The sequence below is a fragment of the Zosterops lateralis genome (genome assembly GCF_965231275.1).
Source record: "Zosterops lateralis genome assembly, chromosome: 2".
Taxonomy (NCBI): Eukaryota; Metazoa; Chordata; class Aves; order Passeriformes; family Zosteropidae; genus Zosterops; species Zosterops lateralis.
This window is the reverse complement of record NC_139763.1, coordinates 24,013,488-24,157,666: the sequence shown is the minus strand read 5'-3', so window position 1 is coordinate 24,157,666 and position 144,179 is coordinate 24,013,488. Positions and strand designations below refer to the sequence as shown.

The window sequence follows — 144,179 nt, the reverse complement described above, 5'->3', positions numbered from 1 at the left end:
GAAGACCAGAGCTGAAGGAATCTTTGCTTAAGGCTTTCCTCCTCACCAGAGGCAGGTGGAAGTGCTGCTTTTGGGTAAATCTCCTCACAGCATTCAAGTTGATTCAAAACACAGTGTGAGACTGAACTCCTTCTACTTGTACTTGTCCTGTTCAGAGCCTGTGTATCTGGTAGCATGATTTTATCTTCCTTCTTAGGATCTAGATATTGCAATACTTATTGCTACAGTCAGTATCTAAGCCTCATTTTAGTTTCATACCCTTATTTCTGTGTTAATAACATAGCATTTGAATGAGAACATGGCCACAAATCCTAAATATGATATCTTCATTCTCTCTTACATAGATGAAGATTGTAAGATGAGAATATGGAGTTCTTACTTCAATAATGAATTAGGTAAGGCTGTTGCTAATTCCCTGCTCAGGGAAGTGCCTGGGGCTGGGGTTGGCTGCAGTTCCTAGCTGAGGGTGGGATGGCCCTGAGTGCCAGGCCCTGCTCTGCTGTCCTGGGGGATTGCCACAGTGCTCAGGGAGATCCCACCCCCCTGGGGCCCTGGTGGGAATTGCCTAATGTGATATCAAACATCTGTGATGGTTTCTTCTCCCTTCAAACACATGTATATTAAAAAAAATTATACTAGAGTCAAGGTTATAATTGTATTCAAACCTGAGACAGACAGACCCCTTTGACTCCTATTCCTCCAGAAACCATTCCCCTGTATGTAGAAACAATTGAGAAATGTCTTGGTTGTCTGAAATTTCCCTGCACTAGATTGCTGCTCTTTTTAGAACTGCAGATGGTTATTGGAGTGGATTGTACTTGAGAGCTCAAAATTAGGAGAACCAAAATAAATGTGTGCATTAGGTCATTGCAACCCTCTCTTTTCAGTTCCCAGGCTGTGATGGCCCCTGCATAAGGAAATTAATCAAATTTTCAATACTGCAGAGAATGCCAATTCAAAGCATAAACTGGGAAATGACCTGTGAGATTACCTAGTCTGCCTCCCTGCCACTGAACATCATTGCTGTGAACATGTTTTATTCATACTGTCTCCAGACTCAGACAATATCCTATATCCTGATTTCCTAGTATTTTAAACAATGGGAATTTTGCCCCTCTGGGGAATAATTGAGTTTAAGTAGCTTCGTTACCATTTTTTAAATATTAAATTACATTTTATTTCACCCACACTACTATTAAATTGAAAAAAAGGCCATTTGGCATGAGAAATAATACCTTAAATGAACAATAAAGTTGCTTGGGTTTTATTTCTCCAAATTTGGAGAAAATCTCTGAAGATAAAAAACTGAAGAATTCAGCATGAATGAGCTTAGGCTGGATTTTATAATCAATCTGGTTCATCAGAAATTCAATATACATGACAGTGGTACCATTTTTCAGATATGTTTTTTGAAAACTTTTAATAAATTTTAAATTCAATGTTCAGAAACTGCAGCATGTTTTGGTGCTCTGTAAAATCTCATTTGCAGAGGTATCCAGGAGATAAAGCTGAGTCTGGATAAACATTACTCTTGAAATGCATTAGAATAAGAGAAAAATTCAGTTTAAATGTTTTCATGTAGTTTGCTAACATGTCTATTAGAAAAAAATGTATTTTACTTTTAAGCTGACCAACTATAATATGGTATCACTGAAATGCAATAAAAAACCACAATGCATTTTATAGTCACATTTTAGAGGAGAACCACATGTTAAGTATTTACATGAGAGTCTGCAACAGTTCCTGGGCTGGAAGTGTTTATAAGGTACCACTGGCTTGATTCTGCTTTCCTTGCATCTTGTGTAGTCATTTACACCTGTGCAATGATGCATTCCACCTCACATTATGGGCTTTTTATGAGGTTTCGTCAGCACCAAGGGGTCATAAAGTCAGTCAATATAATAATTGAAGAATACTTTCAGACTCTGCATGGTGTGCAATCAACTCAAAGGTCTTTTATCACTCCTCTTCATAAGCCTGTAAATACAAACCGTAAATCTATAATTACAGAAAAGGGCGGTTGACTACAATATTGAAATATATGAGGCAAGTGAAAAGTAGACCTACTGAATGGAACAACAAGTCTAGTAAGATCTTTGCATTTTCCTGCTGCTTCTATGTCCTGAAAGATGCCAAGATTTTGTTTGGTTTGGGAAAGATAAAGTGGTAAGAGAAACTGCAGATAGTCTTTACTCCTAAAGACTAGCTGAGCCAGATCATTCCCAAATGGAAGAATTTAATACATAGCCTTCATATTAATCCAGTAATGTCTTATCCCTTTAAAGACTCTGGCTCAGTTTTCCTTCAAACTCATTCCAAAGTTTTTGTCTGTTTGCCTCTCTTGCCATCTTTAGAAATTTTATGTATCTTTTTGTATGGTGTCTTAAGGCAATTTGCAATCCCAGAAGAATAAAAAACAAATACTTTTATACCTTTCCTTCAAAACTTTTTATGCCATCAAAATTTACAAAAAATTAAATTTTGTTTTAATTTTCATATTTATATGGAAGAGAACATCAAAGGTATCTGGTTACCAGTGACGGGGACAACAGAGATAAGAAGGGTGAACTTGTCTGCAAGGAACAGATGATGGGTCTGGCATTCACGACTACATCTTGCTTCTGAACTGCCTAATGCTTCACTAATGACTGATTGAAATTCAAGAATTTCTGTTGTAGCTGGACTGAGCATCTCATTTGACTTTGCTAAATGAAACTTTAACATTAAAACATACTAAGGCAGTATACTTGGACTCAAGTGAGTGTTACAGCCATTTTTAGGCCCCTATTCCTTCTATAAGCCAGCTGTTGCTGGGAAAGACTTCACACAGCTGCTCCTGAATTTTTTTCCTTTTGCATATAGACTATAAGTATGAAGACTCATACTTAACAGTGGAAAAAAGGAACAAACCCAAGATTTTTGCAGCAGCAGTAAGTCCTGCAAGCAGAAGTTACTAATTTGAACTAGATGGTAAAGCATTTTATTTTGTGGGGAAAGCTTTGAGGAGTTGAAAATATCCTCATTGTTGACATTTCAATGAGCCCAAGGATCTGTGAGGTTTTTGCTTGAAAACCCTTTGAAGTTCTTCTTAGAACAGCAAACAGCTCAGGGAAAGAGACAAGCATCTGAGATGCAGGAGGTCCATTCTGTCATTCTTGAATTCAAAGCAGACAGAGGCATCAGTTGTATGTATGTCACAGGGTATCTTGACCACCACATTTTAGTTATTTGGGTTCATTACCTCCCCATCAGAGGCCAGCATATCATTCTACCAGTAGGAAGATTGAGCATTATAAGAAATATTGAGAAGCATTATAAGAAACAGAAATAATATGGCAATTATGGCAAATAAAAAAATATATGGGAGGTCCATACTGATCTAATTTCAGCTTTATAACCAAAGCAAATGGAAAAGGAATATTAATATGGCAAATGAGTGAAAGCTGTTGGTACAATGTCAAATTTCTAAGAAATGTAAACAAAAGTTAGCCTGTGGTATTGAAGAATGTCAAACAGCAATATATCATAGAAATCCATCATGATAGCTCTAAGCCCTGTCTGTGCAGCTTTCCCATCAATGCTGTAAAAAAAATTAGACAAATCAGGCTCCTATTTAAGGGTTTAGAGACAAGGAAAAGGATATCCAGCTTTAGAAGAAAACAAAGGAGCAGATCCTTACCAGTGCTGATATCTACTATGCAACCTGCTCTAGAGGCTCATGATGGCCAGTGCTGGTTCTGGAAAGATTTTGGGAAAACTGCCCTCAGTATAGCAACTCAAGAGTGGCTGATATCCACTTCTCTCACTAGATCCACTCTGTTGACAAGCAGTAGATCAAGGAGAACATCTTTCTGAGTCTGCTCCCTTAAAGTTGTCATCAAGATTTTGAGGAATCTTCTGGCCTGGGTTGTGTTGGTATGCCTTTGCAAAGACTAAATTCTCTCAGCTGCTTCATTTTTAACCTCATTTTAACAGTTTTCTTGTGTTAATCACCTTCTTACTGCTTAAACACAATTTCATTAATTTTTTTTGGCTTTTTGGAATCTGTGAGATTTTTGAATCAAAGTATTTACAACATCTTCAGCTGTAGAATCACTCTTGAAGATGTAGAATCCTAGGTGCTCCTGAAAACAGTCAGACATTTGCATCTTTTGCAATGTGATACAGGCCAGTTAGGGTTTGAAATGGTCCCTGATGATATCCAGGGGTTTGTTCTTTATACTTCAGCCACATATGGTATTGTCCCAGTCCACATGGGTTTCCATAGTGCTTTCTGATTTCAGTGCTTTTCATTGCTCCTTATTGAAGTAATTTTTGTCATTCGTACATGTAGCTAATAAACAGAAACTTAAATTGTACTTTTCCTATCATGTTAACTACTGAGGTGAATGGGGTGGTGATTTTGGTGGTGTGTGGGGGTTTTTTTTGTTTGTTTGGTTGGTTTGTTTTGTTTTGTTTTTAAATTTGGTTTCATTCTAGGTGCTTTGTAACAGATAAGTAACCTAACATCAGCATGGGCCATGTTTTCTTTCCTTTTTATTTTATCTGGGTGAAACAGCATGGTCTACCAATATTTAAATTTCCAAACCCTGTGCTTTTCTGCATCTGCCATTTCACTTCACCTTTTCACTTCAAAACAGTGATGATCTGCTTGGTTTTAAGTGCTCATAGTGTGGCTCACATACAATATGCTCTTTCTGTGCAGACAGAAGTATAATCCAGAAATTTTCTTAACACTTTAAGTGTTTATTTAATGTAGTTGAACTGGAACAACTAATGGACTGACAAATTCAAAGAATAAACAATAATAAGGGAAAAAGAACTATGCATTGACACATCCAGATACTGATCATACAAGATTTGCTGCTATGAAGAAAATTACTCAAAACAAAAAATTTAAATTCAGACTCTGATAGATAGCTCAGGTAGTCAAGTGTGCCTGTTTTTGATGTCTTTTCAGAGGAATAAAGCCTCACTATTTTTAAAATATGTTTCCAGGCTGGTTTGCCAAATATTAGGCTTTCTTAAAACAAAAGATGGAACAATGTATAAAATACTATAAAATAGCCTAGTTCTGTTTTATTTTCAATTTCCTTATAGTTTCCCAGAGTCATTTTGGGAGTGTTTGTATCATGCTGCGGCACAATATTCTGTATGAAATATTCCTGTTCCAAGTAGAAACCAAAACTTACCCTGACTGACCACAGCCACCTACCTGCATACTCATAGCACTTGTGCACACTGGGTTTCACAGTTTCTAAAAGTCTTAGAGTGTATTTCTTAAATAATTTGATGCAATTTTTTTTTAATTTTTCAGAATAATGAAAATCAAAATAATATATTGTGAATATGAGGATGAGTAATTATTAGAAAAGAACATGCATATTTTATGCTAGGAAATAAGTTCTCAAATTATTTGTGACTGATCATTGAAAATCCTCTCAGGTAAAAGGTGAGATTTTGACATAACTTTTGTTATCCTGTAAGATTTACCCACTTGAAACTGGACCACATTTACAGAAACAATCATTGCTTCATAGAGAGCCAGCAAGAAATCTAGTCAATCAACAGACGACCACAACAAATGGAACTGTTTCATAATGCATGAAACATTGAAATATACTCTCTGTGTTTACTTAAAGAAAAATTAGAAACCTGCATTGTAAATTATTTTTCTGCTATTTTCTGATGAAGCTGACTTATATCATTATCAGCTCTCCAAATTGACACTATGCCTTGAGTATTTTCTGTTGGCTTGTGCTGTGGAAAATAAACACTAGAAATTAAAAGGGACTTTGAAGCTACTAAGAGCATTTCATTTTGCAGTTGCAGAACACATGGTTTTTGTTTGTGTTGTACATGGTCAATGGCTGCTGACAGGTTATTCACTTCTTGACCTTCTACTGCATTTTGATGATGTGAGAGGTCTTGCAACCTTTGAAGCTTACATACATTGAATAAATATCATCAGCCAAACCCTTAATACACTCAGAATAAATGGAAATCCCCTATTTTTACAGAAATGAGACAGGACATTGTAGGCATCCCTGTCAGCATGATAAATCAAGATGTTGAAAAGGAAACAAAGACTTATTAAGTCTGCATGGATTGCAAGTTCTCCAAATGGAATTATTTTCATTATTCAAATAAAGATCCCTCCAAATACTTTCTGAAACTAATGAAATTTACTTGAGAAAAGGAAAAAGTGTTTAATTTTCCCAATGAGAATTCAGACATAAAGAAAAATATTTGCCACACTTTAAATAATTTCCTGTAAACTGGCCATGAACTGTCATCTTAGACACAAAAGATTTCATTTTTCTTTGTGTGCAGTCTCATAGTAACAGTTTTGCTTACAAAACGTATTCAAAACTTAGTCCAATAGAGATTTGAATAGAAAGAACGTGAATAGTTTAAAATATATACCTAAAGTTGACTCAAAGACATTATGGGTGGCAACACTTTCAAGTGTTGCCTCTGCAGACATGATAGGGACCCGCTTGTGAAGGCTTGACAGCAGAAAACAGTGAAATATGTAGAATGTTTCTTCTCCTTGTGCATGTAGGCATGCATGCATCATATCCTTACTGTCCCTACTCCTCCCATAATATTGAACTTTGAAGGAAAAGTTCAAAATGTCCAGAGATGGCCAAGAGAAAAGTCTTTATATGCTTTCTAATTGCTGAGACAGTCCTCCAGGTATGCAGGACATTTAAAATCTCCCCACACACTGACAATCTTTTGACTCAAGGAAGAAAACCACTTGAATCTAACATGTCTAACAAGGAAAGGAAATACTTCTAAAGGAAGCATGAAAAAAATGGCCAATTTTTTTTGGCCAATACAGAAGCCTTATGGGACATACACGTTTTTACCAGATTTTTTGCATCTGTGTTATCATAGCTTATTATGAGCTTGCTATTGTTCTGGAAATGAGAACTGCAAGCAGATTTTAATTGCTGTGTTATCTATGCAGATCATAGTAATATGAGTGACTACAGATTTCTAATGATGCTGATTGTGTTATACACTGTTAACTAGAAGTTAGGAACAGTAGTGAGCTCTGGAATTCATCTACCAGGGCTTTGACATCAGTGTGCCCAAATAGGAAATCATATTTATGTTTGTAATTCACTGAAGTTGTGGCCTTTGAGCATAAGTCAGAAGTTTGAGAATAGTTTTCACATATATGTGTACGTCAGCACTAAATAAAAGGAAAAGGAAAAATTAAAACATTTCTGAAAGAATACTTGTGAGGTAAATATTGGAAGTGAAGATGTAGAATAGGCAGAAAGTGCATTTTTTAAATATAATTTAGGTAGAGGAATAAAATCACACTTTGATGAAATCTAATCATTAAGACAAGAGTTGTGCTAGGAGGCAATTTAGCACAAAAAGACACACTGGGAAAGTCATATGCTTTTCCACAAATAGATAACAAGCACAATTGATTTATTTGATGTTTCTGCTGGTAAAAGTACACACATCAGTTTAATAATGAAGTGGCAACTTGATGCAATCCCATTTTGGAATACCATAAAAAAGTTCAAAGAATTTGACAATTTGTTATTTGCTCTAGAATTTCAAATTTTTAAAAAAAATCAAACCATCACAAGAACAGCAACAACAAACAACAACAACTTTCTGTCATAAAGCTGAGCTTATTAGACTTAATGGATTATTTTGGAAAATAATGGTGAATATCTATAAAGTTGTGCAAACTGTGGTTTTAATGAAGTTATTCTGTCCACAAGCCTCACAGTGAAAGCAACCAAACTGCCTGGTGAGTTCCACAAAAATAAATTGCAACTGGCACAGACAAAACAGGGTCATCTCATGGTGCTTTCAGTGTTTATGGTGGTGCACAGTTTAGTGCTAATCTCACCCAAATCACAGGTTGACTGCTGGAGTAAAAGCTCATGAAATCTCCTGGAGTGCCAACAGTGCTCACACCAGCTACTTGAAAGACACCTTATATGAAAATAATACTCTATTTGTGTGCTTAAGTCTGACCCACAGACAAAATGCTCAAAAAATCTGTTAGTTTATCTTGCTTTCTCTCAGATCTCATTAATGCCTAGCAGAATAATCATTATTCAGAGAATTCTGTTAGCAAAATGTTAAAATCTTAAAAAGTTACACATGTGCAACACATCAGTGGTTGTCAATTTTGGTGAACTCATAAAGATTCATATAATCACAGCAAGGCTGATCTCAAAGATGTGGCTACAACTGCAGAAATTAGAGCAATGTTTCATCTGTGTTTTTATAACAGGTGTGTACTACCCCATTTTTTTTTTTAAACCTGATTTCACTATCATGGGAACACACTCATAATTGCAGAAATTCCATTCTAATATTTTGGAATTATGTGGATTATGCATACATATTATATGAAGGATGCTTCAAGTATATAAGATCAGTTGAAGGAAGTTTGCTGCAAACTTTTCTAATTTTTATCTCCCTAAACCAGATGTTCATTATTTGAACATTTGGAGAAAAATCAATGTCTTTAAATTCCAATGTTTTGGATTCTTTCTTTCCAAAGTTCATGTCTGTATATGTTTAGGAAAGAAGCCACCTTTTATATGATTTACCTCATTTTCTCTGCAGACAAAGTAAAATTTTTTAAAAAGGTGCATTTTGAAATACACAAAACACATTTTGAAGAAAATGCTTAGAATACACTCTTATTTTGTAAATTCAACATAGTGTTTTCAATAATTCAGTCAAAACAAAATTCTGAAAACCATAGTTTAAAAACGAGCTTAAAGATGTTTTTGAAAGTGTCTTAAGAGGAAATACTGGGAACTAAAAAGCATGTCATTGAGCTTTAAAACGTGGTGTCCCCAGATTGACTTTGTTGTTGTTGTGCTGTTGAAAAATTTTAGTTTTATTGAAATAACATTCTCAACAAAAAGCTATTTAGAGAAAAATTGTCCAAAAAAGTTGAGTAATGTATATATATGCTTTAGGGAAACCAATACTTAACAATATATTTGATTTTAGGGAAAAGTGTACAAATTGCTGTGTGAAGATTAAGTGATGTGTACTTTAAAGGTTAATGTAGAGAGGCATTCAAACAAAAATGCTCCCTTATGAGCAACAAAATAAAACTGCCTCTCAGGTACTATTTTGCTACACCCTCAGGTCTGATATTTCCAGTGTAAAATACATACAGACACACTGTACTGTAATGCTGCAGCTGAGACCTATCAAGAAGCTCTGAGATGATTGTACCTAGAATATCCTGCTTTATTCTCCTATTACATGTCTAGTAAACTCTCACTGATTTCTTTTGAAATCCACACTCTTTCAAATGCATTCACCATAAAAATGGAGTTTCCTTATATAATTCTTGGCCTAGTCTCTAATGTACTGAAAACAAAATACTTCATCTTTTCTTGGCAGAATTAGTGGTTATCTAGGCACAGACCCAATACTGCTCTTTGCTAGGGTTGGTTTTTCCTTTTTCCATTTTTAAACAATGTAAATTCAGTAGCTAGAATTATTTGGATTACTTACAGATGAACACAGAAATAATTTTTCTAACAACAGTAATAACAACAACAATCTTATGTTAGAAAACTTAGAGTAGCATAGTTTTCTAACATATTAAGTATGGTAGAACAAACTGTATAGACTAAGAGAAGATTTTTTACAATGAGAGTGGTGAAACACTGACATGGATTGCCTGGAGAGGTGGATGTCCCATTCCTGGAAGCATTCAAGGTCGAGTTGGACTGCTGCTCTGAGCAACCTGGTCTAGTTGAAGATGTCTCTGTTCATTGTAGATGGCTTGGATTACAAGACCTTTAGTGTTCCCTACCAGTCCAAACTATGCAATGATACTAAGTCTAAAAAGCCAGCTAACTGCCAAATCAACAGAAGTACACTAGTTCACTCAAAACCTGAATATTAAAGGTTATCTATTTCATATATTGCACATTAAAAGAAGAAGAAAAATTTTGGACATTTAGAGCAATATTTAAAGAAATACTGTTTTTAACCAAATAGAATTATTATTATCACCCTGTTGTGCCAAATGCTTTTGACTAACACATCCAATAACATTACAGAAGTTAGGATTATCTTTAATTATATTTGGTGAATAATTACAAATAACTAGTAATGAATGAGAATGAAAGAAACTGTTTGCTCACATTTTATCAACAGAAAGAACTAAATACATTTACATTTTTTAATATATCCTTTACCTTCTAGTTACCATCAGATATGTGTGGAGAGGTGAGTAGAAATATCTACATATGGCATGCAAATGAAAATGTATAAGCTGTTAATTTCAATTCCCTCTGTCATAAAATCAAGCTATTGACAGCAGTCATAAATGCAGTGTTTAATATCTTAAACTAGGCAGAAACAGAATTCATGTGGTAACATAAAAAATACATAAATCAATCAAATATTCATTAAGAAAAAGAAAACAAACTTTAAAATTACAACAAAGGCCTAGGTCAAATCTGAAAAAGCAAGTCTGACTCATGCTGCACACTGAAGATGTACCTGATGACAACATGGGAATCAGAAAATTCAGTAAGCTTTCAAATTGTGTATGAATCTGAAATGATAAACAAATCACTGGTTCAGTTTTTGCCCCAAGGCTGTTAATCTCTTCACACACATCTGAAAGATTCTGTTGATGAATGTGTTCAACACAAGTAGATGATAAATTAATTTTCAAATTATGTATTTTTCCTGAAAATTGAAGTTATATTCTTTATTATTGAAATTATTTTTTTCTGCAAAAACGACTACAAGATATCTGTGTCACAAAGTGCTAGCAGTGGCAGACATTCACATCTCAAATATGCATGTCTCATTTCAGACAGATCTAGTATTCATGCCTTATGTCTTTTTTGAGGAGACTACTATGATTCTATTCCACAAGATGAGTTTTTGGTTTTGTTTAAAATAGCTGCCAAATGAAAACATCTGTCTTTCTTGTCCATTTTTACCCTCTTCATTTTCTCCTCTCAATCAAAAGAGCAAGGAGCAGAAGGATGGAGTCTGTCAATATAAACCAATTTAATACACCCCTTGGTCATACCAGGTTCAATATCTACAGAACTTCCACATGGCCATAGAAAACTAAACTAATCTGGATAAGTTCACAGGAAGCTGTATTTTCCACTGAGTAAAAGCCTTGGTGGCTTTTACTGACATTTTCCATCTCAGAGTGAAACCATTAAGGAAACATATGAACACCTGAAAAACAAAGCGATTCTGAGAGTTCCAGCTGTGAGCTGCATAAGGGTTTTTACAATTATCCATTTTCTAGTTGCCAATTTCAAATGATCTGGTTATTACATTTTTTTTCTCAAAATAACGATGAAGTTCTTTTAAGATTTAGAAAATGTTGTGGTAATGGAGAGACCACCCTGTTAGTCTGTTGCACTGTGCTTTCTGCATTGAAATTTTAATCCATTTTCATCTACACTGGAAATTTCTGTGTTGAGTCTCCACTGAAAAACTACACAGCCTGCATGAGACAACCATGAGCATTCATGGGGGAACAAGGGAAGAGGTAAGCTGAGCTGGAAAGACTGGGACTGTTTAGGGAAAAAATTAGAACAAAGGGACAGGAGGGTAAAAGAGTTCCAAGATGATTTTGCTTGAGGAGAATGAACCCGGAATTAGGAGTCAAAAATGGAAAGGTGTAGAGAATATGCTAAACAGAAAGGTAATTAAAGTTTCGAAACAACAGGTGTTTTTCTATTTGATCACCAGTTATGATTACAAATTCAAATTAATAATCCTAAACTAAGCATAAGTAATTTTAAATGTAAAACTACTGGGACACTGTTTCATTCTGCAATATAATTTGGAATGCTTATAAGAGATGATCATTTTCTTTTAATCTTGTAAAAGAAGTGAAAGTTAAAAACAGGGACTAAAGTAACACTCTTCATATATCCCTACCTGACATGAACATAAAATAAATGTTAAGAAGAGGTGAAAGCACTGTCCAATGTCTGTAAGTTTTCTGCAGTATGATTTTATTGTTTACTGACTCACTGAATGTAACCAATGTCAGAATACTGAAAACTGGTGTAAGATTTCTATTAATTGCACTGAAGACAAACTTTACCAGAAGATATATTTGCTACTTATGTCAAGAGCAAGTCTTCTTGATGAATGCATAAGCAAAGTAATTGTTGACTCATCCCATAGGGAGAACTGTTGCCTCTCTGGGGCCTGGGTACAGGATACTACTGAGAGAGTTCCTGGGCTGATTCAGCCCTCTGATTATTACCTACTGCTGATTTTCCAGACTGGCAGTGATTAGATTGAAAAGAGGAAAATCAGGGCAATTAAAAGGGACTTTAGGGCACTGGGTCAAGTGGTTGATAAGGCAGAACCACAGGCAGTGTTCTGCTCAGTCCCTTTTGTGGTGGGAAAAAAAGATGAAAGGAATAGGAGAGCCCACATTATCAAGAAGTGGCTCAAGGGTTGGTGTCATCAGCAGAATTTTGGGTTCTTTTATCATGGGGCAATATTTATGGCACCTTGCCTGCTGGAACTGGATGGGCTCCATCTCTCTGTTAAGGGCTCGATTTAAGCTTGAGAACTGGGGGGTTTAAATCAGGTTTGAAGAGGGAAGGGGATGCAGCTGGAAGCAGGCCAAAGGGTCTGGAAGCAGGCCCAAGGTTACTAAGCCTGAGTTAGGGGTGAAATCAGTAGCCCAGATAAAGTATACTAATGCATGCAATATGGGTAACAAACAAGAGGAGCTGGAGGCCATGGTACAGCAGCAAAGCTGTGATGTAGCTGCCATCATGAAAACATGGTGGGATGACTCACAGAGCTGGAGAGCTGCACTGGATGGCTGCAAGCTGTTCAGAAGAGACAGGAAAGGGAGAAGAGTTGGAGGGGTGGCTCTTTATGTAGGGAGGCTTTGGATGCCATGGGTATTGAAACTAATGACAATGAGGTTGAATGCCTATGGGTAAGAATTAAGGGGAAAGCCAACAAGGCTGACATCGTACTGGAAGTCTGTCATCATCCACCCAGCCAGGAAGGAGAGGTGGACAACTTGTTCCATAAACAGCTGGAGAATGTTTCAGGATCATCAGCCCTTATTCTTGTAGGTGACTTTGACCTACCAGACATCTGCTGGGAATTTAATATAGCAGAAAAGAAACAGTCCAGGAAATTCTTAGAGTGCGTGGAGGACAACTGGTCACAACTGGTGAGTGAGCTCCCCAGGGGAGGGACTATGTTAGATCTGTTGTTTGCAAATAGAGATGGGCTGGTAGGAGATGTGGTGGTTGGAGGCTGCTTGGGGCACAATGATCATGAAATTATAAAGTTCTCAATATTTGGTGAAATCAGGAGGAACATCAATAAGACTTTTACACTGGAATTCTGGAGGGCAGACTTTGGCCTATTTAGGAGACTTATTAGGAGGGTTCCTTGGGAAGCAACCCTTAAAACAAAGGAGTCCAGGAAAGGTGGATGTGCTTCAAAACAAAGATCATGAGGGCACAGGAACAGACTGTCCCTGTGTGCCAAAAAATGTGTCAACAAGGCAAACGTCCAGCCTGGATGGGCAAGGAGGTTTTGAAGGAATTTAGAAATAAAAAGAGGTTGTATCATCTTTAGAAAAAGGTCAGGTCTCTCAGGAAGTATTTAAGAGGGCATGTAGGAAAAAAATTAGGGAGGCCAAACTCAGTTCAAACTTAATTTGTCAACTTTCATACAGGATAATAAAAAAATGTTTTTACAAATATATTAACAGCAAAAGGAAGGGCAATACTAGCCTTTGTTCTCTACTGGATGTGAGAGGGAATTTAGTAACTGCAGATGAGGAGAAGGCAGAGCTGCTTAATGCCTTCTTTGCTTCAGACTTTAGTGGGAAGGCAGCTTGCCCTCAGGACAAGTGTCCTCCTGGGTTGGCAGATGGTGTCAGGGACCAGAATGGTCCCCCTGTTATCCAGGAGGAGGCAGTCAGAGAACTGCTGAGCCCCTTGGATGTTCATAAATCAATGGGACCAGGTGAGATCCATCCCAGGGTGATGAGGGAGGTGGCAGATGAGCTTGTGAAGCCACTCTCCATCATTACCAACAGTCCTGGCTCACTGGTGAGGTTCCAGATGACTGGAAGCTGGTCAGTGTGACACCCATTCACAAAAAGGAAGGAGGATCCTGGTAATTATAGACCAGTTAGTCTGACCTCAGTACCTGGTGAAGTAATAGAACAGTTTATACCGATTGTCATCACACAGCACTTCCAGGATGGCCAAGGTGTCAGATCCAGCCAGCACAGGGAATTAGGGGGGGCAGGTCGTGTTTGACCAACTTGGTCTCCTTTTATGACCAGGTGACCCACCTGGTGGATGCAGGAAAGGCTGTGGATGTTGTCTACTTGGACTCCAGCAAGGCCTTTGACACTGTCTCCCACAGCACACTCCTGGAAAAGCTGGCAGCCCATGGATTGGACAGGAGCCCTCTTTGCTGGGTCAGGAACTGGCTGCATGGCCAGGCCCAGAGATGGTGGTGAATGGTGCTGTACCCAGCTGGCAGCCAGTCACCCGTGGTGTCCCCCAGGGGTTTGTGCTGGGGCCAGCTCTGTTCAATAATTTTACTGACTACATGGATGATGGGATTGAGTCCTTCACTAGTAAATTTGTGGATGACACTAAGCTGGGAGCATGTGTCAGTCTGTTGGACAGTAGGAGGGCTCTGCAGAGAGACCTGGAATGGTTGGATGGATGGGCAGAGTCCAATAAGATGAGGTTTAATAGGTCCAAGTGCTGAGTCCTGCATTTTGGCCACAATAACCCCCTGCAGCATTATAGGCTGGGGCTGGTGTGGCTGGACAGTGCCCAGGCAGAAAGGGACCTGGGGGGACTGGTGACAGCAGCTGAACATGAGCCAGCAGTGTGCCCAGGTGGCCAAGAAGGTCAATGGCATCCTGGCCTGCATCAGGAATAGTGTGACCAGCAGGAGCAGAGAGGTCATTCTTCCCCTGTCCTGGGCACTGGTGAGGCCACACCTTGAGTGCTGTGTCCAGCTCTGGCCCTTCAGTTCAGGAAGGACCTTGAGACACTTGAGCACATCCAGAGGAGGCAACAAGGCTGGTGAGGGGCTTGGAACACAAATCCTGTGAGGAACGACTGAGGGGGCTGGGGTTGTTTAGCCTGGAGAAAAGGAGACTTAGAGGTGACCTTACCACTCTCTACAACTTCCTGAAAGACGATTGTAGTCAGATGGGGTCTGGTCTCTTTCTCCAGGCAGCAACTGACAGAATGAGAGGACACAGTCTTAAGCTGCACCATGGGAAATATAGGTTGAATATTAGTAAAAAAAAAAATTCAGAAAGAGTGAATTGGGTACTGGAATTGTCTGCCCGGGGAGGTGGTGGAGTCAGCATCCCTGGATGTGTTGAAAAAAAACCTGGATGTGGCATTTGGAGCCATGGTTTAATTGAGGTGTTGGGGCATGGCTTGGACTCGATGATCTTGAAGGTCTCTTCCAACCTAGTGATTCTGTGATTCTGTGAAAGTATTTCTAAAAATAGAAATTATACAGTATATGGTATCTTTATACTGCATTTTTGATAACATCCATAATTAGCTTTCCTCCCTTCCTCCCTACCTTCCTCCCTTCTTTCCTTCTCTTATATATGTATCTCTTACATACATACCTACCTCTCTCTCTGTCTACCTATTTACCTTCTTATATTCAGGAAGGTAAATATATATCAGTTATATTCAGTCTCTCTTTTTGCTCTACAGATAATTAAAGGATATATTTGCCTCACTATGATACTTGGAGAGAACAAGTCAAAGAAAGAAACAGCAAAAACAAGTTTGAAAAACAGACTGTAAATTAAACTGAAAAGTAAAGGAGTTTCTTTGAGTTTATTGATTTGTGAGCTACTGATAAAGGCAAACCTATGAGAAGATATGCTGGATCTGAGCATATTCTGTGGAGAAGGATGGGGATATATACTTCAAGTATTTTCTGAGAAAGTAATTTACCCTCACATCAGCTCAGTTTTTTTAAATGTAAACTGATGAAGCTGGTGGAAAAGAGTTTTGAAAGTCCTCTCTTGCTCAGGCACAAGGTGCTTACAGAGGAGTGACAGTTGTTACCATATGCTCATGCCAAAGGAATAAGGAAGTTACACAGTCCCACAATCTACTGTGTGGGATCTTTCTTTGTCTTTGCAAGGTCATTCTTTATGTAGAAGATTCTCTCTATCTCAGTCCAACACATTGGATTTAGTAACTCAATTGCCACTGCTGCCCTACAGAGGCTTGGATGGGATTTTTGTACTAAAGAGGAGCATATGGAAGAGTCTGTGTCAGAGATGAAATCATTTTGATGGGTAAATTAACTCTGTGGTTGCTTGCTGCTCTCTCAGCATGTTTTAAGGTGCTTGTATTAATAAGATCAAAGATAATGGGAGAAAATGTGTCTAACATCTTGTGAAAGAAAAGAGAAAATACAAAGATCTGAGGAAGCTTTTTTTACCACCCAAACGCAGATTCATACAGAGACAGGAGGAAACACTGAAGCATTCATAAAAGCATCTCTTTTGTCCTACAATCCAAACATCTGAAACAGCTGCCCTTGGCAATTCTCAATACTGACATAATTTCTGTGTTAAAAGTTACTCAAGATTCTCAAGTTTGTCTTGCAATACTTGAAGTCATTAGACCCTGTAGATTTTAGAAGTTTTTAAAGTATTACTATCTTGCTAGGCAAGAATGTACAAGTTACTTGATTGATAGATTTGATTTTTTTTTTGTTTAATTATTGTAACATTCATTTAATGTTTAATCACCACTATTCCAAACTCTGTCAGAACAGAAGTTTGACTCTTGCTAAGATCTTGTCCTAAAGGATTGATTTCACTAAGAATGCTGAGGCTTAAAGCAAGACTTCAGGTATTTTAGCTACAGTTTTTCTTCTGATCAATGTACAAATGGCCCTAAGCATTTTAGCACACATATTCGACACAAAACTTGACAGAATCCAAAAAATTAGTTGCTACAGTGTGGTAGAACTCGAGGCCTGAGTATTTACCTATGTTTTGTCTAGGGGGATTTTTTCTGAGAGATGGAAAATTGAGTTTGGAATGGATGAAGCAAAACCAGAAAATGATGATAACAAAGTGTCTCGCAGATTTATTTAGCACATCTATTTTCTGCTGCAACAGTTGCTTGTGATAAGGATGTCAGCCTTATTTAATAATTCAAACATAACTGATGAAAGTGTCGACTCTCAGTAGGTTTTTCTAGCCTGCACCACATCCAAAGAGTTGCCTGCAATAAGAGTTCTGGATTATTCAGCATTCAACAGCCTCTCCCAACAAGCCCTGAGGAGAAATTAAGCTCTTCAGGTTGCCTTAAGAACATCTCAAGTTTAATTCATGGAATCTAAATTCTTAAATAATTTTCATGTACAATTCCAAGACCAAACAGTTAAAACATTAGACGTGAAACTGCCTTACTCTTAGGAACTAAAGCTGATTTTCTTTCGTGTTAGTCCTTCCCTGCTGCAAGATAGGAAGACTGGGTTTTCTGCATTAGATTAAACTTTGAGAAGATGCCTACCGTGCTGAAAAGGCACAGTGGGAAGTGAGAGCATCTGCAATGATGTGATACTGTACACATTGTGGATGAGAGATGTAGCTTCTGCTGATTATAAACATCAGTTCCTCAGCTGGAAATCTCACTGACAATATTGAGTCATTTTTACTTAGGAACAAGTACATCCTCCAAGTTCTCTCTAATGTGAAAAGATTTATTTAAGAGAAGATGAAAAGCTAGCTTTATTATTGCTTTTATATGGGTCTTGCCTATATCACATATCTGTATGCAAAAATGTAACAGGAACTCTGGAGTACCAACATGAAATTTTCATTAAAAAATAGATCAATATGACATAGATGCTTGTGTCAGAAGGAGTTTGTGCCCCATTGTCCTGGGTTGCAGTGTAGGATGTACACAGAGTATTTATTCTATCACCATCTTAATGAACTGTTGAAACCAGGTGGGCTAGTGTTTTCCCAAGGGTGTCTTTTGCTAATGGCCTTTGGGGTGTCTTCTGCTAATGGCCCATCAACACCTGGCCCATGAGTCACAGGTAACTCCCTCCAGGAGTTATCTCTGTTTAATGGGCCATCAAGGACCCACTTCGCACTTCTCATGCTATTGTGAGATGCTCTGCCCAGGGGGAGGAGCCAAGCATTCTCACCTGGATATAAGCTGGTATGTGGGACAGTGCAAGCAGCCCTGACCCACTGGATTCCCAGAGGAGCAGGGCTACCAGACCTTTCTACAGGATCTCTGCTTCAGGAAGACCACCTCATCTGGACTGCTTCCACCATCCTGCTCAGGTTGTATTCTGACTCTGTCAGTGATCCTTTGTGTTATTGCATTTATTTTATTTTTACCTTTTTACCTTTTTTTTCCTTATTAAATTATATTTCTGACTTGGAGCCTCTCACTCATTTTGCTTTCAAACCACAACACGACACCCATTTAAATAACACTTTTATTTTTATACACCAAGGACACTTATTTAGATTTGACTATATTAAAAATGCTGAGTTTTTAAGTGGCATTAACAGAAAGACCATGTGTGAGTCAACTTCAAAATAAAGACAAAGAAAAAGTAGAAGTAAGGGAACAGCAGCTAAATAAAATAAAAGTAAGCTAGCATTGTAGCTGATGAACTAAGTAGTTTTAGCACATGACCAAACTGGAAAACACTGATGAAATAACTATATCATAATTCTGTCATTTGTAGATATAAACTCGAAGTAGATTATACATGGTAATTACATTCTGATGAGGACTAGACTCCTTCAGTGTAAACACATTACTTCATTTTCACTTTAAATCAGTGTCTTTTTGTTCTCCTTTCTATTTATTTCTTTGGAGTTCTGAAGCATCAAATCATCTATCTGAGCAGTTTCCAACATGAATCCCAGAGCTGGGGAATGATTTATACCAGAACCTCATGTATCAGCAGTGCTGTACTTTTTCTCCAGAATTTTGTCATATCCTGTTTTGCATATCTTGAGTATAAATGTATTTTCCACAGGGGCAGGATATGGTTTGTTTTGATCCCCATCTAAAAGACACTGAAAAGTCAAATGAAGAAAAACAGACTCAAACTTCTTTCTCCACTGAGTTTGATAAACTATTCTACTATGCAGAAATCATAAGGAAAAGGTAGGATGGTTCTGAATTGGTGCACTACCATCTCACTCTATTTGGAAAAAATAGATCTGAGCTTATAGAGTGCTTCTATTTCTGTTTGAATTTTTTTTTTTTTTTTTTTTTTTTTTTTTTTTTTTTTTTTTTTTTGGGGGGGGAAAATGTCTATATGCATATGATAGATGGAATTTCTTCTTACTATTTTGGAAGGAATCACTCATAACATGTCTGTCCCTCATGAAAAAAAAGAAATTCAGTCTCTCTCCTCACCTATAGGATGGACTATATCTCCAATTTTCAATTCAATTTCCTTATCTCAGTCATTCAGACACATGTGACAAATGGCACACTGTGCAGAGCAAAGCTGCCCGTTCCCAGAGGGTTTGCCTGCATGGCCCTATCCTCTGTATCCATGGGCTCCTAGGGTGAGGCTCTCAGGAACACAGTGTCTTTCTGCAGAATGAGGTTCTGTATCAATGAACCAGGAGAACACAGAGGCAGCACACACCACAATCAACTCCTGACACATGGGTGCCAGCACGTGGTCAGACTCTGGACAGAAGAGTTGGGGACACAGCTCCTCACTGCACCAGTGTGGGTTAGGTCTCTGCCTCCTGTTAACCTAGGTCAAGGGGGACAGTGTAATTGTTATCACTGCCCTGGCTCTGAGCTTGGTCCACCAGAACTAAACTCAGTTCTTTTTGTACCACAACAACATCACAGTGCTGTCTGGTTCAACAGGGACTGACAGAGGTTCCACAAAGCTCAGCAGATTTGTTTCAGTGCTGCTCTGCTTCTGGTGTCTGGAGGCAGTGAAGGCACATGAAAAAGACATTAGGCCTGATATGATCAGTCTAGATAGACTGTGGTTAGGCAGCATGGACATAAAGCAGAGATTATCTGGAGCCAAAATACATTGCCCACAGACAGTGGAGGTATTCAGGCTCCATGATCCTTCATTCACTTCAGATGACTGCATAAATCCCAATTAGATTTCAAGTCACTTCTGTGAATAAAGCCACGTGTACTTTTCTCTCTTTCACATTTTATTCTGGCCATTTACTTGCCCATGAGTGCCAGTGTCCCAGGGTGTAGAACAGAAAAGGCAGTTCTGCATCCTGGGACACTGGGACAATTCAGGTGCAGACTTGGAAGATCAGGATTTAGTTAGGAGCAATCACACAATGTAAGGATATATAAAGACCTCAAAACCCCTCTTTGATCATGATCTGCATAAAAATTAAGGCAAAATAGTGCATAAGTTTGTTTTTAAAATTTTATCTGCATATTGATACACAGCCTTTAAGGAAACCTGGAAAGGGAGAAAAATGAAATCTGACTCATATATTAAATGGTAATTTATTTTTTCCTCATTTGTCTACAGTTAAACTATTACTAGCACAACCTTTTGTGACTATTTCTTCTGCAGGCTTTCATAACACACTTATGCAAGTTGCATGTCAGTTCCCAGTGTCCTACTTTAAATTTGAGATACTCCTCTTAGACAATTCAGCTGCCAGTGTTAAATAAATTCTGTCAGTCCTGGCTTGGAATTGAAGTTTTTTCTCTCCTAATTACAGTTGGCTTACAGCAGCTTCTGGATTATCACTGGAACAGGTTGTCCAGAAAAGCTGTGGTTGCTCCATCCCTGGAAGAGTTCAAGGCCAGGTTGGATGGAGCTCTGAGCAACCTAGTCTGGTGGACAGTAACCCTGCCTGTGGCAGAGAACTTGGAATTCAGTGATCTTTAAAGTCCCTTCCAACCCAAACTATTTTATGATTATATGATGTTATAGTTTTGTGATCCAGTGTACTTTCAACAAAGATAATTTTTTTCTTTCTTTCATATTTTTTATCGCCACTAGTGGAAGGTGAGGGAATTGTGAAGGAAGAATGAAGAAAGAATGATTTTTTTTTTTCATTACTCCATGTCCTGAGCAAAGTATGGCAAGACTTACTGTTTAATGGTTCACAGGCAGGATTATTTGGCCATATAAGGTTTTGAAGAATTGAGACATGAGTCAATCCCCAGTAACCAAGTCAACATTAAAACACAGGGACTGCAAATTGCCAAACAGTGGTGGGATTGCTTTGACACAAACCTATGTCACAATATACATGTACCAAGCTGTGTCTCAGCTGGCTATGCAGATTTCAGGGTGATCAGTTTCAGGAAAAAGCCTTAAAGATGATGTCTAAGAATATAAATACCTAGATTAACTAATAATTTGTTGTAAAGCCTGAAGAAGTGAATGGCAAAATTATTGCACTATCAGTTGCCTATGAAAAAGTACATAAATAAAATCAGTCAAATCATGAATGTGTATAGACAGTAAGCATGTTTCTTGCTTTTCTTCTTTTATCTTGCAAAAACCAATTTAAACAAAGCTCTATCCCTTTATACCTGATTTTTCTGTGAAATACTTGATATTTTCATCATTAAGCATAATTCTGTCTGTGATATTCATTGATTCCAAAGGATGCTACAAATTTTATTTTCAATAATGCAGGCATTATATTTACTGAACACAAACAGTGCTTTTTAGCTCTGAACCAATGGGAACCAGAGAACCCTGAATTCCTTCCTCAGAAGCTGCCATGGGTTTTTGCTCTTTATCTACTGAACATTTCACAAGATAACAACTTTTGCCATAGGATCTAATCAAAAATGTTTGCTATTAATGGAAATATATTCCTTGAAAGTATTTCTCCCCTTTGTGACATTTCTTGCTACGCTGTGAAGCTGAAAGAATAAAAATAGAACACACGTAAAAATTAATGTTTTAAGTCAAAACTATCTTTGACCATATTGCAATTTATGATTTTATCTTAGAATTTTTAAAGTTCGATTTCAATATTCTTAGCTGGAGTAATGATGCATTTGATATAACAATGTAATAATTCAAATATGCGGTGTAAAGAATTTAATATAGTTAAATATAGTTTTACTGAATATAGTTTTACTTGGCTTCTGTAAAGATAAATAATATTTCAATGCTCCTTATGAAATGAATGAGGTAATTTCTTAATCACTTATCAGTGATTTAAAAATAAGTAGAAAATAACAGGGAAAAAAAAAAGAAATACAATACAGGCCTTTGGCTGTACTTCTCAGTAAATGCTAATTAAGATAAGCCGTGAGCAATGCCATGAGATATCTGTGATACCCCTTTTACCATGAAAAGTAGAATATCTGAGTGGCTACTTGGGGAAGGATTAAGAGGGCAACTTATTGTTGGGCAGAGAGATGCTAGAAAAGCATTAACTGGTCATGAGGAGTAAATAAAAAAAATCATTATATTCATTTAATGAAAAACATTAGCAAGCACAGGTAAATTCAATGTCTTTTGACAGCTGTTGGAAGTTTGTTTTTATGCAGTGTGCTTAACAGTCTGCCTTTTTCCTTTTATTTGAAAAAATATATATCAAAGTTTTTTGTTTTTTTTTTTTTTGTTTTGCCTCTATTTACACATTCTTATGTGTTTTCTTACACAGTTTATATATTAATTATATAAATATAACATATATATATATAAAACACACTTTATATATTTTTCTTTCACATATTATTTATATACAGTTTATATATACTTCATGTCTAGGATTGGTTTTATTTGATATATGGTCAACTTCACAGGAAGAAAAAACCCCAAGCACTCAGTGTGCACTAATTGGGCCTCAGCTGCAGGTAAGCTGGTTTTTAACAAGATTTGTTTTAAGTTCAGCTTAGGGAACATTAAGAGAAAAATCAGCACTCGTGATTGTCAGTCTGAAGCTGATGAACATCATATGAATATTCCACTATTTATTCGATCTCGTACATCGGCAGACAGGGTCTGGTCAAATCCAAAGAAAGATATATACCAGTCACTAATCTCAAAAATATGAAGCAGTATCAGATATTATACATACGTACATATATATATATATCTTCAGAACATACATAATTTTTGACCTGTAATCTTCTTGAGAAGTCTGGTCATTTCTGAGCCTCCAGATATAGATGGGATTGGTGGAAAGCAAGAAGTTCATATGGCCTTAGCATCAATGAACTTATATACCTGTGAAAGATGCCTGGCCTGGGGATATGGCAGATATGCCAATTTTTTAGAAATCTTCAAAACAAATGTCAGATTCTGGCTGAGAAACTGTATTTCTTTTCTGCAGGACCCTGGTTAACAAGGTTGTCTCAGAAAATAAATGGGGCAGCTGTTATTAAAAGCTGTGTGGAGAAAAGATAAAATCTGACTGCCAATCACTTGTCGACATCCTTTGGGCACATGACAAATCTACTTTATCAAGAGCAAAGCTTTGGTTTCTGTGTAGCTTTCACTGATTTAATAAAACCCAAGTGTGCAAGCTTAGCCTGAGATGTGTGAGGCCTTCCCCATATGGTTTCCAATGCTTCTGAGATAGCTGGGAGCTGTGATTCCAGAATAGTTTGGGAGAACCCTGGAGAACCCTCTTCCTCTTCATTTTAAGGCTGGTGTGCCTATACCATTTCCAATGTATCATATGGTAACCCCATAACTGATATTAGCAGTCAATTTCAAGCCACAGATGACTTGATTAAACTCTTCAGACTCCTATTTCATTGTGTCAAGGCTGCCAAAAAGAAAAAAAAATAAATTCATATACACAAACACTTACAGAATGATGATGAGCCACAGTGAATTGGAATGATTTGCTGGTTTTATGATAGACTTTGGACTACATTACTGCTTTGAGGAAAAGCAATAATATGCACAAAATAGTGTTTGGAAGGGAGAGGTGAGTGGGAATTACTTCCAAGCCTGCTTTGAAGAAACTGTGGATGGCAAAGTCATCTCTGAAGGCAAGCAAGCAAAATGTGTGCGGTCTTTAGATGAGCTCATTCTCCTCCCCATTAAAGCTTTCACACTGGTATTGTAGACTGGAACATTATGAAACTGAGTATTATTTCACAGATATTTTTCTTTGAGGAAGTGACTACTTCTCAGCAGATTGCAAGACACTCCTATGCCACTCTGTGGCTGAGTGACCTGAAAAGCGTAATAAATGTTTTTAATGGTTCAGAAGGATGAATTCTGAGTCCCTAGACAGAACACATGTGGCATAACTTGAGCATATAGCTATGCCAGAGTTAGTTCAACTATCCTGATGCACTGATGATTTCTTTAATCATGAGGATGACAAACACTAAGTGTTGAAGATAAATACTAAGAAGAAAATCACTCATAACTCATTTAGTGTCGTTGCCACCACCTTAAACAGCGATAATTTGATGAAGTAGTTGAATTGCATTCAAATACCACTAATCACATTTAACAAGAAAGACCAGATGTTTTCTGAGAGAAATTACTGCAAACAGATTTCTGTTTAAAATGCAATCTTTTACCAGCAAGTTCTACAAAGTTTCAGTTGGTTTATTCCAGTTTGTAAGGAAACAAGGTCTCGTGTCTTCAGTTGATTTTGTAGATTTTTTTTATCTGATCAGTGTTTCCCCTATTCAACCAAAGTAAAGGTGGCCATTTTAAAATGAGTGGCATTTTCTGACAGAAGAGCTATTGCCATTAATCGTAACAAACTTTGGTAATGGCACACCACTTCAAAAAGAACTTGCATGTGCCTTGAAGTCCTGTAGATCCAACACAGTATTTACTTTATTTTTCTTATTTCCAGGACACATTTTGTGACTTGGTTGCTCTCCTTGGTTATTTTCTGAAAAGGACTGTCCTTTCTGTCTGTGTATTACTCTGGAAAAGAAACACAGCAGTTGCAAAACAGTATAATTACTTAATCATTACTTTTCTATCCCAGTACTATGATCATACTGTACAAAAGTTGCCCAAATGGATAAATATTTTCCGTTTCAGGCTCTAGTGTAATACCACAAATGCACAACACATTTTGGAGGCCCTGTCCCAACAAGAAAGAAAAAACAACTTTTTTTTTCCATCACAGCTGAGTGGAAGCTATAAAAATCAAGATGAGTAAATTGTATGACATTCATTAATATTTAACACATGGTTGCTGCTGGAATTTGTTGATAAACATTGCATATCCAGTGAAATTAGGTATTATTGCTGTCATAGAACAGAAAATAAAACACTGGTTTTGTTGACCACTGTTGCGATCCTGGTCTACAATGGTAGCCAAGATTCATAAAATAGCAACCTAGTACCAAACTAAAGTCAGTAAACAGTACATTTTAAAATTTTTTTAAATTTTGCTTGTAATTGTTTTCAGAATATTAAGCTAATCTGGATATGTAATAACAATAAAAACTGAAAGTTCTCCATAGATTCCCATTGGATAATGGTTTTCAAAACAAAAATTAATTAGGTTTTGCCTATGCAACCTGTGTCATTTCACGAAACCTGATCATGCCACTGATTCTCCCTTATACAAGGACTTGTAGCAGAGAGCTCTGATACCCTTGAGCAAATGGCATTTTCTCATAATCACAGCACATTTTACAGCATAATTAATTTGAATCCATTTTGCACTCTTCATTCACCACTAAGTTTTATACGATTTAACTTTCTAACACCTTTTCTGTCACTCTGTCCAGGAGACTCCACAGTATCTCTTACTGAAAAAGTATTTTAAAAATACACAAAGTTAACTGCCTTTTATTTTCCAATAGTAGAGTGTCTTGACCGTGTTTTGGTTGTTAGAACTCCAAATACATAACAAGAACATTTTGAGACAGAACAACATTAATAATTGCACTGTTCACCTGGTGTTGGGTCAACACCTCAGTATTAAAAGTTTAATTCCAGACCAGTTATATACATAAATCCTATATATATGAACTGCAACTGCTACAAAATCTTACATGTTTCCATATATGATTCAAAAAGTATTTGTGCCTTCATTTCTGTGGAGACAGTCTGAAAACTCTACTGGCTCTATCCACTGAGCAATGGAAAGATCTCTGAGTTTTCTCTGCTTCAGCCTACCTACACTTCCTCCAGTAAGACAGGGTAAGTAACAGACATGCCAACTCCTTACGAGTGAATTACATTTTATTAGCCTAGTAGAATACCCCACTGATTTTCTTGTATTTATTTTGACTCGTTTGGTGTTTTAGAAAGGAAATCGCTGGAAGAATACATTGGAACTGAACAAATATTTCTTTCTTTTAAAAATAGGCAGTCTAACTTCACCTGCACAGAGGTGAATCTCTCTATGTATGATAAAAAGCTGAGGTATGTTGGTATTAAGTGGAAAGGTAGCTCAAGCAGTGACATTTGGTAATTTCTGTAATATCAGTAGCAGTCTTCGTGGACCTAGAACTTTACTGGTCTTTTAGCTGGCACTCTAGACTGATGTTATACTAATGCAGACATCACCCTTAACTCAGACAGACAAAAGGACCTGACAGAGTAGTACTACTAGTCTGAGTAATCGTAGCCATATTGAAGTGTCTGTCAACTAAGCATTTACAGATGTGCCAAAATAGAGAGTATCATTCATTCATGTAAATGGCCAATATCTCACTTGAGATGCTAAAAGAAGGCAAGTTTAACCAAGGCTTCAAGTAGGAGCAGCTTTTTACAGCCTTTGTCTCTTGGACTGATAGTTGCTCTGTATTCAATCACCTCAGTTTATCTACCTCCTGCCTGCGGGAACATAAGAGTATAGTATGTGTGTGTGTGTGTATATATATATAAATATATATATATAAGGGTACACATATATACTGTAACTTCCTTCTTAACTGAAAAATATATAATTACAAATAGCAACTGGAATAAGCTCTTGGGAACCTGCCCACTCCTACTGATATACCAAAACACTCATAAGTTTCTTTTATTACTATTCTTCTCTATAGTTTCCAGACAGCAGCACAACCTCAGTGGATTTCAACAAAGCTCCATCTTATACTGCGGGATATTTACAACTGAGATAACTAGTGAATACTTCAAGCATGAGCAAGCTTGCTGTAATACTTACTGTGTAAATCTTGTCCTTCTGGCTTGCAGTTACCTCTTTCTTTGGGCTGTAGGGACAATTAGGCAGCTCCGAGCATCATTTGCGTCTTCCATCTAGAAAATGTACAGCATATTTATGATTTTTTTTTCTTCTGCTGCTGCTCACAAGTTTAAATGTTGAAAACAGTAATATTTCTTATCTCTTTCTGCACTGGTTTCCAAATTCTGACATTGACAACCAGCAGCAAGGTTTGTTCTTTTTCACCTTTGTCTTGTGTTATGTAACAAAAAAAAAAAAAAATTCTATTCCATGTGTTGAAACCGGGGTTTGGGGAGGTGTTTTTCTTTATCTCTTGTAACTCCAGGGGTGAGGGAGTGGGTGGCCTTTTGATAATGGGCCAGCTGTTAAAACCAGGTCCTGATCTCTTCCAGGATCCATCCTCCCTCCAGGGGGGACATCTTCTGGTAATGGGCCATTAAGGGTCAGCAATGACATGACACATTACATCATCCCAGTGTTCCTTATCTCCATGGGGATATCTTCTGGTAATGGGCCATTAAGGCTCACCAATGACATGACACACTACATCATCCCAGTGTGAGATGCTCCACCTAGTGGGGGAGCCAAACCCTTCCTACCTGGATAAAAACTAAGACGTAGGGACACCAGGGACTCTGGAGTTTCCATTGGAGATTCCTGAAGGAAGACCAGACCTATCTTGCCATTACTGGACCTTTCTTCTACAAGACCATCTCTACTCCAACAGAACCACATCTGCCAGTCCAGGAGGGCTTACTTTGGACTGCTTCCAACACCTTGACCAACAGGGTGTCAGGTTGTATTTCTGACTCCATCAGGGTTTTTAGGATTTTGTGTTTGTTCTGATGCTTGTTTTTGTACTACTACATTTTTATTCTTAATATTTCTAATAAAAAACTGTTATTCCTATTCCCACATTTTTGCCTGAAAAGCCTTTAATTGCAAAATTATAATAATTTGGAAAGGGAGGGATACATTCTCCATTCCAAGGGAAACTCCAGTTTTCCCTGGCAGATACCTGTCTTCCCAAAGCAAGATAACCTTCTTACTTCATATATGATTTTACTGGGGTTCCACAGAGCCCTGACACACATTTATCCATACTCTACTCTGCAGGGTTATATTATACTCATTTTTATGTGGATGTATTCCTTACCACTGATTGCAGAGAGATTCTAGACATCTAGATAAAATACAATTCACTTTTTTGAATACTGAATATTTTGAATACTGATGTTATTAAAGACACTTAGGGTTTCTATGCGGTTTTAATTAGTTGTGTTCTGCACTCACGCATTCCACTCATCCCTTTACTCTGTGTTTTGCTGCTTCTGCTCCTCTTGCTCTGTCTTGTGAATATTTCTGAAGTTGTTAGGTATCTCACTGCTCTTGCAGCATTTCTAAATCTCAGACATCATCTTGTTGCCTTTTTTCCAACCTGGAAAAAAGCTGAAACTTGAGATAATTTTAGTAAGGAGGTAATATAAAAGGAGATCTTTATTTGAAGGCTTCCAGAGGCAGTTATGGAAAGATGTCCACAGAAGCCCACCCTCCCACCCAGGGGTGAGTACATTTTTATGGGTTTTAAGAAATTAGCATAATTGATAAAAAACATCAATTAAGAGGACACGTGGTGATGCAATTCCCCCCTAGGTCAAGCCCCTTCTCTGGAGTTCCCCTTCAGCACTAGTTGTATTTTGTCCATGAAAATGTATCTTGAAGAGTTGTTCTCTTGGTTCTCTGGAAGAATCAAGATGGCACTGGGGCTTTGTACCTCCTGGGGCTCAGAGCTCTAGATTTCTGCTTAGGGAAAGGCAATAGAAAAGTACTGGGGAAACTAGATGCTAATACAGTAAGTGACAGGCTTACAAATATAAGAAGAATGTGAAGAAGAATATGTGAAGAATACAGAGAACATATTAAAAGAAAAAAGGCAAAACCTAAACGTCATCAATTTGACCTTGCATGTTCCCATTACCTGTGCACTTTGCTTTTGATACTTTTTGCTGCTTGATCTGAGCATTTCTACTTTATAGAATCCGTTTTCCAGCTGCCTGTCCCCCTACTTCTGCCAAGTGCACGAACATCTCTCTTTCCTTCCACTTCCAGCCTCTCTTAGGTGATTTCTGCATATTAATGCAAACTGACACAAGCTTTGCATGTGCTTAAGTCTGCATCTTTCAGAAGTCCTATCTGTAGTTTTGGATCTTAAATTCCAATTGCTATCTGATCTGTGATAATTAAATCTTGCAAAATGTCACAGTTAGCCCGGTTCCTATTAATTTAAGGTTAGACAGGAATTCCTCACTGAATTCTTCCTTGTTTCTGCAATTTCAAATGAAGTCTGATCTTCCAGAGATTTCATTTTTTTTCTTGGGCATGCAGTATACCTCAAGGCACCTCACTTTTGGAGTTAAAGCTATCATTCTAGTTCATAGTTTTAATATACTGAACATCAGTAAATTAAAGTCCAGGTGAAATAGATAATATCAAATATACTGTTTTGCTTCTGAATCTAGTCCTCCATAATATTTCTTCTGATATGTAGAAAATAGAAGTGAAAGACTTGTATAATTTACAGACTTATACTCAGAGACAATGTAGAATGACAAAAAAAAAGCAGAAGACAGGATTAGGAATTGATTTTGACAGACTGGAAAAAGAGTCAGAAAAAATGGGGCACAATAAGAACAAAGACAATGATTTACACTCACGAAGGAATAATCAATAGCAGAGACACACTGTAAAACAAACTTAGCCTTTCTTTGTGAAAGAATCTTGACATAAATACAAAGCTGACATGAGTTAACCATAACTGTTGTAGGAGAGGCATAGATCATATTGAGATATGTGAACAAAGAAAGAATTATAAGTAGTTCTTCAGCCAGTTCAACATTGTTACAGTCTTAGTCCAGTTGTAGATAAAAAAACGTGAGAAAAAAACCCCAGATGAATCTGAAAGTTAAGGAATCTGGTTTAGGGCAATTCTTGTTTCGACTAAAGAAGAGAAAATTGAGGGAGGATGTAATAAAAGTCCCCAAGAAAGTAAAAACTGTTTCCCATTACTCTGTCAAGAAACAAGGGGAAAAAAAATCTGTTCTGGGTTCCTGGGGAAAAACAGGACAACATGAATTTCAGCTGCAAAGACATGCAGGTTAGCTGCTAGCAAAAAAATCCTAGAATAAAGAACAGATAAAAATAATGAAGTGTGAAAGGAAGTTATATTGCTTCAATTAATTGATATCTTTATAAACAGATTAGACAGATTATTTACAGATTCTTCTGAGGGATAAGGGTTTATTAGGATATTAGGATTATCATCCAGCCTCTGCATATGTTGTGAAACCCTATTTTTCTAAAATGATGGGGTAAAAGTCAACATCCAACAGTCACTTTTTATGACTCTCTTTCATGAAATTAAATCTAACTGTTCATGTGCATATTTTATTTCTTACCAGTATCTTTTTTCAAGGAGAGTTTCAGTTCTATATGCTTCTTCTTACCTGAAGGTCACTCTGTCTCTCTGCCTAACCAAGTCAGGCTGACCAACTATTTTTCTATGTTACTTCAGACGTAAGGGCAGACTGCCTACCTTTTTCCTAGGTACTTTGAACTTAAAGTCTTACCAATTACTACCAGCCTGACACTGCCTTTTAGTTGGTTTGTTGCCATTCTGAACTGGCAACCCAGAATTACACTCTGAGGGTTTATAAGGAATGAGATTCACAGAACCAACTCCACAAAACAGAAGTGGGAAAAGGACTATCTACACCTCTTGAGAAATGTTGTGCTGAAAATGGGACTTAAATCATATCCTTTTTGTGTTTGTGTTTGTGTGTGTGACTTGGGAACTGGGAGAGGTTATACTTCCTAATCAGGATGCAAATATTTTATAAGTGTAGACACCTCTAAAACATTATTTGAAAAAGTCAGTGATCTCTTTTCTAAGGTACTAATGTTAAAATAGTAGGAAATTATGCCTTTTACTTGGAGAAGCCCTTGGTGAGAGCACTTTTTTAGGAAGTGCCAGGCCAGAATTCAATGCCCTCTTTATCTAAATTAGTCAAAAATGCAAAATTTGTTCTTCCAGGAAAGAAGACCTAACTTCTGGGATCTAAGTCCGGACATCAGAAAATGGAAAAAATTACTTGTTTTATTCCAATGTCTATTCAATTTAAAAAAATGTGTGAATGGTTCTGGGAACACGGACAGAATACAGACATGAGCTGGAAACAGAAGAAAAGCAAATTAAATAGTACTGGAGTCAGGGATTGGGTCCCAAGGCTTCCCTTTCTTCTCTGTGTGCTTGAACTGCCAGGCACTGCACAGGCACTGATCCCAGTATGGAATGGAGGGAAAGCAGGAACCTGTGTGCTCAGACTGGGACAGTTCTGAGTAGCTACAGCAGCAGAAATACAGCTGTAAGCGCATTTTTAGGCCAAGAAGAAAGATGCTTAATGATTTCAGGTGATTTCTGATCTAGGTGGCTTTGGATGATGTTTTGTCTTGAATTACTGTCTCAGCCTTAAGTGCTGAAAATTTAATTAGCTGGGACCAAAAAAAAGTCCTGTTAAGAATTTGAATCCTCAGATAAGGGCACAATCACATTATATGTTGATTAGAATCTTCATTTCATCTCGTCAAATTAATGGGGTTTCACAACTGCAATGAAAACAGTATTTTGCTTACTTATGCAACTGATTTGGCATTCAGACTTCCTTCTGTTTGTCCATTCATATGTAAAACTGGAATGATTATTCTTTTTGTAAAGTAAAATTGCATTATTGTTGTTATGAGGATAATTACAGGAGCCAAATTGTGAGTTAGTAAGCAGTTTTATTGATATGGAGTTCACACATAAAGACATTTGTGCATCAAATGAAGAGAGGTAGCTCATGCATTCAAAGTGTAGCCTGAAAATAGGAGCTCATACAGCATTTCTTTTTTTAATATATCACCTTATATTCCAAATTCTCTTTTTGAGCAGTGATTTCTACTGTTCCAGAACTTTTGAAAGTCAGCAAAGTAATATCAGCAGCTGAAAAAAGGCAATAACCTGTGAAATTTTAAATGTGAACCAAGGCTCATGATATCTATAGAAGTGTTCCTTCTGTTGCAGTAAGCATTGCTACGCATACCAAGGGATCTTGTCCTGTGTGTGCCACAAATCTGTTACATGTAAAAAAAGAACAGGTAATTCTGGATATGCAATAGTCTGTGAAGTGCTTTTTGCCACCTCAGGCACATTTGCTCCCAGCTTTCAATCTTATTAGTGGAAATTTTAACAGTTATAGGTTTGGGGTTTTTTTCCCTTCCTCTGTTTATCCCATAGCCAAAATTAGATGTTTTCCAGTTATGAAATGTCCTCAAATGTCCTGGAAACAGACTAGGTTCTGGCAAACAAAAACTAATCCCTAGAGACTGGATTTTCATGCTATGGGCATAGCCCAATAAATTTGTTCATTGTCTGTGCAAAGACGTTTGACAATGGCAGAATTGTTTTATGAAGAGCATACCACATGTTAAGTTCATAACCATGGAGTTGTCAGAACCAGGGCAACAAGTCTAAGATTACTGCAGTCCTTGCCAGTTATACACATGTATGATATTTTTTATACATGGACTGACTGAAGTGTCTCAAGGTCTAGCTCTTTCCCCAGGCACTACCTGCATTTTTTTGCTGCCCAACTGTTTAAGAGAGGCCATGGTCCTATTTGAGCAGTTTGCATTCTTATCTGCAGTCCTTAAATCATTCAACTGCCCATGCCCTGCATAATGCTAATAACTGGGGCTGTTCAATGCACTAATAGGAAATGTACCATAACCCAGGGAAACTAAATGCTCATTAGGTACAATATACAGTGTAGTGGTGTGTGTTTGGTTTTATCAGTTTTATGTATGCATTTGTTCCTTGTTTTATATTGTTTTTTGTAAGTTGTAATGGTTTGCCCCATGTCACCCATATCCAACCCTTCTTGGTTTTACCCCAACCCTGGTTATGTGTCAGTAATAAGTTATACAGCCCCTGAGTCTTGTCTGTCACTTTGGGGCCTCTCCCAGAAGCCTAGAAAGTTCCAGTGAGGGCCCCAAGTGATTGGACAAAACTTTGTCTGTCTCTCCACCCGAGTTCTTGATTTGTTACAATGTGTGTCATTTACCTGCAGAGCCATACCCACATGATCCCTGATTTGTCCCCAGTTAAACCCATCCCTGAGTTCCTCCCCCCAATAAAAGATGTTACTTGGGGAGTTTCCTGCCTTTTCCCACTGCTTCTGCCAAGGGGTCACTTCTGCTGAGGGGTATCGGCTGAGGCAGATACCCTGAACTGAGATTATCCCCACTGGGGGATGAATAAAGCCAGTGGATAAACCCTGAGCAGCCTCCCTCTTTCTTTCCTGCTGCCGTCGCTTCACTCCTTCAGGCAAACCAGAACCCAAGGGATGGGTGAGGTTCATCCTGCTACCAAACCATGTCCTTTACTGTCGAGGTGTCAGGGCTGGCCGAGGCAGAGAGACACAGACACCTCTACAATACAGCACATGAAATTTATTAGTGAAAAAATATCTCCAGATAAAAAAACAATTGGGAGCACCTTTTCATTTAATCTCTAACCAGTTTAGCTCAACAACCAGACTTACTTTATTGAGGAAGAAAGTTTCAGTCATGGTGTAGTATTAAAATTAACCTGGTATGAACAGTCTGATATAAATATATGTAAACCTTCAGTACTGATAAATGTACAGAGTTTGAGATCATTAATCCTATCTGCTAGCTTAAATGCACAGGAATTACAGTTCACTCACTGGGTGATAACAAGACCATGCCATCTTAACAGCTTGCTATGAACATGGTGTTCAACAGCAGAATTTCATTACTTCAGTACTCTTCAAAGCTCCAAATTTCTTTTCAATTTACAGTTTGCAGTTGGCTTTTTCTAGAAACGAGTATAAAATCAAGAAAAAACCTGTAGATGAGCAGATAGGGGGAAGGGAAGGGAAGGGAAGGGAAGGGAGAAAACAAAAACAAAATAAGAAAATAGAGGAGAGGAGAGGAAGAAAAGTAAAAAGAAAAGTTTACTTTGTTACTTTCTCTCACAGCCTTACTTTCATGTTTTTTGCATTAGGATATTTAATCTTTTTTTCTTCATCTATTTGATAGCTTCTTACTAAGAGACCTGCAGGCATTTGAAAGAGTACCACAAATTATTTTTTTTTTTATGCAGAAAGAGCCAAAGCAAAGTTGGCCTCCTGAATCAAGTAACACCACAGTACCTTTTCCCCTGGGAGAGGTCCTGTTTCGGGCTGCTCAGACATGGCAGTGGTACCTGATGGGTCCCAGCTGCCTACAGCAGCAGGGGCTGAGGGGGTGCTCTGTGCACTGTGGGGGAGATGGAGGTAACACATGCTGCTCTGACAGCAATTGAATAAACCTGGCCCGAAGGCTGGCTGCAATGGTACGTAACTGATAAATCAAATTTTGATCTATGCAGGGATGAATAGAAAAAAGGAGAAAAATGTTGAACTTTTTACCTCACCAGAGGGGAGGAAGGAGCTGATCTACATCTCAGATTCATCTGCTCTACAAAATGTGAACCAAAATTGTTACTTTGCAGGGCCTCATCCCTATCTAAAATTGAGAAATGATGCTCAGAGAAAATGTGAATACAGCCGAGATAAAACTGCATCTAACAGTAGGATATCTTGTTAGCTGTATCACACACAGCCTCCTCCACAGCTCTCTCCTGCTGTGAGCACTGTCAGTGGCCACTCACATGGGCCTAGAAACAACCTTAGCAGCTGATTTTTGGGCCCCTAGGCTCATGAATGGAAAAATACAGACCCTGCAGACATGTTCGAGATGTGGCCACAAGTGAAGCAGGTGACTGAACTTCAGAAAGGTCAGTATGAGTTTTTTCCAGTCCAAAGTACAAACTTAAATACCTGAAAGAATGTGGATTTTGATAACCAGCTTCTGAGTCCAATGGACTAATGAGACAGATCGTTTCCTGTATCTGTAAATACGGAAATAAAAAAATTATATTGTTTACCCTCCTCCTATTTTGACATCTCAGAATAGCACAGCATCCTTTCCTAATAATACAGTAACCCTCCTCCTTCCAACCAAAATATCCAGAGGTGGAAACAACTGGCAGCTTCTCCCTTCCCTTCATTATTATAACTCATTCACTTCCTCTGGGAAACACAAAAGAGGAATGTTTTGCTAGGATTGTGTAAAGGGAGTTCCAGCTTGCTGCATGTGGGTCAGAGGGTCATCTCACCCTTCAGGAACAGCAGAGGGAGGATGGGGGAAGATGGTGTGAAATGAAACACTGAACCAAGGAGTTATTTTATAAGGGCAAAGATGCAAAATTATTCACTGATCCTTACATCAAACTGTGCAAGTTGTTGGAATCAGAAGGAGAAAAACTAGTAGAAACCCATAGTGGTGTACACAGACAGGTAAGATAAAGGGTCAGTCTAGGAAAAAGGATTGTAACAGGGAAGTAAATGAGCTGAGAAGTTTCTGGTAAACAGGGGGTAGAAAAAGAATTAATAAGTTCTGCTAAATAGCAGAGGTTATACATTCATGTGAATAAAAAATAAAAATTCACTGAAAAATAGTATCTGTAGGAAAAGTCTCAAAAGCAAAGGCTGCAGGAAGCTGAAAAAAAAAAAAACAAAAACAAGAGATAGAAGGTTGGTTTGGAAAAGTTAGTGAGTAAAATTTCTGTAATTTGCTTTTCCCACAACTATTCCCTCACATATATACCCTTTCCAATATCCAAGCAACATTTGGTTCTTAGAGTACAATCTTCAAATCCTGCTGAGCACTTTCAAGAACTTGATGCTTTGTATCCAAGAGGATCCTTTGAAAATCCAGGACACCATTTATGATAGATGCATTATCCCACTGAAAACCAGCATGTTCTCTATAATAAATCATAAATAGTTTTGCTACCCCCCCTTATGATTTATATTTTGAACAGCATGTTATGCCAGAATTCACCAGTTTGTAATTGTCCTGGGGTAATACACTTGGCAATAGTTTAATATTTCTTACTCTTAGGCTATGAACTTATACTGAAGTCCTGACTTTTGAGACAATAAGGAACCTGCAGAAGCAATATTTGATCCCTCTCCCGCTCATAAATCACCCACCCCTCTTAGAGGCAGTGTTTTAATTATATTTGATCCTTGAATTTTAGCTGTGAGAGCACAGATCATGAATGTGAGGATGTTGCATTGTAGAAATCATCAGTGACTTAATAAAGCCTTAGTGACTAAAAGCTTCAGTACAAGTTTAGAACTGTCATTGATTTCATGCATTAATTTTTTCTTAAATCAGGAGAAGCACAATAAATATTAAGGAAAATTCACTACCCTCTTTGACCATCTCACACTGTCAAAGGAGTAGCAGTTGAAAACTGATATGCTTTGCAAGTATGAATCATAGCATAACAGCACATCTAGGCCCCTAAATAAACTCTTCTTTGTCTCCAGGACTCCAGAGAGACAAAAGCACTGAAGGCTGTTCTGTTCTGCAAATCAGTTGATTGGACCTAGAGATCAAGAAATAACCAGAAGAAAGGTAGCTTGCAGTTAAAGAACAATTTTTTAATAGAAGAAAAAAAAAAGGAAGAAATTAAAAAATGCAAGATTCATCCTAATTTTAATAGGAGTCTCATTACGACTTCAGTGAATGGCACATGAATTACTTGAGAAATATTAAATGATATAAACTGGTATTTTTAAAACTTCCACGGTGGCTAAGATCTTGACCTGAGTGTAAGAATTCTGAGAATGGAAAATCTGCGCAGGATATCCCCCCCCCAAAAAAAAGGAAAAAGAAAAAAGATTTTATCTGGTGTCTGAATTCTTGTAACTTATATTAGAAATTCACTATAATTTCTCACATGAAACTCATAAAGAAATGTGAAGGTAGTCAGAAATCTTAATCCATAAAGATAGTTTATCTGGGTCCAATGGAATTATAGTGTCGATATACATAAGGACTGAATATCTGCCCAAGTATGCAACTGTGCTTAAAAATCCATACATGTTGATATAATAATGCTAAATGGCTGAAACAAATTCTTTCCACTCAAGATTTCAGGGATCTGCTGTTTCTAACACTAACAGATGACTCAATTTTACAGGATGCTCTGTATTGTCAATTACAATTCAACTGGGATTATTGCGTGGGTAAAGAGAAGAGATTGAGCTGGAAATCATGTATATGGCAGCCTCTGCCAAAGAAACAAGATAACTTTTAAAATGTTATTTTTGCTGTGATTCCTGCAGAATTTGTGTCTATTATAAGTAGGTAGCAGAGTGAGGGAGCCAGACATTTTACTTGAAAATAAGTATTTACTTAATAATGACCTCAAGTGAAGATCCAGCTCCAATTGAAGTATTTGAAGTGCCTTGTAACTCCAATTGCACCTTCAGCATATATGATTCCTTGCTGAAATCATATGGCCTTCTGTCAAAATATGCCTATTTGAAAACACAAAGCAGACTACTTTGCTATTTTCATAACTTTAAGAACTAATGCTGAGCACAGTTCGCTTTATCCAGAAGTAATTCAGAGAGAAAGCACCTTTCATGGAGTTAGTTCATCACTTAGTGCTTCCCCACCTTCTGTCTTTTGTCATGCAGATGGAAATGAATGAGACAGAAAGAAAAACCTAATCATCTAATTACCTTTTAAAAACAAATTTCTTTGCAAATTTAGCAAATTTTTCAAATACATTTCATGAGAAATGTAAAGTCAGTTATATACAAGTGGAATGTGTGTTAAGATTTTCCCCTTGGAAAGACACCCAATTTTTCTGAGGTGTATGGTGGCCCCTAGTGGCCCCTGTCTTCAGACCAAAATGTGACAGCTGTCATGTTTTAAAACATTCTTGTTGGGATGATTTATTGCGAACATATTATGTTAGTGCAAATGACATTTATTAACTTTGTTTATTTGCAACTGCATGTAAGTGCCTGATGTTGTTTATCTTCTGGAAGGTAGCATGCCATTTTGAAAAATAGATATATGTATGTAATATATGTGTGTTTATTAATCAAATATTATCTTGAACCCAATTCCTTTATTTAAGCATCCTTCTAAAAGGATAAGAATATTAGGTTCAGTTTCAAAAGGTTTTAGCTTTGAGCATCTTCCCTGCAAATAAGTTCTTGATGTTTCTTCATCTGAGCTTATTGCAATGTAGAAAATAGCATAGAAAAAAATGTAGAGAATTGCATAGAAAAAAGTTGCTGGTGTTCCCAAGTCCAAAGTATTAATCCTTAAAACTTTTGGTTTTGTCTTATTTCATTCTAGAGGTACATAAATCTTGGGGGAGCCTTACATCCTTTAATATTATTCATTTTAAGGATTTTCACAATTCTGGTTTGAGGCATCCCCAGAGTCACCTGTGTCCTGTGGTGCTGAGAAGCAGAAAAGTGTCGCACACTAACCATGAGGATTTAAGCTGTGCTTCGGTCTAGAGTTAATGTTGCTCTGCAAAAGCCATCTTCATTTCCTCTCATCCTCAAATGCTGAATCCTTCATGTGTCAGAGATCCTCATAAGAACAGATTACAGATCTGCAACCACAGATCTTGCAGATTTCATTACAGGGTCTCTTCTGCTTTGTTTTGTTTTTTTTTTTTTTTTTTTTTTTTTTTTTTTTTTTTTTTTTTTTTTTTTTTAATGATAACTAACAAGTATTTTTAGTTGAAAAATTCTTGAGAGTTCCTCAAGATAATGAACAACAAACTGTACGATCAATATAATACTGGGCACTAAAACAGTGAAACAAAATGAGTTGGCTGAGCAGTGGGAACATTTGTGTTCAAAATGGATACTTTTGTGAACAGCATTATTTTCAAATAACAATGTGGGAATTCTTCCTAGGCTTTAAAAGATGTTCTTTATTGTTTCCTGCAGCCTGATGAAGACCAATAATGCTTTGAAAATGATGTGATATGTCCTAAACTGACTGTTACAGAACTTTATAAATAGGCATTTAATATATTCAGAAAATTCATAATTTTTCTAAAATATTGGTGGCTTTGTAATTGTTGTATCTAAAGTTTGTTTATATATGCTATAGTATCTCTCAAAAAGCTTTTTTACTGAATACTTAGCAGGTAAAATCATCTTTGCTTATCTTGCTAGTTCCAACAGCCATTACCTCAATTTCAGAGTTGCAGCACAGAAATAAATAAAAATTTAATGTCACAGTAGAATCAATTCCATGGCATTTAACATATAATGAATAATTGTGAAACAATAAATTGGGAAATGAGACATGTCTACAGGGAAACTCATCTGCAGAGAGACTGATGGAATGTCACTCTCGGTGCATGCTACATGGCAAATCATTTACTGCCTTTTTACTGAGCTCTGATCTACTGGGAATTCACTATCCTATATATTTCTGAAAGCTGTTGCTATCAGGAAACAGCTGCTAATGACAGTGGCATAGAAATCCTAGAACACAAACAGAATAATCCCAGAATAATCCAAGTTGCATGATGACCTTCAGGAATTTCCCCTTCCAGTTTTCATGCCATTGTGGTCTGCAGACATCCCAGATCTGCATTCAAACTCTAAACCTCTTGGGTCCTTCATACTAAAACAGGCAGAGCTTTCTCTCTTCCTTCTTTTCTTTACTCTCAATCTTAATTATTTGGTCCTTGATGTATGGAGTCATGTCCTATTCATTTTATGCCAAACACTCCTCCAAGTTTTTCTTTTTAAAAAGGGCCCTTCTGTTATGTACTGCTACCTTCCTTTTCCACATATCTCTCCTAAAGTATTTTTGACCTTGCTATATCCCTATATACAGAAGAACAGGAAATTTAAAATTTTAACAAGGGAGGTCAACAATTCACATATTTTCCCACTGTAAATAAACCAGATGATCTGACTTTTTAATAAAAACACACTTGTCTGTGTGACCTCTAGAGCAAGACTTTAACTCATCAGGGCCCTTGTAGATTTGGATCTTCTTAAGGGATTGAAGAACTTGATTAACTGGGATTCTTCAGCTGGGATCTACAGTGCTGAGAAACTGAAGCTTTTACCCTTAAAAACAAGAGATAAAACAAGTGGCAACCTGTTGGCGGCACCTTGGAACTTTATCAACCCCTGCCAAGGGGACAGAATTAACCCCTGGGAGGTATGTGAGAGCTGCATCTTTCACAGTAGATTCATATCTGTTGGAGCTTTTTATTTTGGTCACGAGTGCCCTGACTTTGTCTCTGGAAGCCCAGGGGTGGCCATGGCCGTGTCCTGCCTGTCAGCTGCTGTGCTTGCTCCTGTTTGGAGAGTTTGATCACTGGCAGAGCCCCCTGCAGAGAATGCCAGATGCTGCCATATCTTTCCTGTAATCAACCACTCTCCCACCTCCCACTTACAGAAATGGGTGAACATTTCTTGGATTTTTTTTTTTTTTTTTTAAGAACTTGAGAACGCTGTTTATATCTGCTCAGTTACATCACTCACAAGATGAACTCTCTTTCTACCTGAGATTTGTTTTTTGTGTATGTGCAATCAATTATCTTAGTAGGTTGATATTCTCCTAGAATCAGCCCTAGTGTGTGTCCATATTGGCTATCAATTGCTACATAAATACATCTTCCAAGGAAACTCACATTCAGCCTCCTAAGCCCTAAATACTCTGTAATGATCATCAATTATCCGTTTCAAAAGAGAAACTCTCCAGTTATTCTGAAATATAAGCCTTTTATGGGTATAAACCTGTTTGATATTAATTAATATAGTCTATAACTCTTGTACCAAATGAACATACACATTGGGTCACCCTGTACCACATTAGGAGAAAAGTCAGTAAATTATGTAACAATTTAAAAAAAGTATTGTGGCCACAGCCCCTGGTGTAGCTACCCTGAATTATTTACAGAAACAAACTCAGGGAGGGTATCCAAACTTTTTAAAAGAACACAAGAGAACAGAATTTGGACATACCTTGAATGAAATTGAAACCTTAATGTAATGTAATGCTTAATGTAATGCTGATTGCATTACAACTTTGTGTCTTCCAAATAAAAGATTGAAACTGACAGTCAGGAAAAGCTCAGATCCAGAAACTTACTGGTAAACTAGATTTCTAGTGCATGCTGAACCATGTAACTCAAGACTGGTCTTTTACACTATTTAGGAAATGTGGAAAATGTTTCTGGCATCCTTGAATGGAAATTCAATAATTTTTAGAAAACTTGTTCAGAAAAAATATCTTGGTCTGAAGTGTCTGGGTGTGGCTGCTTATACGTGAATTTTGTATTTGTGAATGTCCAAATTTAAGTGTCCAGTAAAACAGGCACAGAAATACTCAAACACACCTCTATGCAAATATATCTTCCACTCTAATTATATTTAAAAATACAAAATTTAGAGGTACTTATCAAAAAGCTTTGAGTCTTGACAAATTTACCCAGTTTTTGAGGGCAAATGCATGACCAGGTTTTTTAACTTCCACAACCTGACATTTGCTACTATTTCTTGTCCAACATCTTAAAAATACAAACTCCATTGTTTAAAAACAGAGTGGGGGGAAATATAAATATAACTTAAGTATATACAATAAATTTTTGATGGCTTCAATCTACTCTACAGGAGAAATTTTAGTTTGTGAGAGTCCTATTAAGTTTTCTATAACACTGTTGATATATAAAAGCACAAAGCCTATTTTCTTCCCTGCTTTCCACCTTATGGTTCTGTGACTTAAAATGAATCAGCAGAAAATGTCAAACACCACTGAATCATGATGAAAGCAGAGTGGACTCTCTGCTGAGTGGGGCAATGGCTATTCCAGGTAGGCATAATATGGAATCAAATGACCATCAGTCCACCATATTTATTTAAAATACCTCTGAAGGGATTCTCTATTAACTGTTGCTTTATCACTTTCCACAAGTTAGAAGTGCAAGGAAAATCCCATGTAGCCTGTTCTTTGCTGGGCGTATCACCTTCATAATTGCTGAAGTAATAACATGGACTACTGTTACACATCATCAGCTTCACAGGCTCTGAGTGACGTGCTGGCCAAGATCACGGTGGCTGCTGCCACAGACAAGCAGTGTCAATGGCAAACAATTCTTGTGCATTGCCATACTTCTCAGCTAAAATCTCACTTCATAAACAGTCGGCCTTCAAAAATGACATTTTATGGAAAATGCTTTTGCAAAGTTACCAGTGTCGGCTTGGGAGGGTTGTGCAGATGAAAATTCAAATTCAGCATCCTTAGAATGAAACTAGAATTTCAGAATTTACCACAACGAGAAATTCTAATTCATCATTGTTTAATTTAAGTTCATTAAAATCCAATTTGGGAAGAAGGGACTTATACTACATTTTTAGACAGGTATGTATCATGCATGTATATGTAGTTATATATAATTTTTATATGTATAAAATATTACAGTAAACCAATATCTTCCTCTGTCATAACAAATGCACAAGTTGGGGGTTCACATATGCTGAAAGGAAAAAAAGTCTGTTTTACTACAGGGCTTGACTGCTCAAAATATGTCTATGTTTTAGCCCTGTTCAAATGTCTTCATTTTTATTCAACCAAAGGATTTACATATTATATTTTGAGTTAGTATTGAGAAAGCAAAAAAAATGTTGATTTCTTCTCAAAAAAAGTTTCTGGCCTTTAGGGGTCATTTCTCATTCCTTCCGTCAGCTCTTAGCAGTGTACAGTTTCTTTAAAATCAAAAGTGAAAACAAAACCTCTCCTGAGATATTAGAGTCTGCAAGCTGCAAATGATTTTATGAGCCTTGTACATTGATATTCCACAACCGCTGCTATACAACACCTCCATAGAGTTATAACAATTTCTTTCTGTCACTCTGTGGGAGGATGAAAAGGAGAACAATGAGGATCTTTTTTTTCTTCTCAAAAAATTTATTAAATATTCACTATCAAAAATACATCCATTACATCCATGCAATACATCCATTTAGCATTTACTTCTTTCAAAGGTAATCGCAGAATTCCAGTTAAGTCAATTTTTTATTGCCTGGTCTGCTAAGGTGTAATGTGCCAAATATGTCAGATGGTCCTATAACAATACAGATGTTTGAAAACAGAAGCCAGTTCTGAAGAAATGACACTATTTTGAAGCTTTATTCTAGGTTAAATGTCACCCAAGTCCTGCCTAGGCCTAATTTAACCTAAAACCTGAGCTTGTGCAACTTGTGCAATGTGCAGCTCTGGCTTCTCCTGACAGATATCTGTAGAGAACTGGAGTTCTAGGGTTTGCTTACAAGGTTTTTGTTAAATTTAACATTTAACAGTTTCATCTAGATCACCACTGAACTAACAGACTACCATAAAAATGTGCTTTGTCCTTCTTGCAGAAGCCAGTCTCCAATAAATTTAGCATGCAGTCATACAGCCAGAGGTACCGGGAAAAAATAATGGGCAGTGTTGGAGAGAGCTCTGGGTGATACTGAGATCAGTCTGCTTCCCCCAGCTGCTCCTGCTTTACCATTTTCTTAGGCCCTTATCTTAACTGCTCAGTGTCATTCAGGACCTACTCCAGTGCTCCAAAACCTTACTATGTCATTCATGTGACCTGCAGGGGCATGGAAGTGATCTGAAATAATCATTGGCAGACAAAAAGGTAGCAGGGGGATGGAGACACAGGTATGGCCAAGTGCTCGGCAGTAGCACACGCAGGGCTTGGTTCTCAGAGCTGCTCCTTCCCCTTCCCATATGGACACTGTCAAAAAAGCCAGCTGGAACAGCTTGAGATTTTATGCAAAAGATCATCTTACAAAATACTGAGCTGTCATACCTCTGCCAGCAGGGCAGACCTCTGCTGGGTCCCCCTGTTCCAAAACATCATTGCGTAGCAGACTTTTGAGAAAATTGTGGTTTGTAAGTAGCAAATGCACTTTACTTTGTTCCAGAAAGACACTGAATAAAAAAAATAATAAAGCAATTCATAATTCACTTGTACAATCTGAGGCAAAATTAGCTTGAAGCTCCTGAAATAGAAAGTAAAAACAACAACCAAAAAGTTCATATATAAAGCAAGACTTTTGTGTGTGTGTTTATTGAGTCAAGTAATCTATGATCTATTTGTTGCTTTGAAACAATTAACCTGCACTTGGGGCTCCATCAGGGAGAGGAAAGGATAAGGGCTGATCACAAATAAAAGGGAGGAATAAAAAAGAAAAAATAATGAACAACTGCTGCTGTTGCTGCAACATTCCTCAGTCCAGACACTGAATCCAACCTTGAAACTGGATTGGAAAATAAATCAGTAAGCCAACACATCATTAAAGCAGAAGGAAGAGGCTGTAAATTCATGCTGCTCATTAGAAGTTTACTGTAATTGCTTCACATTCACAGTGCATACAGTTTGAGCTATGAAGGTGATCCTGTTGGGTACAGGTGAGGTTCTAGAGCGATAATCAGCACTTTGAAGGGTGTTTATTGAACAATTCAAACAAGCAGATTTGGGTGTGGCCCTCAGGCTGACAGAGTACTGGAAAACCTGGTGACTCCTGGCTTCTCATGTTTTCTTTTGCTTTTTGTCTATTTCTTTGTTTTGCAAGATTTGGAAGAATTTCTGAGTTTCTATATTTCTCCTGTTTATGCCTCTGCAGTTTCCACTCAGAAATGTAGTAAAGGGATAGCTTTTGCCTGCAAAAAAAAAAAAAAAAAAAAAAAAAAAAAAATCTGCTTTAAGATTTTAATTTTTTTTTCCTTTTTTTCTTTTAATAAAGAAATGAAAAGGTTGTCTCTGTAGTTTATTGCAGAGAAAAAAAGAATCACTTTTATTTCTCTATTATTACCTCCTTTCCCCCCACCCCTGTAAAACCTGAAACACATTTACAGTCCTAAAACCAAATATCTTCCATTTATTTCTCGAATTCAGTTCACACCATCACCTTGTTTTAGTAATGGGCCTGAGTTCTAAATGTAAGTACAGACCCCAGATATCTGGGAGTGGGGATTTTTTCTGATTTTTTTTGTTTTTCCTTTTTTTCATGTTGATTTCAAATCCATATGGAAGTCTTGCCAGACCTTTCTCTTTAAATGCAAAGCTGTCTAAGTCATTTAGCTCTTTGCTGTGTTTTAGATGTTAGCGTTGTCTTTGTTTGCTATAGGAGAAACCAAGGATCTTAACCTCAAATCTAAGTCAAGTAAAAAGGCAACAATACCACTTAAATATCTTCATTTTAAATCACCTTTTCACATCTCTAAATTCAGCCATGTGAATATAGGCTTTAAAAACTTGTCTCATTTCTATATTTAGCTTTTTAATAAATGTTAAGTCTCCTTACCACAATTTATTAGAAGAAGTAAGATTTGGTAGGGGGAAAAAAAGGGAAAAGGGTAGGAAAACTGATTATAAAATTCTAAAAAAGCCATGAAAGCTTGTGACAGAGAATCACTATTTAGAATGTGTGGAGTAAAATTGCTAGAAATATGTGGTGCATCTAAATAAGACTCTGGCCACGGCACTGGTGCTGCAATAGGGCAGTCAGTTTATGTCTTGGTATCCTTATCTTAGTTCCCAGACAGATCTCTGCAAGTGCAGACTCACACATAGAACTGTTGAAACAGGCCAGGCTCACTAAGAAAAAACATCTATGAGAATTCTTCATATTTTCAAAAGAGAGTTTGATGTGAGCACATGATTTTCTTATACAAACTGTGTATACAGATAGGGGTTCCCATAGTTTGAAGGCTCAACCCACTTGGCAAAACTTAGAGAAACTGCCTAAATGGGTGTTGCCCTTTCTCCATATTTAGTGAACCATTTAATATGAAAATATCCAAAACTGTAAAAAGAAACACCAATGATGACATCTTTTCTAGACAGATAATACATCAGCAAGCCTGTCTTCCAGGAAAAATTATAGTGTTCAGTTTAAGATAAAACCAGCTGCCTTCAGTTTTTCCAGAAGCTCCAGGGCGCTTTTAAACACCTTTTCAAGAGATAGTACATCCTCTACTTTCACTGCACTGGCTGTGTTTGTCAAGAAACAATGTGCAGTACTCAGGCATTGACAGGATACAGGAAAAGAGACATAAGATGGTCCACATAACAGTCAGGAGAAGATGATGCCATATTAAAATGAGTAAATGCCATAATTTGGCAATAAAATATTTATTTGTTCAAACACTAGCACAAGCAACAAACCAAGTTGTATTGAAACCAAAGTTTAGATGTATACAGCTGTCGAAAGTTTGCTTCCACATTCTTAATAAAATTTTTGTGCCCAATTATCTTTTTAATCTAATACCTCCTTAAAAGTTTTAATGTGTCTAAAAGATTTTAGCTGATGTGCACAGAACACTTCACACAGCTCTACCCAAAACAGATGAAAACATATAACTTTTAGATTGTTAAAATGTACAATAGAAGGTTATAGGAAAAGAACAGCCTTTTTGTTTTTGTATCCTCAATTTTTAGGAAAGGAAAACTAATGAAATCCAATTGCATGCTGCTCAGTTCCTGGGATGAATGCCAACAAATCTCTCTGTCTCTTATCTTCTCCTTTGACTTTCAGGGCTTTGAGATTATGTCTGTGAAGAATTAGTAAGAAACTTGTATGCTTTAATTTAGCTTTCTATTTATTTTCTGTTCAAAGTGCTGCCTCCAAACTATACCTGTTTTCTCACACTGCTATGGTGGTCTTGAATGGGTAGAAAAAAAAATGCTCTGTTCTCATTTTATTATGGTCTACTTCCGTAATCATAGCAATAAGTTACACAAAAACTCCAACATCCATATAATTTATCTTTTCTCCCACATACTTTCTGAGATATTGATCCTGTAAAAAACAATGAGAGACAAAACTCTCAGTTTAAAATTTTCAGAATCAGATCATTTCTGTCTCCTGTAATAATAATCTGAATTCAAAAAACTTCTTTCTACCGAAGAAAGTCAGTGCATAAACATCCTAAAAATCAGCCTGTAAAACAAGGTATTATGTTCATTGAGTATCACTCTCAGTAAAAAACGATTTTAAACAAAGGCAGTACCAAATGGCAAAACTATCATAAAGTCTGTCTAGCCACACTTTCTTAACCTGGAATACAAACCTTCACTTTCCTCCAAAGAATAAAAACATCAGAACAATTTTATTTAATCCAATATCAGTAGAGGTGCTGTTGGTCCCTAACCACACACGTAGTAAGGATATCTGACACTACAATACAGCTTTGCAGAGAAAAGCACTAATGTTTCTGTGTTTATATGAACATCTACCCTGAGCCCTACCAAACTTAGTTTGAAAAAGTTTAACTGGAAGCATTTCAGTGTCTTCAGTGAAGTTCAGTATGTTTGTATGAAGAGATAACTTGGTCATGGAATGCAGATCAACAACTCTTGTGAAAATATTTCTAACAACTCATGGAGAATAATTTTTATTTGACAACTAAGACAATTAGAAAATTAAGAGTCCCTTTCCATAAATACGAGAGAGAATTACTGCATAATGACAGTTCAGAGATCCTGGGTGGATGCTCTTATAGAAACTACCTAGGGAATAATCTCAGAAAATCAACAAATGCAATGATCTTCAGAGATAACTGTATGAAAATTGCTGAATTTTGAAGACTGTAAATGTTCTTATTCCTTTTGTTATTCTTTTGGAGACCTTGTTTCTTCTCTTTCCAATTTCCCAAGTTTCAATGAAGGGATGTCAAAAGGTGAAGCAGTCCATTCTACTAAAATACTGTTTTCTGGAAGGTTTCATATAAAAGAGACAAGAATTTATTGCTAGCAACAATATCCTAAAAACAGACTGTTCTACTTTCATTCCCCTAGCTTTCCCCTTTATGTAGCCACAGTTCATTTGCCAACCGGCCATTCAAATGGGAAAATTCATTAGAATATGATTTATAGTGCATCCACTGAGATCACATTCATTACTATTCTTGGGAGTTATTTCAGCAATATAAAGCAGGCATCATGCTGACTTAGCCTGCTCCATTATGCTTAGGGGTCTATTGTATTATTAAAGCAATGGAATGTAGTAAAACCACACCTATTTTAATGTTCATATAAAAAAAATTCATCTCTGTTGGATAAAGACTTTCATTTTTAATGCATTACATAACATTCCTAACTTTAGTGGCAGAGGCTACAACTCAGGCTGTCTGAATTTATTTATATTTTTTTTAAAATGAAAAGAGATTTCTCTTTGGTTTCTGTAAAAACAAGCAAAACTATTGAGACGTCTACAGCTTCTGTGCTCAACAAAGAGTCAGAATGTTTGTTTAATAAAAATGCAGTTTTTCATTTAATAACTAGTATATTAAAAGTATACAGTAGTCAGTTCTCAGATATAGGGAGGTACCTTAGTTCTACTCTGGAAAAAAAAATACAGATATGTACCATTTTCCAAGAGCCTGACTTCAGTAGGAAGGTAAATCAACATCTCCAGAGATCTCCAGAATCAGGGGACAAGCCCATGCAGAACACTAAGAGGTCATAGCCTCATCCCATCAGGGACAGAGACAAGTTTTTCTGAGCACTGCACAAGTACCGAGGCAAGAGGCCCTCCACTCTCTGCCTGAAGCTAGGGCCCCTGGGCTGCTTGCTTCTCTCACATAGCTTAAGGTTGGAACGGGTTAAATAATCCCACTTGGCAACTGGACCACATATGCAGAGGATATAAAGAAGGCAATGATACAAATCCTCATATTGTGAAGTATGTACCCCTTTAAACTCATTCCCAAAATCCTGATTGGGATATTGTAACCTTTATGCATTATGGGCCCCCATTCAGCCAACATGGACAAACATCAGGAATCAAATTATAATGAGGTTAAAATTAATTACGTTCTTTCAATTACAGATAATGACAAGCAAGGATTTAAAGCTAATACTTATAGAGAATTGGCCTCCTCTGTGTGTTCTGTTTGTTTTCTCCACTCTTTTCTCCTTATTTATGTGCTACATTTATGTGGCTTTCTTATCTGTGCATGAGTGTTGGCTATGGACTTTCTAGAGTGAGACTACCTTTATATGAAACTTAGCAGAGTAGGGTCTAGACAGGATTTGTAGCTGTTCTGTAAGGAAAATAAACATAATTAATAAAAGGAATTAATTTTATTGAATTTTCCAACTTAAGAACCAAGAAATTGATTTCACAGATTATCCTGTTTACCAAATGTAGTATAACCACAGATAGATTTTTTTTCACCTCTGACATGTATACTCCTACATGTACTGATCTTCCAGAAATATTATGATAAAGGACAGGTTGCTTTTGATTTCTTCAAGTTATTTAATGTGTTCATCCCAACAGGATAAAAGGAATTTTTAAATCCTCCAATGTATGTCTGGTTCTTTACATAAAACTCAGCATCATACAACTGCATCTAAGGAATTTACAAGGTAAGAGGGAGTTTCAGAAACTTGTTCTGAGATAAAACTGTCATGTTAGAAGAGAAAGATTGCTCAATACACACACATGTGGTGAAAACGTGGCAGTATATCTGGAATATGTCCTTATAAATACCATTCTGTACTGACTAGGTGAAAAACTCTAAAACATCAAAGGATGCTTTGGGAGAACACAGTTTCTCGGAAAGAATAGATTACTGACTTTGGAGTTTAAGTCCCAGAAAAAAAAGTCAAGATGAGGAAGGAAATTCTCGATACCTTGCAATGTACTTTGATCACCTAAACATTCCTTATATTTAAAAACAATCCCTTTTGAATAGGTTTGAGTTTCCAATATTGCCTTTTATACCTTTTCGCTATGTATTTGTCATTGTGGTAATTTCTATTTAAAAAACAAATGACATGGAAAAGTCTGGTAACAATATGTCTAATTTGTATTTCATATTTTTTCAGTATCCTTCTTGCAGAACATGATTTTGGAAAAGGGGTTGGTGGAGAGCAGCTCAAAAGCTCTGGGGCAAACCTGAGGAACTGTAGCACAATGGGGTCTCCTTGGGGGCGATGGTAATATAAATAATAATAAAATTATAACAATTCTGCCTGCCAGGCTTCCTTCTTCAGGATATTACTGCAGCGCATCTGAATGTGCTTTGACCTGCCTAATGCTTTTTGATTCCCTATTCTGGGAACTATTTGTTCCTTCATGCATATTTTTGACTTTCCTTTAGGAGAGACATTAAATGATTGAACAGATTTAACCTAATTTTTGGTCAGCAGCAGTCAGTGAATTGCTGAATATTCCTTTTTATGTCTTAGTTTCACAGAAACTTCAAATCTGTCAAGATTAAATCCTATACAAAACTTTCCCTCTGAAATCTTGGGAAAATCCTACTTTTAGTCACTTACCTAAGCACCATCCAGATGCAGTTGCTGTAATACTTATAAGCAGAACCTACCTTTAATTAAAACCTTATTGCAACAACAGAGAAACAGTGGGCTTTTCCGCACAGCCAAGTAGAATCTACACATTTTGTTTTATAATTCAATTTTTACAGTGCCTTTTCCAGAGGAGACTCTTCTCTTTCCTGTCTGTCTTTGATTATTGCTGGGCTGGTGCCACTATCATGGTCTGTGCACCGCAAGACTAAATCCGAGTTTTTGTAACACAAGAGAGTGGGTCCAGCTCCTCAGTCACTCCAGACTTGTATCTGACAGCACTCTGGAAGCACAGACCTTGCACAAACTGCCAATAAAAGCCAACCTTCCCAACTACATTCCGTTAAAAGCCACTATTGTTCTCATTCATGACTGAACAGCTCAGTTTTCATTTCAAATGAAAAAAAAAAAAAGTCCAGGCTGCATTGAACAACTTCCAGACATTTCCTATACCCTCAGAGCATTTCAGTACTATTGAAAGGCTTTTGAGTGTAGCACCCCTGAAAGGGTGATGGTTATTATTTTCTCCAATAGGACAAAATCTCTCTGATTAATGCCAGCACAATATTTCTATAATCTTTTAAAAGAAATTTTCCATATGTATTAACTGGCAGAATTGGAAAGGCAGAGCAGTAAGTTCATGCAAGGCACAATTTTACTGACAAATAGATGATGGATTAAATCTGGTGTTACTTCAGCTTCTTCAGTAATGAGCCATTTTCATTGTGATCCCGATTTGTTTTTCTAAGTCACATTCTGGGCTTCAAGACAATGCAAGCGGTTATAAATTATTTTTATTTTTTTCAGCGCTATGCTAGAAAAAACAATGAACTCTGGGAAGATGTCATGAATGGAAGTGTTTTTAACACAGACATCTTGGTAGCCTTTTTCACCTATTTTTGAATATGTTTCCTAATTTATCCCTTTACTAGAATTACTATCTAAAAATAAACTACAAACTTCCAGTATGCTAGACAGCAAAGGGAGGGCATGGTCCTTACCCAGGAGACATTATGATGTAAAACACTAGGCAGCTGGCCAGTTAAATTAGCAAACTATAAAACAAATATCTGTGTATTTTTAATATTGATATGTTTTTAGAAAAGGTATCATTTGCCTCATATTCTGACACATGTATTTTAGGAAAGGAAAAATAGGGATAGAGATTATTTATATTACACACATGGAATCACAGAAAGGGTAAGGTTGGAAGGGACCACGGTGGGTTATCTGGTCTGACCTCCTTGCTCAAACAGGATCATCCCATAGCTCGGGGCATGGGATTGTGTATGCAGATGGTTTTTAATCATCTCCAGTGAGGGAGACTCCACAACCTCTCTGGGCAATCTGTTCCAGTGTGTGGTCACTCACATAGGAAAGAAGTCCTTCCTCATGTTCAGGGGGGAACTTCCTGAGCCTCAGTTTGTGCCCATTGCCTCTTGTCCCATTGCTCAGCACCACTGAGCAGAGCCTGTTTCTATCCTCTGACACCCTCCCTTCAGATACTGACAGAGATTGGTGAGGTCCCCTCTCAGTCATCTCTTCCTAAGGCTGAACAGGCCCAGCTCCCTCAGCCTTTCCTCATAAGAGAGATACTCCAGTCTCTGTATCATCTGTGTTGTTCTCCAGTGTACCCAACCCAGGAGCTCCATGTCTCTCTTGCACTAAGGAGCCCAGAACTGCACACAGCACTCCAGATGTGGCTTCACCAGGGCTGAGTAGAGGGGCAAGATCACCTCCCTTGACTAAATGCACTTCCTGATGTACTCCAGGATTCCATTGGCCTTTTTGCCACCAGAACTCCCTGTTAGTTCATGGACATCTTGTTGCCTGTTATTAATTTAAATTTTATTCATATTAAAAACAAAAACAAAAACAAAAACAAAAACAAAAAACCACCACCCTGGTTTCTCTATGATGAACTAGTAGAGGTGGAAATGCCCAATATCTATTGGCAAGTCAGACAGACTTTGGTGCTTTGCTTTATAGTGGAACAGGGAGCCAAATACTGATGCTTCCCTCCATTGTGCAAGGGAAAAAATAGATATATTCAAATTAAAAAAAAAATCCAACTCAGTTAGTGAGAAAGTATTTACGTGAAAATGTTAAGTAGGAAGGTATCTTCGGTCCTGATTTCTGGTGCTTAAGTGCCTTTTTTATAAAAAACAAACAAACAAACAAACAAACAAAAAACACCTTAAAACCAAAAGTGCCTGCTTAACATGAGGCCAGGCATAGATTTCCATTAAGAGTGGTCAATGGAAGATATAAAGAAAAAGCACTTCTGTTGGGCACACTCCTGTACAGAATTTCCCTTGGTACTGGAGCAGTGAAAATCTCAATCCACTTGGAGGGATTCAGACCCAAAATTCCCATGAACCTGGGGTGGGGACTTGCCTCAGATACCACACTGAAGCTGAGCTTGGAAGTCACTTAAAAGTCTCTCTGAGATGCAGCAGAGAGATACAGTGCAGGTGGGAATCTATAGCACACTGATAGAACACTCACCTGGAAGGCAGGAGAGTAGCCATTGATCTATTTTTTGTACCAGGTAGCAAAGCCTGATCCATATCCCCAGCAAATCTCACTCACCCCAGCAAAGCACAGACACCCAAGCAGGAGATCCAAACAGCCCTGTGGTGAATTAATTTAGTTACCCAGAAATCAATCCCAACACTAAGGAGCCGTCCCTTGTCATAGGAGGCACCTATCCCAGCTATCTCTGGGATCTCCCCTTGTTTTTTCTCTCTAATTAGGTGCTTGAAATAACACAAAATGAAAAAAAAATTATCATCTCTGTTATTTAATGGTTTTGTTATTCAGCATTTACATTGAAAGTCACAAAGAAGGATGCCATAAAGGCAAATACACTGGACTCCATCCCCTATTTTCATTAAAGAATTTTATACCAAGTATAAATAGCACCAATTTGTGAGCAGGAAGGGACTTTTCTCAGTGGTACACCCACTGGAGAGGAGATAATATTTGTTCATATTTGACAAGAGAAGGAACTGAATGGATCCTGCACAAACTGGATGAGTTTTCTCTGTACAGAAATACTAGGAAAGCCAGGACACACTGTTTTGGACACAGTCTTATTTAATCTATATACTCAGAATGTATTTGTACAATCAGTCCCTTGGACAACATTAGCAAAAATATACTGATAACTGTGTTTGCTGGGGCTGTGATGGACCAAATGAACCTACGTGGCTTAGGCAGTGGAAGTTACATGTCTGAGATAATAAGGTGGCAGCTAAGGAGAGTTTCTTACAGCTCAAGAGCACATGAGGCTGATGGTAAGGAGGTGCAAGTTGGCTGAGGAAATCTGTATGCAATGGGATGAATAAGATCTGCTATCCTAATCTCTCCAGGCAAATACTATAGTAAAGCATTGTCTAGATCCATCTAAATTTAACATGAGGGGTCCTTAGTGTTTTTATTTAGTAGATTAGCAGTGACCGTATCTAAACATCCTCTTCCCTCTCACTGTTTCCTTCCCTATTGCCTGTTTCTCCTCTACAGCTGGGAGGAAGCACATCTTGCTCCCACAGGACTGTCCACTGAGTCACATTGCACTTGTCCAGGGCCCCTTTCAGCTGAAGCTGAACACACATACTAGAGGTGTTAGAAGACTAAAATATATGGGCAATGGTAAATAAAGATTAGGCACCAGGAAGCAGGGAGAGATGGAGGAAGTATGTAATAGAATTCCTTTCCTGCTACCCACACCCAGCTCTCCTCTAGGTGATAGAAGGGAATGAAGACTCTTTCTTGTTCTCTTTCTCTCTTTCCCCCTGCTTCCCTTTTTACCTGGACAGACGTCCCCTGGCCACTCTCCCATTGCAGCAACATTCAGCAGATCCTAGGACTTGTACTCCCTGGTCACTGGCACATGTGAGGGACTGGCCTCTTTCAGAAAATCCTGGTGATATGTGGCCAGCCATTCTACACATAAAACCCTGGAAGTTCCTAATGTGTTCAGCATGTGCAAACTGATTAAGTTCTGACTACAGGGAAACATAATCATCGGCACATAGTTGGAGGTAGTAAGAGGAGAAGTTATTAAACATGGTATGAGGGAGTTTATTAGGAGTAATAGGATGGAACTGAGAAGGCAAACACTTGAACATATGGAAAAGCTGCCAGACAATGAGATCAACTCAGTGTGAAGGACTAGTCACAGAGGTGGAGGAAACCACATTTAAAATTAGACTTAACACTAGAAAATATGCTGTGGGGAACTCTCCTCCCTGGCAGAGATGTGCAGAACCCTTTTCTCTCCACACCTAGCACCCTTGGATCGGAAAACAGGTCCAATCACAACAGATCCAGGCTCCAAAATCTGAGGCTTTATGCCATCTCTGCTATGATCAGAAGAAAAAAAAAATTAACATATGCTATAAGATACTGGAAACTGTGGCAGAGGTGATAGTGACAAAGATGAGAAAACCAAATAAGGGATATGAGGCCATCTTTGCACTGATAAAGGCCAAAGAGGATGTTAGAGGATTGTGGTATTTATTTCCAGACTTGCCATCACTCATGTTTTTGCCTAAAACTTTCCTTGTGCATCAGGTATTTTCTGGGTGGAAAAGGGATGAAAGGAAAGTGATATGCGTGAGATTAAAAAAAGAAGTCCCTAAAATTGTGACCAGGGTGTGGGAAGTTCAGGCAATATATTTTGCCTTTCAGTGCAGGGGAAAGAGAGCTGTTGGGGAAGTCTGGCATGGTTATTTTTACAGCTCCATAACTATTGCTAAACACAGCTTTGTAGACACCGCTGACTGGAAACACCCACCCACCAACTGCATATTTATTGTGAAACCAAGGCAATAGCAGAAGACACCAGGGCTGCTGTTATCAAGTCAGCTGGGAACACCAGCAAGTCTCATGTCCTCTCAGCAGCCAGGAGATCCTGGAGCTCCCACTCAGCAGCAAAATCTTGGTTCTCAGCTGATACAACACTGCATATATAGGACTAAGAAGGCTTGAATTAACTGTCAGGCATTGCCTCAGGACACAAAGATGCATAGATTTTTCCATTCTTTTATTTGCAATCTCTCTTAATCCCACACAGCCGTTTTAGTGAAACCCAATAGGTCACTGGTGGATTGCTTCCCACAGCTCCTGTTTTCTTCCTCTGCAGACAGTCTCAAATGGAGCAGCTAAAACAGGTTTAAGTGTCTGACACACAAATACCAGAAAAGAACAGAGGTGTGTGTGGATATATTAATGGGCACATTGGTTTGCATGGCTGAATAGTGCTTTTTAGGGGGTAAACATGGAAATGGCTACAGCTATTGTTGCAATTTGGCATTTTTGAAGGGTATTCTGTTTTTAGAACTAGGGATTTTTATTTCTGACAACATACCTTTATGGCTCTATTCTATACAATGTTGCAGTTTCACACCCTCATATAGGGACTCTGGGGTGTGTCTTTATACTCTTGAACAATTTTAATATACAAATCACGAATATTTCACTGTGCAAACACACACCCAAATCAGACAAATTGGACTATTTCTGTTTCCAACCAGCTGCTCTGTCTCAGAGTCCTTAAAAAGCAATTACACAGTTGAATACAATGTTTTTGAAGCTTTTTCATTAAAAAGTCTTGGCTAAAATATTCGGAGTTTGTATTTATCTTCATTATTGTTACAGACTTTGGCAGCAATACATGAGGAAATCAAATAAGGTCATTTTCATTATTTCATCCAAATGATAAACATTTTCATCATGTGGCTTGGATAAAATACTGTAAGTACAAAACTGTGGGAAGCTGATGAAATACATATTAATTAAAATATGGAAAAAACAAAGGCAGGGGGATACTAAAAAGTCATTCAGGATTATGAAGCCATGCAACTTCACAGTTCTTGAAAAAAACCAATAATATTTCCATTAAACTCAAATATTTTTTTTCTCAATGATACTTCATACACAAATGCATAGTTAAAGAAAGTCAAGAAACACTACAAGTTTGTCGGGTTTTTTTCTGTGAGAAAAAAAGCCAGTGTGTGTTCACCCCAATCTTTTGAGTGTTATTTTCAGACAGCCAGTAAATGCAATGAATTTGTCTTCAAAAAATCTGAAATACTGTTACCGCTGCAGAGCACCTTCTTAGAAGGCTGTCTTAGGAGAGTTATCTCAGCTGTCCTGAAGTCTTCATTAACTCAACTCCATCATATTTCTTGCTTTCCATTTTAACATTGGTGGACATGAGCACAAAGTTACACAGTGCCTTTTTTTTTTTTTTTTTTGGTGTGCTTCTGTGTCATTGGTATTACCAAAGGATCAGTTAGGGAAAAAACAGATTTTGGAGGTCTGGAGTTTGGAGGATGGCAGGCTGAATTTGACCATTTAAGTGACCCTTAGCAAGTAATTTAATTTTGCACATCAGTTTTCCCTTACGACTGCCATTTGTAATATCCTGGACATTGAGATTTCTGGGTAAATGACACTTTTACTAATTATTTGCGTGACTCACATCCAAGAGGCCTGGTCACACAGTAAACTCATCTGCATTGAACACAGTACAAAACTGATAAACACGTATATACAGATTGTAAAATTGTGTGTTGGGGCAGAGTAACAATAATCCATAATGGCAAAAACTATTAAGATTAGCTGTCTTTTATGACTCTTGCCCATGACTCATAGAAAATCCTGGAGGAAGCAGAGCTTTGAAAATTACACAAATTGATGAAACATCCACTAAAAATTACTTAGTCACAACAAGTTCTCTGCTCACCAGAAGATTGTTTTGACAAGCTGTTATCTGGAATATCTGAGGCAAGGCAGCTGTTTCTAGTCATCCCCCTCCACAGTGAACTGTGCATGGAAAGTGTACAGTGAGGATATGTGGAGGCAACGAGTGCCTACATGATATCACACTGAAGTGATCAAACATCTGAGTTTTGTTTTATTTCATAAGTCTTTTTTCATTAACAAAGCCAAATGTCATATTCAGTTATCCTAGTCCTTCCCATAAAAAGATTATAGCTGTCTATTTTATCAGGGTTCATTTTTTGCTAACAATGGGCAGATTTCCTTCTCTTTACAGTATAAGGCATTAATCTTCATTTTTCTACTAATCAGTCCAAGGATTTTAACACTCAATTCTTTATGCATGGAAAGCAAAAGAATTGTCAGCATGATATAATTAAATTCTCTCTCATTGACCCTTAACATATTTAACAGCACCTCTTCCAGTGACATAATTACAGTAAATTGGAAGGAAAGTTTCCAAATTCAGTTGGATCTCCTGAATAGTAACAGTATTCTTTATTCCTGAATCCACAGCTGTCAGCACTCCTGTTGAGATGTATTTAAAGAACCTTCAAAGAGTAACAACCTACATATCCATAACAATATTAGGTAGAAAATCCTACTTACATCATTGGTGATTTGTTAGATACGAGAGACCTTTCTGCAAAATGTTTGATTTTCCATTTAGAACACAGTATCCAGGATTTAATGAAAATAATTTAGTAGATATCTCTCTGCTCTACTTGCTCAATAACCAAAAGTGCACAAAGAGATATCAATTACAAACATTTCTGATTAGAGATACTTAGGGGAGTATCCATGTCCCAGGCCATGGGCTTCAGAAAAATGAATACCATCTCAGGTCATTTAGAGGTAAGATTGAGGAACAGATTTAGAAAAAAAAAATTAATTGTCAGTGCAAGTTTTAAGCCTGTCTTCCACTCTCTCACACAGAGAAAGCCAGAGTACAGATTGCCTTGGTCTTGGGAGAGTCCACCTTTCAAATTTGAGAGAGGTGATCTGATCTGACTGTCACAGATAACCTAAATGAAGATTTTTCTTTTTGCTATTTTCTTAATGTAACTAACTCTCAGTTGTAATCCCTACATGTACTGGATTGCACAGACAATTTCAAATTGAAAAAACCCAAGCTTTTTTGTTTAGTCAAATGTTCTCTTTCACAATGCAAAACTTCCATACAATGACAGCTGGAATCATTGTATGCACCAAAAAAATCCTACCAATATTGTCACTGAAAATTACCCTGAGAAGATACTGGTTTGCCATCTGCATCCTCTGCAAGTCTACTTCCTGATTATTGATTTATCAGAATTTCCTTCCCTCATGAGCAGCACTGTCCATGAACAGATAATTCACTGAGTGAGTAAAACAGAGGACTTGCATTTCAAGGGACCTCACAGCTGAGCAAGAGCAGCCACCCTTCTGATTCACACCAGCAAATCTCTGTTCTCCACAGAGAACTTCCCTAGACTTTTCCTGCTGATCAAAGTATTGCCCAGTGATAATGTGGAGCAGAAATGGAGGTTTCTTGGCTGCTGGAGGCAAACATGATAGCTCTCAAGGTTAACATGTGGTTTTGCTCTATCAGAAAATGATCTCAGCTTCCCCCCCTAAATTTCTTATGCTAGAGGAAAATCAGACAAAATCAATGTAGCAGACATTTGAGGAGTGGGAGGAGAGCTATGTTTCCTCTAACTTACGCACCATCAAGAACTCCACCCAGCTCTGGCACATCCATCTTCCCTTACTGCTGTGAGCTTTTTGGATGGACAGAAGGCATTTTCCTCTCTGTCTTGCTCCACAGTGTGTTCAGGGCAGGTTTCACAGCTGTTATATGCTCCTCAGACTTAGGAGCTGGGCCTGTGGCCAGGAGTCTGGCTCATTGTCCAGAAATGTGATTCTGATTTGGACTTTGTGGTGGGTGAGGGAGCTGTGCTGAGTTTCCTTGGGGAAGAAAAGAGTTTGGCCAAAGCCTTTGTAACACAATACAAGTGTAAACCCCTGAGCTGGAGAATGCCTTGTGATAGAAGGGACAACCTCATTCATATCACTTGCAGCACTCCAGGACCTGTAGCTGTACCAGAACTGTGTTGCATGAAAGTGCTAATCATCACTGTGTTCACAGCCATGGAAGCGCACAGCAACTCTTCAACATATGACCAAGAGCAGATGATTCACACTCGCCTCACAGCTGTTTGCTCCTGCTTTGGGAGAGGATTAAAAATACATGGAGAGCAAGGAAATGGGATTTGTGCTGTTATCCTGCTTTTCTCTCCCTCTTGAAAACTGTAAAGTGTGGAAGAGCAGAGAGGCAAGTAAGCCCCCTTTCCATGAGCACTGTCTCTGCAAACTCAGCCGGATAGAGACTCACTAAGACAGACTGCCAAGACCTTGCAACACAGCTGTAATTATTTGAGTCATTTGCATTTTGTTTATTTTGTTGATTGCTATAGGATTACAAAAATAATCTTGTTTTCATTATTTATTCCTTATCTTTTCAGTTTCCTCAGGAAAGAAGGGAACAAAAGAAATTTAATAAGCAAAGACAGGGATCCACAGTATTTCCAAGGTCTTCTATCCTACAGGCTGAGGAATAGAAAGAGAGAAAGTTCCTAAGTGTTCAACTACAAATTATGTCTACTACAAAAGTAGGCAGGATGTTGAGGAAGAAGAGATGTGTGCTTCCCAGTTAGACCTGTTTACCTTGCAGCAATAATCTCTGGTTTGAGGATGGAATGCTAGACTCCTTGTCAGGCTGTAAAACCCCATCCATATTTGATCCTTGCCCCTGTGGCATCATCTAGCTTCAAGAAAAAGCATGGTCAGGGATGAGAAAGTAAGCAGTGGTCTTTGAACTTCTGTTTTCTTTTTATATTCTGGTTAAGTAACCACTATTTTACAAAAAATAACTTAATTGGGAGACTGGGTTTTCGTAGTTGCCTGGACCAATCTGTAAGAGAGGATTTGAGGCTTTCACTCAATCAGATTGAGGCATCTTGGGAGCACATCTGTCTGCCTACCTAAGTCAACAAAGGAGAGGACATTCCTGCCCACTATTCTTGTTTAAAGTCTGTGCTATTTCACCCAAAACTAAAGTAATAGATAAGTTTATTTAAGTAATTCACAATATAATAGAATAGTATTCACTAAAAGGGAAAAAAAAAAAAAAAAAAAAAAAAAAAGGGAGAAAGGACTGCAAGGAGAGGAGAAACTGTGTATTTACTGCCTCCAAAGCAAAAGCCAAGGTTTCCCAGCAGGGCAATGAGCTTTGCTGAAATGAAGGCAGCAGCCCTCAGGAGCAGGAACCCTGCCTATGCAGTGAACAGGACTGCAGCTCTGCAAAGCTGCTTGAAGTGAGACAGATCTGTTCTCACTCCACAGTTTCTGCTGACTGACCAAGGCTGTAAGAACAAGCCTATTCCTAGGGAGCAAAATGCTAAAAACCCTTAAATATTTTTACTTTTTAAGGAGGCTGCTTTTTCATCCAAGTGAAGGTGGATGTAAAGCAAATGAAATCTCTCCATTCAAGTCCTTTCAGCCTTTTTCAATTAATTTTGGCTGTGTGACAACTTCCCTTTCCTGTCCCGTTGCTCTTTCAGATCTCACCTCTTCCCCCCACGAGCTGTCAGAGTTCTGTTTTCACTCTCTGGCTGTCACTTCTTAGTGCAAACCCCAGACCACAGGCTCTACCCCACAAGCTCTTTTTCTTTTTTCCCCCTCGGACTGTGCTTACAGACTCTCACCTTACTAAAACACAATGGAAGAAGACTGCTTCTCATTTTGACTCCTGTTTATGCTGCTGTTGCAGACAGCCTGCGGAGAAACAGAGAAGACCTGCCGGTGTTGGGATCTGTGTGTTGAACACCAGGATGCTTTGACACCTCCACCATATTCACAGAGATAAAAGTATTAAAGAATTCTAAGTACTCATTGTACTAATTTAAGGACTAATTTGACCCCAGAGGGTTATTTCCAGTGACTATGCTGGATAACCACCTGGCAGGTACTAAGCCTTGACTCAGGCTGAAATTGGTGACTCAGGGTGCCAGGCTCCCTTCACTTGTGTCTGAGAACAATCAAAACTCTAGTGTACTGCAGGTCTTCAGAGTTTCTCCCACTATTTGGATGTGTCTATAGGATACTATGGAAAGATCATATTGTGACAGGTCTGCAGAAGCTCTTTACTGGATCACAGCACATTTGTTGTACATGAAGATGACACATTTCTAGCCTCTTGAATCACACCTTTTAAAGACTCCATATGGGACCTGGATCTGAAAATATTTTGGTGTATTAGTAAAATTTTTTCTTGTATGTGAAATCATATGTTGAAGGATTCTCATGAATCAAATAACTTGAATCACTTTGTCCTTAACTTCTCTCCCAGCTACTTCTCTGTGAGACTATTTAAAGCAAAAAAATAAAAATTTTGATTCAACATTGGTTTTTTTACTTTTTCTTTCCTTCACATTCTCTGGTGCTAGCCCACGTACTATACTTTTTTCCCCTCAAAATGCATGAATTATACATTCAATTTAATAATCACTGTTGCATTCAATTAAAGCAGAAACATGATGTTAATCCCCCATGACTGACTTAAGGGAGACAGACTTGCAGACATACAAAGAAACCGATGTTCTTAAAGTGTTTGGAAATTCCTAAACTATTACAGGAGAAATAATCCTTCAATCTCATGACCATGATGAAGTATAAGCCAAAATTATAGCCATTAATGTGATGACAAAACTATTTTTCAGTGAGTAAAGGCAACCTAAAAGGATAGCAGAGCATAGTCTTCATCAAAGCCTTCTTAAATCACAACAGAGCTACTTTTATGGTCTTGACCTACCTGAGTAGTAAGTGTTTAATGTTTAGTCAGTTAAACAGTTGCATGGTTTTCATCTGGATTAAACTACAAGTGCCACTCTAGGCAGGGAGTGAAAAAAACAACAACAAACAAACAAACACCAAAAAAACTCAAAGAAAAAAAAACTTAACCTTGTTTTATAAAATAGTCCCATGTGGTGCCTTCTAGCTAAGTTAACTATGTTTTTTACTAATACCCTCACTGATCTAGTGATGTATTTGCAGACATAAATATCATAAACTATATATTTCAATTTGGTGAAGTTTTTCAAGTTCACAAGAACACAATAAAGTCTTGGGACTAAAGTCTCAAAACTCTTGAGGCTCCCTATACTCCAAGTCCACATTTAATCTCTTAAGTCTGTATGCCCCAAGCGAGCAGATAGAGCCCCTCCAGGTATCTGTGGAATCTCCTTTAGTCTAAGGACATTTTGAAGCTCCCTGGCCATTTACTCAAATTCTTGAGGCAGAGTTTCCATCTCCTGATTCAATTATATCCCTCCTTTTCAAATCAGGACCATTGGAAGGAACCAGAGTACTTGGTGTGTGTCAGCTGGTGTTCCTGTTATCTTGCTGTGATTTTACTGCTATGTATTACACTTCTAACATTGTGATCAATGCATTAGAGGGCAATGTGTAACATATTCAACACATTGCAAGCTGGAAGTGGAATTGCTTCTGTACCCAGAAGTACAAAACCACTGAAATATTTTTAATAGTTCTGTTTTTCATAGGCTCATTTTTAAAGAAAAAAAACTTTACACACTGGATTATAAATCTGTGCTTAGCGTGTGAGAAGAGGACATTCTGTCACCCTTGACTACAAGGGTTCATGGGGGAGCAATGCATGCCAAATTAACCAAAGAAGAGCCCAAATTCCCATCACATCAAACAGGAAATGAAAGAGGAAGAGAGTTTTGTTTTCCTGCACATCTTTTTAAGATCAATTCTTTTAACTCTGAATTTAGAACTGCTTGGAACTAAGCCTAGTTGAAACAATTAAATGATTTATTATTGTTTAAAAATAAATATGACTCCAGAGTATCTTTAAAAGTACTTCTGCGGTTATTTTATTCCTTTTTTTTTTCTTTTTTAATTTTATTTAGAGGGAGAACAATTCTTCCTCTGTACTTCTGTCACCAAAAGGACAAAGAACAACTCAGGCTATGTTAATTAACAGTGGAAAAATATTTCTTGACTTTAAAATGATTTATTGAACTATTATATGGTATTTCAAAAGAAGGGAATTAAAAATATATGGTGTTACTAATGTATGTACATAAAGTGATGCTTAAGTAAATGAGGAGTATATCACAAGAAAGGCATGACTTGGAAATGGCATCAGTTTCCCTCTGTTTTCAATTACACATATTCCAGGCCAATTCCCATGGCACAGTTTTCAGGGGAGGAGAAAAGAAGATGTACTCTGTGCATTAGCAAAAGCCAAAATATTAAAGGGAATTCTTTTGTTGACATGAGGGCCCCTGCATGAGCAATATGGAAGTTATACATTTGGGGTGCTTGAATAAAACCAGGTGGGAGCAGGCAAGTGTGTGTCTTTAGACCTGTGGCACAACTCTGTCACTCAGCCTGAGGAACAGATGTGAGGCTGCTCCAGCCTTTGTCCTGAACACCTTTCCTGACCCAGGAAACATCTTTTCCAAGAGGTCTTGCTGTTCTTCGTTCCCATCTGCCTGTGATAAATGTTAGCTGGCAAGACAAACGGGATCATGCTTGGGCTCATGGTTCCTGCGTGGACTTTTTTGTGGAGACATATTCCCTTCCCACACTCCAGACAGCCATGTAGGATCAGCATTTATTACAGACAGACGATGTCTGCTGGAAATGCAAGCACAATGTCACAAGATGTGATTATTTGTCAGCTTGTCCCATTACCATAGAAAGAACTGGCTGCAAGTTAGTTTCTTGTGAAACTTCTCTATCTGACAGAGGTGTGTTTTGTGCAGCAAGCAGCATTCTTTGGATTCAATGCACACCCAGAAACTTGTGAGCATGCCAGTTTTTGCTCCTCAGTTTGCAAAGAATCCTGCAATAACTTCAACCTATCTCTGCAATCCACAGAAAGGCTACACTAGCTTTCAGACTTGAGAGAACAGAGGTTGAATGGCATGGCCATTTAGAACACTTCTGAGTAGAAAGATTTATTAACTACTGGAAACTGTGGTTCTACACATGGAAGTCACTGAGGTAACAATTTTTTAACAAACTTGTTGACCAACAAAATCAGTTTTCTTCAAAATGAAAATTCAAAGCTGTGTATAGACAGAAAATCCAGCACCACCTTCAGTCAGGACTGACCAGCAACCAGCATGCAGCAGCTGACACCAACATGGTCCTTTTCACAACTTCAGACCTCTGTTAAGTCCAGAGAGGTTAAATAGTCCTTCTGTAGCATTTGAGAAGACAAGGAACTGAACAAAATTCATACTTTGTAATTTCAACTCCACTGAAGTTTAAGTCGTGAGAACAATGAATTATATTACTAATAAATAATAACTTGTTAGTAGTGGCTGTTTAGGAAAGTTTAAAATGGAAAGAAAAAAAGATTAATCTAAAAATAAATGTTTTTTCAGTGAAATGCAAAAAAAAAAAAAGAAGAGCAGTGTATATTTTATTTTCTCAGCTTTTGAGGACAGTTCTAAGAATGTCACTTAAGATGAATACAAAGTATTGTTTTATTGTTTTGGCTCTAGATGGCTCTGCCTGAGCAGGGGCGTTGGGCCAGCTGACCTCTGGAGATCCTTTCCAACCTCAAGCATCCTGTGCTTCTGTGAGATGGTCAAGTGAATGTCAAAACCTTTCCTAAGTATTTCCTTCCCCTGCTTCAAATTAATTCACCTAATTTGATCCTTGAAGTCCTGAGCTCCTCTGGTGTAGCATAAGGTACATGCATGAGATTCTGACAGAAAACTTTCAAACCCAATGATATAACACTTCCTCTCCCATTCCTGAGACATTGCTGTTCTTTAGTTTCAAGTACTCTCTCCACCCCTAGAAACTGCATCTGCCTTAAATCAACTGCTTCATGGGTGGTGAAGTTTTTTTAGTCGGTTTTGGTTTTATTCTCATAGAAGGGGATAGAGTATCAAAGGAAATAAGCACTGAAGATTTTTATTTCGCATAGTCCTTTTTCCAATTTGAAAACATTTAACCCTCAAGCAAAGAAAGGCACACTGCCTAAATGTGCTGTGGTGATACCAGGCAATAAATGCAATGCAGATACATTTTTTTCCTGCTTCTTGCCTCAGGTAAATATTTGTTCTGTAGTGTTACATTTCTATTAGAACATTTTGCAGCAAGTAAGGTTTTTACGTTTACCCAGACACCCTCATTTCCTTGATACAACCCTAATATCTTCCCACTGTTCAAAACATGCAAACTGAGATAAATTGGGTAAATGGAACTATTGACATTAAGGATAAATTTTATTTGTTTCTTAAGCTTTGTATATTTAAGGCCTTGTTTGAAAGAATTTTAATTTAATCATTTTACTGGAAATCGTTTTAAATACTCTACCGTGATAGGATGTGTTCTCTGTCTTTTGTCTCCTTCTTATTCATTGTCTTTCATGATAATTCATAGTTTCAATCTGTAATGTATTGCTGCTATCCCTCATAACACCTTGAGCAAAAACAGGATCAGGGATTTTTTTCAAAAGAATAAACAGAAGTGAACTCCACTGAACATTGCCCTCAGGGCAACAGGGAAACAGGCTTGAACATGAAGCAAGCACTTGAAAACATTACAGGAAAATACAGCTATCGATGCCTTTAAAGAGAACTAGCTAAGAACTTTATTGGCAATATATGAAACTATACTGTAACTCAAAGCTGTGTCTCAAGGTGGCTTTTGGTTTAGCTTCCAATATATCATACGCTATATGGCCCTATGCAGAGAAAAGAAACCAAAACCCAACAAAGCCCTCACACTTTTGGACAACATGTGTTCTAAATGTCATTGACTGTTTCTATATTCTTCTGGCAGATTTTCTTCTTTTAGTTGCTTGAAGTGATGCCAATCTCGGATCAACTAAAGAGATTTAGAGAGAGAGAAAACTTACGGAATGAATTATTTCAAGTAAGATGACATCTCTACTCAATGTAGAGAACTCACCAGAAGCTTAAACACAATACAAGGTAAATGACCCCTCATTTGCATTTTTAATTGTATTAATTACTATTCTTTTTGATAGTTTGAAAACAGAAAATCCAGCACACAGACCACAACGAATTAAGTAACTTTCAGTCCTGCTAATGATTTTGGCACTGCCACGATAAGAAAGTTGATTTAGTTTTAATTTTTAATTACACTGACAAAAATAAACACTTTTTGATCATTCAATCTTCTCATTTTATACTTGAAAATATAAAAAGCTTCACCAAATCTTGTCTGTCAGCACAAGCCCAATGGAAGTTTGTTTCCTAGACTGACAAGTTATCTTAATGGAGGCTATTTCACTCCATGAACCCCATCCTTTAGTAAACATGACCTACAAAATATTTTACTCTGCAGCAAACTCAAAAGTTGAGAACTGTCTTGTATTGACAACTTCCATGTGTCACATAAATAGAAAAAAAATGGTAAAAAAGCCCCATATTTTAAAGCTGTAAATCCTCCTTTGCTTAAGAAATGTAACATCACATGTCAAAATTCAAACCATTTAATATTTCATGAAGATACTGTAACAAAAAAAAAAAAAAAAAAAAAAAGAAAGACAGAGTTAATACAATTAATACAATTAACTCAGTTGCTCCTTTTCCATTGAGGTGAACCTTGTTCTGAGGGGTAATAAGTGAGATTTTACACTTCTATCAAAGACTTACACTTCAAAGTGATACAAAAGCTGTTTAGAGTGACAACAACCAACAATCTGTTCTCGGGATGTGACTCCCAACATGAAAGCACTCCAGCAAAACCTGATACAGAACAGAGGACAAGTGGTTAGGTATCACCAGAAGCTAGACTGCAGTTTTGAGACATGCATATCCCAGTACATATCCCAGCTTCACTCTTGAATACTGGCTACTGCCATAGCTACACTTTTTTCTGTTACATAATTATTGACAGGTTGGAAGAGAGGAATTGAAGAAAACCTCCTCTTTTTTCCCCTCATTCAACAGTTCCCAGTGTTAATCCCCAGCTGAAGAATTGAAATCAGCCCACCTCATGATACTTGTTTATTCAGACAATGTTACTCTTATTTCCAACCTGAAAATATTTTGCATCCAAAGCTTTGATATGGTTAAATATCTTATTTTTAAACTGAATGCGTAGTTTTTTCTTATTTGGTTGCCAGTTCAGTGTGTTAATTAACATTTTAAACAGATTAACGTAATAATTTAAAATCTGCCATAGTTTTCATGTAAATAATCGCCAGCTACATAGGAAAAAAAATTAGAAAATTACTGGTAGAATCTAGTCTCTAAAACAGATTTTAGATACTTTCAAAATCCAAAACCAAGGGTCAGCAAAAAAACTGACTCAAGGGTAATGGTCACTTATGTTCTGATAGACTGCCTAGAAAATCAATTTTAAAATAATTATTAATTATTATAATTATTATAAATCTCCCTTTCCTCAATAGCCGGATGGCGATATTAAAGAATGAATTCAGTCCTTAACATTTGCTTAAGTGGTTCACTACCACACTTTCCTTTTTGCATCATTAAGATTCTGCTGGGGTTTACATGAGTAACGGGACCTTTATGTAAATATTTGAAAATAGGTTCAAAATGCACTGTTAGAATTTTATTTTACAGAACATTGTAATAGTCTCGTTCCCCAGTGGCAAGTACCTGTGCAGAGAATACAAAGACTTCAGTCACACTCAGCTTTTGAAAACTCCTTTTCAGATATACTAGGTGGAAACAGTGCTTTTGATGCAAAGTTCAGGTCCCACTAGGGAAACACTTCTGCCAGATCAGCTGGGTTAGCAGGCTCACTTATAGCTGCTACATGGATGATGGCAGAGTGGCAGGGGGAGCAAGTGCCATGGCACAGGACTGCACTGCTGCGTTAAGTCACAGGCCAGTAGAGAAAAATAATAAAAAACCCCCCTAAATCTGAATACATTCAAAGCAGGAATTTATTAATCTGAAGAGGTTGCTGTTCCTGTGTTGCTTCGCGTATCTGTCTCTCAGGTCAGCTCAGCGTCGGCTGGGCCACCCTGCTAGCTGTGATACGCCCAACAGTACCTTTGCGTGGGTCTTTGGCTCCGCAGTGCTTTTGCCTTAGCTGTCTCGGCCGTGGTTCGAAAGAGGGGACACTCCGGAGGCTCAGGGAGAAAGATTTTATTCGGGTAACTCAGGGGCAGCCCCTGGTTCCAGGCCTGTGCCTCTGGGGAGTGACCCCCAGCCTCGGTTACAGGGGGTTTTTCTTCCCCCAAAATCTCGGGGGTGGACACAAGTTACCAGACCAATGAAACAAGGCCAGGTGGGTAAGGTCAAAATGCAATACACAACATTAACAAATCAGGTGAATTTGAGATGTGGTCCTGTGAGACCCACCAATCCCTGTCAGACACCTCTCCTGAAGGTTTTGGGGTCTGGGGTATGCTGGACATGTGGGGGAGAAATACAATGGGATGGGGGAAAATACAATAGGATGATCGAAACCCAGGGCAGAGGATTAGAGTTGTCTTGGCAACTCTTATCAACCTTTGATAAGCACAATCCAAGACAGGAACTTTACCAGGCTAGGGTTAAAGTCCAAATCACATCAAACCTACAACTAAGAAACTTATGATAACATTTCAGCACCCCCACATTCCTAGATAATGTATTTACATAATATTGCTGTTGCTTGAGCATGCATTTACATATCAACTCACAGCTGAGCTTTATTAACAGGAAAAAAAAAAATTACTTACTTCTGTTTAGTTACCTTTTTATTTTTTTGCAAAACCTGCTAGTAGAATGGATCAAGATTGACCAAAATCTAAGAACAGAATGTTAAGCCATCTAGTTAACATACATCAAAGGAAACTGTTTATCAGTACAAATGGAAGACATGCCATTAGTGAATGTTTTTTTACTATATTAACACAGCCTAGCAGCACTGCTTCACTTATGTTTCACCAAGCATCTTGATTAGAACAGAGTCCTAAATTCAACTACAATTTCTTTGAAATGGAGAAAACAAAAGCAGACCAAAGAAGCTACTAGATATTATACACACAATTTGAAACACTCCATATTTTTGGCATTTGTTCACCAAACATTAGAAACACATAACAAACAGTATTGAATCTTTTACTTTTGTATTCCAAATCAAAAACTGAGGTCTCTAATGCTTAACTTCTGAAGAGTTGCCATTGTAAAGCTCAGAGTTTTTCTACAGCTTAGTCTTAATATTTGTTAAGCTGCTCAGTTATACTCTCACAAAGCTGCTTATAGAAGAGACTTGGTCCTTCAAGGTGAAAAAACTTAAGTTTAGGCTCTGCAGGCTTGAGCAAGCTGCTGTTTTCTTCATGTGAATTGCAAGAGTATTGACAGTGAAAGCACAACCACCTCCTCTGCACAGATTTTACTTGGGCAGAAAATTAAGTACATCACAATTACTGTAAAGCACCGTCCTTCTCCAACTGGGGGATTTTAGTATCAAGAATTCTCTAAATGACTGATTACTGACTAAAGCTGAAATGAACTCTGGCTCTCAAAACTACATTTTTGGAAATACTGAGAAAAACAGGAAATTTAGCTTAAAAGCCAGCATTAACCTAAACAGGCACCCTATTTTCTACAACATTTAGTGATAGCAAGTATATACTAGTCAGGCATATCAAGTTAATTCTTGGTTAAAGTCCAATTCAAGGTTATTTGTTTTCCCCAAATATTTTTCTCTCATTTATTTGCTTGCTTTATTACAATAGTCCAGAATAGAGACAATGTGCTGGAGAGAAGAATTAAAAAAAAAAAAAAAAACAAAAAACAAAAAACAAAAAAACAAAAAAACAAAAAAACAAAAAAAAAAAAAACAAAAAAAAAACAAACAAAAAAAAAAAAAAAAAACCAAAACAAAACAAAAAAAAAAAAAAAAAAAAAAAAAAAAAAAAAAAAAAAAACAAGAGAAAAACAACTAAAAAAAATCTGAAGTTGGCTAGTTGTTCAATCTGACACAGTCTACACTTTTCAAAGCATCTGTACTCTGATTATGTAAAAAACAGTACAGCACAGACATCACCTGCATGGCATGAGTTCTGCATAGCAGAAGTAAGACAGGTCTGCATTTTGGTGTTTAAGGTTGCATATCTGGGATGTGCCTCAGAGACTTCAGTGGCCTGAACTACAGATGCAGTAAGAGATGTTAGATTCTCAACTGCCCCAGCAACTCATTGGCATTGAAACAAATACAGTGACTCAGACAAACCTACCTTAAGTCGAAGTTGGCATAATTGCCCCACTGACTGCTGTACTTTTCACAGAATAATAGTTTGAAATACGATTGCACCAAACTGGAAAAGTATTTGGATGCATAGAAAGAAAATTACACGACTCAGCTTGCTAAAATTTTACAACATTTCTGCTTTTAAGGATAAATACAAAACTTGACATACATTCATATGTGGTGATTTTTTGAAGGGTAGATGGAAAGGGATCATGGAAGACAGAATGGAGTCATCTTCCACTGAGAGCAGCAGAAGAGCCTTTCACTTTCCCTGTGAAAAGCTGCAGAGACTGAAGCAGTTAGCAGGAGTTTGCACACAGAAGGGCTCAATATGTGAATTATATAAGAATTCACACTGCACTGGGCAGTATACAGAAGTAATCGTGCCAGATGCTTCCTACCATTTCTTATAGTATCATACCTTTACTGGCTAACAGTGGGTCACAAAACAGTGGGCTATTGTAAAATACTGTTTTAAGAGTGTTTTGCCCTAAAAAGGCCTAGTGAAGCACGAAGTGAGAGATTTGGGGATAGCGAGCATGGTCCAACAAAACCTACCTGCTCTGAATGAGTGAAAAAGTGTATTTTAAATGGCCTCTATTGGAAAAGACAAAGAGTTACATGTGCATTCAAAAAAGACATAGCACTCAGGACAAATGAACAAAAACTCCACCACATGGCGGGGGTATGAAGAAGATGCCAAACAAAATTTTTTCTTGTTACCATTCAAAAATTTCCTGCATTTTAACTGAAAAGTCCCTTTGATTCATGCCAAAGACATGACTAAAAGCTTGCCAGGACTCATTGCAGTGTTCCTTCGCTTTCCATTAGCAGTGTCTTGAAGCACATGACATAGTGGTTTACAAGAGAAAAACAGAGAATGTTTTTTGTGCATTCAGTTCTGTGAATCAATGCACAGAATTTAGAATGAAGCCAGGCAGAAAAAAAGAAATATTCTGTCTTAAAAAAGTGAACCCTTAACTAGTATCAAGTAGGTTCTATGGCTATGTAATTATTGCCAGATTATGATACCTAAGGGATAAGAAATAAAATACATTTGACCCAAGAGAAGGAATTTAACACAAACAGCTAAACAAATTTTGTTAAAAATGAACTTTTTAAGTTTTGATAGAAGATGAAATAAAGGGTAAGTTAGGTGTGCTTGACATAGTAAGAATAGTTTTCGTCACGTAAAAGTATTTTTCAATGCATAAAGAAACGGATTGAGCTGAGTGTTCTGGACAGTGTTCAGGTCATTAAATTGTGAAAATGCCAAAGCAATTAGGGTCATATAATCAAAGTTTAATGAGAAGTCCAAGTTAACACTTTTGATTATTGGTGCACTTCCTGAAATGGTTTTGAAAATGTACTTTTTGGTGCATCTTCAACACCATCTGAAATCTGTTCCAACACTTGTGTCTTGTTCCAAAAAAGCTTAAAATGTGAAAAGAAGGAACAGTTGTTTTTCTACTCCTCTTGTTCCCCCTTCACCATTTTATTGGATGAAGAACTCCAATCTCCTCCCAGCATAAATGGAAGCAAACTAGGTTTAAACATTTGAAAAGATATAAAGGTTTATTAAATGAATCCAGATTTGACAGCTATTACATTAAATTAAACAGCAATAAAGTTTTACTAGGGTTTATGTACAGATCACAGTGATTTATCATTGTGCAATGAGGGCTGACTTTGTAACTTTGAACAGTACTTACACATGAGCTACAACAAGCAACCAGCAACACACAACATTAGCCCAAGTGAACCTCGCAAGTCGAGCAGTCCAAACTGATTATGGAGCACACAAATGCCTGCTATCACTACCACTACTTACTACACAACAGAGTATTTATAAAGCAGTCAAGGTTTGCCATAGAAAAGTGCAAAACATGGGAAGTCTGTACACAGTACAGTACAAAAAGGAATCATGCTACAGTCATTGAAAGCTGAAAAATAATTCTATAGCATAGGAAGCATTGCATCACAACTCTTCTGAATGGCAAGCAGATGGGCTGAGGAACAGCCATATCTTCATTGCTTTCAAAACTGTAAAATCCCTGTTTATCCATTTAAACATAGTTTAGTACCTATATCTGATCCATAACAATGACTTTCTACAGTGGAAGATCACATTAGTTAAAGCTCAGTAGCACACATATTCATTGATCAAGCTAATTTACAGGAAAATCTACAGTATGTTCTTCATTGAAATCATGAAGCATTTAAATCATTTGGTTACAAGGCAATTGAGTTTACGATTCATGTCTATCACTTAAAACCTCAGATTGAGCAATTAAAAATATACATATATAAAACTTAAAAATAAAGGTTGTTTTTTAATGTTTAACATTCTTGTTCACTGATGCAGAATACCAAAGGCCTATGGGCTCTCTTGCAAGACAAGTCCTTATGCAACAGTCTATATGCAAAAGTACACATTAACAGAAAGAATCAAAATAAAATGAACTTCAGAGAACACTCTACTTGAATAGGAACTAAAAAAATCTTCTAGTCTTCTTAAAAAAATCCATAAATCCAGAATTCCTAGTGCAGTGTTTACCTGCATGAGCGCTCAGAACTCCATTAATGGGCCCTGAAGTCCCAGTAAAGATTTAAAGCAAACTCACTTGTGCAAATAAATAAAACAACCAGGTAATAACACCTCATTAGGTCCAGGACTGTAGAGAAAATAACTGATCACTTAAAATAATGCTTCAAAAATGTTTTGGTTTTATTTTTTAATTCAGTATTTTAATTAAAGAAAAAATTGAAAGCAATTTTGTACTAGAAAGCATGCTGACGAGGTCAGTAGTTTAGGTGTATGTACACATGGCTCGGAAACAATGTAAAGTCAATGGATTATCATTATTAATAACATTGTATTCACTTCCTTAGTCTCCATCATAATGAGTGTCAGTGCATCCACTGCCAGCAATGGGTAAGATTCATAAAAAGAAAATCCACTATCTCCTGTTGTTCAGGCATTCAAAACTTCTAACCACCACTGTGGCAAATTACTCAAATTCAACTTCATTTCCTCAGATCTGAAGACTTAAACAGAGAGCAGCTTTGAAATTTGAAGAAAAATCCTATATTTAGCACACTCTCTTGTTGCAGTATGTAAATTTTCAAATAAGAAACTGATGTTGTAGTATTCAGAGTCCACAGAATACCGTAAGCTTGCACATTAAGAAAACTCCCAAACTGTTTGCTCCCCCTTACGCAAAGTAAGCTTGTGTTTTATGTGTTTCAGTTTTTCCAATTGATTTAGATTAACTAATTCCACAGATACAAATCTAGTGGGCCAGATTCATTTTTCCAAGAGAATATGGTACTTACACAACGTTAAAACTGTAATTTCCTATGGATTGTCCTGTATTTAACTATACATTCCTATTTACTGAGTGGCAGCTGAGGCCACAAAATTGCATAACATCAAGACAGCTTTGTGATACTCCAGAATTATCATTTTGAAATATCCTGATTCTGTTACACATTGTGCATTTTTGCCTACAGTTATACAATCTATTTAAGTAAGACTTGCTTTATGAAGAAATAATTTAATACCCTGGAAGTTACAGATTCTCGATAACACTTCTGTGCTGCTTAAACAAATAAAAATTGAGATCACTTTTTCAAAGAAAGACTCCAGTAACGGATCTGCCATAAAATCATAAATAAGGTAGTTTCAGTAGCAATTACTAAAATGCCTACTTTGTAGACATTCAGGGTTTAGTTTAGAAAAACAAATCTTCAGCCTACATTTCTTATTGCTTTGAGATCAAAAACATGGGAGAATAGTTTTTGGGAAAAACTGTATGATCTAATCAAACAGTATGTAGAGCCATAAGTCATAGTAGTAGAACTCCAGAGAGCTGATATCCTCTGAGAAAAAAAAAATGGTCTAAATATGATAATTTCACTAGAAGTTATCTAAATCCACAACATCCTAAAGAATGTAATTGTTTTTTGTAATTGAAGCACTTCAAAATCAACTCCCTTACATTAACACAAGTATCACAATATGTAACATGAAAAAAAAACCCTAAAAAGAGATTCTGACTAGTATTCAATTTACCTTCATGTTTCTGTGCATCCGTATGTATAGATACATACATGTGCACATACTGATATTTAGTGCCACTTAAAATTAAGCAATATTGCAAATACTTCCAAAACACGGTGTGCTCAAGCTGCTAGAAAGATGTTAGCACAGGGTAAAAAAAGAAACTCTGCATCTAAGGTTTGAACTCAGTACATAGGAAATTGCTGGCAGGAGGGACTAGGACATTTTCAAAAGAGGAGAAGCAGAAAAAGAAGGCTGTATCATATATTCAGTCTTCCCTCTGATATTCCGAAGTGTTCAGCATTCAACAACAACTATTTCACTAATGAAAAAGGTCTGTTATGGCTCATGCTTTCCATTTGGAGAAGACAACGAGTTTGTGAGGGAACAACTCCTGTCAGATCCAGTAAAAGCCCCTTCACCAGGATGGACTGACTTGAAAATTTACAGCGAGTTTTCATGTGAGGAATCTCATTTCAGACAGTGTATAATCACTTAAAATTCTGGTTTCCAAAGAGACATAATTGTAACAGAAGTCCATAAATTAGCCATTAAGATGCATCTTAAACAACAATAAAACATGCCCTTGTCTTTCTGCTTTCAAGTACTATGGTTGTAAGTGTGAGGCATTGGAAATTTTAGGTACAAATCTTTTTTAAAACGTAATTATTTTTGTTTTATACAAAGAATTATAAAATGTATATAAGATGATGAAAAACTCATTTATCCTTTTTTAAGACTTTTATTCCTAAAGAACTTCTTGAAAAACATTATTTGAAAAATAAAAATCATAGACTCTGCAAAGTACAAAAATTTACATCTTTGCACAATTCCTGTGCTTTAGTTGTACTGTATTCATTATATACATATATACTAATTTGTGCTTTTAATTACACAAGTTTAGTATAAACTTATAAAATTAAGTCTATGAGTTAACTATGCAAAAAGGATCTGGGAATAGCAGGAAACTTAATTCAACCATAAGTTAAAAAAAAAAATCCTAAAAATATTATTTTAGTTAGTCTACTTCAGAACAGACTATCATTATTACAATTTACTAAACCAAAGTCAAATGTTTATAGCAAAAAATTATTCCTGCCCGTCTCCATCTTTTTTGATATTTATTATATACTAATACACATATCTGAATGCAGTATCATTCTTAGCCACAAAGAAAATCTTCTTTTACATCTGAACTCTGTCGTTCTTCAGACTTGCCCTTAGCACTTCAATTTCCTTCCAGTTTCTAAGACAAAAAAAAAGAACACAAAACTTAAGGTGGACTATTTGAACTCAGTAACAAGTATCAAGCTTTCATATTTATAAGAGAATATCCAGGGTACAGAATTAATCTGACAATCTTACTCCTCTAGAGTCTGCATTCTTAATAGTAAAACTTCATAGTTTTATCTATCACACTTCCTTATCTGTCAAATCAACCTAGGTATTTCTTTTTAACACACTCTTTTGAAAAATTTAAGGACAGAAGGACTTAAATATCTGTATGCAAATAAACCTTCATCACTGTAGAAAACCAAATCCTGTGAGGTGATTTTTGTCACTTCAACCCATTATGAATCAGAAAATGTAATTTCTGCATATGGTTCTCATTCAAAGATATGCAATGTTTTCAAGGGCACTCTTGACATTTGGACATACCTTGTCCAGTGTAGATATTATAATCAGAAGTTCTTGAAAATTTCTAGATCTTTAGGAGGTACTGGCGGTGTCTTGTTCCAGTCATCTTCAGGATAAGCTTCAAAATTGGAAGTATCCCCATCATTGGATACTTTGGGCACTATGGGAGGCTAGTCAGAAAAAGCACAACAAAAATGTTAATGATTTCCTTAATGAGCTCCTCTCCATCATACTATACTGTAAAAGATCTATTAAACAAATGGAGTAAAGATTTACTGTTCACCTTTACCCTAATAATGAATGGCATGAGAGAGAGAACCTTGCAGCAAGACATACACATTCCCACACTTTGTCAATTTTACACTTAAATGATGTGGTTAAAAGACACTTAGATTAATTAATAATTAATACATTCAATACAGATTCCTATTTTATTGAGTTCAACTAAGAATCTCCATAGCAGCATGGGAAACTGCTACCATATTGAAGGAAAAAGCCTCCTCTTCACTGCTTTCAAATAGATTGATTGCTTTTAAAGAGGTTGAAATTACTAACTTCTGTCTACCAACTGTGGCTTTTCCTAACCTAGCAATAAATTCAAGCAAGTAAAGAAATTGCTTCACCATAATTCATTTCAAAAGGATGGCTATAAAAGCAGCTGAATTCAAATGGGTTGCTTTTATGAAACTTGAAGGTACCAAGAGAAGTACCAGTTTTTTATACGTTTCCACAAAGGATCCTTTCAGTTTCTAGTATTGCTCATCAGCTTCACAGTACCTGAAGTTTTAACTTGTCTTAAATCTAACATTGAGAATCCTCTGGGCTTCTGGCCACAGACTATGAGATAAAGATCCTTTCAGGAACATTTCATTAATTGCAGGTGTTAATGAAGCGCAAACCCCTTTTCCTCTCTCAAGGGACATTCATCTCTCTATCCTCTTCTCAGCAACTGAGAGTTTAACTGTCATGCTGAGTCCAATAGAACACTTTTGAGTGAGACAACCTTATGGACAATCACTGAACTGGCTCAAAGTCATACCACAGACAGAACTACATAGTATGGCAAATGCTATTCTGCACATCCTCAAAAAGATATATAAGTCTGGCTTTCACTAGCTCATGAGATCTTATCTGATCTTTTGGGCTTCTCAAAATGATGTCATCATCCGTAGGTTTTCAATGGGAAAGATGGGTCCCTGTAAGATAGTACTTGTAACCTTCAGCCAAAAGCAGAGCCCTAATTTTGTGTCTGGCAGTCACAGTAAAACTGCCCAGCTGCTGAGGAAAATGAGCAGAATCTGCTCTGCCCCTGAGAACTGTCTGCTCCACTGGGAACCTGGTACACCTCCTGCATGTAAGCATTTTGGTAGAAAAGACAGTTTTGTGAAAGTGATACACAGAAAGAAAATACAAAAGAAGAGAGAGAAAGGATGATTAATGAAATTATTTTCTCTCTTTCAGCCATTGTTATTGTTTATATGATATTGATATTTAAGACCTTATTAGGACCATGAATCAATGCCTCATTAATACAAGAGACAAATTCACGCTTTTTACAGGGAAAATGGGAGCATCGTGTGCATTATTTCATGTTTTCAATTTCTTCATCAGTATGAAATTTTGAAAACAAGTTCTGAAGAATATAGCTGCCTCTAGAAATAGTAAAGTAAAATTCTGATCCACTTCACATCCCTACTCCTAAGTTTAATTAAGCACTATCTCATCTTATAACAGCTTAATGTAACCATCACAAAGACTAAGAAACAAGTTTTGTATTTTTAATAATCTGAATGCTACAGTGGCTCTCTTTTGATTATTTTTTAAAAATAAAAACGGCCCACAAAGGATGTTTGGACCTGAGACATTTGATTGTACATCTAACAATCATTTTTAATACTATATGTTTTTAATTGCTTTGGTTGTTATAAACTTTAGAGTTTATATGCTTATAAAACAGGTTATCATCCAGTTTGTTTTTTGCAGGTTTCAGTAAACAGAATTTATAGTTCATACCTACAAAAATTTGACTTCATTACAATGCATATACATAAAACATCAACTGGGTGCAGTAATGATTAAAAATAAAACAAACCCAGACATTTAAAACACTGTAAACTTATTTTTCCTAAAGAGAAAAGTCCTCTACAGCATTATATTAGATATTGGGGTGTGGGGTTTTTTTGTGTGGTGTTTTTTTGTTTTTTTTTTTTTTTTTTTTTTTTTTTTTTTTTTCCCCAAGAATTCAAGGTATCTACATGGAATTTAAGTGTAAGAAACTAATACAAAGAAAAAAAACCCAATAAATGTTTAATTGGTACTTGATTGTCTGCATATGGTAACCCAACCTCTCCTAGAGAAAATGACTGGTGCAAGGAATTGTACAAGTTAGAAAACTCTGAGGAAGGAAAGAAGGCAGTTTTACTTCCAAAGGACTTTAAAAAGCATTTTGCAGTGTTGATAGATTTTGCAAACATCTGACATCATACAATACTAGAATTCAGTGCTATTAAAAAGTATGATGGAAATACATTCATAACTCCTTCTCTTTTACCTTCCCTATTCCTCATACTCCCATGTGCTTTACTTTTTATTAAAACATTTACCTAACATTTACCTGAACTGAACTTGAAATTTAAAGCCCAGAGTAAAATACTTCCATACATGTAAGGACAAGTAAAAAGAAAAAAACCAAACAAATTATCAATCCCCTCCACCTCCCCAAATAAAAAAAACAAAAACTTAGAACAAGTAATCACTTACAAAACTCCAAACCTGAAACTAAATTTTGTATTAACTAATCAGCTTCAGCAAATTAAAGCATGGATTTTTTTTTTTTTTTAGACAGTTTGTATATAAACAAAAATGCAAACAGACATTCATACAACCAACTCTGCATTGCAAGAAGGCACATATGCATTTAATTACTAAGTGTGCATATAGATATGTGGTTATACACACACAAACACACAGATGCAACAGGCAACAAACCTTCAACAGATCAGCTTAAATGAACAATGATTTCTCCTTGTGATGTCCTATACAGTATTTGCAGAATGTACCTTTAGTCTCCTTTGAGGTACAGCATCCCAGTCTATAGACCTGAACCATCGATGTCTCTTCACATCATCTGCTCCATTCTTTAAGGAAAGAAATCAAAATAACTATTTTTTAAGCTAAGTGTATGTCAACCCATGAATTTCATTACAAGGATGTGATATCAAAGCAGACTAACAGTCTAGCCTGTTTTCTTTTTTTCAGGTGATAATCATTAAAAGATTCTGAAGTATAAATTCATAGTGTTAACTCCCTAGCAGACCTGAGTTCCAGCAATAAAACACAACCATTTTTGATTTGGGGTTTGTTTGGGCTTTTTTCAGCATTCTTCTGACATAATGGAGATCAAAAACAGGCTTTAAAGTATCCACAAAACCATTCACTACAGTCCTATTTACTTTTGTTTTCTCCAACATTTTAGAGAATGCCTTTTATTCAGATATACTTACAAATTCTTGCACTATAAAAAATAAATGGGGGTTGATGGTGTTTTAAATAAAACTAATGTCTGGGAAGCACATAGTTTTTTCAAGTATTAGACATTTAATGCTGACAGCAAGAGATTCTCAGTACTGCTATGAAAGTAAATATATTAAAACATTTGTTTTCATTTTAGATATGCAGTTAAAGGTGTATTTGCCTTTTAATGATTATTCTCCCTGGGGTGCCTGCTTTATTTATGTATGCAAGAAACAAAAATGTCTCTTTTTTCATGATTAAGCTTGTTTCAAGCACAGACTTGCTCTCAAGGCATTATGCACTGGGGAAAAACAGTTGGTTCTCTGTCTTAGGCCTGATCACAGCACAGCACTCAAGATTATACCATGTACAGCTCCACAAAATGAAGCATTATCACACATTTAGATTTTTTCAGATTTATGTGGACTGGGATTACCAACATTCATCCAATGAGGCATCAAGGAGAACAGTAACACCTAGTTCCCTCAAAAGCAATGACTGAATGCTTCACAAGAAAATGTTCAGTGCGATTTACACCTTTTTAAACCAATTATGATCATAGAATAGGATCAGACACAAGTCTGACCTAGTGCTGCCACCCCAAAATCTGCTCTTAATTAGAACTGGTTTTGATTCAAGCATTTTAGGCAATTGTGGGGAAAACCCCAAAACAAACCTAAGCAACCACAGACTAAAAAAGTCCCCCAAAACAACACAAAACCCAGCCAAACACATTTACCGAGGCCCATGTTTGAATAAGTCAAGATTTGCTTTTGTTCTTGTTTCCCTTCAAAACTGTCCAAAGATGTAAAATTTTTCACTGGTAAATGAGTTTAAAAATTTTTAGCTTAAGAAATCCTCCTGAAAAACACTACAAAGGATTCTGAAGGATAAGAAAAACATTCTTACCAGTCTAAGTTTGTGCCATAAAAAGGCTCCAAAAGAAAACACTGGGCAGCTGGTTAAAGCATTTATACTTATATCAATATTTTAAGAAAACCCTGAATGATTGTGCACCTTTTACCTTCTTCACCTTTGTTTACCAAAGGTGAAATGTTTACCATTCAATATGCTTTAGGCCAAAAAACAAACCTCTAACATCTCTTGCCCAGAGAAACAAAAATTTTAGACATCTCTAAAGAAATGAAAGATTATACAAGCTAATTTCAGTATCTATTGTCTTCATAAATCTGTTCAGATTAGGGTAAATAATTCTTCCCGGTGGAAGAGCATTTGACTCTGCTTAATCAGTCCCACCAAGACAATTACCAATTATCATAGTACTACAACAATCCTTATACGCCTAAATATAATTTTTAAACTTCAAATTTGATTAGTGCTCCTTCTGGGATTAACACCTCCACAAAAAAAAATAACCAAATGAGCTGGAATCCTGTACTACAGGACTTAATACCATGTTTCTGGCCTAATCTAGGTTTTTACATTAATAAATAGGGTGGTGGTGAGGAGAGAGGGAAACCATCATGAAGAGTAGCATCAATCCAAATAGGAGAATGATTTTAAGAAAAAACAAAAATACAGAGGTTAAACTTTGCATTTTGGATTGCATAACCTAAGTAATGTATGGGAAAATGTATCTGTTTCATGCTTATTAAAACAAAAACTATGAAGAGCTGATCTGTATCTTTGAACCTTGTGCTGTGTTACACTAAAGATTTTACACTGACCTTCATATTTCCAAGTCGTCTTGTTCTGTCAACCACAAGCAGCTTCTTAATAAGGTCTCTGAAGTAAAGAAAACATGTTCTCTGTTAAACAGAAGTAACTTACATCTGACTGTTAAGAGTTACAGAATATAGACATGCTTCCCTTTGATCCATTCATTTCCTCATAATTTAGGATATTTAAGAGTAAATAGTAAAAAAGAATCTAACAAAATTCTTGAAGATTTTAGACTCTTCCAAGAAACAAAGGGAAAAACTTATCTCCTCTCCCCTGCCCCTTGCCAAGTAGCACCATTTTGTTATTTGTATTTTATATTTTGCTGAACATTCCAAATCTCAAAATCGATCTCCAATCTGTTTGTTAGAACTCAACACTAATATATATTAAAAAAGCAGATATAGCTGCATCCTCATCTTTATGCTAAATATCTAGGAAAACCATGGAAGAGCTAGTCATCTGCTTTAAACTAGTAATATCTATAATTTCATTGAAAACAAAGAGCCTCACCGAGATACTGGTTCATTGAACAGTTCTACATAAAGCTAAATCAACATTTTAAAAGACTAAAAGAAGTTTAGAGACATAAAACTCTTCAATTTTAATAGCAAAGAACTTCAAATATTAAGCCCTACACAACTATGACATAAAGTATTAGAATTTAAGGAATTAGCTTAATTACTTATGAGTTGGAAGAAAAATAGGGCTTCATATTTCTGTAAGCAGTTACATTTTATCTCAAAGATTATTTTGCTATTTGATTTTAGAAGAATGGCATTCTGGACTAATTACATAAAGTGCCAATGACAAGTAAGAACAAAAGTTTTACCATGCTTATTTCTATATTCTCAAGTAGTCCTGAGAATTAACATACAGCATGAAATGCTGGAGATTAAACAGTATGGCTAGTTCCAATTTTTAACAATATGAAAGGCTAAAATAACCTCAACAGTTTTATTTACAGCAGAGAACACAAGCATAACAATGACACACCTGCCTCTCTCCATCCCTACCTGTAATGTCTACTATCCCTCCCAAAAATAGCATTCTCTCACCTATCCTGGAAAAGTGCGTGCAGAAAGAACACATTAACTGAATTTGCTAGACTGTTGAAAAAGCTGTTGCATTTGGCAGGAATAAAATTATAAAATTCAACTTGGAAAAAATTAAATTAAATTATAGAAATAAAAGAAGTCCATGTAGAAAGCAATTTTTGAAACTCTCATGATTATTTCAGACAATCATATTTGAATTGGATTAAATCATGTGACCAACTCCTTTTACAGTCACCTTTGCAGAAATCCCTTTCTACTTCACAAAGACCATTCCTTATGGAAGAGGCTACAAGGATGACCATAAGCACAGTTAAAACAGCAGTAGGACTGAAAAGAAATCCAGAAACCCAAAAGAAATTCACAGAGTTTGTGGCCAAAGACACCTCCCTGTTCCAATAAAACCAGACAACATTTCATGGATCATTCTTGGCTTGCTTCAAAAATTCATCATAGAACAGTTAAGGGATGAGCTTACTTGGTGATACAGTCACTAAAGGTGATGCTGCATTGGACTGGTGAAACATCCATTGAATTGAAACAAATAATAGATGGTTTAGAAGTTCTTTATTACATTGGTTCTAAAATATAATTCAAAAATTATGTTAAAATTAATTCAATGGATATGCTGGTGTATATATTTGGAGAATCAAATTCTACATGCAGGTCTCTCCAGACCAATAATCGGTAAAGTGCTGTAACAGTGACATTTTGTTTGGAGTTTTCCAAAACTGGCTTTGCAAAGAAAAGTTTAAAAAAGCAGTAAGAAAGAGGGAAACCAGAAGTGGTACAAATTCAGAAAGTAAAAAGTACAAGAGGTGAGTAAATAGGTGAGTAAAAAAATGTTCATGCCCGTGAGCTCAGGTAGTACCTATCCCTAGGGAGAAAAGTGTTCTCAGAGTTCAGAAAGGGAAATAGTTTTGCTGCCTCAGAAGGGAGAATTAAAACACTGTGTAGCCCTAGTACTTCAGACACAGTCTGGATGTGACAGGACCCAAGACAGCCTTCTTTCTGGCTGAAATACTGACTTATTGGAAGAAGAGAGGGAAAGAAGATGGGTTAGAAGGTAAGAAGCAGACTGCCTTCATTGCACAAAATAATCTTGGCACTTGCTTTAAGCTAACAATGCAGAGATGTTCAAAGACTATCCAGTTCTGCATATTGTGGTTTAAAAGAAGGAAGAGGGGCTGACATCCAACACACTGTATTCTCAACTCAACTGCAGAAAGTAAGTGAAGCCACAGAAGTAGTGTGGCCAGCAGGACACAACAGATTGTCCCCCTCTAGGGGCCAGTGGTGAGGCTGGCCCAGTTCCAGCCTCTCACCTCCCGAGAGACACTGAGGTGCTGGAGTGTGTCCAGAGAAAGGCAATGGAGCTGGTGAAGGGGCTGGGGGTAAGTCCTACAAGGAGTGGCTGAGGGAGCTGGGATTGTTTAGACTGGATAAAAGGAGGCTCAGGGGTGACCTTATTAGTCTCTGTAACTGCTTTCACTATATTGAATGGGTTGTTAGGGATGATAACCTAATTTGAGGTGTTCTACCTTCTGATCACAATACTATAGTTCATTGCACAAAATACTTCAAGAGATAATCAGTTTTCTTTCCAAGACCAATTGGATTAGGAAGACCAGACAGTGAGACTACACTAAACTGGAAACAGTATGGAGCTACTAAGAGAAAACTGTTACAAAGAGACAAAAATATGAGACAGTAACTAGTCAGCCTAAGGGGGTCAAGACATGCTTCATTCACGACACCGGATGATTCAGTGGAAGCTTAAATCTTTCTCAAATGATTACTTTTGTTTTTAATTGTTTTCCAGTACTGACAGTTAGCAAGTGCCTCTCTAAGATCACTACCAAAACATCATGAATGATTAACATAGGAATAACTTCCTGTCTTCACTCCCTCACTCATTCACTCAGTTATCTCTGGTTCTTAGAAGAAACTTCATGCTTATAATTGCATTTTCTCTGTTTCAGTGTTTACTAAAAAATATTTCAGTTATTTTAGGAATTTTTAAATAGGGAAAAAACTTATTTCATATATATATATGAATATACCCTTAACAATTGCTAAATACTGAGAATTAACCCCTCATTACAAGTGTATGTAATACTGCATATTGAACTGGGCCCCTCCTATCATACATGTAAGTTGATTTTACACTAGACCTTCTGAAGTACCAGAGTTCTCTTAAGTAATTATGCTGAGAGTGATTTAAGTGGTATGTATCTATAGATAGAAAGTTTAGTGTTCTCTTCCTGCTCTCCAGATTATCTTCCTATATTTCTCCTCTTGACCTTCTTACAGTACAAACCAAAGGGGTTTGCGGAAGGTGGAAAAGCATTTAATATCCCATAATACACAGAAAAAAGAGTCAGATATTATCTTACAACTCTAACACCACCTTGAAATCTACCAAATACATATGTTTATTTGGACTGAAAGTGTAAATGTAGTATAAAATATTTTCCAATGTGATGTTTCAGAAAATCAGAGTCTGAAATCAGGTCTTCTAAAAAGGTTTTTTAGAAACAGTGCTGAGGAGGTATTTAGGATAGAAAAGGCAGTGTTGGGAGTCATGGACTTACTTTACATATAAATCCAAATGCCTCGGGAAATCTATTTTGCCAGCAAGAATCTTCTGATATATACCAAATGGATTGTCATCAAAAAATGGAGGGAACCTGTTTTAATACAGACAATTTTTAGATGTTAGAAAAAGAAGTTCTAAAAATCTTATAAGCAGTATTATGTTATAGCACTTCTCAGAAATAATTGATCATATTGTTCTTTTCGGTAGGACACCACCAATCAAACAGTATCTTAAAGAATAATTTAAGGCTGCCATTGTAAAACAGAAAATATTTTTGTATGCAACACACTGAATGCAGAACTAAAATTTAAATATAACAATAGAATAGAAAAATACAAAATTGTTACATAGTTGCAGTAAAAATGTATTTATGAAACAAGTTTTCAGTGCTCAAAGTAAAAAATGCTTTGCCTTTCTCTCTGAAGCCCAGGGATCTATTCTCCAAAAGAGTATTACCATTTTTGATCTTGTCCTGTAACTGCAGGCACACCCTTATTTTTATCAGTTTCTGTCTAAAGTGTTAAAAGACCTTCACATGAATACATTATCCAGTTCAGTTATTTGTTGTACTTCTTGAACTCAAGTATATGTTTTGCTAGATAAGGTTTTTGAAACAGCCAGACTGGTCACAACTCTCCAAGTGCAGCTGCCTTTCTGTGTGGGACAGATAAAGTTTTCATTTCATAATCTTCCCCATGATGAATAGTAAATTAACATGTAATTAAAATCCTACATCTATATTTTCTATGAAGTTTCTTTTGAAGTTATGAGCTAACAGAGAGACTACTACTTTTTGTACAGCTACAGCAAGAACTGAGTTTTGTGCTGTGCTTTCTTTACTAGTGCAGTACATCCCCGATTGCTGCAAGAGGTGCATCCGTACAGCCAGTCCAGGCAGCTGAGCCCGAGTGCCGACAGCTTTCTGAGTGTCGGTTCTTAAAAGTTACCACAGGAAACCTTCTAAGGGAATGGAATAACTCAGTCAATAATCTCAGCCCTGCTTCGCCCTCTATAACAGGACCAAAGCAACCTTCTTACTATGCTTCTGCCTCAAAATCCCTACAGAATTAAAAAAATACACAGGTTTTGAGTGTTGACCATATTAATAATATCCAACCACTATTACAGTTTAATTAAAATATTTTCACATCTCCCTAACATTTTATAATTACTTTCTCAGAGAACTTAACTGTGTGCATTCACACACTAATACAGTGCTTGTGGCTTTGGAAATCACTGATAGCACAAAAACAAGGATGGAAACAACATTTCTTCACTTCAGGCTCTTTTTATAATTTTATGATATTCAAACTAGCTTATTCCTCAACAAGTATTATACATTATTTTCATTATGTTTTCAGAAGTATGATCAAGTGCATTAGTATTTCCTTTGAAATACTGTAAATTTCGGCCACAGCAATAATCAAGTTCCATCAGAAAAATTAAGCCAAAGTGTCTGTAGGCTTAGGGTAAAAAAAAAAACCATAATAATTCAAAGCACTGAAAAACATGACTAAACTACCTGGCTAGAGAAAGACTAAAGAACATTTCTTGTTGGTGTTCAGAAAGCCAGAGCACTTTCTTTATGAAAAACTACTTTCCATCTAACTGGAAAGTGGAAGAATCTCAGGAATAATACTTCTGCTATTACAAACTCCTGCTTGGCCACTAAAGAACAAGGAAAACGTGATTGCTATTTAACATGCACAAGTTTTTCCCACACAAGAAAGACTATCATATAAAGTTTCTTTTTTAGTCAAGCAATATAAATATTCACACTGTCCACAGCAAGTTGACAAATTCAATTTTCTATTACCTAATAGAATCTATAAATGCATAAAGCAATTAGAATGATATTTTATAACTATGTATTACAAAGCTTCCAGCTGCAGTAAGCAGATTACTGCACATTACTGAGGTGTGAAATCAAGAAGAATAGAAATACATATAATTTTTTTCATATTTACATGTTATACTGCTCTTCGCTTTCCCACTTTGAAAATCCAAAATTACTCTGTCTCGAGTTCTTGAGAAAAGTTTGAATCACAATTGGCTATATATAGTAATTTTATGGCAACTCTGCTTAAAGTGCAGTTGAACTCTATGCAAAATGGCAACAGCTTTGAAAAATTGCAGAGTTTTCTCATGGACAAACCAAGTAACTTGATTTTGATGCTTTTTGTAAATGTCAACCTTCAACACAGGATAGATTTTAGACAAAACAATGCAAGTATTGTGCTGGGAGCTACCTAATAAATCAACAAAAATCCCCTTGAGTTTCAGACTTTCTTCACACCACAACACAAATACAAACAGCTGCCTTTTCACCAACTGAAAAGAAGCTACAAAAAATATCATCTCTGTAAATGGGAGAACAGCTGCAAACCATTCCTTTTGCTAACTGAAGCATAACAGTTGCATGGACATAAGTTTCAAAGACAGTCTGAAGAACAGAAGTTGTAAAACCTCAAGGGAAAACACACAGGTCTGAAAATATGAAACTGCAGACAAGAACCATTAACATACCTAAAATGGCAGAACAGCACATCACTTAAGCCAACCCAAACAAAAGTAAAAAACACATAGCCCACATTAATACACAAAATTCATATTAGCTGCATATCTGATAACAGTAGAATTATGACATATCTAATGTTAAATAACAAGTATCTTTTTCTCTGCATTAAATTGTAACAGAACTCATTTCCTCAAAATAAATAGATATTCCAATTCTTGTATTGGCAGCTTGCTTAGCTTGTTTAGATTAACTCTATGAAGCTGGTGTTATTAATTTGTTAAGATTTCTTCTCACCCTTGCTTCTCCCTCTTCCTTCTCCTTTCTCTATCTTGCTATGTTAAACCTAAACAGGACCTTGTCTTAAACCTAGTTTGTGCAGAAGAATTCCATGGGCCTCCAGAGATTAAGTTAGGGAAATAAGACACTGTAAAACAGGATGGTGTGGGTTTGTTTGCTTGTTTTAAGAGAGGCCCTTTCCTTACACTCACACTTACCAATTCTTTTCAATTGCTTTTGGGCTTCAGAGAGACTAACTTCAGGAAATAACTATCAAATGTCAAACGTTAATTTACTTGCAGACAATAATTCAGTCTTGAAGTCAGGTTATGTTCACCTTCAAAATATTTTCAGATTTCTTAAATCTTCTTTGAATTTTGATGGATAAAGTTAACTAGGACTGTTTCTGTAATAAAAGCCTTGATAGTAGATATCTAGCTAGATCTTGAGTTGGTGAGGAGAAGTGCTTCAAAACACTATTACCAAGAACAGCAAAAAAATTGATAAAATGCTAAAACATGACAACCTTCCCATCTAAAGGAAACACATACAAGCCATAATCCTTGCTCTCCTTTAATCCTCTAAAAAAAAAAAATCCTAATAAAGTGGTATCTATCTATACCCCCAATCTTAAAAAAACCCAAAACACCCCCCGCCCCCCGCCCTGCCCCGGCCCAAAATCCACCCCAAACCTCTAAAAAAACCATAGAAAATCAGACACAGTAGACAGCTGCTCTGTTAATCAGCCTGTATAAAACCTCACTTGACTTTCAGGAAAGTGCAAGCTATCTCTATTGGTTAAAAGTCTCTAAATGCCAAAGTGTTCATATAAGCCATCTCCCTCCCATACCCCCACCCTGAAACCCAGGTCTCATCCCTTGAGCCAGACAGTGTCATGACGCAGAAGATTCTACATTGAAACAATGGCAGCTGCTCCCTTTTTTTAAGGCCAATATATACCAGTCATATTTCAGTAGAATATACAGCAGTCATACTTCAGCACCCTGCAGTCTTGAGATCTCAATGACTCCAAATAGCTTGGTTGATTGCCACCTGTAGTCAATATGTCAACTTTGTAAACCATGTTTCTACTAGTGGTCTAGTGGAGAGAGTGCTATCAACATCTCTGTAAGGCATGAAAATAAAAAAGGCCCACTATCCACTAACACTGCGACCACACAGACCTAACCGAGAGTGGTCCCACTGAAACCCGTGGCAGGAAGGTAAATCACAGCTGGGTGACTGCAGCACCTACACTCATATTACAGCCCAGACACTTTTATCTACAGTCTTCCTGCTGTCTAGGACTAAGATTAGTGGCAACAAGCTTGCTGGGAAATCTCTTTTTTTCTTTCTGAGAATCTTTCATCTCTCTGAGGATTCTTTTGACCAGCTTGGACTGCTCACCTTGCCAGAAGCAATGGAAGAAAGGTGAAGCCTGTTCTTTGTACAGATCAGCCTACATAAATAACAATTTCATATTAGACCAGTCAGCCAAGCCTGCCTGGGTCAAACAAGCCTGCCTGGGTGAGCCAGCAATTATTATATATTTTTATTGCTTTTCTGTCAACAAATTGCTGTGAGAGTCAACGTCAATGTATACGCAAGCCTTCAGGACACTAAAAAAGCAAGCAGTGGATAGCAATGCTGGGCTGGGTAAAGTTGCTATTGGGTGAACTTCACAGCAGTACATGCAGTGGATTAGAGCTCTGGAGTGACCACCCATCTATCAGGGAAACTACCTGCTTAGGCAAATTTATGAGCTTGTCCAAACACTGGAACAGTCACCAAAATCACTTTGAAATGACAGTACTGCACAGAGAAGAGGATGAATAAATCCAAGCAAGGACACTTCGTTCTGACCATTCTACAAGGCTGCAGATTTATAAGTGATGTCTTAAGCTTTAGCTTTCATATTTGCAAATTCTGTGCTGCCTAGGGATGTAGTTCTGAGCCTCATATTAAGTGCCAGTAAGCTCTCCTCACAGGGTAGGTAGACAAAACAAATCCTTTTCCTGCTGACAACCAAGGACAACTTTCTGCCCAAGAGCAGAGACAATGGTGGAGTGAAGGGAGGAACAAGAAGGGTGAGACATCACAAACTGAAGCTGTAATTGGACAATTAAACCTCAATATGCAAATAGAGCAAAACTTATAAAGATGTAAGATCTCGTGACCAGTCAGCCATTTTTGTGACTATTCGTAGTGGACCCTGGGTGCAGCTTTGGTCAGGCTCCCATCCTGCCCAAAGGTGGATTCTGAAGGTCTTTCAATAAATATCTACTTTATTCTCTAGTTCTGTCCAGTCTCTGTTTCAGGTCAACCTTACAAGGCATCAAAAGGAAAGACCACAGAGGACACCTGACAAACCTGGGGACCAAGAAGGTGCAGAGCACACTGAGCCAGGTACCAGGAGGAAGCTCTAAGAACTATGAAATCAAACCGATAAATATACTATGTTTCTCAGAAGCTATGAAAGCCTTGCTCTCATCTGCATTGTCTTATAGCACCCAACACAAAAAAAGCCAATCACTTTCAAAAATCCAAATCTTTTTTGAAGTACCCTCAAACAACACAGCCAAGACAAAAAAAAAAAAAAAGGAAAACCATGCACACAAGCTCAATTTCACATTCTACAAAATCAGTTATTTTAATGAAAAGAAAAATTACTTTTTGAAATCAGAGCAAATGGAGACAATAACTTTTATCTTTTTAAGTAACATTAACAATAACTTTTTAAGTAACATTAACAAGTAATGAACAATTCATTATATGAATGCCAGAAATTTTCTTCAGTTTGAATTTGTATCTTCTGAAAACATTGCTTATCAAACAAATTCCAAAACACCAAAAGTAGCATTTGAGCCAACTGATTTCAAACAGACTTATAAAGCTTTTCCCTGCTCTTCTTCCTCTGGTTTAAAGAAAACCAGTGCTCAGTTGTAATACAAACTGTATTAATAAAAGTCTTCCTATTTGCCACTGTGAAATTTTACAGACCAAAGCTCCCACCATAACTAGGATTTTCCTATGTTGGAAATTAATTACAGAAGTAGTCCTGTTATTTATCCTTATATATAAAGAATCCTGTGAATAAAAATCTAAATGTTGGCAAAACCTGCTTTTCCAAAACATGTAAGGAAAAGAGAAGCTGTTAAAAAAATCCTAAGTAAAGAAAAAACAAAAAAAACCCAACCCAAAACAAGAACAAAACCCAACAAACTCAAACCCCTAAAACATTCTCAAAACAATATATGTTCTTTTGTAAAACTTCCCAATTCCTTTCTTCAGAGGCAGAAATTAAACTGGTATATCAATATTAAATGTAGCCCAAATCTGTTAATCCAAATATTGTAAACAGAACTAGCAAATAATTCTGTATTACATAATACTGCTGTGATATAGTAATCATCACTTACCCTGACAACATCTCAAATATAAGAATTCCTAGGGCCCACCAATCCACAGCTCTTCCGTGGCCTTTACTTTGTATAACTTCTGGTGCAAGGTACTCAGGAGTGCCACAGAGAGTCCACGTTCTGGTTATAAAAGAAGGAAAAAACAAAAACCAACAAAACAAACAACAAAAGCAGATCAAAGTGGAACTGAAATAACAGTAATAGGAAAAACCAAACACACGCATAAGAAGTACCCAACACACACCTATGTATTTACTGTACAAAGGAACAGAGAAATAAGAAAGGCCTCTCTACAAGATCTAAACAGACTGCTTTGATGATGATGTCCAATTCTCCTGGAACAGAGATATATGCAAATAAGAAACTTCCTGACTCAGAAAATATCTGTGCACTGAGTTTCTCAGCTGGTGCTGTGTTACTCTACCCATTAGCCTATACAATGTTTTGAATTATTAACAGTATTTTTCACTCTGTAAGCTGCAGACCCTGGGAGTTCACAGACAGACAAGCCCAGCAGAAGACAAGCTTAATGGCCTTTTCCAGAAAAACAAAGTTTCATTTAGAGAAAAAATAAGGGGAAGGAGGGAGTTTTTAAAAGATGCAGTAGTTTAAATCAGTAAACAGTTGCACATACATTAAGATTTTTTTTACAATCTAAAAATAGTATTGAAATCTAACTTGTCATCATTTCCACAATATTCATTAAAAGGGAAACATTTTGTATTTTTAGTTATTTAAAATATTTACAAGGTGTAGTTAAGCAAGTGTGAGATAAGTAGGCAATACTTTTTGTGATATTTTTTAAAGTAAATTTTAGTCATAGCTTTCTATGGAAAGGTTAGAATAAAACTGTTATATTACTAACTAATTGAAGCTCAAATTCTATAAAGACACGAAACAAATTGAAGCTAGGCAGTTAAGTTTACAAACATCAAATTACATTTAGAAAAAAAAAATATTCTGAAATAATTTCTTCCAGAAATGTGAATTTTCTTTGTAAAAATGCCCATGTAGAATTTGCCTGGCTTCACTCCCTTGACTTAAGTTTAAATGCACACTTGAGACAAAAATGTGCTCTCATTTTGAATAAATTACACTTCCCCAGCAGCAAGTCAGAAGATGAAACCTTGAAAATGTGCTCTCCAGTTCAAGAGAAATTGAAATCACAGCACAGAGTAACATGTATCACATGTTAAAAGGAGTTCTAGTAAAATATGACAAAGAATATAGTCACAAATGGTCACTGCACATGACTTGCACCAAAAAGGATCTCAGTGTTTGTGAGAGGACGAATTTTCTCCAGTCAAACTGGTAACACACTCCTCGACAAATGCATTAAGACGAACAGCAATTCACCTTTAGAAGTAACACTAATTTAACTTCTTTTTTTCTGAGAATGCAGGGAAGGCAAATGTTCCATCCTACCCTGTGCTGACGTGGCCTCACCCTGAGGTCTTGTGTGCAGTTTTGGGCACCACAATGTACAAAGAACATTCAGCTACTAGAGAGTGTTCCAAGGAAGGCAATGAGGATGGTGAAGGGTCTGGAGGGGAACCTTATGAGGAGTGGCTGAGAGTACTTGGTCTGTTCAGACTGGAGGAGGCTGCCTCATTGTAGTCTTCAACATCCTCACAAGGGGAAGCAGAGGGACAGGCACTTATCTTTTCAATCTTGTGACCAGTGAGAGGACACAAAGAAATGTCATGAAGCTGAGTCGGGATGTTTAGGTTGGATATCAGGAAAATACTTGGTTCTTCACTTAGAGGGTGATTGAGCACTAGAACAGGCTCCCCAGTGAAGTGATTACAGCACCAAGTCTGAGAAAGTTCAAAAAGTGCTTGGAAAACGCTCTCAGGTACATGGTGTGACTCCTGGGGATGTCCTGGGCCAGGCCAGGAGGCGGATTTGATGATTCTGATGGGTCCCTTCCAACTCAGCATATTCTGTGATTCTTTGAAATATTTTAAAGGGAACTTTTGGGATACTTTTTTTCTGGTTGGTTGTTTTTTTAAGCCTTAGCATTGATACATAAAAAAAAAAGATAAAGGAAGAGAAGCCATACAGTCAGTTAAGGCTTTAAATGAAGAATTATGACTTGAATTTCTTTAAGCTTCAGTTTACTAACTATGGCAAAACCCAAATTACTCCACCTAAACTATCAGAATTATTGGCACACTTTGCATCCAATGTGCTACAAGGTTCTTGAAACTACATTCCTAAGTGAAAAGAATATATCATTAATTTTTATCATGAATTTATCTAAAAAATATAAACTCTTCTTGTCCAAATCAAGCATACTGAATTTTTACATACAGTGCTGCTTTACACTACTGCCATCTAGCAGCTACCTAGATCAGGACTATGGAATTAGGAATAACAGCAAAACTCTGTCATCTTTTAAAATGAAGTATTTCTCTCTCACACAAATTTAAAAAGCTGTATCCATCATTTGACTCAATCATACTGATTTAGGCAGCCACGCCAATGAAGCAGCTGACTGTTCTACTGTGTTTTTATTCAAGTAAGAAGCTGTGAATTAAGGCCAATGTAACTTCAAGTCTCTTAGTTGCACTAGGAAATCAAATTTATTATCACCACATTAACTACTTCCTTAGTTTCAATCAAGAAATGTATGTTTACTAATTACACAAAAACTTGAAAGAAGCTCACATTCTTCTTTACGATGAGTATTTGTACCATAAGATCATGACCTGTGTTTCCTCTTTTCTTGGTCATGAAACAGACTATTCAGTATTTTGGTAAACAAATCAAATAGATGTTACAAAAATATAATATTTAAACTATTTTTAATCATTACTATTTTATGACTACTGCATATTCATCTGAAATTACAGATAACTTTTTTGAAGGTAAATTACAATCCAAAAAAAATAAGAACAGACTGTTCCCTTCAAACTGCTACAAAATATTCACTGTTCTGAAATTTCAAGATAAAAGCTGAAATACTGTTAAGTGCTAATTGATAAGGTTGAATTTAAAACATGAAATAAAGAATTTACTTGGGTTACAAAAGTGAACTACAAAGTAATTTTGTGAAACTTTTGAAGAGTATTGTGTGAAGAAGCTCAGTCTCTATGGTTAATGTGTTTTAGCCTTCTACACCATTCAGCATCCATCTCTGGAGTACCTGACAAGCTCTTTGCATACAAGCCACATTACCAACGTTTGTTTTGGTATTCTGGCAGTTACTCTGTAATTTTATTTAACAAAGATTGCTTTGTATCCAATTGACAAAAATTTGTTCTGCAAGACATTCTAGCTTGCTTCTACAGTGACGAAGGGAAGACTTTGCAAACTAGACTTACTGTGTCTTACTAAGTCTTTCTCTCTTCAATCCACTGTGTACAACAACCATGAGATACATCCAGCTTAAGCAACAGTGCAGAACTACCCCCAATATGTTTAAGATTAATCACTTCTCAAGTTTCCGGAATGACTCACAGGTAAATTTCTCTTTTAGGAATGTAAACTGAATCAACTAAAATTAACAGTGAATAACATTCCAGGGGAAAAAAAAATAAATCACTCAAGTCTTAATTTTACCTAAAACGTTTATAACTTTGAGTGAAATCTGTTCATAAAACCCCATAGAATTCCATGCAGATTAGTTTTGTGTTTCTCTGAAAGAACATGGAAATTAAACCTTGACTGCCCAAAAAATCCCAAAAAACCCCAAACACCCAAACCAAAAAAACTCAACCAAAAACCACACGAAAAAAAAAACCAGAACAGAAAAAAATTTCAATACAAATACCATACTCAAAAAGTGGTATACGCTTTTCAAAAAGAGTAAGGTCTACAAATGTAACAGATGTAAACTGTTGTAAACTTCAAAGAAAATCCTTTTTACAGCCTTCAGGTAACAGTAATTTATAAAAACCCCCTCCCCAACTTTCTTCTTGACATTGCCCTTTTTTAAAAGTAGTGGCACATCTATTTTATATGAATGTACTTACAAGAAACTGAAAAGGTTATTAAGTCTTCAGTTAAGCAACATCAAGGTGGAAAAGAGAAGAAATAAACAGCAGCTGAGGCAAAGACACACTGTTTTGGAGAAAAATTTAGAATTTTTAAACGTACACTGAGTGAAAAGGGAGGAACAAGGATAAACAGAAGGACATACCCAACAAGGAACAGAAGGAGCAAAGAAAACCTCCTCTCTTTCCTCTGTCTCTAAAAAGAAAATATTAAGAGTCTTGCCCTTCAGAAAGTGAACTAATAAGAAGGTACAGGTGTGCGGGCTGCTTGCCACAGTGGGAACATGAGCTATGAGCCAGACACTCTTTCTGAAGGGCAGCTTTACTGTAGAGGGACATGGTGAATATTTCATCCCTTCATACATGGGTGTGGGAAGAAGGGAAAATGTCTACAGAAAAATCTCAATTAGGCAGCTACAGAATCATTCATGTGAAGTATAACATATCTGGAATGTGTAATTGTATCTGGAGTCTTCTGCACACTATGTTTTCATTTCGTTTACATATTATGACTTCTTCCTAGGAATGTCCTTGCTGATCCTGAGAGAAGGTTACCTCACAATGTTTGAAAACCATAAACACTTCATGTCTTCTTTTTGCCATTTATGTATGCGGTGTATACGCACACATCTATAGACTCACTGACACCCATACACATAAGATTCATGTGTACAGATATTTTCCATGCATAAAAATGACAAAATATCTCCAAGAATTTTGATAAAATAGGCTATGCCATAATGGAGTGCATTAGTGGATAAAGGGCTAACAACTGTGTATTTTTACAGTGACAAAAACAACATTGTGAAGATGACTTCAGCTAGTGGGGAGAATACTATGTAGTTTCAAAAAAATCCCAGTAACAAAAAACCTAAACCAGATTTGCATTGGTAACTACCTGTGCTCGAACTGATAATGTCCTTGCTCATTCCAATTTTATGTTCTGTATTTATGGTACCTGTTGTACATTTGAAGGTAAATCAGCTATGAATATAAAACTACTATAATCTTCTATGATTCAACACAAACTAATCAACTTCACTGCCCCCTAGGCAATATGGGAAATACAAACCAAATTAAAACCAGTAGTGAAAACTAAGCTTAATTTCCTAAAATATATTTGAACAAATTCACTCTTAGAGATTCATATTCCAGGTTGAAAAATATACTCTGATGTGAACTATCACCTTATTTAATGAAGGGTTACTTCTCTTGTGCCTTAAACCCACAGAGACACAATTACCACTAAGTGGCAGTATTGACATGCAAAGAGCAAGTTGTAAGTATTTGTAGTCTTATGAAGAGATTGTACTACTTTCTTACATGGAATTATGATACGTCCTCCTGCAAAAAGTGATTTTGCTTTAAAAACAAAGTATTAAAATGAAGGGCCAGCATTTGTAGGCCTTTTTGCTTGCCAGTGGAAACTGAATTCAGATACTCATAATAAAATTCTATGGTTTTAAAAGAGCTTTTCACACCTTAAAGGTGAATAGAACTTTCGATTCTATTTTGTGATTTGATTTGACTCATCTGACTGTTACTTCATTAAGCAGCTTTCTCAGATCCACTCTTGTTACTGGTAAGTAAAACTTCACAAAAGGAAGGCCTTGTAAAATCATAGCTCAGGCCTGTTACTCTGACTAAGTAGAAAAGGACTGTGGGAAAAGAGACTTTGCTTAATTAGGGGTAGAAAAGCAAGTTATGTAACCATTTTGCATTCACATCGTGGTGTATGGTGGTTGGTTGAACTACGTTTGTTATGATTTAAAACTATGTAACTGATAACTGGCTAACTGCTTAAAAGGCCTGGCTTTTGCAATAAAGTGGCTCTCCTCTGCACCTGCATAACTGTGGACCCTCACCCCCACACTCTCCTTGCAAATTGACCTTGTAGATCTCTCTTCACATACAGACCCATTGGTTGCAAAAGCAGCATCAAACAGAACAACAACCGAAGAGGATGAGCACCTACATAACACTGACCACCGCGCTGCCTCCGTCAGAACTATCAAATCCCATCTCCTTGCAGAGATGACTCAAAGGCATCAAATCAAGCCTTGTCACACCACTCTTCTGATAAAACAGGCTGGTTTTTACATCCCTTTTCTTGAATCCCAATGTTCTTGCTTACTCTTAAAAACGTGTATTATGGTCTTGGAGTAGTCCAAACAGAGAGAACAGAGAAATCACTGGGAAGGAGCTTCTGCACTATCAAAATTTTACATATGTAATTAAAACTACCAGTAATATAGAAACTAGATTTAAATAAATCAGTTTTGCTGAAGCTGGCCATATGGTTTCTATCTAGATTTTTGCAGTTTCATTTTAGCCACAGGCTAGTGAAAATGCTGTATCCAGTTATAAAATGTTATTCTCACACTTCAAAAATCTTTAAAAGGAAACTAGAAGAAAACATGAGTTACAAAACATACAGCAATTCAGTATGCATGGAGGACTAATTTACGTATCTTAGCATTTGCTTATATTACTTCCCTGAACTTCTTTATACATGATGACTGCTGAAAACTTAAATATACAAAACCAGCATATATAAAAGTATTTTTCTTTCATTGCTTATGTGTGATATTGCTCCTGGTTATACCTAAGGGGTAATACTGCTTTCCATACAGCCATTTTTTAAGGGATTTGACATGTGTGAACCACATGGAGTGTTAAATCAAATGCTGAGCACCTGCAATCAAACTTTTTTTTCCTAACTGTTTAGCATGCAAAATGTAATTACCAGAACAAAACCCCACTTACCTGTCCACAAGTTTTTTTGCAAATCCAAAATCAGTAAGCTTGATATGTCCTTCTTTGTCTAGTAATATATTTTCAGGTTTTAAGTCTCTGTAAACTATTTCTTTGGAGTGCAGGTATTCTATTGCACAAATAATTTCCGCGGAGTAAAACAGTCCTGTGCTGTTGTTGAAACGCCCCATGTTGCGCAGGTAACTAAAAAGTTCTCCTCCTGGCACATATTCCATTAACATGTATAAAAAACGTTCATCGTGGTTGGTCCAAAATCTGTAACAAAAGTAGTGTTTTACTGAACAAAGCAATGGTGCTTCTGATTTGCTCTACGAGTAAATGTCTGTAAAATGGCCTCTGCTGCCCCAACCATGTACATAGCTGATTTCTGATTCCTTGTCTGCAAATATTAAAGCCCCAAGAATCCAGGACTATGTAAGACATTCAAGTAGCCGCCTTAACCTACAATGTAAAACAGATAGTTGAGGATAAGTACAGCACAGGCCAAGAAAAAAAATTGATAGATTCTAGTTCATTGTACAAAACAGGTCTAAGCACCAAATAACTGACCTGATATAAAGACCAGACATTTTTATACACCTTACATTTTATATTATCAAGCATTACCAAAGTGATAGGCAGAATCTGCTTTTGTAAGGACTTTCATGACAATATGTTCAAAACCAGACACCAAAGAGTTGTCCTTCTCCTCACCTATGCCTTCTTCCCCAGAGACACACAATCCCAACTAAAGCATCAGATGACAATGCTTGCTCTTCTATGGCATCTTTCATAAAAGCAATAGAAAAGCAAAAATGACACCAAAACAAGATTCATTTCTGTACCCCAGAATTGATCTAAGGATAGGTACCTTCCATTCCTCAGACTGTCACCTTTAATTTAAGAGCTATTTCTGTGGTAGTAGAGTAACATAAAGAACAGGTAAAGAAGAAAGAAAATAATTATATGTGGCTTTAAAATGCTTCATTACAGAATACAGGAATCCTTTCTTCCACATTCCTCTGAGTTATGCTGTATTTCATTCTATCTACATTAAACAACTCACCACACCCCTAAATGTAGCTCAACAGTTAAGAAGAAAACAAGTATCTGGTAACATCTTGAAGAACACTACCACTTAAAACAAAGAACTATCCCTAATTCTATAATAAAAGATAGAGAACTCTGTATCCTTACTTATTTTACTGACAGGGTGATACAAGAACAGAAGCTACTTCAGCTTCTAGTCAGTGCTTCTGCAGTATCACAAGTACCTCGTGCTTAATCAGGGCATGGAGCCTCAGGAAAGATAAGCAGAAACTGAGCTCCCTAACACATGAATGACTTTTACTCAGGAAGATTTTATTTCTGACAGTGGCACCGAGGCAACCAAGAAAATAAGACAGACTAACAGACATCAGCTATAGCTCTTCCATTCCCTCAGTGATGGAGAAAGCAGAGCCCAGGCTTGTCTTCTGCTTTCAGGGAACTTCTTCCCTATCACAGTCATCAACATCATTAATTGGCTATTTATGATGTTCACAGTATCTTTATTGACTACACAAAAACCACTCTGAAAATGCAAACTGGGTCATTAGGAAAAGCTGTTCTTACAATAAACAATGAAAGAAGAGCAAAACGGGTGAAACAAAGCAAACCACACATTTATGGGAGAGAAAGAGCAAAATCTGACAATACAGAGGGGAAAAAATGGAGCATCTACATCATTAAGCACAGGATTTTTACTGGAATTAATTTCTGTGAAAACTGACTCTTAAAAGTGTATCTATCCACAGAAAAATGGATACATTATTTGGTATACATGAAAAAGAGCAAAATGAAGAATTTTGGTACTTGCAATTCAGCTTATTTTAAATGGTAATTACAATAAGAAGAGAAAAAAACCCACAGAAACTGTGATTAGAACAACATGTAGTGTCATTAACTCTACCATTCAGCTTTATTACATAAACTTTAGATGCCATTGTGAACTCTTACAGACAAACAACCTGTTTTAGCCTATACAACCACAGGACATAGTTGATGTTTATTAATTATTCTTCTTTTCAAAAAGATGTCAACATGACATCTCATTGTGAAGAGCTGCACCATAGTATGACACATTACTCAAACATGTCAGTAAAGACTTCCTAGGAATCTCCAGTGATCAGTTGTTGCAAAAGCACCTAAGAAGTATTTAGAAAAAAACTGTTTAAAAAATATGTAGATGAATAACTCCAGTGTCTACAGAAAAACAGTAGCTCCCTATATTTAGAATAGGTATTTCTCAAAAGTAACAGGAAAAGAAAAAAAAGAGAACTCTTTACATATAGGAAGACATATGGAATTTCTGAACACCAGAAATCAATTATGTGCAGCATTACTTTATAATTTTCCATCATAAAATCCTGAAATATTATGCTGCATTGACACTTATTCCCTGTTTTGCAACCAAAGGAGATTTACTATCAGTGTTAAAGATGGTGAAACTAACTGAAAACATAAAAAACTAGACCACGCAGATAACACGTTTTAAAGGCATTAAAGCTGAACTATATAATTTTTCCTGTTTTTGTTAAATACTTACAGTAACAATTAACAGAAAAAAACCCCACACATATATTGGGCTGGAGGTGGCTGAAAAAACCTTTTAGTCCCCCCAAAAGCTGCAGAAAGTGTTATTTGTCATACAGTCTAGTGATAATCATCCACAAAGGCTTGTTTAACCTAAAGCACATAAATGTTTTTGTGACCTAAGTTTTAACTACCTCACTTCAGCTACGTTGCTTGGAGTCTCCTCTGTCAAGGGAAAAAGGCACCACATGGACAATTACATGAGCATAGCTGATGTAATAGCTGTCTCACTGGACATTTCAACAGAAAAGGCAGAGCTCTACAAGATGTGAAGAATCTTCGCCTTGCATACAAAGTAAACTATTTGAATTGAATCCTTCAGCAACCTGAAAAATCTGATATTTTGTAAACAAGGTGTGAATGAAATCCAGGAGAACTCCCCTGCTTGGACTTTTGATCACTTCTGTATAAACATGAATCCTCCCATCCCTGTCTCTGACATCTCACCCAAATTTCTCTGCTCTTGCTATTCCTGACACACAGACCTACTGACATGGGGTTTGTTTGGGAGTTTGCTTTTTTGTTTTGGTAGGGTTTTCTTGTAAAGGATTTCCAGATGTACATAGATATTTATACAAAATGTTGTTCCCCTCATTCCCTCCATACTTCAACCAGTCTACCCAGATGTACTCGGCCTCTCCATCTTGCTTTCTTTCACGAATTTCAATCTCTACATATTCTAGAACTTGTCTTACTGATACTATGCCACACTCAGGATTTCTGAATACTAGCTGGAAACTGATAGCATCACAATGCTGGAAAAAGCCAACACCACACCAAGGGAAAAAGCCTCCGTCTGCAGAGCTCATTCCATCTTCTGAATGACTACCACGCTGTTGCTTTCTTCTTTTCCCTCTGACACTTCCTTAACTCTGGCAGGAAACTGCACTCTCTGCAGCTAGATTAACTAATTTTGTCTAATTTTATGTAAAACTGATTAAAGCAGGTAAATTGAAACAAATCTTGGTTAATAGTCAGCCATGTATCCATGCATGAGAAAATATAAATGGAAAATTAACCTGCAATTACCAGAGGTTTAGTTATCACATTAATAGATATGGACTCAGATACACAAGAAGTGCTGTGGTGCTGTGAACAGAACCTTCTCTCTTTAACAACAGGATCATTACAGTTACCTAAATTCCACTAAAAAATAGTATTGTTAATGAACTGTGTTGAAATCATGCTTCTCAATAGGTTCCATCACTTAACAAATACAGGAATACCAAAGTCCAAGAAGTGCTGCAGTTATTTAAACTCTTTAAAAATTAAGCTTGCAAAAGTATAGTTCACTTTAGTTTGTAAAAACTAGATATTTTAGTCTAGGAATATCTTTAGCTATTTACCAATATCTATAGCACATACATGTAGAAATACTTTCATCACCATTCTAACATCAAGAATCGTTCTTGAAATCATTTTGATGAGCCAATCCTAACTTCCTAACTTTTCCCCTCACTTCACAAAATGTTTCTTCCGCAGTGTGAAAAATAAGAGAGAGAAAGCACCTTATAATAAATTATTGTTTGAATGTTTAAATTATGCCTCTCTATTTAAAATTCTTGGTTATTCTAAAATACGTACTTCATTCCAAAGTCTATTTCAATCTAGATTACATACAAGAAATTGGTTAAGTACATTAGAACTAGCAATGAAACTCTGGAGTACTTTACTTGCACTTTCTGTATGACCGAAATGAATTAAAAAAATACAGCAACTTACAATCTGATCAAAAAAGGGTGGTTGACTTCTTTTAAGACAGACTTTTCATTGTGCACATGTTGCTCTTGCTTCAGTCGAATGACATCAGGAATGCTCATTACTTTCAGTGCAAAGTAACGCTTGGCCATTTTTTCCTTCACCAGATGAACACGTCCAAAGGTACCTGTGCCTGCAAAATTGGAGCAGAAACATCAGCTTACAGTAAAAAGGGAAAAAGAACAAAGATAATTTGCTAAACTAAAACCCACAGGAACCCCAATTATGCAGGTGTGAGATTATAAACTTAAATATGCATAGAGAGGTGAAGTGATTCAGTAGGATAAGGAAACAATGGGAAAAAATACATAAAATTTGCTAATCTTTCTAAAAATTAATACATTTTTAAAAATCTTCCTATAGTGCACAGTGTTATATCACTTCGAAACAGTAGCTGTCTGGCACCCCTATCTTATAGTTAATGTATTCCTTTTCCAATTCACTCTAAAAATGAAATAAAATAAAAACATATTGACTTTTAAATAATGCATTACCCATTTCTCTATTCAATAATCATTAAAGTTCCTCTTAATTGCATTGCACTCAAGACAATCATATATAACTGAACTGAGTATCTCTTTTTGTTTGAAATCAAAGTGAAAACTGGTACATTTAGCCAGATTGCTATTTATTGTGCAGCACAGTGTTACACATTTGAAGACGAACACACATTTCAGCTTATTGGGTGGTTGCTTATTGTTTTTCTGCTCATTAATCAAAGCCATGTAGGTTCCATTACAGCAGTAGACCAGGTATTTTTCAGACAGAAATATCTGCCACTATAAAGGACACTTGGCATTCAAACCAAGTGCCTAACTTGTGAAAGGTCACTCTCTCCAGAAAAGTCAAAAGCTTTGACTTCAGCTCACAATCACCCTCTTCTTAGCACATACCCCAGGAAAGGCAGCACACAACCTGTTACAGTATTATTAACTGGTTTGTTACCCAATTTCAGATTGTATTGATCAGTTATGAGCAATTTATAGCAAAGAATTTCCTAAGATTTGCAACAGGTACAGGGAAAGGAGAATGTATGTGAAAGGAAATACATTTCTGAGAGATAGGTAGGAGCAAGAAGCTAACAAATGAACTTCTAAAACTGCATTATTAGGGAGATGAGAAAAAACAAGGGAATTTTTGCCTCTGGTAGGTTCAATTTACATTTGAAATATTTCTTTTTTGTATGTGTATTCTCAGCTAAAAAAAATTATGCTATTTAACAGTTTTTCTTTCCAATCACTTAACATGTTATTTAAGACATATCATTTACTAAAAAACAAAATACTCATCTTACAAACTAAAAACTACTCACTCCAGCAATCCAGTTTAACTGAATTTGCAGCTCTACTACCAATACAGTTTTCAAAGCCAGTTTTCAAGATAAAAGTTCTCACTACACAAACACATCAAGGATTACCATTGTCCAAGCACAAAAGATTCTATCAAAGAAGTTTTACGTTCTCACCTGTCCCCAGTTACAGTTTTTTAACCATAAAAACTGTATACAGGTCTCAGAAAAAGCCTGCTGTTATAGCAAAGTAAACCATCAGGTTACCCTGGAAAATTTATCATGCAATGAAATCCTTTAACAGTATAGTCACGTTACATGACTATACCTGCACACATCTTTATTTGCTCAGGGATGGGCTTCTGCAGTAAAAAACCCCAAACAAATAACATAAAAAAACACCAACAAACAAACACAAAAAAAAAGGCCCAAAAGCTTCCAAGCAGAGATATCTATTCAAGATACTTTAAATACTGATTACTTACATCTACACTGCGTGCACAGACAAAAAAAAAAGCAAAAAAACTTGGGTTATTTCTGAATTAGGAGCTGAAATTTAAATTCAGAAAAAACACGGTGAAGAATAATGATAATCATATGGCACAGAAACTAGAAACCACCTTTCATTTTTGAGACTTTCAAATGTGGGCTCAGGGAAATTAACAATACTAACCCCATAAGCAAATGTGGTTTTTATATGCATTTTGATACTTGTACGAACGAAGTGCTTCTACAGACATATCCAACAGGAAAGTCAAAAGCAAACACATATCTAATTGTTCCTAGATCTCTAGTGATTACATGTTTCAGGACTTGTTCTACTTGTTTAAGAAATTTTTATTTCAGAATGCTTTACTTTTCCTTATGCTATCAGTTTATCTTTACAAACCACTGGTCACAAATAACAGCAAAAATAATAGAAATCACAAATTCCATTTATTTTCAAAGAAGAGCCTGTCAGGGACTTATTTAGCAATAGTTCTAACTTTGGAAACACTTCCTCCACAAAAAACATCTCTGCCAGGAACAGCAAAGCCTGGCAGGCTGTTCCAGAATAGTGGCAAAGCCCTAATCTACAAAGCCTCTGGGAAAACCAGACGACCACACAGACAGGCGAGAACAGAGAACCTCCCAAACCAGTTTTATTGTTGAACTGATCCCAGGCAGTCTATTTTCAAACATCTTTAGCACAGTTGCAAACAACTATGAAAATCAAGACAATACAGACAAAGAACCCATCTAACACTTGTTTTCTGGCCTCTCCTCTCATAATATGTATTTTCTCCCCATCAAGTCTTCTCAGAAAATCCATTAGGCCTGCATTAGCTGGCAGTACCCACACACTTCCATTCTTCCATGGGACTAACTGCTATGCCTTTTTTTTTGTTCTGTTTTATGCCTAAGATAAAGTCTGCGTACAGAAACTACTGTAATTCAAAATACCTCTTCAAACCTGCTCATACTTTTAGCCATTTCTGCTAGTATTTTTAAAATGTTCTTCCTTGCAATTGATAAGGAGGAGGGAGAAATACGATGATAGACAAGGTAGGAGGCTGCAACAATATGTTATCGTGGTTGTTTAGCACAGCCAAGAAAATCTGTTTTATAAGAACAGGTTGTTGTGTTGTGACTAGATGGAAATTCTGCCCTTCAGATTCATAAAAAGAAAACCAAAAACCTGAAGCAGTAAGTGGCACTGTGCAAGATGAAGGCCCAGCTTCATAAATTTGAGGGAAGGGTTTTGGAAGCAAATAAGGCAGTGCTATTAGTCTTCCATAAAAGGACCACAGCAGGTGAGGAGATATCCAACTCATGGAACAATTTCTGTTAATCCCTATGAAAGAACTATTCAACTTTTTCCCCTGACCACCACAGAGCTCAGCTGTGTCAATCAACTAAAGTTGACCTTTTGTGACAGATAAGTAAACATTCCCTATGATTACCTTAAAATGGAAATATTCTGTACTTGTCTGTAAGAATGAAGGGAAATAGTGTTTAGAGATTTGCGCTTTAATCTAGTCACATTTATTTCATATTTGGTTCAAACCAAGAGAACTTAAGGGACGTCATACCATTCTGGATAGTCCTTGGATCTACCAAGTACGATCCTGCTAAAGGAAGAGAAATGGCTTCATACACTCCCTACATACGTATCCCTATATCACCAGAGTTTCAGAGCAAAACAAAGCACCTACACAAGAAGATCATATCTCAAGAAAACAGCTGTTCTTACAAAGTCTGAAGGCAGATTTGTAGTTTATTTGCACAGGCTCCTTCTCCCTGCTAAGGCATATAATAAGTGAAGTGAAGGTCTCTGGCCACCAGTAACAACAGCAAGAAGAGCACCTGTGCTGTATGCAACACAACTCAGGATTTTCAGGACTATATGGGCAAACAGAATAAAATATGCAAAATGCTAACCACTAATCCAGTATAATCTGTTTACAACAGAAACAATAAAATTCTTGGATTCTATTGCAAATTTTATGTGGTTGTAGAGCTTGAAGGAATGCCAGCCATCTCCATTAGGTAACCTTCTCATGTTAAACACAAAGAGATGAGGCCAAAATCTGCAGAGGACCTGCCCGGCCTACTTATCAAACACAAGTAGAGCATTTTCAATCTTACAAAACAAGCTGGATTCCCTAATACCACGCAAAAACACCATAGCCAGTTTCCAGGATTTTGTTCTCTTTGAAGCCTGGCAGAAAAGAACAAAGAATGTGGGAATATTTCTGATGCAATTTCAGATACTTTTGATGCTAGGTAAACCAATCCTAAACTTTTGATCAGCTAGAACAATTGAGTGAGTAGTCATGTAGTGACTATTTTGCTATTGATGTAGATGACTAATTTAATGCTTAGATTGCCTCTTTATTTGCTCCCATTAATTAGACCCAGCTGTTCCAGCTTCCCATCCTTTTAATCCCCAGCTCCTTCTTAAAACCAAGTTTGCCTTGCTCAGATAGATACCATCTGTTTTAATGAAGAATAAACTAGGTCATGTGAGCTCTATGACCCCAAGGGCTGCTTTCTGAGTCCCAGAAGGGTTGGCCCTGCCTTCAACAGATGCCTACAAAAATCATCAGATGCATTCACTTCTATTTACAGTTAGAAGAAGCATTTCCTACTGTGACACATATTAGTCTTTATTGATAGCCACAATCACAACACACTTTATTCTGTTAAATATCAGAGATGAACTAAGTGAATTGTATCAGACCACAAACTCACTACTGAATATCAAATTTTGCCTGCCATTCAAATATTTTCTTATTTTGGGTAGGAACTTCAACAGCCTAGACTAGGAAATGCAGGTTGTCAGTAATTATTGACAAAGAAGTGGACAAGTGGCACAGCAAAGGAAAACCAGCCTGCCCAAACAGACTGGTAATCAGAAGATTAACTCTTGGGAGAAAGATTTAGGGAAACCACAAGGCACAAGCAACTGTGGGCTTCTACAACAAAAGATGTGGTTGGCACATGAATAGGGGTAACTCAAAATGGGGATGATGATTTTGGATATCCCAGTAGTGTAGTTTTTTATTAATGTGTAATACCAATGTCACTGAAAATGGCAAATTCAGTGTCTTCACTGTTCTGCAAGCCAGCTGTGAATTGTTCACTGTAAATCTTAGATCACTGCTTTTATAGATCTGCATTACTCTAGAGGGCTCAGATTTAAACACTGAAAAACATGTCAGAGAAGTAATGAAAGTCAGAGGGGGTTTTATAGGATGCCTTTTTTTCTGTCTAGAACTGCACATCTCATAGTGCTGAAAAAACCAAAGAAAAATGTGTCTGATCACAATTTCTGCAAAGCTTTTTTTGTATCCTTCAATATGCATTGAAATCAGAGACAGTCTGATTAAAATCTTAACAGCATAGAAAACAGAAATGCATGTGCATGTCCACCATGGGCAGCCCTGCCAGAGGAGCTGCTTCTTATGATCCTTCTTATTCAGCCATTGTGCTATGATTCCTTTTCAACCAAGAACCCCTTGAAGAGAGAAAATGTCTTTCTACCCAGCAATAATGTGAGATAGTACACAGCAAGAACTATACCCATCAAATTCCAGGCAAGATCATTGGATTAATTGTCCCATACATTTTATTGGCACTGGCACACCAGTGGTTTTCTCTTCTGTTTTGGATGGCAGCTGCACCCCTTGACAAACCAACTGAAAGCTCAGTATCATTAATTCTTTATCCCAGCTCAGTTGAACTTAAAAAGAAAGTACCAATGCATGTTCAAAATACAGCCAAGCTTTTGACTCAAAGGGGATGCTGTAAAAAATTTCCAAAGGTTCCAAAGACCTGGTAATTTTTAGGTTCCTTCTTACTTGGTATACAAGGAGCCTATAACAACACACCACTAAAACTACATTTAACCACCTGGAATTCACTTCAGTCTCTTTTTAATTTCACACAAGATTCAGTATGCCAGAGAATACCAAAAAGTTGTGTCAACAACTCTTGTTGTTGACCCACCCATTTAAATCTTATTGAACTACAATCCTTCAGAACTAAGGACATGGGAATGACCAGGCTAATTAACACCCACCAGTCAAGTTTCCTGATTTCCCATAGTTCAGATACACATTTCTGATTTCCAGAAAGTGACAATCAACTGAACATCAATGATGCAAGTTCCTCTGTATTTTCCAGTTTTTTGGTTTTTTTTTTCCTTACAAATTATTGTCTCTCTACAAAAACATTGTAAATATCAGGGTTGTCTTTAAGTAAAACAAGTAGAATTCTTGAAGGGTTCTTCTGTCTCTTTATTCTTTCTTTTCTAATCTACTTTGAAATACTAGGGACCAATAAATAAATGAAACCAGAAAGTAACCAGATTGCTGGTTATGATAGCCATAAATCCTCTCAATTTCTGAACAGCTCTTAGAACACTGATTCTAAATGCATCTCTCTTCTCAAAACTTTTAATATTCACAACCTTCAGAATAATTCTCATAAAATCAGTATTTCCCTACTTGGTTCTTCAATGGTATTTTTGCAACTCTTCCTATGACTTCCACAACCTGCATTTTGTGACCCATTGATAAAAAGAAGATGAAGAGATGAGTGGATGATAAAGCTTTTCCTCCATATTGAAACTAGGACATTGCAAAATCATTATTACTCCTACTTTTACCTATTTAAACATTACACCTGAAATACAGTTAGATTACAACTCCAAAATTGTTTTTTGTTTGTTTGTTTGTTTTAATAAAACCAGCTGAAATAAAAACCTTTAAAGATGAACTCCTTTTTCACCTAGAAACTAAGTTTTACTTGCTGAACTAAATTAAGAAGGCCTGTTGAAACAGCTTATTTTAAATCATACTAAACACCTGCTAGAAGTGAAGCTGATCAATCTGTATTAATACAATTAAAAAAAATTTGGCCTATCATGTTTTAAAAGACAAGTATACTTAAGCCAAGAATCAGGTACCTGTCTGACTAGTAACACTTGCCAAGCTGAAACACTAGACATCATTAAATTCTCTCTTTCATCTGATGAGAATTTCACAAAATTAAAGCATTATCAAGAATGTCACATTTCAATAGCTGGAGAAATATCTGTAAATTGAAAATTATACTAGAAAGACAAACTTTTTGGAATTTAAAAAGTTAGAACATTCATATCCTATTCATATAATTGATTCTTTCAGGTAGGGAGAGCTTAAAATACGCACATGAACTACTTCTTGGAATGTAAATATTAAAGGGGAGAATTTTAAACCTGTTGGTTTCTTTCCAAATAACTTCACAAAAAACAAAAGCCAGACATGCAAACCCCACACCTAGCCTTCTCTACACTGATTTAAGCACTGATGCTTAAAATTCTCATCAGTGTCAAGTAATTCAGGACTCTTTCTAAATAAATATGTGTTCAAAGTGAATCTTTTCTAACGGCTTTAATCATCTTTAACTGTTTAAACTCAGTACGAAACAGCTTCCTTAAAATGAAACCTAATACAAATGGACATTTAGACCAAAAGTTGCTACATATAATTCCAGTGTTACACTTGCAATTACCACAAACAACATGGGAGAGTACTACACCAGGTATTGTAAAACCCCAAATTTTAGTCTACAAGATTTGTCTTAACTGTTTAAAAAAGTAATAAAAAATGTTATAACAGAAACATTTTCCAATACAATCTAAAGTGATGAATCCTGATCTCTCCTCAGATACTCTTGGATTTTTTATCTGTGAATAGGTGTGAGTTATGAGTATACAGCTCCTGCTTCGAGCTGGGATTAGTACTACACTCAGTATCTTGAATTTGATGTCCCAGAAGCAGTCTAAGCCAAAAGGCTTCTAATCTTCTACGAGGATGAATAACTTGCAGTTTACCTCTGGTAGTACATAAAGAATCAATTCTAGTAAATCATTAACACACCATTTTCCATTTATTCTCTTCAGTTAATGAGAAGTGCTTCTCAGTGATTTTTTTCCCCTCCCAAAAAAGGTAAGTAGGAAAAAACCTAAGCAGGGACATCTTATATTGGGGAGATTAAAAAAAAAAAAAAAAAAAAAAAAAAAAAAAAAAATCCAACAACAAAAAACAAACAAAACAAACAAACAAACAACCTCCCCAAACCCCCCAAAAAGTCTGTTTCTTTCATTCTCATAATCAAATTTTTAACCAAGAGGACAGTAAAGCTCTCTCTCATCATTTATCAGCACTTCTATCTTCACCTTCAGTTTCCTTGGTGACAGGAAGTATTTACAGAACTGTTTAGGCTGGTTGCTTTACTCAAATTCAGCATGAAGAAATTTAGTTGGTTTTCCACCAAAAAACCCCCCCAAAAAATCTCCAACCCCCCCCCCAAAAAAACCAAAAAAACAACAACAAAAAACAAACAAACAAATAAACAACCCTCTGCAAAACAAAATAAAACAAGCAAAGCTAAACAAATTGCTATGTCACAGCAACAAGAAGTTTCAGTAGACTGAAATCCTTTTCAGGTAGCTTCAACTAAAAGAAACAGCCATTAAAGTCTTCAAAGTTTAAAACAGCATCTCTGTAGAAGATACACAACTGTTCAGGCATGTGAAATATTGTTCCAATATCTTTTCCTCTGCCAGTTGCTACACTTGAACTTCTGAGGTTGCTACGGTTGAATCTATGAGGTTGGATATGTCACCATCAAACAATTACACACAAAAAAGAAAATGACGTCACCATTACACCCAAAGAAAAAAGAAAACCTTAAAATAAAACTAGCCAGCAAAACTAGTAAAAAACATGGCTCAAAACTCATGTTTTCATTTCGGAAAAATAAATAAAAATAAAATCTTGATGACTAAGAAGCGAACACCAATGCAACAATCCATAAAGGATTTAAAGGCAATTAGTTCCAAAGAAGTGAATGCTACACAGAGTATAATAAAAATCAAAATCATACAACAGCACAGATCAAAACTTTAACAGCAGCTCCCTCTGAACTAGGTAAGTCTAATAAGGGGTACTCAGTAGACATCTGATTAGCAACCTTTCTTTTCAACCCAGAAATACGTGTCTCTACATACCTGTATAATTTTACATAATCATCTTATTTTGGTCTGTCCCGAAATTCAGCTTTTCCAAAACAGTTACTTGCTGTCAGTCAGTCCCATGTAAATGCAAAAAAAGCATGAGGCTTAATACCCTTGATAGTGTCCTTTTAAAATGCAAACAGAAAAGTCTTGTGAAGTACAAAGGTTTATTATTGCTGACCCAATGTAATAAAAGCCACATTGTTTGTACTTGACCGATTTCCTCCTTCACCAGTGCTGGACAGAAGCCTTTGAGGGACTAGTACCTCTTATAACACATTCATTTCAATTACATTTCACTTCCATCTTCACTGAAAGCAGTGCTAAATCAGACATGAAACAAGAGGAGGTATTTCACACAGTGAACAAAAACTGTATTTTTAAATATTTTTCAAACAGATTGTCTATTTTTTACTTAATATGTACTACAATGATTATAAAGTGTAAGACTGAAATTATGTTGAAGAGCTTCTGGTTGAAGACAGGTAAGACTTACACTTAAGACTTAATTTAAATGCACTCAGTACATTTTAGTTCTCTCATGAGTTTCAGAAAATGGGCAAAATAGGCAACTAATAGAAGACTGTTCCAGGTTTACCTATTCCCTGCTATTTTCTGTTACCACACAATGAAACACAGAAGGCCCAGTCAAGAAACACACTTGAATGCACACATACCAGCACAATCGAGAAAGCTGGGAAGGCCAGGTTGAAAACCTGATACACTAATATTCAGAAAGCAAAATTAAATCAAAGTTCAGTGGTGGTCAACAGCTACTTTTCAATTTGTTTTTCCAATCAAACTTTTCACTTTCATCTTTAAATTTTAAACTGATCTAGAGCTAACTCAGGATATGGAAAAACAAGACAAACAAAACCTCTGGACATTCCTAGTGAAGACAAAGCCTGACCATTGGGTAGTAGTTGAAGACCTCAAAGCATCAGAAAGTTCAGTATTCACATTATATCTTAAAACCTTAGGACTGGTATTTTTGAAAACTGGAGTAAAACTTTCACTTTCAAAGACAAATTACCACAAAGCACCACATAGCTCATACCATCTTTTTCATGGCTGTACATTAAAAGTCACAGTAAGAATAAGCTTTGAAAGAAATGTCATTATTCTTGGCCTGGTCCAATTTATAGTGGAAACTTATAAAAACTCTTTGTAAAATAGAAAATAATGAAAGTAGAAAAGTTGCAGGCTAAGAGTATGTGAGCTGTTGCTGTACCCCAAACACAAGGTGAGAGACACAATTTCTCCCATCTTTTAGGCAAAGAATCAACAGTCTCCCCAAACACCCTGAGCCGGAATGTCTTCACTTATTACACAGCTTGACTTTGGACCATCCAAGTGGAATCCTCTGCAAGTCCACAGAGGAGAAAAAAGGTACTTCTGTATTCAATAGAGTAGTTTTACACATCCAATTTCTAAACACAGGAGTATCTATTTCCCTCTGTTGACTCTACACATATAGGTTTGATAGTTGTGTACAGTGCATATGTCAATATTCAGGCAGAAGAGACCAACCTCAAAGTTATATGGCCTGATAAGTGTATGACTTATCCTGACATAGAAACTACTGAAATAGAATATGCTAATCTGGGTAAGGAAATATTTAAATTTGCAAGGTTTGAAAAAGAACTGTTGGCAACTCACTAAATTCTTGATGTACCATGTCCTGGAATCCATGTGAAATGATACCTATGCTGCTTTATAATCTATAGCACTGTTACCTAACTTACTTACTCAGTGTCATAAATGTGGTATTAACAATGTCAGTTCATTCATCTAGCATTTTTTTCACAATATTGATTTGGTTTAACATTGCACACAAGAAAGGATACAGTGTGTACAAATAATCACAGTTCAATCCACATCTGATTTGCAAGCTTGAATTGATCTCTATAGTCTAATTTTACATATCATTCAAGTTTACATAGCACAATAGTCTTACAAGGTATTTAAAACATTACTCTCATACTTGAGCTATTACACTGACAAAGAAAATATTTCTAATATAATTAAGACCTTTTCTAAAAATTCTATTTAGTTTGATCTTTGTTTTGACTGGATTGTAGTGAGTACTAGAGATTTTATTATAATATGCACAAATGACTCAGCATTGTAACCATAGCAAAAGGAATGCCTTTCCAAAAGACTCAAATAATTCCTTTGCATCTACAAGTTACAGGCAGTTGCTGTGCCACTACAATCCTTCATTCTATGAATTTTAAATGAAATTTTACAAAACAAAATCAAACTATAAGCCCACGAGAATTTTCTCCTAAAACACTATCTCAATCTGGAACAAGCACTGCAAATATATTTATATTTGGTTAAAGGTTAATGCATTGAGAATTCATGAGTGGAACAAAATATTCCTCAAAGGGAAGGCTTTGTTTATATTCAGAAGGCAGTATCAACTGATATTCCTAAGAGACTACAGAATAACAATACCTTAGGTATCTAGAATTTACTTCATGTATTCCATTACCTTTCCAAATTTTCACATAGTATACCTTACAAAAATTAGTGTAACTGTGTACAAGATAAGGTGATGAAATCACCATTGTTTGGCACCAGAATGAATATCACCATATTCTCCACATAAAGAGCTATTATCCAAGAAAGAGGAAGTAAGTCTAGAATATTCAAATAAAGTTATATTTGATATGGAACTGGAACAAAAGCCCTAACACAAATATTAAGTTTCAAAATCCCAGTCTCCAAATTCCATTCTCAAATATCAATTAAACATTTTGGAAAAAAAATCTTGATAGTGCCAAAGAATTACATTACTAATGGAATTAGAGACTGAAAATATCACTTGTATTAATACCTAATGTTACTGAAGACATCCCAATGGCCAGTAAACATTCAAATACTCCAAAAGACTATGACCTGAATTTTTTATGCTATTCAGCATTGTATGGACCAGTCACTGTTTTCTCTCTACAATGCAGAAAAACAAGGCTAAACTTAAATTCTCTTCTTTGTATCAGCCAACTGAATATGTGACTGAAACACAGAATGGATATAGTAGTTTTTTTCTATTTTTACAATGCAGTTCCATAATAGGAAAGAAAAGCCACTCTTACCAATCTCCCACAGTTTCACCTTCCTCTGAGTTTTCTGCACACACTTTCCTTTCCTTCCCGTATCAGAACTGGGATCCAGTCTCTCTCAATATCAAGCCCAAGGAACCCATCCAAATCAACAAATAAGACTTTAAATAGAGCACTGTACATAATTGAAATGGTTTAAATGGATCAGAAGGAGGACATTTGAGAATTTATGAAAAAGTACACTAAAATAATCTACAAGTAAATTTCTTTCATGAAACAACCTTGATTTTCCACAGGACTCTTAAGAAACTAACTCTACGAGAAAACAGAAATCAAGCCAATACTAGACTAAGTTTCAGAGGCTATGGCATATATTGTAATAATATCACTCATTTTGCAACAGTAAGGAAAGACTTTTGGCTGATAACCAGATGGCATTTCTGCGCTGGAAATTGTTTCTGTACAATCTTTCCTTTTGTTCTTCTTTGAGCATAACATCATTCGAGGTCCAATATTCATTTTTTAAAAAAAATTGTATTAAACACAATCTGCAAATTTAATACATCTGAAGAGACAGGTGGAAAAATGCAGTATGTCACAAACAGGCAAGGATAGAGGTGAACTCCCTACACAATACATTTTTTCCATGCAAAAGGAAGACTGGCATACAAGATTATAGAATAAATCTCATTTGCAATGACTAGCTTCCCTGAACAAATATATTTAAAGAGTAAATATATGTATTTAATAAAGAATTAATCAGATTTGAAATTATTAACAAGAAATGCATGCTTGCAGCCCAGGATCTGGCCTGCATCACAAGCAGTGTGGGTGAGCAGGTGAAAGGAGGGGATTCTGCCCCCTCTACTCTGATTTTGCAAGAACCCACTTGAGCAGAATATCCAAGTCTGGGGTTCTCAGTACAAGAAAGACACAGACCTGTTAGAACTGGTCCAAAGGAGGGACACAAAAGGTCCTTAGAGGGCTGGAGCACCTCCCCTGTGAAGGCTGAGAGAGCTGGGTTGCTCAGCCTGGAGAAAGCAAGGATCAGGGGAGACCTTATTGAGGTTTTCCAGTTTTCGTTCCAAAACGTTGGTTTTCGTTCCAAAACGAACAAAACCACTACTTTTTACATGGGCAGATAGTGATGGGACAAGGGGGAATGGCTTCAAACTGAGAGAGGGTAGGTTTAGGCCAGATATTAGGTTACATCACTCAGGCTGCCCAGAGAAGTTGAGGATACCTCATCCCTGGAAGTGTTTGAGGCCAGCTTGGACGGGGCTTTCAGCAACCTATCGGAAGGTGCCCCTGCCCACAGCAGAAAGGATGGAAGCAGATGGTTTTTAGGGCCCTTGCAATCATTTCAAAGCATTCCCTGATTTTATGACTACTCAAATCTTGACAATACAACCAAGTTCACTTTTTTGGTAAGAATCAATATTTTCTTTCAGATTTTCTGTTATTTCATTCTGCTATCCTATGTATGTCTTCATCATACATCAAATTTCTTATGTAAGTAAATACACATGAACCCATTTACCCAAACTCAGATTAATTTACTCTCTTGTTTACAGACCTAGTTGCTTCTTACTACTACTCTCTACAATTCTCTCAACCCATACAACCTCAGAATTACCTGAACCCAGCCTGATACACTTAAAAACAAGACCACACTCTGCAGTAAAGGAAGTCATGAATAGCAAATCCAACACCACTTGGATAGGATAGATTAAATTACAGCTAATTGAATTCATGAGCTATAGTTCACATGCCAAGGAGTACTTGATGTGCCCTTTATAGACTGTTTCTCCAACACTAAACATGACTGCTGAGGGTCATTCACCATTACACCTGACACAGCACACAGCTCAACATAAATGCATTTTAATTTGTATTCAATTTAAAGAACAAACAGTTCAATATCATTTATAATTCAGGATTTACATCTACAGAAACAGTACACAAGCTCAAAGCTACTAAAGTTAGAAAGCAGGGACATATTTAAGAATCAGAAATAAACACAAAATCAATCTACCTGGGCCTGCTCATCAGCTCATATTTAACTTAAATCAGTTGTAATTGAAAGCTACTAGTAATCTGATGGTTATTATATTATTATCCCTTAACACTTTTTACAAAAGGTGAAGCATGTTAAGTTTTCAGTAGCAAAGCCAAAAGGCATACTTCTTCCCTGAAGACAGATGAAATAGACAAACAAGAAAAATTATCAGGCATATTAGGTATTTACTGTTACTGAAACTTGTTTCAGATGCTTGCAGATTTCCTAGGAATAAGTAACAGTCTCAGAAGACAGGACAGAAACTGATGAAATTATTGTTTCATATATATGAGGTCCTCATACCTCACTGATGGAAGAAGAAACGAGCATTGCACTATACAAAATATACCTCCTCACAAGGTACCAGAAGAAAGCTCTGCTAATGACTTCTTTGCTTCAATCTTTAGTGGGAAGGCAGCTTGTCCTCAGGACAAGTGTCCTCCTGGGTTGGTAGGTGGTGTCAGGGACCAGAATGGTCCCCCTGTTATCCAGGAGGAGCAGTCAGAGAACTGCTGAGCCTCTTGGATGTTCATAAATCAATGGGACCAGGTGAGATCCATCCCAGGGTGATGAGAGAGCTGGCAGATGAGCTTGTGAAGCCACTCTCCATCATTACCAACAGTCCTGGCTCACTAGTGAAGTTCCAGATGACTGGAAGCTGGTCAGTATGACACCCATTCACAAAAAGGGTGGGAATGAGGATCCTGGTAACTACAGGCAATTAGTCTGACCTCAGTACCTGTAAGGTAATGGAACAGTTTATATTGAGCATCATCACACAGCACTTCCAGGATGGCCAGGGTGTCAGACCCAGCCAGCACAGGGGATTAGGAGGGGCAGGTCATGTTTGACCAACTTGGTCTCCTTTTATGACAAGGTGATCCGCCTGGTGGATGCAGGAAAGGCTGTGGATGTTGTCTACTTGGACTCCAGCAAGGCCTTTGACCCTGTCTCCCACAGCACACTCCTGGAAAAGCTGGCAGCCCATGGATTGGACAGGAGCCCTCTTTGCTGGATCAGGAACTGGCTGGATGGCCGGACCCAGAGATGGTGGTGAATGGTGCTGTAGTAGGAATTCCAACATTCTGTACCCAAGGTATAGCATTACATATGCATTCATCTCCACTGCCTGCCAGCCTTTTCTTATTATTAATTTCTATTAGTAAGTCCCCATTTCATCAAGAGCTCTCTTTTAAAATGCAAATAGCAACCACACAAAGTCAGTAAAATTCTAAAATAATATTTAACACAGAAGTGTAAACCCTTGTCTCCATATACTATGCCAAAGCATTTCACTTGCAGTTCAAAGACAAACTTATCTGCATTGCACACTTTTATCATCAAGGTACACTCATGGGAAACTCTTAAAGCAATGTGAAACAGGCAGACACTAAGCCACCAAATCAATAACTATGAAACCAACCCCTGTTTAGATTTAAGTTAGCTGGGTTTACCTGCAAACCTGTCAGGATTTAAAAAAAAAAAAAAAAAAAAAAAAAAAAAAAAAAAAAAAAAAGACTGCTTGCCGAGACACTGGTTAATTAGTCATAAAACCAGTTGTCTTCCTCGTTTATCATTTCACAATGCTACCTCTCTACTTATGATTAGCATGTATTGCAAGCTCTTCTTGACAGATCAAGAATTCACTGATAAGAAACATCACTTGCAGACAGCACAAATCATATGTGTTTCATGTTCTAAAGTATTTTAAAAAAATGTTTTCACAGAATTATGTCAAATCAAACAAGCCAGGCTGTACTCTGTCTAATTCACAACCAACAGTAGTCTAGCAGCACTGAAAAATTTAAGTTGCTTAAGAACCAAGGCGGCAAAAAATTATCACCACTGCCACCAAAATAAATCTTTTATCTTACAGTAAGTCAAGTGTTGCAGATAAAGAATAGAGATAAATCTAGAAACTATTCATTTATTAGAACACAGAATATAATTTATTTTATTGAAATACTTAAATTGATAGATGTCATAAGCTTTACAGCAGCAGGATTAGATGTACCCCAATTTGTGTCTTATTTTCAACTGATGAATGTATAAAACTAAATGAATGTGTAAAATTGAAATTAAAAACAATAAAATTTAAAAAACCTTCACATACCCCCTCCTCCAAAAAAATATATCTTCATGGTTTTGATAATATTTTTCATTAACTGTTAAGGGGTTTTTTTGTTAAGATTCTTTCCAAGTCTCTTCTTAGTTACTTTTGTTTTTCCTTCTAATGGCTCTGTCTTGTAGGACACACTCTTTCTCACAGCTTCTTCCCAGTTGTCATTTATAGCAGAAAAAACCAACAAACAAAACAAACTCAATTTTAATCTAGAAAATTTTTTCATAAACAGATCCAAGGAACCACAGCTCCTCACTGTAAAATACTAGAAGAGATGTAGAAAAGCATTTAAATAAAATAATTTGAATTAAGGTGCAATACTGGGAAAATTTTAGAAATGTTTTTAAATTTCTTATAACCCGAATTCCATTATTTCCAAATATATAAAAGAATGAACCATTTCTACATATATGGGAATTGAATTGTGTTGGTTACTAAAAAAGGATGTAGAAAAATGTTGCTGCTTCACCATAAATTCTAAATTCACCACTTCTGAGTGTGACAACTGGGTGGTTTAAATAAAGATATACTGCCAAAGTTTTTATCTGCCTTTGAAAGTCACAGAAGTCAGGGAGAATTTAATGGCCTCAGAACACTAACTTAACATATTGACAAGCAACCTGAAAAAAATTCATAAAAGAGGGGACAAGAATCCCAGTTTAGAAACTGACTGACCAGCACTGTCCTCCTTGTTTGTTCTCCAGAGACAGACAAGTCACCCTCTAATCTTCCTGAAAACAAAAAATTTTACAATGCATACTCTTGAAGCTATTTTTGGCAGGCCATGCAAATTAAAACTGTACAGGCTGTCATCTCCTGTACCCAAGAGCTGTAGGAAGCTGCTCCAAGCTGGGAGGGAAGAGGTCTGAGGCTCGAAGTCTGTCATCAGTTTTGGGGCAGGTGGCACCAGGAGTCAGCTATTACAGCACCCAGAAGTTCAACATGAACACAGTCAGCCACCAGCCCCTTTATTTTTATATTTGCCATCCATATAGCTATTACAGTGCATCTTCATTAGCAGACCAGCAAAGTAAAAATCTTATACCCAGTTTAGCCTGTTTTTGGAAGAGTTTGCAGAGGGATAGTTCCCTTAACATCTACCTAAATCATTTCAGAGCATTTAATTTACTGAGCGGAGCAATACCTGAGAGGCATAAAAAGCAGTACTAACTAGACATTTTGTTTCCATCCAGAGAGCACCCTGCATCTTCAACAATAATGGCAGAGTCATTACTCTTAATATTTTAAATTGCTCTGAGTCACCATATTCCCCAACACAAACATAACACTATAAGAAATACCAAGAATGCTCTGTAAGAAGCTACATTTTAGCAAAGGACCATTCCAAAACTCATATAAAAACATGGCATAATGGACAACTTTAACTGTTGTTTAATAGGATTTTGGTAATCAGCCCTTACCTCCTTGGTAAGAATCATGTAAAGAAACAAACAAGAAAACCAACCAAACAAAAAACCCAAAAAAAAAACCAAAAACCACCCAACAACAACAACAACAAAAAATCCCACACCTTGGCACCTTCACCTGATTCCCTCTTGTATTACACAAGGTCAGAGGTTCTATAATCACATTTTCCAGGCAAAATAATTTATTGCATTTTTAGCTTTAGTGCTTTTAAAAATATGCCTTAGACAAGACTACATACAAAAAACAACACGTCTAAGTCCCAGGTTAAAATTGCTGATAATTGTTTATAATATATAGTTCTTCTGCTTTGAGTTCCCATTCTCCAGTACTCCAAGAAATACAAAACATAAATAATTACACCCAAATCTACAAATTGCATATTAGAATCAAATTAACAAATAACAGGAACACGATCTTTCATAAAAAATTAGCTCAAAATCAATCCTTAAAGGAAGCAAAAAAAATTCCTAGCTTTAAAATTAAATAAAAAATCCACTCCTACATGCTGTAGGTACTGCGTGAATAGTTTCTAGAAACAAAAATTTGGTAAGTGTGATAGCCCTTAGGAAGTCCAAATATGCTGACAGAAAATGAGCAGAAGAATTACATATTCTCACTCTTCCTCTATCAAGCTGCAGAATAGTAAAACTTACAATTTATGAGTTTGTATAAACTTATATATATATATTTACATATATAATGTCTAATCCAATAGAGAAAGCTGTAGGTGATACTAAAACCATATATCCAGAAAAGAAACAAGAGCAAAGATTTCACAAAAAAATTAGTCTCTTGATATCCAGACAAGATAGCTTGTTGGCATAAGGGCTTGAAATACTCTCCCTAACAAACAGTCATAAGGCCAGAAAACCAGATACTTTGGGAATGGTTCCACTGATCAGATCATCCCAGCAGACAAGTTCCATCACCATCAGGGGCATACAGAAATAGGTTATATCATACAATTCAGTGACGTGAAAAGGATGCTTCCTTTGTTTAAATTTAATGTGCCTCAGTTATCAATAAATAACACACACACACACACACGATTTGTCTGATGTGAAATGTATTGAAGCAGACCAATTGATTCCCTGGCAAAAAATGACAACACATTTACACAAAAGTTACTGTCAATCAATTAACAGACCAGCTAGCAACTGCTCCAAGTTGGGATGTGAGTGAAGAAACTGTCCAGAAGAAAAAGGGCAGCTAAATGGAAAGTTTTCATGACCAAATTATACAGGTTGCCATCTTTGATCCACTCCAGTATTAAAAGTAAGGATTAAAAAATCTCTGTTTTATACAAAAATCCAAACCAGTGCTCTAATGTGAAGAGCAAACAGTGGAGTTCACAAACTGAACATTATTGGCAAAGAAGGTTTTATCATATATCTCTCCTTTATTTAAAAAAAAAAAAGAAATCAACACTTTTTCAGCCATTTGAAAGACAGTCTTCCTATGGGAAAGCAGAAATAGTCTAATTTTGAGAATTGTTCTACTCTAAATATCCCAGGTGCATACCAACACACAGTAACCAGCAAAAATTTATTTACCAATTTGAAGCTGCTAAAAAAAAGTCTAAAACACTGCAGAGGTGAAAGCATGCTTTCCCAACTAAAGATAATATGTTGAACTACTCCTGAGTAGTACAAGCTAATACTGAAAATGTTTTACACTGATAAGTGTCAACAGTAAGGGAATTACAGTGAGCTAAATAATTTGATTAAAACCAGCTTATGGCCAGACAAGACCTTGGAAGGTAAACACAGGTTCCTTTTACCTTACAGAAATTCACTCTTCATTGCTGCATACACCTCTATGTCTCTTATAATAAACAAAATGGTATTTAAATTTCACCACACTACTCTTTTTTTTTTCTAGTTACACTGCCTATCATTCTTAAAAGTAGACCAAACCAGGATTAAACACACTTTAGGAAGGGACTTGTTTTGCTAAGTTTTCCTTATATGAAAGCCAAAATATCAAGGCAGTCATCTCCATAAGGCTGCTCTCCCTGTCCACCACAAACAGTCCAGACATGCATACTCAGGAAGCTAAACATAGAAAAAACTGCGTTGAGTCCTATGAGCCCACATGCTTTCAACTCCTAGTACTTTAAAGTTCCTGTTTCTTCCCACTGAAGAAGAAAAAAGAAAAAAAAAATTAGTTAAAATGCCTATTTCACTGCAGGTTTCTTACCTTCTTCAGTTTGGGCTGAGACACAATGCTTAAGAGAAATTTTTCCAAGTATTTTCACCTGGTACATTAGGGTTTTGTAAGTGTAAACTTGGCAGGGGAAAGGTGTGGTGTTAGGTGCTTTTGATTTTGTGGGTGAGTTTTGCATGCTTCTTATTTCTGAAATATTAGTACTAGTTGAGTTCCAGATTATTTGATTATTTGCATTGCAAAAAGTACTTCTGGGCATCTCTGGGCTATTTATAGGACTTAAAAAATTACTTATCTTCAAGAAGTATATTTGAGTGTCAAAGCCTATTCTAGAACACACTGTCAAATTCACAACATCAGAAAAAGAATACTGAATTTCTTTCTTCAATCAATTAAATATCTAAACTAGATTCAGACAAAAGAAACAGGTGACAGGCAAACACTAACAATTTACCTCAAGACCGATTTTAAACACTGAAGATAGAAAAGCAGAAATGTGAACTTTCAATTTTCACATGTTCAGACCTCTTCCATACACTTTCACTTTTCTGACCTCTCTGAAAGCTAAAAGAGAATACTTGTTTCAAGCTATTTTTTTCCACCCTAAAGAGAACAAGAAACTTAAAGGAAAGAACCTGCCTAATCTACAATAAACATTATGGTATTAAAATTCACCTCAGCAGTGGATTAACAGGAAAAGCAAGGGAAGAAAGCTGAGTCACACCTGGTCATTTCTCTCTACAACAGCAGCAATAATAATAATGATTTATTTTGGGACAAGTGTCATTTTGTGGGAGGGAAAATGAAGTAAGAAATACAGAGAGTGAAAACAAAATCCAAGCCATTTAGCTTTATGACTAAAGCCTCAATGATGCACAAATGTAATGGTGAATTCAGGTCACCATTACAGTCACAACATTCAGACCATGTTTTCTTTCAAAACTTGTGGTATTTAAGAATACTGCCAAGTAAAATCATGGCTTATTATTTATCATCTCAGTATCAAGAAAATGTGACAAAACAGGGAAAAAATGCTCATACATCCCTTAGAAAATTTCAAATAGGTGACAACCTTGGTAGTGAAACCAAAAATAACACTTGGTAAGAAACTGAACTAATTTAAGCCTCCAAGAAAAGGGAAAAAAAGCCAACAGCATTTTTTTTCATGTAAAGATCTTGGCTACTCTGGGGCACAACTTCTTACTTAGACAATTCTCTGGCCTTAGACTATAACTGTGCACCTACTGTCATGCTGATACAGTGCCACTTGAAATATATTTGGCTAGCATATTTTGTGTGTGAACATAGAGAAATTAAGTATTTGAAAATACGTAGCACCTCATTTTTCCCATGAACTTTTTTAAATTTTCCCATGTGCATAAAAATGAAAATACTGGTATGCTCAATTTTTTATTCTGCATTTGTTTAGTGTAAAGCACTTCATGAGAACAGTAGTTTAAAATAATCTTTTTGCATAAAAATATTCTAATTAAAACATTTCAATCAATTGAACAGATTCGCAACTCCAAATCCATAATTACATAGTCTGCTACGGAATTCATTGCACTTTGAAAAATGGTCAAGAAACAGATCTCAAAGGAGAGAGGGCAAGAAAAAAATTTGTAATCTTTCTCCTACTGGTGTTCTCTTCCTTTTCCTTTTCCCATTACCATGCATTTCAACCGGGAATGTAACACTTTTCCCACCTTTACCTATCCAAAAGTGAAGTATTTTCTGGTTTTTCTGTATTACTTATTCTAGTTTACCTGAATTACTTTTTCATTATGGCACAATTAAACATTTAGCATCTCTATTTCAGGATACGTATCAGGTGTCCAACTGCAGGCACTCTGGCTTCTGGAACACGAAGTTTGCCCATATTAAATGCTCATCACAACCAAAGATGATTCAGAAACTATGGCATTAGTGTTCACAGTCTCCTTCTTTCACTGACCAGACCTACAAGAAGTTTGAAATAGGTTCAGATAAGCATAGGCCACAAACTTTCAATGAACATGGTGGTCATGGCATATAAACTTTTAGTTCTGTACAGCACAGAAGTCAATCTTGGCACAGTTGAGTATGTAAATTCACTGAGATTCACAGAGTATCTCAGTCTGGCCTGAACAGCAGTTCTGAGTGTGCTGAGCAAACATTCGTATTTCAGCCTCCTTTGAAAGGAAAATTAATTCAAAACAAGTTGTGGACAACCAGGCACCTTCAACGGTTCCAGAGCAGGAGTGTTCAACTTTCATACAAGACTAGTTAAAAAATCCATACACTTCAAAGGTTCAAAGCCACATCTTCAACCCCTCAGGAAGTACCCTTAAAGAAATGTTTTTCCTGTTTAACTTCTCTTAGTGCCAGAAACCAGTATGTGCCCCAGTCCTGTGTCCTCCCCAAAGCCGTAACTTCACTTTATCAACTAAATATTAAGGCACTTCCCTCCAAAGCAAACCTATACTCCAAACTTGGCTCCAACTGTCTTTTAACAAAGGGCCCACAAACACTCAAACAGAGGTTGAGTCCTGGGATATTTGGGGGAGATAAATGTCCTCTGAATCATTATGCTAAACTGTACTTCCCTTTTGCTCTTCCCACCTTTACACTAAGTTTTTTTGCTAAAGCAGGCACAGCATCCCACTAGAAATCCCAGAGAAGACATGCAATCAAGAGAGATTTTAATCCTCTGAGACTATGAAAGATAAAATAATAGTTTTAATTGTTGCTTTGAATTGTTATATTCAAAACAGATATTGCATTCAACTTTCTTTTTTTTTTTTTTTCCATGGATCTTATTGCATCCTCAGAGAGAAGCTGCATAGTCATGGATGACTACTATCTCATAGACACCAATACCTTAAATATTAATCACAAACAGGTGCAAGAGCATGGAACTCACCTCCCTATTTTGACTTTCAGCTTTCTCAAGTTGATACTTTCCAAAGCCGTAACTATTTCTAAGCCTGGGTATATCTATAAGCAATGATTCTAGTAAAGGAAATACCAGAACTTCCTGTTACGTAATTTTTTTGGGTATTTCCTCTCCCATCCCCAAACATCTCCAGTTATCTCAGATAGAGCACACAGCTTTCAAGAACATCAGCAGAAAGAAAATGGTTATCCTTATCAGAGCATTCAAACTGCAGACAAGTCTAAATTGCTGTAGTGAAACTGATGACATTAATTCCTTCTATCTGTTCAGGGAGATCAAAATGGAGGATAAGGTAATACTGACCTAAACCACTGCTCAAGAGAACTGTAGATATACTCTTTCAGTACATGGGATATAAACCTACAGTGTACTTAACTAACTGAATTTAAAAAGGCTTAAGCCAAGCAAAAAAGTTTCTCAAGCCAAACTAGAGATCTACTCTCCTACCCTGCAGTATTTGCAGTGATTTAATTTGCAGTCCATTGAAATCAGGTCTCCAATACTTCATGTTAGCAGGTGCACACAGAGCAGCCCAACCACACACACACTTAGTGACTCAGATCCCTACAGAAGCGTTAGTGGGGCGCTGCATCTTTTATAAACTTGGCCATTGGGAGCAGGTATTCACGTGCTCAGTTTCAGTATCACTTTGAGGTTACAACATTGCTTCCTGGTCAGGAGCAAGACCCTGTCCCTCTCACAGACTTCTACAGAAGCACACAGTCATGTCATAAACTCATTTTTCAACCAACTTCAAATAAGCCAGCTCAGTTTCTTTGACAAGGTAAGGCCTTATGTATTTATCTGTGCACAAGTTTATACCTTTCCAGTTTTGTTTTTTATTTTCCCTATAAAATGACCAATGAAACACTTCAAAAGAGATACAAAGAATGGTCACCTTTTCAGATAGAGCTAGTTGAGACAAAAAGAAAAGAAAAAATCAAGCTGTGGAAGACAGAGAATGAAGGGAGACCATGTATTCTGTTAGTGCCTTGACAGGCATCTATCTGTTCCTTTTACCTTTTATTTCTCTCCCTGTTTCTTCATAACAAGCAATGTCTCACCTTTTTTTAAGTCTCTCTTTAAATCCTGTGGAACCACAATTTCCTCTTTCCTCAGCCTCTAAAGAGCATCTTAAACAACACTCTAATAAAGGTATACTGCTTAAGGTTGACACCAGGATTATTTCCACATTTCTTCATTGGCCACAGGAATATTTCCATGACTACTCTGTCTTCCTTAAAAATTACTATTTTTCTGCAATCTGTATTTCACCCAAAGTTTTAATCCTCAGTGATGACTATTGTATACACATGGTCATGATATAATGAAGAAAAGTAACCACTTCTGGAGGGGGAAAAATATCACAAACCTTTCAAGAAGTCTCTTAATAATCTCAAACAATTTATCAATAAAATGCCTGCCCACATTTCAAATTGGAATATTATCTCAAAACACAACGCACTTCAAGAGAAGATAATGTGTTCTTCACTGACAACAACGCTCTTGGGCCTTCCCTATTCCATGTTTAAAGCCATCAACTTCACTAAGAAAGGGTTTCTTTCTATCACACCTTTTTGGCTGAAAAGAGCTTAAGGGAAATTAAGATTTACATCACATTATTTACTGGAATAAATCTATCAAAAGTAATGTCACAGTCCTATAATGAAAAAGTGAATAAAACTTCCATGTAGTTGAAGATACAAGCTTTTAAACCAGGTGCAGAAACATATGCAACTGTCAGTATGTATGTTCAAACACAACGCACAGATACAGCACACATGAACACCATGAACATCTTCCCTGATGTCTGAAGTGCCTATTTATTAGGCACAAGCACATACCCTGCCATGCCACTAATTACAGGCAGTTTTAGTAACGTGTGGTACTTGTGAGACGAGACCTTACCTTCTACCAAAATTCTACACAGGCAAAGCATCTTTGCATCAATATTCAGGGCAACAGCATGTCAGGGGTTTGACATACACTCAGCTGCATTCGGCTAACCTGTTTGATCTCTTCCCTGGCCCGACAACTAATTTAAATTATGAATTTTTTATCATGATGCAGGTAAGTGAAGTTAAACCAGATAAACCAGGTTTTATACCAAAAGGTCTTCCAGCTTCAGCAGTGTCAGTACTCATCTCACCGACGAGCCAAATCCTGTTCCGGGTACAGGCTCGCTCTGCTGCAGATCCCGCCGCGGGAGCCGGAGCCGTGCGATGCCCGCAGCTCCCGCAGCTCCCGCAGCTCCCGCGGCCCCGCGGCTCCCCAACCGCGCGGAGGCTGCGGCGCGTCCCCGCAGCCGCCCACGGGCACCTACAGCCACCGCGGGCACCCAGCCGCCCTCACACCGGCCAGCGGTGGCGCGGCGGGAGAAGAGGGAGAGGAGCGGGGAGGGGGAGCGGAGCGGCGAGGGGGAGGCGGAGAGAAAAAACCCACAAAAAAGAGGGCGCTGGGGAAGGGGGCAGCCAGCTGTTCGGGCACCTCCTCCCGCCGGGGACGGTCGCGGCTGTACAGGCACCTCGGCGGCTCCTTTGTTCCCCTCGTCCCCGCACTCACCCACGGTGGCCAGGGTCTCCAGGTCCTCCAGCTTGTAGGCAGCGGGCTCGAGCGCGGCGGGCGAGCCGGGCGCGGCGGGGCCGGGGGCCGGCACGGCGGGCTGAGGCGCGGCCACTCCCGCCGCCGCCGCCGCCTCGCCGCCGCTCTTCGCCCCCATCTTGGCCTTGGCAGCGCTGAAGGCGTCCATGGGGCCGAGCGGGCGCCCCGCGGCCGCTCAGCGCATGGAGAAGGGCGAGAGGAAGAGGGAGGAGAGGGAGCGGCGGGGACGCAAAGTTTCAGTCTTCAGCAGGCGGGGTGGCTGCTCCCCAGGGCTGGAGCCCGCTGCCGCGTCTGAGGGGGCGCGCAGCCCTTCAGCATCGCGGCCGAAGCGCCGCGCCGCCCGCCGGTGCCCGCAGCAGGCAGGGACCGCCGCGCAGACAATGGCGAGGGTGCGCCCAGCCGCGCCACACGCGGGGCGGAGGGCGGGGTTTGCCGCGGCCGCTGCGGCACCGTCCCGCTGAGGGCCGGCGGGGCGGGGAGGGGCCGGAGGCGCGGCCGCGCCGCACAGCGGGAGCGCGGCCCGGGCCGTGAGACAGCCCCGGTGCTCGCCGCTCTTTCCCCACCCCGCGTCCTGCCCCGGGGGCAGCGCGGCGGGGAACGGCGTGGAGGGGAGTGCCGGCGGTGGCCGCGCCCGCCCCGCGTCCCCTCAGTGTTGCAGGGATGCCTGGGACGGTCCCGTCCGCTCCTCGCAGAAAGTTAAAAATGAGCGGCGGGGCCCTTGCGGAGCGGCATCCCGCCCCCTCCCCGGCTGCACGGCCACAGCCCTGGGGAGAGCGGGTGTTTCCCCTCGCGTGGGAGCGCCTGTTCGAGTAACTCCCCCTGCGCGTCCCAGAGGGTTTGTCACGCCTTATCTCACTCCCCGTTCCCCAGCAGGTGTGGGTTCCGCGGCGCTGACAGCCCGCCCGGCCCCCTGCTCCAGCCCGCAGGGTGTCAGTGCCGGGCCGGGGGACACCCGGGGGACACCCGTCCCGAGCAGCCCCGCACCGAGCGCCCAGCACAGCACAGCACAGCCCCGCCCAGGGCTGCCGAGAGGCCGCTGGCGGCTGTGCTGGAAGACAGGGCAAATCGGTGTGTGAAACAAGTCACTGTAAAGCGTACACATAAAAATTGGGAAGGAAATCCTAATTTTTTTTCATGCTTTGGTCTGCTCCAGTTTCACCCTATTCGCAGCCGCTATCCTGTGCTCCCATGAGCAGGTTATCTGCAGAGCCGATGTCTAACTCAAGTCGTACAGGTGGCATTTGGCATCTCCTTTTCATTAAATGTGACATCATGAGAATTGAAGGCCTATTAGCTTCTATGTGGAGTAGGTTCAATAATAATGAGAAATAATTGTGTGTATACAAAAATAAGTACAAATATATAAATTATTTATAAGAATTACAAATTTATGTACATTTATCTTGAAGCTCAAGTTATCCTTAGAATCCAATTTATAGTCATAATATCAGAGGATAAAAAATGCATTTTTATCTTTTAGCTTGTTTACATGAAGGGTTATGACTAATTAGGAAAATCATTAGGTCATCTCTGCTTCCTGTCAGCCTTTGAAAAGTCACCAGTCAAGGAGGATGAGATCACTTTGCTCAAAAATTTCAGATTTCATCTGTGAACTCTTTGGAATGCAAGTTTTGCACTTCTATTTTGCTTTACTACTTTACTGCTTTACTTCCTTTTATGCTTCTTTACTGCGAGGTTGACGGAGCACTAGAACAGGTTGCCCAGAGAAGTTGTGGAATCTCCCTCTCTGGAGATATTCAGAAACCATCTGGACACATTGCTGTGCAGTGCGCTCGGGGTGGCCCTGCCTGGGCAGGGAGGTTCAACCAGGTGACCCACTGTGGTCTTTTCCCACCTCACCCATTCCTGACTATGTTCCGTACATTGTATACCAGATTGACCATGATTTAGGCCTTGTAAATTTAATTCCTCAAAAGATAAGCGAGCCAACAAAGCTCTTTTAACAATAACTGAAAATTTTGTTTAAAATAACAATTTGAAAAATAAACATCAAAACATTGAAGAAATCTCAGAGTGTGTAAAAATCTAACTTTCTTTTTCTAGCCAAATAATTACAAATTGAGAAAAAAGGTATAAACTGATTGTGATAATTATTTTCAAGAGAGAGTACCTTAACTTCAGTCTAGCCAAGAGAACTGACGTTTGATCTTCCTAAAACCTTTCCTTTAAAAAATAAAGCTATAAAATCATTCGTTGCTCAGATGTTGAAAAGGGCATAAAGTACTTTATATAAGGTATTGATTATCTTCAACTGATATTTCCATTTATTTATGCTACAAATTTTACCTAATGTTTAAATTACTTGCATTCAGAACCATAAAGCTTTCTTTTAAAGAGACTCCTACTGCCATACTTCAACAGCTGGTGACCTGTAGGACAGCACCCATTCAAAAGAGCTGTAATTCACCAAGGCTCCTAAGCATGGATTAGTTCTATTTGATGCAGTGTCTGTTCTTAAGATTAAAGTTTGCTTCCTTCCTTTGCGTCCAAGGCATTTGCTAGTTGTAGTTGTAGCAACATAATTGCCATGTTTATATTTAGAATGTCAACATGTTATTAGTGTGCTTTGCCACCTCTGTATAACCCACTCAGAATTTATCTTGCAGGTGCTGATCATTATCCACAATACTACAGGGAAAGAAAATGTCATTCTTTCTACATACATAGAGGTTGAGAATCAAGACTCCTAACTTCATAAATTGCAAGTGGAAGTGGAGCTGGCCACTAAATTGCAATAATTGATATGAAACATAGTTTCTTGCAAAATTTGAACACAATTCATAGGCAAGCCGGCAGCCCTGTACTCCTCTTTTCTTTCTTCTTTGCCCTTATTTTACCCTAAATATGACCTTTTGGTCACAGTTACTTTTTAAATAATCTTTGCCTTTCCCTTGGTCTCAATAATCCATAGTTCTAAGCTTTTTCACGTTCTCCACACATGCATTAGATGTCTACAGCTAGGTTCTTTTGTCTTAAAACAATTTACCCCCTTTACGTTTCCAGTCCTTTACCTTACAAGTGCCCACACTAAGGGTTAGTTCTATTTTCATTTTCCCTTTAAAGTACCAGATGTTGAAAATTATTCTTTCTAAAGACAATGAAGGTCTTTTTAAAAGTTATTTTATTTAGGAAAAAAATGAAACAAACAAACAAACAAACAAAAACCCAACAAAAATCAGAGAACAGTAGTTTAAATGGTTTTCTCGATTCATCATTTTAGTGAGGGCTTATTCTTCCATTTCAGTTGCAAAAAGTATTCAGTGTGCTTATATTCCTTTATAAGCTAAGAATTTTCAGGGACCAGAAGGGTTCCAGGTGTGAACTTGGTTATTCCTTGAAGCCTTTTATGTATGTGCATTTGCCAAACTTCAGCACATACAACCACACTGGTAGTTAAATATTTCTTTGGGTCCTAAATTACTAACTTTCCTCACATTCTTTCCTTTTTGTTTGTAGATTTTCTTATTTTCCTCCAGGAAACCTTTAGTTAACAATATTAAACCAATGGAAATGGTAACAAACTTTCTACTTATCAATGAGCTTATCTACTTATCTACTTATCATTTTTTCTGTCAGTTTGGGAGGACATTGTTGTACATATTCTGTGCAAATTGAATATGATTTAAGCATCTAATTCTCTGGGAAAGGAATCAGTCATTTAAATGTCTCCATGACTGCAGACAAAAGAGTCTTTCCTGTGGTCTGAGCAGCTTTGCGTTTGTCTTCCCCAGAGCCTGCTTCTTTCTTCCCTGCAAATATATATAATTTTCCTTACAAATCTTGTTAAAGCACATCTTTACCATCAGCATCATAGTAAAACTACTGCAACAGGTTTGCTGGAGAACTTGTTCAAACCTGTAGGGAGGAAATGGAGAAGTCCTTCAGTGGTGGTTATTACTAATAAATAGTTCCATATCACCTCCTTTAGTCACATTACATAAAGTGCCTAAAAACGTGGGACTGCTCTGAGGAGGAAGAATAACTAGTAAAGATAATTAGTACTGGTATGTGTTTTTCATTTGTTTTGTTTTGCTAAAGAAGTTCATGATCAGGCAAGCCCTATGATGTAAACCAGCACTCTTTCGTGCAAAAATCCCGGCCTGTGACAAAGGAAGGGGGAAATTATTCCACCCATCTGAAGCAGTTCCTTCATAGTATGGAAATAAGCCTATCTGTATAATGAGCAATCACACACCATGCAAATATATCAACACATTCATAAAGCAACTATCACACTTTTATTTGAATGTGATTATGTTTAACGTTTTTTTAAAAGCATTTAAATTATGATGAGTATAGTGGCTGTATCCAAATGAGAATTTAAACACAAAGAATATAACACAGTTGCCTACATCCAAAACTGTGTTTCTGATGAGTCTTACTGAGTCGATTCCTTGCTTCGGAAGTGCATTGGTGCAGCCAGTTCAAACATGGAAATGCTGTTACTGGGTTGTCTAGACTTTCTGCCCAGTCTGAGCAAGTTTGTGTCTAGCTTCTGCCAAAACTAGATTGAGATCTGGAAACAAGATGTTGCTTTGCCTACATTTGCTGAGGAACTTGTTCTGTTAACCATTCTGAAGGTATATCTCACATACATGCAAAACTGCTACCCTCACAAAAGTAAGTTGTGGCCAATTTTTTAAGCACACACACACACAAAAAAAAAAAAAAAAAAAAAAAAAAAAAAAAAAAAGTTATAGGAACACTGTGTGAGCTGATAGAAGACCCTGAAGCACCAGCATGCTGGACAAGCTATTTAAAGTCAGGTGGTGATATCTGCTTCAGTTCAAAGATAAAATAAAGTAGCAATGCACTAGGACATCTTTTTGTTCATTCTTTTCCCCAAAAAACTAGTTATGTCCATTGACACTGGCATATCTCATTTTGAATACTCAGGATAGTATGCTGCTTAAAGCAGTCACCCAGCAAATTGGATATCCAGAATTTTTCATCTTAATTGTATGAGAAGAGCTCTCATTCTAGCCTCCCTTCTTTAAGCTACTGAATGCAATTGTAGGACCTATTCTCCCATACTTTGCATTCCTACTTCACAAACACTCCATATTTACTGTGCCAATAAAAGGATGTGTTTGCTCCATTGCTCTGTGGAATTCTGCAAAAGTTGTATAACTTAAATATACTTAAATATAATTCAATTCACATTTTTTATGCAATTTATGGTACGTAGCTATAGTGTATTGTTACAAATTTTACCTCATTTCTGAAAAAAATTGTGTAAAATAATAAATTCCACAAACAAGTAAGTTGGTTCGAGTTGGTTTTTTTTTCTTCTTTTCTTTCATAGCAAGATGTGTAATGTGAACTTTGTAGCATTCAGGGTAGTGAGACAGAATAATAAACTCTGTTTCTAGCAGCTTCAGGGAATTAAGTTATCTCAACAAGGATCCTCATTTAGATAAATATAAAATTTCTGTGACAAAACATTTTCCCCCTGTATTTAGAATAGTTAGAAACCTTTTAAAGTGAAATTGCATTTTTTTAAGGCATGAACAGAATACATATTTTAATTCAACCTTTTCTTAAATTTTATTTGGTTTCATATTGGTATCTTCATGTCCAAGACTAAGGACTTGGTGAGAAAAAAGAAACAACTATGAGAAAAAAGAAACAGCTAAAATCTTCCTCTAGTCACAGGCATCAAAGTGAGATTGTTGCCAGGCCTCAGAGTCCATCGTATCTACATTGATTTAGCATCAAATTTTCCCCGTGTCACAATTTATGTGGGCTTCAGGTGTGGTTCATTTTAACCTGATCCAAATCCAGGCTGCCACAACTCTGTTGTTCTCCTCCCTCTCTCACATCAGCACCCACGCCCTTGCTTTTGCTTTTGACACTCAGGTAGCTTCCTGGTGAGCCAGTTCAGGAATTAGTTCAGGGATTCATTTATTAAATAAAGTTATTAGGGTTTCTGGCCAAATCACTTCCCAAACCCTTGCCATGCACAGGGTTTTAGGGCCTTTAGTGCCGTAATCTTACAGCTGTGGAGAATTCTGAGCCAGACTGCATTTCTACCAAGCTGGTTCAGCTTTATCCAATACTTATTTTGCTTATGCCTTTGCTGTTTCATCCACTAAACCTTGGAAAAAAAAATCAGCACTTTGAATTCTTTATAGATGTACATGGCTGCAGCTGAGGTTCCCATTAATAGTCTTTAAAGATGCATTAATTCATAAATCTTTTCCAACCTAAATGATTTTATGCTCTGCATGACTAAATCACTTCATAGTGTTGTTGAAACTGGCCATAAAATCAGAGGAAAGAGATGGGCACCTCATTTACACAGTCAGATGGTAGATGATATTCTGGATTCCTTTCTTTGACTAGCTCTATCAGGAAATAAGCAGTTAGATTTAATTCACATTGTTTCCAGATGAGACTGTAATTCTCTCTTACCTCTGTAGCACTTAAAATCAGCTAAGCAAAATCTGACCCTTATTTACTTCCAGCTTAGACAAATCTTTTCAAATCCTTGCAATTTATTGCTAAAACAAAGATGAAATCAGAGCCCCCAAACTTTTACACATAGTATGCAAAGATGTTCTATATTTATATTCATGGCTATATGTAAGCAGTTACTGGTTTGTTTGGTTTTTTTGCATTGAAGGCAAAATTCTTGAATGCATGATAGCTACATCTTTAAAATTGGAATTGAATTAAAAAAAAATTATCTGTTGAATGCAACAACGTGAATTATGCATTTATTATTTGTAATTGGGATCTTCTGCTGTGAAGTAATATATCCTTAATCTGCTCTTAATGTAATTAAAATACTATAAAGACTAAATTCATTCTATAATGTCAAGCTTACCACTTTACACTTCAAGCTGGCCAAATTTATACTTTTCTCTTTTATTGTCAATTAATATCCTCCCAGAAATATGCACTAAAGCAGATAGAAAAGACTTTAATGTATTTCTACTGGTACTCTTACAATCTGGTTACTACTGAAGCTGAAAGAATTAGATTTTAGGTTTCTTAAAAATCATTTTTTGTACTCTTACATATGAAGCAAAATTTATGTATGATATTCAAACTCCTTTTCTGCTAAATAAGTATGTTTTACTGAACAAAGTGGTATTAACTGTGATTCATTCATCTGTTTACAGTTCAGTTCACAAACTTTTCAGTACATGAGACTCATTGCAGACTTATTAAGCGAAGTATTTAAGCACCTACTTAATTTCTGTTAGTTTTAAGTAAGTGCCTAGATTCTGTTAATACCAATAGAATTAGTCATAAATGCAGTGATTCAATAACTGCAGTTGAGTTTACCTGCATGTTTAAAGTCATGAATACACTAATGTTCTTTATGAACGGGAGCATAAACCAAAACCATGAAACTGCTCAAGCAATGTAACAGAAGGAATCATATTTCAAATATAAAATTAAAATAGAATAAACTGAAATTTCTGAGGCATGCTCAATTAACTATAAACTTAAGCAAAACAAACAAACAAACAAACAAAAAAAAAAACATTGTGGCATTTAGAAAGAATCAAAGGTCAATTTAACATAGGATCATTATAGATCTGTGCAAACTCTATGTTATGCCAAGGCACATATTCTACATACCTGGTCACAATAACTCCTAAAGAAGAAGGAGAATTTGTCTTCAACTTATATGTGAATTCATTTAATGTTCTCACATTTTTTGCTACTTTATGGTACATTTTGGTTTTTTCCATTGTTATTACTTTGATGTAGTATAAAATATGTGAAGTAGTCAACGTAAATATTAAATGTTGTGGATGTTGGGCAATACAGAGTAGGAATGTAGCTGAATTCAGGAGCATATGAGCAGTCCAATTGTTCATTGATCTTGCAAAACAACTAGTTACATAACTTTCCTACTATAGTTAGCAGCTGATCTCCGGCCTTTGGGTCAACTTGGTGTGTGTTGGAAGGAAACGGATCGTTTCTTTAGATAGCTGGAATAGATCACTCATTCATAGTTTTATTAAGGATGAAAACTTTTATAAAGCCACGATTTGACATACAGTCATTCTTCTATTCAGGTTTCAGACTTAAGTAATTTTACAAATTTTATACAGATGAAATTAGGATTATTTAATTAAATGTAAAATCCAACAGTTCCAATTCAAGCTAATAGCATTTCCAAGGATTTCAACTGATGTAGTGTCAGTGCAGTTCCCTGAAAGTCTGAGGGGAATGAGGAAGATAATGTCTTGAATCAGAGGAAATATTCACTTAGGAAGAAAAGATGCTTTAAATAATCTAAAAATATTTGCAAGCATTCTTTTCCAGCTTTGATTTTAGTATATCTAGAAATCATGTCTTATCATTAATAAATTCACTTTATCAAAGTTTGTACCCAGTGTTTTCAAAATTTCTAAATGTGTTTATCTGTTTTTTTGCAATGATTATTTTTCATCATTCTTTCATCTACTTCTCATAGTCACAGGAATGTTTCTGTGATGACAGAGGCTTTGCATCAGGTATATTCTACATACTCTTGGGATTGGTTTGTTTGTTCATTTGCTGTGACTAGTTAATAGAGACATACTTGAAGTATTGGAAAAATGGTTGCTAGACACTGATTCCAGCCTAGTGGAAATTAACAGGAATCTTGCACTTGCTGATGTCTGAGATTAGTGGATGATATATCAAAAAATATGTATTAACTTTGTAAAAGAATATATAATTTTGGGTAGTCTCAGATTACAGGAAAAGGATCTTTGTTGGTATTTCCCTCCAGTTCTAATTCCCTTCTTTCTCTTTCCCTTTATATGTAAGAGAGTCAGATACATACAATTTATTTTACAGAAATAACTGACTAAGTATTTTTTATTAAAAAGAAAAATAACTCTGTTTTTAACTTGGGCTGCATTTAACTACTTGATAGGTCCTGTAACAGGGGGATAGAGTTTTGATCTTTATTTTGTTATCCTTTTTTGTGACTGCTATTATTCAGATACTTGAATCCCTTAACCATTTTATCAGTGGTACTACTTTCATGAGTATAAGAGTTATGTTTATGTAATTGTAGGTTTCTTCTCTGTTTCTGTTTTCAGAAACTTTTTCATCAGGCAGCCAAGCAGTCTCCTTGCTTTCAACAAGGTTCATATCTCCCAATGACACCTGAACAGTTGCAAAGGTTACTACTCAAAAACTAATAGAAAACTCTGCCAGATGTTTTCGTCTTTCTCATATTCTCCATTCAAAATGATACTCAAATTCATTATAAGAAAATACAATATGTGAAAAAATGAAAAATGAAAATAATAAGTAATAGCAGACATGTAGGCCAAGGAGAGAGAATGTTGGAAAAGCAAGTGCCATGCAGGGTGAGCAGGACAGTGGGAGTCGGGCAGCACTTCCAGGTGTCGTGGCTAAGGAGTAAATTTGCTGAGGGTTTCTGAGCCTCGGGGAAAAGCCTTTTCAAGGACAGTGTTCATAGTTTCCTTTTTCAACTTCTTTCTGAACTTCTAGTGGAGGGAACAGTAGATTTACATTTCACTGGGGACTGAGAAACCCAGGTTATGGAAAACGCTGGAGACAGAAATTGGATTTGGTCGTACCATGGCTCATGCCATGACTTTCCCAGACAGCTCTGTGCTTTTCCAATCCTTTAGGGGAAATGGGTAATAAATGCACATGCATGTATATGTTTCTGAATCTAATGGGAGAAATGTGAAATTCTTTAACAAGGATTTAGCTAGGTTCATCAGTTGTTTTTAGCATCTGCATTTGAACAGCTGGAACTTGCGGAATACTGAAAGGAAGAAAATTACTGTAATTCAGAAAGAAATGTGGGTAAGGCGATATAGGGATTTCACAAAGAAATAGTGAAGAGATAAAAATGCTTCCCTAAAAATGCCAAGGTACAAGTTTTAGGGTACAGGTGTCTGTAACAATGGTGAGGTGTTTCTGAATGAGCATGTGCTCTTTAGTCTGGACACTTGGTCACCTCATTATTCTATCATTGGTAATATTTCACTGCCCCAACCTATGTCTCCAGGGATTTTTACATAGGTAGAGTGAGATATTTATTGAAGGGGCATGCATGAAGTTTACAGAAGTTAGGAATTTAAAAGCTGAAAATGTGAAAATCATATTATGACAGTGTTAGAGATAGGAGAGTAACAACACTAAGCTGGATGATGGAAGCAGGTTTCTGCAGGTTTACTCAGTACTCTTCTACTTTTTTACTTGGGATGGAGTAAAAGTTACATTACCTCTGGTACCTCTTTCATTCATTACATATATTCAAGATCGTTACTAGTGTAGTGGGCTGTTCTATTAAAATTGTTTCAGTTTTAGTATTTGATGGTGAAAAAAAAAAGCCCAAAGATGACTTGCACATTTGAGAAGAAATGTGAAAATACTTGATGATATTTTTCTGATATTCAGAGAGAAGTGGTTTTCATTAGATGATTTGAAAAGCACTGATAACATTTATTTGGCAATATTACAAATAGTACATATCTTGATCTCATTACATTACAGATTATTTTTATTTCTTAAAATCAGTAGTTACTTGCTGAACATAACTTGGAAACTTTGATACTTGTTCAAGGTTTTTTTGAGAGAAATGTTTTAACTTTAGATCAGGTTCAAAGGCTGACAATTTAATCTCCCAGCCATACCCAGGGACTTGGAGAAGGAAAAATCTTTAATGAATTGTAATAGAATCAGGTCTCAGATTCTCTTGGATAAGTCCATTTAAAATATATTTCTCAGTTTGATCTTGTTTTATGAAACCAGTTATATGCATTTTCCATTTAAGATTGTGTATGATTTGGAGTCAGTGTGAACAAAAGAAACTTAAAGGGCTTTGTTGACTAACAAAAAGTTAAGCACACACTTAGCAGTAAGTGCTTTACTAAATTGAAACTCTTCAAATGTTTTTTCCAGTTGTGATGAGAGTAGAGTGAAAGAAGAAAAAAATTACCTTTGATCTCACTGAACCATTTAAAAAAGAGATATGGCCCTCTAAGGAACCTGTTGTACCAAATCAGGCCAATTCAGCAGAATGAAGCCTCAAAGTGCAAATTCTTATTACATGTAACACTAATTTCACTGGGTGTGAAATTGTTTTTTACTAATCCAAAAAGCATAAAATAAGCACTGAGAAAGGAATAGCTCATAGGAATAAAGTGCCACACTGATGATTTCTGACGGTTAGTAATGATAAAGGAGAGGGAAAAGGTGTTCTCGTGAAACAGGATTGCTGCAAACTAAAAAATTCCCTTTGCACCACCCCAATTTATTCTTTTCCAAAGGAGTACTGAATTTTGATTTTACAAAGCAGTAAAATTGTCGAAAGTCAAACTACTGATACAAAGAATATATGGTATTAGAAATTAATATTTTTGTGATTTTATATATTTGCTGAAAATAGGAATTAATTTCATGAACCTTACAGTGCTGTGCAGGAATAAAAGACTGGGAAATGACACATCACTGGCACATGTAGATCTCTGTGTTAAGGCTTCCCAAATAATTAAAATATTTTCTATTAGTTCACACATGTTAGTGTAATCTAAAAGGTTTGGGTTCCCTCCTATTACAGATATAATGTAATTTATCACTAGAAGTGCTTTGGCATCAAGTATCACAAAGTAAAACAAAATTGATAAAAATATCCTGGAAAAAATCTTTGCATGAGATGAAGGTCTGCCACAATTCTGAGAAGTGCTTCTGCTGAAGCTGTCACAATCTGTCACAGCCATGAGCATACCTACTCTGTGGTGAAGTCTCATAAATCCTAAGTAGTCAATTATTTTAAGATGGCAAAAACTATCACTTCTGGAGCCCTTCAAGACCTCCTCCTATATACCACAGAAAGATTTTTGCTAACTTCTGTTTGTCTTTATTTAGCAAAGCTTTATATCATTACAGCAGTGTTCATATCATAGCTTTTATGAGAATCTTGTATGTGCCTCCAAAAAATAACTCAAATTATTAACTCACAATTTTATTATTAGATTTTTGCTTTTATAAAATGTAAACACAAACATAAAATAGTATACCAATTATCTCATTCTAATTTAGTATTCCTGGTTTTATCTACGTGTGTGCTGTTGAAAATAAGATACTTTCTAAGTAGTTCATTTGCCCAACCCAGGCAACCTTAAAACTAGGCTAGAATCACAATTTACATTGCCATGTTACAGTTTGAAAGAAAATGTTTCAAATTTAAACCAAACATTTACTAAGGATCTAATATATTCCTTCTGAAGATGTATTAATTACTTGAGTGTTTATTTGCATTATGCTTTCCACTATTAAGAGGCATATAATTATGATTTAAAATGCCATGATGTATCTTTGTTTATAGTTAAGAAATCTCATAAAAAGTTGATTTTTTTCACTAGGTTTTGAAAGCAAGCACATTTCATATAGAAAACATTTTTCTGAAAAAAACCCCAACTTTGTGAGTGCAAGTGAATTACCTGCTTTTTATTTTCCCTCTGCAAAATTCTCTCTGTTTCTCACTGAAGAACATGATTATTTCCGTGGCATAACAAGAAGAAAGAGTTAGCACTGCTAACTACACTAACATAATACTGAAACCAGGGTTGCAGATCCCAGAGCAAGGAACTAGTGGTCATTCATGAGTAACTGGAGGTCAGAGAAGGCAAGGCCAAGTGTAGTGTGGAAAAGGCTAAGAATTTACATTTAATAGGCAAATTATTAGTATACAAAGTCAAAATGGAAATGCAGGTGCCTTGTCATCTCAGGCATTGGGGTAAAATGAGATTCAAGGCCAAGTTTAGCAGTTGTCAACTAATTGTTTCTTTTTCCCTCAGTCCCTTCCACTTGTTCCCTCAGCTGTGCAACCACAGAGTGAGCAGTCCTGGCAAAGACATCAAACTGAAAACTGGTGTCATAGAAAGGGAAAGTATTTCCACCCTCACCAGTTCATTGGTTTGGCACACCACACTTTTACAATAATAGCTCTCCCTGAAAGGTGGAAGAAGGGATCATGAAAAGAGGAGGTAGGTGAGCCACATGTGGTGGTGCTGTAGATGAAGAAACCCACAATGGATAATGACCTGACAGGCAATTTTGTCAAACTGCATCTTGCTGTTGACTTGCTACAGGATGCTACAGTGGAGTCAGAACACTTGTATTCTAAATCTAGATGTAATCCAAAGGGGTTTTTAAGATCCAGTGTTCTTAAAAACAGAACACCTTCTGTTTGCTTATCTACAGTGGTTATGAAGTTGGTTGTTGTACCTAGGAAATAATCTAGCTCATACAAGTTAATAAGAATAGTCAGAATAGACACAAAGGTAGTGAAACGTGTGTTTAGAGATTTCTAGCATTCTTAGGACTGCATTCACCATTGAGTTCTAAACTGTAGTCCATGACAATAAACTCTATGGTTTCATTTCAAGTGATTTTTTTTTTGTATTTGTATTTCTTTTGCGTTCCTGTGGTATATTACCCACCTTTTGTAACACAGACATGATGTTGTGTGGTTTTTTTTTTCTTCCTATTTTAGCCTTATTGTTGAAAGTATTTGGAAAGAGCCTGTCTTCATGTCATTGAAAAAAAGTGACATTTTTGCATCTATTTATTTTGTTGTAGTCCTATTACAGCTATATCTCATTAGAGCCAAATTTAACTCAAGATCTTGCCAATCTTGACTTCTTTTTATTATTCATAGTTTTTAACTAACTTCCTTTGAAACACATTGTCACAAATAATTGACAGATACCCATATGAATTTCTCAACAGTCATTATCAAAGTGCTATTATACTTTCTGTGGGTTTTTTGATATTTTTCAACCTTCTTCCATTATTCCACATCTCTGTTTTTTTCTATATTTAACAATCTCTTTTCTTCTGCAATTGCATGTCACTATTTATAATAACATTATAATATAATATAATATAATATAATATAATATAATATAATATAATATAATATAATATATGAAATCTATCATGGCTATTGGTTTTAAGACTAAACCCTGTGGTACCATCTGAACTTAACTGTGTCGGGTTTTGTTCTTCCTCATGACATATTTAGCATTTATATTTCTCCATATTTCTCCTTATCTTTCATCTATTTCATTATTTTGGAATGTGAACATTTTGTTGCAGACTTGTCGCTATTTGTTTTTTAGTAGTACAAAATTATTTGTCCTGCGTTCCATCTATTTTTCAGATCTGTAAACTCTAACAATTTCCAGCATATTTCATTCATTCCCACTCTCAACTGTTTTTCCTTCTGCTGATTTAGATTTATTTCACCTTCTGTAGTAGCATTTGTATTGGTTTTTGTAGTGCATATGTGTACTTAAAAAGTATTGGCATAATGACGGTTCAATATTCTCGTTATTTTGCAAGAATATAAATATTTGACAGAATTTCTATGCCCTGGTCCTTTTCTGTCCTCATCCATTTCACATATATGTACATTATCAACTGAAACTTTATTTTTTTTTTTCCAAAACATATTTGGCAAAATTCTCTTTGTGTGATTAATGGGTTGATTAATTATTGCTATGATAAATGAGCATACAGTACAGCTGGGTCTTCCTAGAAAGTATAGAAAATACAGAAGTTTGAATTATTTTTCACTGTGAAGTATGAAAGAGAATCCATACTTATTCTTAATCAAGCTTTTGGAAGCAGTGAAGACATGCAAGCACCCAGCTGACAGGTCTTTTTAAACTGTGCAATGATGGATAGTGCAGCAATGCTGCTTCTGTGTTCTACCAGGTGAATTTAATAATTTAATAAAATTATATTAATTAAAAATTCAGCTGAAGAGTAGGAATATGCTGACAGAGTATGCTATAAGCTGTGTAAGTTATTATAAACTCAGCTGCTTTAAGTGCATCTTGCAGCCCAAGATATCCATTTTCCCCTCTGGCCTCACTGTGTTCTTCACAAGACTGGAGTCACCTCACTACCAAGCTTTGTCTGGCAAAAGACCCTGGAGAAAAGCCCTGCAGACAAGGTGTGAAAAATTAAGAGAAAGAGCTTCAGGCATCCTAATCTTTTCATGTTGAGAACAGCCCTGGTTTTTGATCCCTGCATCACTAGTGGTAGAAAATAGACTACTCAATAATTATTTCTTCTTTTCTGTGGGATTCCTCTGACTATGACATTTTTGTTCCAAATTAAGGAGGCTGGATGATGTCAGAGGGGCAACAAAGCCAGTCTTGTGCACCGCACAGGGGAAGAAATGTACATGCCAGGTCTCCTCCCAAGTTAACTCTCAAATGAATCAAGGAGTTGTAGAGTTTCAAAAATCATTCTGGTCTGGAGTAATGGAAGATTCACAGATCAAATGATATATTTCCTGATTCTAGAAGTGCTCTTCACAGTTTGTGAGAACTGCTAATTGAAAAGCAGAATTCAGGCACAATTCAGGCACAATTTCTTACACATCCTCCATAAGGCTTAGCAGTTTAATGTTGTCTAGCAGATTCCCAGGTCCTTATTAATATAAAAATGAAGGCTATGTCAAATTGTTTGCTTGAGAGCAAGTCTTTTGATCTTGTCTAGCATTTATAACTAGAACTTAAAAGTGAAGCTGGTTTAGGCAGCTGCAAGTGTTCTAGACTCTTTTTATATTATTTCTAATTAGGTGTTCTTTCCCCCAGACTTGATCTTTTTTACTAGCATTTAACTTTTATGTTCTTCTGATTACATTATGCTGAATGAATGTTGAGTTCTATTACCTCTTTTCCTCTTTTCACACTTGTTACAGGGTCTTGATCAAATTTTACAATCATTGTTACTGCTTTGGATTGCAGTAGAAAGGAGACATTGATAAATGGAGTGGCTATGACAGTGGCTGGACAAAAGTTCTCCTCTAATGCCTAGAAGTTATCTGCTCTCCTGTTTTTTCCAGGAAATAAGTTATCCTTGTTTTAACATAATCACACTAAAATAGTGTTTTAAGGTAATTTCTTATGAGGATTGATTTGAAGGCTGCTATAGTTAAGACTGAAAGTTCACTTTGGGCTCCTAAATTAAGGTCTGAGTTTTATTAATGCTCTGTGTCTTCTGTCAGTTTCACCCAAGACAACACCAGAAAATCACATTACTGTTGTTCCTGTGTGGACAAAGAAAGTAGGTTTTAGATTTGATTGAATGAGAAGATCTCTTTTTTTTTTTTTTTTTTTTTTTGCATTTTCAGGAAGAATTCACATTGGGCTTAAATTTTTAAGGATATGACCTCGTTTGAAAGGATGGAGATTGTCCTATGCAGTGGTCATTGGAATTAAGTGGGAGTGACACAAAAATTCCATGTTCATCATACTGCTACTTAGGTTTTAAAATTTTCGCTGAATTGTCTTTTTTTCAAACTTACAAAAATAAAGCAGATATTTTTATCACCATGGTTGTTCAATAAATCATGACTAGCATTTTATACTAAAACTTGCATTGATAAGTTACTGTGAGTTTTTTTAAAAATAGTTAATATTTAATTAATATTCAAATTATTTAGATGCTTTATTTTTCATTATTTTGGAGAA

The 144,179-nt window shown here is 36.9% G+C and overlaps 1 protein-coding gene across 1 annotated transcript; it reads right to left on the bottom strand.

Moving 5' to 3' along the window:
* Positions 1–72,114: 72,114 nt before the first annotated feature.
* PRKX (protein kinase cAMP-dependent X-linked catalytic subunit) lies at positions 72,115–127,819 on the bottom strand (the record flags this gene model as incomplete). The annotated part of the gene is made up of 9 exons (XM_083884698.1): positions 72,115–75,862; positions 76,276–76,424; positions 79,314–79,391; positions 81,456–81,513; positions 85,097–85,192; positions 91,315–91,434; positions 98,079–98,342; positions 102,423–102,591; positions 127,633–127,819. 8 exons carry the CDS (start codon positions 127,817–127,819, stop codon positions 76,299–76,301), a joined length of 1,098 nt encoding a protein of 365 aa, XP_083740824.1. The 3' UTR covers positions 72,115–75,862; positions 76,276–76,298.
* Between the last annotated feature and the right edge of the window lie 16,360 nt (positions 127,820–144,179).